Source organism: Scyliorhinus canicula, chromosome 6 (genome assembly GCF_902713615.1).
Source record: "Scyliorhinus canicula chromosome 6, sScyCan1.1, whole genome shotgun sequence".
Classification (NCBI taxonomy): Eukaryota; Metazoa; Chordata; class Chondrichthyes; order Carcharhiniformes; family Scyliorhinidae; genus Scyliorhinus; species Scyliorhinus canicula.
This window is the reverse complement of record NC_052151.1, coordinates 149,102,261-149,246,439: the sequence shown is the minus strand read 5'-3', so window position 1 is coordinate 149,246,439 and position 144,179 is coordinate 149,102,261. Positions and strand designations below refer to the sequence as shown.

Below are 144,179 nucleotides of genomic sequence, written 5' to 3'. Positions count from 1 at the left end.
ATGTGGCGACTAGGGGCTTTTCACAGTAACTTCATTGAAGCCTACTCGTGACAATAAGCGATTTTCATGTAGGCACATAATGGAGACTACTTATCTAAAAGGATAATTATTACTGTTCATCACCCTCCTCCTGGAATCTGGTGGCTACGAGGGCCTCACGTGCATGCCTGCCTCATCCGGCCTATGCTATAGCTTCTTCTCTTGCAGCCTTGGCTCCTCAACCTCACCGCCCTCATCCCCTTGGATATCCTCCTCATCGGAGGCGATCTGCAACTCTTTCTCCCCCTTCCATTGCTAGGTTGCAAAGTGCGAGCAACCCGCAATGATCCATCAGACCCTCTGGGGACTGTACTGCATTGACCCTCAGATCTGTCCAGGCATCAGAATCACATATTTTAAATGCCTCTGGTGTGCTCTACCAATATTTGGGTAGTGGAAAAGCATTGTTTTATAATCTCTCAGATGTGCTCTGTGGCCATCAGAGCCGTGCACTTTGCAGATCTGGGCCGGGCTTCTTCCATCCGCCATGCTGAAATCACGCTCGGCGCAGGGGCAAAGAATGGGGCGTCAGACCCCAAAATGGGTCCGATGCCTTCCCGCGATTCTCTGCGGATCAGAGAATCGCCGCCAGTCGCACGAGCACGGTTGACGCAGCGCCGGTCGGAGGCCATTGAAAGAGGCTCCCGCAGCGATTCTCAGCCGGCAGCTGACTGAGTTCCTGCCGACGTGGTTCTAACATGGTTCCACCCGGCGGGCATTCAGAGTGGCGGCTTCGGCGGCCACCCTGGTGGGGCGTGGGGGGATCTGCCTCCAGGAGGGGTCCTCCAGGACAGCCAGGGTTCCAATCAGGGGCCGCCAATCGGTTGACGCACACCATCTGGGGGCGGGGAGGGGGGGCTATTTTGTTGGGGTCATCTTGCTGTGTGGGTCCGCCATGTTACGCGGGGCCGCCACGCGCATGTGGGGAAACCCGCGGCAGGAAGTGCAGGGCCCCGTTATTGGCAGCTGGAGCTGTGCAGAGCACTCCAGTGCCCTGCTGGCCCTCTTCAGGTAAGTGAATCACTGGGCCAAGGGGCCCCTTGACCCCGCCGTGAAATGCTCCGGTGTTTACACTGGCGTCAACACTTAGCCACCGTTTCGGAGAATCCTGCCCACGGTTTTTCCCGAACAAGCCAATTCTGGATACTGTGCTGTCCGTTGACAACGTCTGGGATCTGCGTTCCATCTATGATGTAGGAATCATGGATACTTTAAGGATGCCTTGGGTAAACCTGCAGGATTTGTTTGTTGTGGTTGAACCCCAGCTGCAAATTCAACAATTGGAAGCCCTTTCGATGTATTGCAGTGTCAGCTGCCAGGAAGATCTTGGAACCACGTGTGCGTAGTCAGTGGAACCCTGCACCTGTGGGAATCTAGAAAACTGTGTGTTCTGATGTCTTGGTTGGCTTGATCTCTCATGAAGTGCACGTAATTGTGGGCCTGGACAAAAAGGGCACCTGTAATTCCTGGATACTGTCAAGGATTTGCCTTGTAACACAAACTTAACAAGACATAATAGGTGGCAATTTGCCCCATCACAGGTAGAAATCTGTCTAGAGACAGCAGTAGTTAGCTTTCAAATGGCCAGATCAGATGCGTCTTTCCCAATAACGAGATTAGCAGGCATTGAGATAAAATCAGGTATGAATTGCCTCTTTGTAGAAACTGTTTACCTAGACTTGGGAGATCAGTGAGGTATATACATGCTAATTTCTAGAGCAAAGGAATGTAAGAGGGGCAAACAGCCAAATACACAGACTGCAGAATCAAAGGGGAATGATGGTATGATTTCCAGCACCCACAGAAGCAGGCAGGCACTTTACATCTAACAGCCTTGACCTCTTAAGAGCCAAAGCAGTGAAGAAACCTTTGTAAAGGCAGTTTAAATATCTTTCCTGGACCAGGGCAAGACGTTTCACAATTTATAAACCAAAGCCTTTCTTTCGACCCACTTTTAAATAGGAGAAAGCGAGCAATTGGGAAGGGGCAAGGGAGGACAGGTCAGCAAGAGAGGGAATGGTCAGAAACTCCAAGGAGGCATTGCCTCAAAATAAAACAGAATCTGTTGGAGGGGTGAGGGATGAAAAAGGTTGGATATTTTCATTGTAATAAATTAGGCCACACCAAGCCAGTATTCTGGGAATTATACAGAAAGCTGATTGAGGTTACAACTCTTAACCCAGGAATAATGAAATCAGAGTATGGATTTCTACACAGAGTAAAGGAGCAAATAATAGAAAAGAAAATCTGTGCACAATTTGCATAGGAACAAAGTGACCTGCAGGTGGCAGAAGTGTTTAAAAATTTTGTATGCACTGATAAAAGTATTTCCATGTGGACAGGATAGAATAGAAAAGTATATTAAAATCTTATGAGATACAGGAGTCAACCCCTAAAGTTGTGAATAAAGATATTTGTTATCCAGAAGAGATAGTGAAGAGAAAGGTTTGGGTCAGCAGCATTCTTAGTGAAAGGAAAGAAATTCCTTTTGTAAAAATAAGCTTACAAAGTAGTTGGAAGACACGGGAAGTAGTGGTGGGCATAGTAGAAACCTTGAATTGTGCTGAGGTCTCAGGTTCGATCCTGGCTCTGGGTTACTGTCTGTGTGGAGTTTGCACACTCTCCCCGTGTTTGCGTGAGTTTCGCCCCCACAACCCAAAGATGTGCTGGCTAGTTGGATTGGCCATGCTAAATTGCCCCTTATTTGGATAAATTTATATTAAAAAAAGAAACCTTGAATTGCAGGTATTCAATTCATTCTAGGGAATTATATTGCAGGATCCCAAATGGTAGTGGCGCCTTCCATAGTTGAATATCCGATAGGGATTCCTGCCACAGAGAAATTACAAACAGTCCACCCCTGGAGTATTTCCGGATTGTGGTGATGCGATCGGAGGTCCATAAGAAGTATTGGGTTAGAACAGATACGAATAAGCAGGAGGTCTTGTTAGTAACGACAAGAGGTTAAATTCTGACAGTGACTTCCCTAAAATTCATTTGGACAATGAGGAAGCACTGGAAAATTTAAACCAGTGGCTAAGTCATCTCCCAGAAAAGATCAAGAGCAAACTGACAATGTTACTGCAGTCCTATAAATATATTTACAGGAATAAACTAGGTGGAACAGGGTTAGTGATGCATGATGTAGATGTGGGAGATACTGTTCCAATCAACTTCCATCTAGGTTAAATCCAGCGAAGTTATCGCAAGTACAGAAATAAATTGAGTATATGTTCCAGAATGGCATTATTGAATTGAGTTCTAGTGATTGGAGCTCCCCTATCGTCACAGTGCCCTAACCAGATGGAACCCAGAGACAGTGCGCGGATAACAGGCAGGTGAAGAGCCAAGAGGGATTTGTTTAATATTCCACGTTTGGAAGACTGCATTAAGCGCTGGACGGTCAAAATTCATCAGCAAAATAGACTTGCTAAAGAGCTATTGGCAAGTACCTTTGAATGAGAGGGCAAAGGAGATCTCCAACTTTGTGCTAACTCAAGGACTATCAATTCAAAGTAATGCCTCTAGGGATGTAGAAACCCCCTGCACTTTATCAGAGACTCACGAACAGAGTGATTCGAGAATTGAGTTACTTTGCCTTGATGACCTAGTAGTGTTCAGCCAGAGTTGGAAAGAGCATCTACACCACCTAAAAGAACTGTTTAACTGCTTAGAAGAAACCAATCTCATGATGAACCTAGTAAAAAATGAATTAAAAGCTCAAGTTTCATATCTGGGACACATAGTGGACATGATCAAATGGCACCATGAGATGCAAAATTAGTGTCCATTTGGGACTTCCCAGAGCCCACCACCAGAAAAGAGATTGAAGATTTCTGGGCATGAGCCGTAAGTTTGAGCAGTGTGGTAGCACTACTCACTGAGCTCTTAATGAAGAACCAGCACTACAGCGGGACGTAGGACCACCAAATGGCATGCAACCATTTACAAACTGCGTTGATGACAAACGCAGTGTTAGCAGCACCCAATTACGACAAGAAGCTTAAACTGGCGGTGGATGCCAGCGACATTGCTATAGGAGCCGTGTTATTGCAAGAAGATGGTAGGGTATTTCTCAGGGAAATCAAATCGGCATGAACAGAAGTATTCGGCCATTGAGAAAGAGACGTTAAGTCAATTACTAGTGTTGCAACATTTTGAGGTTTATGTTGGTGGCAACCTAGCAGAGAATATAATGTATAAGGACCACAACCCTTTGAGATTTTGGAGAAATTTTGAGAAATCAAACAGCCGGTTATTCCGATGGAGTTTGCTATTGGTAACCGTTTAACTTAAAGATATTTCATGTGGTTTTGAGAGAATACATCATTGTGGACGCTTTATCCCGAGTATGAAAGAGACTTTTGGGGACCCTGGGTGTCCTCTGGGGTGGGCTTGCGTCTTTTATTGTGGTCAATGTGTTTGTTCAAGTCTTCCCTTGGAGCATGACCTTATAAGATACCAGCACAATCCCTGGGAGCCAAACAGCACCACCTCCGAAGTCCTGGACATAAACAGCATCCCCCCAGCTGAATTTTTTCCCCCAGTGTCTTGTGCTCATGGTACTTTTGTGGCATGTCTTGGTGCAGTTCACTTTTGTGCCCAAACTTGGGAAAGTCAGATTTGAATGTGTTTGGAGGTGCTGGCCTATCAGCAACACCACGATGTTACATCTGACGTGTGTCAGGGCCCTTCCTGTTGATTTCCTTTATCCCCCTTTCTTCATTTTTGCTGTTATCGTTTTGATCGAAGATTGGGCGATGCTGAAAAGTGCGTATTCCTACGCTTCCAGCAAGAGCCCAGCGCTGAATCCAGGCCAAGGCTTTGGGAGGAATCCCCATGTCCTCCTTAAAGAGATCCATCAGTGGTTTATTGTCTGTGATAATAATAAAGTGCCACACATAGACATATTGATGGAATTTATTTGCAGCGAATATCACAGCCAAGTCTTCTATTTCGATCTGGGAATAGCGGTGTTCCGAATCTGCCATGGTTCTGGAAGCGAATGTGATGGGGTGCTCTGTTCCATCGTCCCATGTATGGGACAGCACTGCCCGTAGCCATATAGAGAGGCATCATAGGTGAGGATGAGTGGCGAGGAAGGAGTGTAGTGGGCCAGCAGCTGGGAGGATGACAGCAGTCACTTCACTCCTGAGAATTCCTCCTCCTATGGAGCTCCCGAAGCCCACTTCTGGTTCTTTCTCAACAAGACATGGAGGTGCCAGCAGGGTGGCCAAGTTTAGAATAAACTTCCCGTAATAATTTACGAGTTCCAGAAATAATTTCAATTTTGTGGAGTTTGGGCCCCTTTTATGGCCTGAACCTTTTCCTCCAAAGGATGCAAGCCACCCTTATCCACTCTGTACCCCAAATATGTCTCAGTCTTGGCTTGGAAGGTGCACATGCCTCTCTTCAGATGGTTGCCTATCGGGGAAAAGAGTCTAAGGAATTGCTCTATATTGTCCATGTGTTATTTTTCAGTGGCCCTCATGATGAGTACATTGTCTAAGTATACCACCACTTTGGGTAGTCCCTGGAGGATGCCTTCCATCACCCTTTTAAAATTGAGCAAGAGACCTTAAAGGGAAGGCGAAAAGCCCCCTGTGGGTATTTATAGTCACATATTCCATGATACGGTGTCCAATTCTAACTGAAAATATGCGTGGCTCATATCCAGCTTGGTGAATGAGCATTCCCCAGGCAGTTTCACAAACAAGTCCTCCACACGTAGCATATGGTAACAGTCGTGGCGGGATGTCCTGTTTATAGTCAGTTTATAATTCACGCAGAGGCAAACTGACTTGTCCGGCTTCATCACTGGGACCACTGGGGTGGCCTATTCCGCAAATCGCACAGGGCGTATGATGACCAAACACTCCAAGCGCTGCAACTCAGTCACGCAGGTTCAGTGGCATATCTGGACCTCAGTGTCACTGGCTTGGCCTCGTGGCAATTCAGGGACATTATTTTCCTAATGCATTTGAGGAAATTAAAACATTTCCGGCAATACTCTGTTGTACCAATAGATGGTAAGAGAGCACTTTGTAAGTCAAGCTGACATTGATTGTGAGAAACACAGGCAGAAGCAAAAGTGGTTCCATCCTTCCCTTTACCAGAGACTTTTAAAAAACCTTGTGCAGTTTTCACCTCCTCTGTAACTCCACCTCAGAGAATTTCAACAGAAGATATGGGGCGGGATTCTCCTTTCCGGGGACTAAGTCCCCATGCCGGCGGGAGAACTGGCACCAACCACTTCGGCATCAGAAAGTGTGGTATTCTCTGCACTTCCGGGAGCTAGGTGGATGCCGGAGGGGTTGGCGCCGCTCCAACTGGCGGCGAAGGGACTGCGCGTGTTCGCTCATGCGCCGAAGGGACGGCGTGATCTCATGCGTGCGCGGAACCGCTGGCGTGGTTCTGCACTTGCGCAGATCGGCCGGCGTATTCTGGCGCATGCGCAGTGGGTTGTCTTCTCCGCGCCGGCCATGGCGGAGCCCTACAGGGGCTGGTGCGGAAGCAAGATGTGCCCCCATGGCACATGGCCCGCCAGCAGATCTGTGGGCCCCAATCGCAGGCCAGGCTACCGTACCCCCCCCCCCCCCCCCCCCCGGGGTCGGATCCCCCCTCGTCCCCTCCAAGGACCACCCCAGCTGACTTTACCTGCCAGGTCCCGCCATGTGGGACCATGCCTAACCCACGCTGGCGGGACGGGTTAGAAATGGACAGTGGCTCGGCCATCGGGGCCCGGAGAATTGCCAGGAGGGCCGCTGCCAACGGCCCCCGACTGGCGCGACTTGATACCCGACCCACCCGAAAACCGGCGCTGGAGAATATGGCAGCTGGCGTCGGGACGGAATTCGCGCCCCCCCCCCGAGCATTCTCCGACCCGGCCCGGGGGGGGTCCGCGAGGGGGGGCCTTCAGACGTGGTAGCTCCATGTTCCAAAGATGTGGCTGCGGCACGAAAGGCAGTCTCTGAGGCTCCAACGAGCCACCAGGAAGGATCAGCCTTCTTGACCCTTATGAATGTTTATTTTAAATTCCAAGAGAGCTCCATGTTGAGGTGACTTCCTGATTACTTCATTTCCCGATCGCTGCCGATGTTTCAGAGCTGCTAGTAAAGCAATAGGACTGACAGCATCAGGGTTCCGCCCATCCTACTTAATTGAATCTCTGGGAATATCCCTTGGCTAGTCCCGCTGCTGGCAGATGTGGGTTTAGAACCCCATTTAGTCCCGAAATCAGTGTTGTGAAACTCGGGGAAAATTTACCCCCAGTAAGGGTGTTGGAATTACCAAGGATGGAAGCAAACATCATCTGAGGTTTTAGTAAATGAGGCACTCAGTCAGCAGATTGTTCTGCCCCTCATGTTGCACCCCTCCCCGATCCAATTCTGGACAAGAGCAATGGATACAAAAACCCAGGAGTGCTAGAATTGTGACTGCTGGCCCAACTGCAGACAGGAGCTAGTGCCAATGATTGGGCCTACATGTGACTCCAGACCCACAGCACTGCAATTATCTCTTAACTGCCCTCTGAAATGGCCTAGCAAGCCACTTGGGATGGGCAACAAATGCTGGCTTTATCAGTGAGACTTACATCCTATGAAAGAATAAAACCAAACTATACTGATAACTTTAATAATAATGATCATAATATTGATATTAACCTATGAAATGTTATTTCTGTTACAGGCTAACATGGATATTCCTGGCCTGAACGTTAGTCAACAGGATTACTACGCTTATGTCTACTTCAAGATTGACATCGACTTATTTAATTTTAAGTAAACCTTTGACTAAAATGTGAAAGAGTAGATGTCACTTGGTTTTCTGTATAGGCTGTGTATTACAAGTAAATATCACACTAATGTGTACACATGTAAGATTCTTGGTAATTCTTGAAAATATTTAACTGAACTGAGATTTTTTTTAAATAAATGTTTTTATTAAGGCATTTATATACATATATCAAACACAACGAAAACCAAACAGAAATAAGATTTTAAAGTATGATGGTTATGGTTTTCTTTTACAGAACTTTTTGAATGATGCAATCTGTATGCTGCTGCTTTATTAGTAAGTTTGGTTGATTACAAATGAAATATGTCTTTGTGGGTGCACTATTTTCAGCAATTTCTGCTGTCGAAAACAATCTCCCTTTTATGCTTTTATTTTTGCCCAGTTATTCAAAGTTCCTATCATTTAGCATTGTATCAATGATCATAATATTGCACTTATGTTCTTTATTACATAAAATGTTTATCCATGCACACAATAATTCACTTTGTGATTTTAAATATATTTATATCATGTCCTTTTGCCCATGCAAAATAAATTGAGCTACCTCTTATAGCTTTGTGATCCCAAAAGGAATCTTTGTTTCATTTTGTTTGAATTTTATAAATTATTGTCGTAAGTTTGTCAACATGATGGTCAAAACGTATACACAATCCATGGTGTACATCCTATCAAGATTTTGTAAGGAGTTAATGTGGAATTGTTTCCCAGTACTTAGGAGCAATATTTCTACACTAACATTCTACTTTTTTCAGTAAATTTATAATTTCTACTTTGCTTGCTCATCCAAAAATCTTCCAAACCACCTTGCTGAATTATATACTCCACTTACGTATACTATTTGCGATGCATTGTCTTACATTTCTCAATATTGGATCCCTCCCCCGCTATGTGCTCTGCCTGAAGATAGGTCCTTGGTTTATTGCCTGCTGATGTTTCACCCTGAACTGTTTCCTTGTCAGTTATTTGGTGCGATCTAACCAAATTCGTTCGAAGTGTAGTAGTGAGTGCGAATCACAGGGTGTTTCCTGACGGCACACCTGGCAAGGCGGTCACTGGTAACTAATGTTAATTAGGGCATTTAATGATGCCCCATGTGCTTCTCACTGCAAATGACCATCCCGCCAGCTGATTCACCGGGACCGTGCCCGGCGGTTTCCCGCTAATGAGAGGGAGCAACACTTAAACCGATACCGCAGAACAAACCCCAGACAGCACGCAATCATGCCACCATGTCACGCAGACCAGCTCCATGTTTCGCGAATGCCGACCTCGCCAGACTGATGAGTACAAACAGGATATCCTATTCCCCCGAGAGGGTAGGAGGGTCAGTCACAGGACAGGCCATCAGCGGCATAAGCTCGGGGAGTGTCACCAGGAGGAACATCACCGATTTGCCGCAAGAAACTCAGTGACCTCACCGGGCCGCATGGATGAGCTGGCATCGATTCCCTGGCACCGGTCCCGCCTGCTATCCTCCGTTGCCTTGCGCCTGGCACCGCCCCCCTCCTCCAGCACAATACCGCAACGCACCCCAGTACCAATAGCACACCGCCTCCATGCCCAACAGTGGTGCGCACGCTCGTCTCCTGTCATGAGCTTTGCACACAAGCAGTGGAAGAGAGGCCATATCCGGAGTGAGGCCACAGGCAGTGAGCTTTACGCTTTAAACTTGGGAATTTGAAGCAGAGTGGGAATTCAGTGCAGAGCGGGAAGAGGTGCTCTTTGCTCTTTCCCCATGCTATGTAACTTTTAAATCTTCAGAGATTGATCTTGCTCTGCTGCAACTGCAGCTACAAGGGAGAGAGCTGATTGGTAAGTAGTGGACAATGTCAGTAAGTCTTTAAAACTTTTATCAATTATTGTTTGAAAATAAGTTTTGTGGTTTATAATCTGTAAGGACTCGAAAGTAACGAGGAGAAGCAAAGAAGGGCCATAGAAAATTGGATTTAATGTAATATCAAGCATCTTCCAAAGCTTCAATTTAAATGAGTAAGTTATGGCAGGAGAACGCAAAGCCCTGGTTTGTTCCTCTTGCTGCATGTGGGAGGCCGGGAACATTGACAGTGCCCGGGGCCAGCATGTGTGCAGGAAGTGTCTCCAGCTACAGCTCCTGGAAGCCCGCGTTTCCGAGCTGGAGCAGCGGCTGGGGACACTGTTGAGCATCCGTGCGGCAGAGTCTGTCATGGAAAGCACTTATAAAGAGGTGGTCACACTGCAGGCTCAGACTCCACAGGCAGGAAGGGAATGGGTGACCGCCAGGCAGACCAAGAGACCTAGGCAGTGAGCACAGGAATCTCCTGTGGCCATTCCCCTGCAAAACAGATTTACCGTTTTGGATACAGTTGAGGGGAATGACCTCTCAGGGGAAAGCAGCAACAGCCAAATTTGTTGCACCACGGTTGGTTCTGCTGCAAAGGGAAGGAGTAAAACATGCAGGAATGCAATAGTTATAGGGGATTTGACTGTGAGGGGAATAGATAGACGTTTTTGTGGCCGCAAATGAGACTCCAGGATAATATGTTGCCTCCCTTGTGTTAGGGTTAAGGATGCCTCGGAGCGGTTACAGGACAGTCTGGAGCGGGAGGGTTGAACAGCCAGTGCACATTGTACCAACGACATTGGTTAAAAAAAGGGATGAGGTCTTGAAAGCAGAATATAGGGAGTTAGGAAGAAAGTTGAGAAGGCGGACCTCAAAGGTAATGATCTCAGGAATACTCCCTGTGCCACATGCTGGGGGGCCTCCGGTGGGGTCTGACCCACGATCGGGGCCCCCCGATTGGGGAGCCGGCCTCCCCACCCCCCCTGGGCACCGGTCCCGCCTGCACCGCTCAAGGTCGGGTGGAGACATGGGCCTTGTTATATCGGGTCGCCACATCGGTCACCCGCCTCCGTACTGGTGTCATTAGCCAAGTCCTAAGCGGGTATCCCCTCATCCCCCAAGAGCCAGCTGTCACCCTGGGGTGTCTTTTGTAGATGCTAGAGGTCTCCAACTGCCTCAGGATGTAAGCTGTCGTGCAGACTCCCTGGGAAACGTGCACACACGTGCATGATCTTCAGGTGGTGGTCACACACAAGGTGGACATTTAGGGAGTGGAACACCTTCTTGTTAATGAAGGGTGCTCCCAGACTACCCATGCGTGCAAGGCGACATGTGTCCCATCTATTACCTACCGGACCTGGGGCATCTTGGTGATGGAACAGAATCCCACTGCCTGGACATCTTGGTGGGATTGGTCCAGGTCAAAGTTTACATAGTCAGCTGCCTGCGCAAATGCCTGGGCACCGGACCCCAGACCCTGTACCCCAGATACTTGCTGGAAACATGACCTGGACTGGCTGCTGGTTCACTCCCCAGTCCACACACACTTCTTCTTATTGTCCCCAGCTCTTGGGTATTCTAAAGTTGGCTGCTGCCTCTATGGTGTTGATGCCTCTGCAGCTCAGGACAAGTGTCCAGGCCTCACATCCTGATTGGGATGCTAGGCAGTAACAACCGCTTGCGTCATGGTACATGTACCCATGGGAATCTATTTGGGAGCTATGAAGTGTTTGCATTACTAGAAGTGCCAATTCTTCATTAGAAATAGCCTTCAGCTGTGCACCCAGCGGCCACCATGGTCAGTGGGAGTTAAAGTTACCATCACCATATTATCACAAAGCTGTCACAGAGCTGTTCGTTGGGATGGATAGGCAACAGCTGGATCTGCCCCTCTTATGAGTCTAAACAATCCGGGATGTGGCATGGCAGGCCCACGGGTGCTTCCCCCCACCCCTGCTTCCCTCCCCCCTCCCCAAAGACCTAGCCCGACATCTCCTAATCCCCCCGGGCTGATGACTCGATTCCGAAGATGGCTACTTACTCCTCGGATTCCCACAGTAGCCATTGTGCTAGCTTCACCTTTTTAAATAGGTGTACTGAACGACGCCTGCATGATTGCTCGCTGGGGAGCTGGTTATATCACTGCAGGCCGTTTGATAGGGGGTACTTCCCGTTAGTGGGATGGAGATTGGTTTTAATTGATGATTGTTGGTTTCTCTCCGTGACACCTAGATCTCATCAACAGGAGCAGGCCGGTCAGATCGGAAACCGATTCGTGTCCGGCGTGGTTCCCGATTTCGGCCTCTGCCGCTACCGAACCAACCCGCTCTTTTATGCGCCTGATGCGACGTGGACAGTGGATCGTGCCCAATGTCAATGATGGTTTACCATTGCTTTCGCAGGTCTTAAGTCTACCTCAGCTGGAATAGGAACTGAACCTGCATTGATAGTGTTTTTCTAAACCGCATGCTAGGCAGCTAGCCAACTGACGTATCCAGCCCCCCAGCAATATACTAAGCACCAGAATTTAACTGTCTATTTTGAGACCCTGATATGGATCCAAAGTGGGGTCTTCAGCCTACACTTGCCTTCGTAACGTTCCCAGAGATGGCCTCCCACTTGGCTGCCTCCATGTTCGTAGACCTTTAAGAATGACAGGCAGGCAGGCTCTCGATACTACTGGCAGGTCTGGAGCCTCGTGATGTTAGAAAGTTTTAAAAAAAAATAATTTTTATTGAAAAATTTTGAATTTATACAACAACATCAAACCATACTAAAATATCAACGATAACAGTAATGACAACAATCATGAACCTTCGCCCCTCCTCAATGAACAACCCAACAGATTAACAACAACTTAAGTTAACACAATGTTAAGTTACATAACCGTAGCGAAAAAATATAGAAACTATAATAAGGAACACCCCCTTGCCCCCCCGCCCTCTCTCTCTCTTCCCCCCCCCCCCCCCCCCCCCCCCCGGGTTGCTGCTGCTATTGACCAAGATACCTATCTTTGAGCCAGGAAGTCCAAAAAAGGCTGCCACCGTTTATAGAACCCTTGTACTGATCCTCTCAGGGCAAATTTGACCCTTTCCAACTTTATAAATCCCGCCATGTCATTGGCCCAGGTCTCCACACTTGGGGGCCTTGCATCCTTCCACTGCAGCAAGATCCTCCGCCGGGCTACTAGGGACGCAAAGGCCAGGACACCGGCCTCTTTCGCCTCCTGCACTCCCGGCTCCACCGCAACTCCGAAAATCGCGATTCCCCACCCTGGTTTAACCCTGGATCCAACCACCCTCGACACCGTCCCCGCCACCCGCTTCCAGAATTCTTCCAGTGCCGGGCATGCCCAGAACATATCGGCATGATTCGCTGGACTTCCCGAACACCTGGTGCACCTGTCCTCAGCCCCAAAGAACCTACTCATCCTAGTCCCGGACATGTGGGCCCGGTGCAGCACCTTAAATTGGATGAGACTAAGCCTCGCACATGAAGAGGAAGAGTTGACTCTCTCCAAGGCATCCGCCCAAGTCCCGTCCTCTATCTGCTCCCCAAGTTCCCCCTCCCATTTAGCCTTCAGCTCCTCCACTGACGACTCCTCCACCTCCTGCATTACCTTATAGATGTCAGACACCTTCCCCTCTCCGACCCACACCCCCGAAAGCACTCTGTCCATCGTCCCCCGCGAGGGCAGCAAAGGGAATCCCTCTACCTGTCGCCTAGCAAACGCCTTTACCTGCAAGTATCTGAAGATGTTCCCTTGGGGAAGCCCAAATTTATCTTCCAGTTCCCCCAGACCCGCAAACCTCCCGCCAATAAACAGGTCCCTCAATTTACTGATGCCCGCCCTTTGCCACCCCCTAAATCCCCCATCCTTGTTCCCCGGGATGATCCGATGATTGCCACCCAATGGAGCCTCCATCGAGCCCCCTGTTTCCCCCCTATGCCATCTCCACTGTCCCCAGATTCTTAGGGTCGCCGTCACCACCGGGCTCGTGGTAAACCTCTTAGGGGAGAGCGGCAACGGCGCCATTACCATGGCACCCAGGCTCGTACCTCTACATGACGCCATCTCTATTCTTTTCCATGCCGCCCCTCCCCCCCTCCATCACCCATTTACGCACCATTGACACATTGGCCGCCCAATAGTACCCCAAAAGGTTGGGCAGCGCCAGCCCGCCACAATCCCTCCCTCGCTCCAGGAAAACCCTCTTCACTCTCTGAGTCCCATGTGCCCACACAAAGCTCAAGATACTGCCAGTCACTCTCCTAAAGAAGGCCCTGGGGATAAAGATGGGCAGGCACTGAAAGAGGTACAAGAACCTCGGAAGCACCGTCATTTTGACGGACTGTACCCTCCCCGCCAACGACAATGGCAGCATGTCCCATCTCTTGAACTCCTCCTTCATCTGATCTACAAGTCTGGTGAAATTATGTTTGTGAAAAGTCCCCCAGTCCCTGGCCACCTGCACCCCCAGGTACCTAAAGCTCTCCCCTGCCCGCCTAAGCAGGAGCCTACCAATTCCTTCCTACTGGTCTCCAGGGTGCACCACAAACACCTCACTCTTGCCTAAATTTAGTTTATAACCTGAAAAGGTCCCAAACTCAGCTAGCAGCTCCATCACCCCCGGCATCCCTCCCACCGGGTCCGCCACATACAATAACAGGTCATCGGCATACAACGACACCCTATGTTCCTCCCCACCTCGCACCAAACCTCTCCACCTCTCTGAATCCCTCAACGCCATTGCCAGCGGCTCGATTGCCAATGCAAACAACAAGGGGGACAGGGGGCAACCCTGCCTGGTCCCTCGGTAGTACTCCGACCTCCTCCCATTCGTGGCCACGCACGCCATCGGGGCCTCATATAGCAGCCTCACCCATCTAATGAACCCTTCACCAAATCCAAACCTCCCCAACACCTCCCATAAGTACCCCCACTCCACTCTATCGAAGGCCTTCTCCGCATCCAGCGCCACCACTATCTCTGCCTCCCCCTCAATCGCCGGCATCATGATGACATTCAACAATCTCCGCATATTCGTGTTCAGCTGCCTTCCCTTCACAAACCCTGTCTGGTCCTCGTGTACAACCACTGGCACACAGTCCTCTATCCTGGTGGCCAGGATTTTTGCCAGCACCTTGGCATCTACATTGAGGAGAGATATGGGCCTGTATGAACCACACTGCTGGGGGTCCTTGTCCCTCTTTAAGATTAACGAGATCAGCGCCCGCGACAACGTCGGGGGCAAAGTCCCCCCTTCCCACGCTTCATTAAGTGTCCGCACCAGCAAGGGGCCCACTAGGTCCACAAACTTTTTATAAAATTCCACCGGGAACCCATCCGGCCCCGGTGCCTTCCCTGACTGCATCTGCCCGATCCCCTTAACTAGTTCCTCCAGCTCAATCGGCGCACCCAACCCCTCCACCTGCTCCTCCTGCACCTTCGGGAAAGAAAGCCCGTCGAGGAACCTCTTCATTCCCCTCCTCTCCCCCGTTGGCTCTGACCGGTACAGTTCCCCGTAAAAGTCCTTGAAGACCTCATTCACCTCTACCCCCTTCCACACCACATTCCCACTCTTGTCTCTCACTCCAGCAATTTCCTTTGCCACATCCCACTTGCGGAGCTGATGAGCCAGCATCCTACTCGCCTTTTCACCATGTTCGTACACTGCCCCTTGTGCCTTCCTCCACTGTGCCTCCGCCTTTCTAGTGGTCAGCAAATCAAATTTAGCCTGCAGGCTGCGCCTCTCCCCCAACAGTCCCTCCTCTGGTGTCTCTGCGTACCTCCTGTCTACCTCCAGCATCCTTCCCACCAGTCTATCCCTCTCACTCCTCTCCCTGTGTGCCCGGATGGATATCAGCTCCCCACGAATCACTGCCTTCAGGGCTTCCCAGACCACCCCCACCTGAACCTCCCCCGTATCATTCACCTCGAGGTACCCCTCAATACTTGCCCGGACCCTCCTACACACCTCCTCCTCCGCCAACAACCCCACATCCAACCGCCACAACGGGCGCTGGTCCCACACCTCTCCCATCTCCAACTCTATCCAATGCGGAGCGTGGTCGGAGATTGCTATGGCCGAACACTCGGCCTCCTCCACTCTCGGAATCAGTCCCCTACTCACCACGAAGCAGTCTATCCGAGAATAGACCCTATGTACGTGGGAGAAGAAAGAGTACTCACGTGCCCTCGGCCTCACAAACCTCCATGGATCCACCCCACCCATCTGGTCCATAGACCCTCTCAGTACCTTGGCCGCCGCTGGCCTCCTACCCGTCCTAGAGCTGGACCGATCCAGTGAAGGATCCAACACCGTATTGAAGTCCCCCCCCCATGATCAGACCTCCCGCCTCTAGATCCGGGACCCGTCCCAACATACGCCTCATAAAGCCCGCATCGTCCCAATTTGGGGCATACACACTAGCGAGTACCACCTTCTCTCCTTGTAGCCTGCCCCTAACCATAACATACCTACCCCTCTTATCCGCCACCACCTCCGATGCCTCAAACGACACATTTTTCCCCACCAGAATCGCCACTCCCCGGTTCTTCACATCCAACCCAGAGTGGAAAACCTGCCCCACCCATCCCTTCCTCAGACGGACCTGGTCCACCACCTTCAGGTGGGTCTCCTGAAGCATTGCCACATCTGCCTTTAGCCCCCTCAGATGAGCAAGTACCCTCGACCGCTTCACCGGCCCATTCAATCCTCTCGCATTCCAGGTGACCAACCGGATCAGAGGGCGTCCCGCCCCCCTCCCCCGTCGACTAGCCATAGCCCGTCGACTGCCCGCCCCAGGCCAGCACCCCCTGCCCGACCCAGTCCCCACAGCGACAACACCTCCCCTCTGTCCCCCCGGCCCCCACCAGATCCTTCCTGACCCTGCCAGCAGCAACCCGGTATTCCCCTCCCCCCCCCCCCCCCCCTCCCTTCCCCCCCAGGCTAGGAACCCTCCTAGCCGCGAACTGTCCTCCATTGTACTTCCGTGGGTCAGCTAACTTCTGCTGACCCTGGAAACTCCCGCCAATATCCCGACCCCTCCCAAAGTGGGATCATCCCCCATCCTATCCCTCCTCCAGGCACCGCTCCAGCACGGGGAAGAACCAGTTAAGGCCCCGCCTCCCCCGTCATCGTCTCCACCCCCCAGCCCCGCAGCGCGGGAAACCAGAGGAAAGCCCGCGCTTTCGCACTGCCCCACCACACCCTTCTGACGCAGCTCCCAAATACCAGCCCCACTCCATACCCCCAACCCGACATAGAATACAACAAACCCCCCCAACCCTCCCCGCAAGATACAAAACTCAAACAATGCCCCACAGCAAAAAACATAACAGAACAACACCCCCATAAATAACCATATCAAAATTGCAAAAGTACAGAAAAAGAGAACACAGCAACAGCAGAATCCAGCAATAAAGTATTACAACCGACCCCGCAACACCCAACCCCTAGTTCAAGTTAGTTTCTCCGTCCGCACGAAGGCCCACGCCTCCTCCGGGGAAATCAAAATAATAATGCCGGTCCAAATAAGTTACCCACAAGCGCGCAGGCTGCAACATTCTGAACTTTATCTTCTTCTTGTAAAGCACCTCTTTCATCTGATTAAACCCGGACCGTCGCTTAGCCACCTCCGCACTCCAATCCTGGTAGAACCATACTACCCCATTCTCCCAGTTGCTGCTCTTCACCTTCTTGGCCCAGCGGAGCACACACTCCCGATCACTGAACCGGTGGAACCTCACCAGCACCGCACGCGGGGGTTCATTCTCCTTAGGCCTCCTGGCCAGTACTCTGTGTGCTCCCTCCAGCTCCAAGGGCAGATGGAAAGACCCGGCCCCCACTAGCGAGTTCAACATCGTAGCCACGTAGGTGGTCTGGTCTGACCCCTCCAGCCCCTCCGCAAGGCCCAAGATCCGCAGATTCTTCCACCTCATGCGGTGATCAAGCTCCTTGAAGCAGTCCTGCCACTTCTTGTGGAGTGCCTCGTGTCCCTCCACCTTACTCACGAGGATCCCGGCCTCCTCCTCTCATTCAGTGGCCTGCATCTGCAACTCCTTGATGGCAGCACCCTGGGTCGTCTGAATCTCCGAGAGCTGTTTGTTCGTTTCCTGCAGAGAGCTCAGTACCTCAGCCTTGAAATCTGCAAAACAGCGCAGGAGAGCAGCTTGTTGCTCCAGGACCCACTGCTTCCACTCTTCTGGAGCTCCGCCGGCCGCCATCTTGGATTCCCTCCCCCGTTTTTTCTGGGGAGCTGCTGCCGTTTTTTCCCCCTTTCCACTCCGAGTTCGAGTCATGAACTGCGGGGAAAGTCGATCAGCACACCTTCTCCCACCGGGAGATGTCGAAAATTTTCCGTTTTGGGCTCTAACAAGAGCCGAAAAGTCAGTTTGAAATGGGAGCTCCCAAATGTGCGGCTTCCTACTTCATCGCCGCCATCGGAAGTCGTGATGTTAGAAAGTTGATGACCCCTGTGGTGTCCCGGAGTGTACAGGACAGTCCCCCTGTAATTTACACAGACCCAGTGGCATTGGCATGCCAATGGTTGAGTCACCCTCTGAGGGCGTTATTTTCATGCCCTCCCAATTTCTTGAGGAGGCCATGACTGGTCCTTGCTGTTGCCATCTCCACGCATGTTGTCCCAGTGTGCACCAACATGCCCCTCACCAAGCTTTCACTGAGGTCTTTAACTAGTTTAATTGGAATCATTAGCAGATCTGGCAGATTCTTGTGGCCGGTCCTGGCCCGAACTGATGAAACTGGCCAGCAGCAGGAATGGGGATGGGGAACCAGCATGCCAGTGGGTGTCGCTATTTTTATCTCTTGCCTACCTTCATTTCCATCCCTGGTGGGGCCCTAAGTGTCCTACCCACAGAGTCAAACACTTGGATTGCCTACTATGATTAATAATTAAACATATATTCACAGAAAACATTGAGACTACAAAACATGCTTCCCAAAGAATATACATTGTCAAGTTCCAGATTCTCCCTTCTCTCTCCTATGTCTGTACCTTCTTCTAATATGGTTATGATTTCGCCCTATTTATACTGTATCAAGCTGTACTAATCCAGTCACATGCATTTCATAATCCTTTATACACTTGTGGTGCCAGTGCATACCAGTTTGAATCAAGATGTTCCAGATTAACTTAATATTAATCTCTAATTGGATGTCCATGGTTCCATGAAGGAACAGAAATCATTGGTGTTATGTTGAGCAAGACATAAAGAACTAAGTCTCTAGATTATAGTGATAAATTGAATCTAAATGTAAACATGTACAAAATGGCCTTAAAGAAGTCTATAGGTAAACTATGTGCAGACGTACTGTCAGCTGCTTTTATAGTCTTTCAGTTTTAGCTATTTAAATAAAGGTCAAGAGAAAATGGTATGTACTATAAATAAATTTACATACACTATATTTTATTTTACTTAGGTTTTAAACTTGATTTATAAAATTATAATTTGCAATATGTGCCATTCTTCTGGTGCCACCATTGTGAATAATGAGCTCAGCAAACAGTTTATCAAAGTTTTATTCTTTAACCTCTATCATATATGAACAACATTAACATTAGGTATTTGTTTAAGTAGATGCATTGTTGAGCTTTAAGGTCCGGAAATGTTTATTTTAAACAGACACTGAAGAATTAGGATCCATTCAGAATTATGTGACTTTCAAGTCAATCAATTCTTATTTTTTTATTTAGCCTTGAAAGTAAATATTGCTGCTTTGTTATTTATATGGCCCGTCCTTTAATAGAGAATGTACCAAACCCTTAGCTTAGGCCTAACTGCTTGTTTCATAGAATAAGAATAAAGAAGTTGGTTCCTTGTTGCCATTGTTTAACAGTGAAAGATTTTGATTTTCCAGAGGAGAAAAAAGTTACCTGTATTTAAATGCTGCTACTCGGTCAGATTTTGTAACTATCAGCTAGTCTGCTCCTGGCCCTGTACACATTTCAATATACAAGGGTTCTTATAGCCTGCAGAATATGGCACAAATCAACCAAGTGTTAAAGGCAAACTCACCTCCAGCCATGCACAGCCACATTTTTAAAGTAATTGCAACATTTGGTGTGTGTGCAACACTCAGTGGGGTTCATGGCATCAGCAAATTTCTTCAGTGTCTCCTTTGCTCTAGCTTCAGAGACAACATTGGCACACCATGCCACTTCTCACAGCACACAAAATATATCTCTACTTCTGTGCTCCAGTTGCTCGATGTGTACATTGGAAAAATTTTAATTGTTAACTGGAATTGCATATGCTTGAAGTGAGTATATGGAAATGTTTTTTGGCTGTGATCCAGGTTGGTACTGCCAGGGTCAGCCCATCTAGAGGAGGGGGTCCCCTCGTGCAGTGGGAGGGAGGGGAGTGCCTGTGAGGGGACGTGGTGGCTGATGTTGGTATTGTGGTTGGGGGGAGGGGTTGCCCTGAAGATGGCATTGTGGTGGAGGGGATGCTCTGATGCTTGGGGAGGGCTCTTGATTTCCTGGCAGGGGAAGGGGGGCATGGGGAGAATGTGCAAATTCCGCACACCCAATGCCAAAATTGAACCCGGGTCCTTGGAACTGTGGAAGAGCAGTGCTAACCAATGGAGATATACTGTTGGCATTACCAGCAAATACTTTAGAAATGGTGAAATTAGCCTCAGGTCTCAAAGTTGGTGCATTAAGGATTAAAATAATCTGTTCATCCTGGTTGTAGTTCACATTTATATAAAATATAATGGTCCTAAAGACTGTAATCCTACCTCAGAATTTGGGGCACGTTCAGGATGGGTGGAGACTTGTGGTGACAGAAGGAGGTGGTATACAATTGTGCCACCCCAAAGTTGTGTTGGGATATCCTGTGCTAGCAGGGGTTGGTGATTTTTGCAGCTGCTGCCTTGCAGATGTAAGCTACACCTTGCATGCCTGCATATTCTTATTTGGAGGTTAAGCTAGGTATTCCAGCATTGTTTTAGCAATAGCCCACAAAGTATTTGATGAGATGTATCAGGTATCATCAACCTCCAACAATTAGTGGTTTTCAATCTCCCAGAATAGCCAGAAAAATGAGCTGCAACTAACAAGATCAGGGAGAAGTTCCTCATTAGATCCAGCAAAATATCAATCACCCATAGTAACCAGATTAAAAATATAAATTTAAGCAATATATGAAACAGAACTAAATGTTTCACATTTTGAGATATAGAAGGAAGAGTCCTTACATCAGTTGTTTGGGTTTTGAAATGCAACATTACTACATGTTCTATCTGGCTTGATGCAATTATTTGACCTGTCATGAGGGACTCTCTCTGCAAGCAGCCATGATACAATCAGTTCAATTAAGACATGACATCAAGAAACACAGAAGTCTTTGAGCTCGAAACATGGTGTCAGATTGGAGCTAAAATAGAGTTTTGAAAACCTGGCAAAGCTGTAGAAAAGCCATAACTACTGGAAAAATACAGAAATATTCATAACCTGCGGAAAGCTGCTGACAAAGGACAAGGTAAAGCAAAACAAAACTGAAGACTGCAAATAAAATACTCAACGAGCTAAATGTACTTCTTCCTGCTCCAGTAGAAATGAAAGGTGATATGTGGTTAACCGACAGATTTTCCACATGTAATGGCAACTCTACAAAATTGCAACAGATTTAATTAACAAGCCAGAGCTAAAACAAGTAGCAACACCTTTAACGCTGTTGGGGAGAGACTGCTACAAACTGCATTCCAACCGTCAACTATGCTACAAACAAAGGACAAATTTTGAAAACCTTGAAGGAATGCTTTGAACACCAAGTGAGTGTGATTTATGAACACTATGTATTCAGTACTAGAGCTCAAATAAAAAGGAATCCATAGATTAGCATAGACTGCTGGCAGAATTTGGGCAACTAAAAGTTCTCATTAAAGATAGAATTGTTTTAGGCATAAGAGACACCTCAATGAGGACAGGTTTCCTGAAAGAGAAGAAACTTACTCTCAAGAAAGCGATAGACTTGTGCAGAAATGCAGAGGTTGGAAAACATCAGTTGGAGCACATGTATGGCAGAATAAACCAGGAGATACATTATGCTGAGAAATATTCCAGGCCTAAAGAGCAGAATAATCACGGACAAAGGGCAGGATACAAATACTGCAGACACCATCATACACTAGAAAAGGATTACCCAAAATAGAGAAAGCAGTGTTTTAACTGCAAGAAACAGAATTATTTCGCACACAAGCATTTAGCTAGAAAGCAGCAAAATAAGCCCACACAGATGGCACTGGGTGAGATATCAGCTGAACAGTCTGATGCAGCACTATACATGATACATAAGGTTGGTTACATCAAGTCTACAGATGATAAATGGTTTGTGACTGATACAATGAATACTCAGCTGAGTATTAGGCTAACAAGAAGTGCCAGATAGACACATCATGCAACATCATGACCTTCACACACCTGTGCAAGGTGGCTCAACATGGAGATCCAAACAATGAAGTCCTCTAAAGTAAGGTTGAGGCTATATGATGACACGATACTCAGACTGAGGACAAATTAGTCTGAGTGCCCGATGCAATGGCAAGAATCAAGAAAGAAATCCATTGAAGATGCCAAAAGACAGTACCGCACCAAACTCGAGACCCAGGCTAGACACATGGACCCACGCCGTCTATGGAAAGGTCTGCAAGACATAATGGGCTACAAGATGAAGGCATGTAAAATCGCCGGCTCCAATGCACCCCTTCCTGATTAGTTCAACTTGCTCTATGCACGCTTTGAGGTCAGCGAGAGAGAGCCCTCCACCCCAGAAGCCTCGGATGAACTTGTATCTGAGATCACCATTGCAGACGTCAGAGCAGCGTTCTCGGAGGTCAACCCATGGAAAGCCACTGGCCCGGTTGGGGTACCCAGGCGAGCACTCAAGTCTTGCGTAGATCAGCTGGCGGGGGTATTCGCAGACATCTTCAACCTCTCTTTACAACAATCTGAGGTCCCTATCTGCTTCAAGAAGACAACTATCATCTCGGTACCAAAAAAAAGCCAAGCAGCGTGCCTTAATGACTATCGTCCAGTGGCTCTGACATCCATCATCATGAAGTGCTTCGAAAGGTTAGTCATGGCACGAATCACCTCCAGCCTCCCGGATTGCCTTGATCCACTACAGTTTGCCTACCGCTGCAACAGGTCCACAGCAGGCACCATCTCCATGGCCCTGTACTCTACCCTGGAACACCTAAATAACAAAGACACCTATGTCAGACTCATATTTATCAACTACAGCTCAGCCTTCAACACCATCATTCCTACGAAACTCATCTCCAAACGCCGTGGCCTTGTCCTCGGCTCCTCTCTCTGCGACTGGATCCTGAACTTTCTAACCCACAGGCCACAATCAGTAAGAATAGGCAACAACACCTCCTCCACGATCATCCTCAACACCGGTGCCCCTCAAGGCTGTGTCCTCAGCCCCCTACTATACTCCTTTTGGGGCTGGTTTATCACAGTGGGCTAAGACAGTTGGCTTGTAATGCAGAACAAGACCAGCAGTGCTGGTTCAATTCCCGTTCCAGCCTCCCTGAACGGGCGCCAGAATGTGGAGACTAGGGGCTTTTCACAGTAACTTTATTGAAGCCTACATGTGACAATAAGGGATTATTATTATTATACACCTATGACTGTGTGGCCAAATTCCAACTCGATTTTCAAATTTGCTGATGACACCACCATAGTGGGTCGGAATTCAAACAATGACGAGACAGAGTACAGGAACGAGATGGAGAATCTGGTGAACTGGTGCAACGACAATAATCTCTCCCTCAATGTCAACAAAACGAAGGAGATTGTCGTTGACTTCAGGAAGAGTAGTGGAGAACATGCCCCTGTCTACATCAATGGGAACGAAGTAGAAAGGGTTGAGATCTTCAAGTTTTTAGGTGTACAGATCTCCAACAACCTGTCCTGGTCCCCCCATGCCCACACTATAGTTAAGAAAGCCCACCAACGACTCTACTTTCTCAGAAGACTAAGGAAATTTGGCATGTCAGCTACGACTCGCACCAACTTCTACAGATGCAGCATAGAAAGCATTCTTTCTAGTTGTATCACAGCTTGGTATGGAGCCTGCTCTGCTCAAGACCGTAGGAAACTACAAAAAGTCGTGAATGTAGCTCAATCCATCACGCAAACCAACCTCCTATCCACTGACTCTATCTATAATTCCCACTGCCTCGGAAAGGCAGCCAGCATAATTAAGGACCCCACGCAACCCGGACATACTCTCTTCCACCTTTCTCTGTCAGGAAAAAGATGGCAAAGTGTGAGGTCATGTACGAAACGACTCAAGAACAGCTTCTTCCCTGCTGCCATCAGACTTTTGAATGGATCTACCTCGTATTAAGTTGATCTTTTCTCTACACCTTGCTATAACTGTAACATTATATTCTGCAGTCTCTCCTTCCTTCCCTATGTACAGTATGCATTGTTTGTACAGCATGCAAGAAACAATACTTTTCACGGTATACTAATACATGTGACAATAATAAATCGAATCAAATCAAATCATAGATGGTACGCAAGAGCCACTCACCTCAGCTGGAGACAATCTTAAGCCTGAACTGGTAACCCTAAACATGCCAACAGAGGTTTACAACGTCTTGGAGCACATTAAACCATCGACTTCTGAAAAGATCCTACAGGAGTACAAATATGTGTTTACATGGTTAGGATGTCTACCTGAAGAATGTCATCGAGATAAGAGTGTAAGACTAATTCAGCATTTGGGGAAAAGAGTTCCATATACCGTTAAGTCAAGCCTAAAAAACAAGATAAAAGAGCTGGAAAAGGGCAGAATCAAGAAAGTGACAATTCCTACAGACTGGAATAGCAGCACTGTAGCAGTGAAACAACTTGGAAAGCTGAGACTATGCAAAAGGATCTAAATAAAGCGCAGAAGAGACCTCACTATCCCATAACAACCACTGCAGGGATTTTGCCTCAACCTGTCAAGGCAAAAGATCTTTTCTACTCCAGATGCAAAGGATGGTTACTGGCAAGTGAAACTGGATGAAAGCAGCAACTTTCTAACTACATTCTGCACACCATTCAGGCGAAACAGATGATTGTGCATGTTGTTTGGAATTTCCATGGCTTCAGAAGAGTATGAACACAGACAACAAGTGATAAGCCATCGCTGATCATGATCAGAATTTAATGCGACTGCTAGACAGATGGCCAGATGAACAAAAAAACATTGCAATTGAAGATTCCTGAAGTCAAGTACATAGGTCATATATTGACAGAAAAAGGTCTCCTTGATCCTAACAAGGCGGAGAGCTGTAGCAGCAACCAATAGATGTGAAAACAGGGCAACGATCTGCTAGATTTATAAATTATTTTTCAAAGTTTTTTTGCCGAATTTGTCATTGGAGTATGAACTACTTATCTCAGCTTCCCATTGCCAAAATGCAGCCAGGGGATCTTCCAGGATCCTGCACAAATCATAGACACCAGGATCAAATAATGATGGGTTGTGCATTATGTTAATTTCCTTTGTCCCCATTTCTTTTATGCTATCTTATTATTTTGGTCCGTGGACACATAATCGGAAGGTGCCTTTAAGCAGAAGACTCAAGGTTGAAGAAACCTGCTCATCAGGACATTGCGTTCCCAGGTTTTGTTTTTTTTGAGGAGAAGCCAGACTCCTCAACATCGAGTGGATCTTAGCAACTGGGTTGGAGGGAGTTGGATTGATTGACTAACTGGAAGCTGTGGGTTGGCAGGGACAGTGTTCTGACTGACAATGATCATTGATTGGTTACTGCGTGATGCTTTCTTAAATAACTGGGCAGAAGCTTTTGGACCTTAGAAGTGAAAGGAATGCTGTCTCTCCCCTGTTGGCTGAAATGAAAGAACTGCTTTATTGTTCTGAAATCAGTGAGTGCCCAGCACATCTTTTTCTGTGAACCTGGAATGATGCTAAGTCTGCAGAGAAGGTAGACAAATCTGCCAGAGAAAACTATCTCAAGCCTAAAAGAAAAAAGTATCAAAATGAAAGCTGAACCTCAGAAAGACACTAACTGGAAATCATCCCAGAGCATCAAAGGTCTTTATCCTTTTATTTTTATTAATATTGTATTGCCCTTTCCACCACCCTTTTCCCTCTGTTTTTTGTGTAGGTGTGTATAGAGAGTGGGGGTAGTTAGGAAGGAGGGTATTGGGAAAGGGGTATTAGATAGTCAGTTACTTTTTCTGTCCGTTTACTTGTAATACTATACGTAATAGAAGGTTACTGGTGTTAAAGTTACAAACCTGGCGACTGTAGTTTATTGGCCTCAGATATTTTAAATCAAATCTTATTTCAAATGTGTTGCGATTCCGGGTCAAATGGGGCTGGAATTGACTGTGCATTAGCTGAGGGTGTCGTGACAATCAGATTAAAAAAAGATTAAAAGGTGAGTGGCGCCAGAGCTCACAAATGCAGCTGCTCCCACACTTACATCACGTGACCCCCCCCCCCCCCCCCACGAGGGATATTTTAGTGCTGTTCACTGATCATCTTCTGCCGATATCCAAGTGGCTCGCCAGTGCTGCATCTATTTACATCCCCCCCTCTTTCTTCAGCCAGCATTGTGCAAATTGCTGGAAACAGGAATTCAACAGGGGCAGGCCAGAAGTCTCACTCCTTCACTGTGATGATACTAAACAGAATCTTGTGTTTTCAGGCTTTATAATTTAGGTGTCTTTCATGCATTAGCTTGAGACAAGTACTTTTTATCAAAAATAATCTTTATTCTGTAACTGAAGCACATACATTTGCAAAGAATTTCAGAAAATGTGTGTATGCAGCTTAAACATCTTGAACCTATTAACTAACTTAAAAACACTAAGATTGCAGTAAAGAACAAATATTGTTATAAATTCCACCCGAGTATAGTTAATACATATTACAAGCAGTCATCAAAATGACAGAAACAGAATAATCTGAACTGATAAATGATACGGAAGTGTACATATAGTTGATAATAGTCAGCAAAAGCTGTCAAAACAATTGATAAATGTTGCTTTAGCAAGGATTAAATTCTATTTCAAGTATGAGTATGCTTCTTTTTAAAGAGAAATTCTGCTTGAAAGAATTTATGAAAAACAAAAGTTATACTTTACAGCATTAATTTTCTCTGGCAGTTGAAATTCTTGAGGAAGGAGTACCCTTTGGCTCACAACTCTTCATTTTCTAACTCTTCAAAACTTGGACCAATTAGGAGAATAGGTTCTTTCTTCGGCAACTTCAAAGACAGAAATATGTAGATTTTATCATTCAGTAGGGTATATTAAAATTAGAAACGAAAGGAGGCTGGACAACATGCAGCACGATGCACAGAGGTCCAGATTTGGGATATAAGACTTGCAATTATTTTTAAAAAACTTATATTAATTGAAATACATGGTTCAGTGATTCCCACATAAACTACAGATATTCAGATTTAAAGTACAAAACATTTTATAAAATAATGGGGGTTCCACCCATTTCCTATAATAACTCAAGAAATTAGCAGCTATTTCTGTGAGGATTTTACCAGTTGTTCACTAGTTACAGAGGGAGATGTGTTGAGCACTTGTGGAACTTGACCTCTCAGTACTTGAAGATATTTAAGTTCCCTGGAACCAACATATAATATCGGAACAATTAGCCTCATTGGATTTATATCAAGCATTTTATTTCGTTGTTGTTACTTAAAATTTACTCTATGTGAGGAAATTCAGGTGTACATGTTAGCCCTTTCATTTCAAGGGCTTGTGGTGAAATCTATTTTGGTTAGATAAGATGTCTGCTCATTGTAACTGTGAACAGACATCCAGTGGTGACGATGTGCTGAGCGGACGCACATCAGGTGGCTCTCCTCCCAATCAGACCCAGAATAGCAAATTTTCCAGGACTCTTGGCTCAAAAAGCCACCCAAAACTCCTATAAACGCAAAAGAACCAAAAAACGAAGAAGCAGAAGGGACGATGCCGGCAAACGGTAGTTTAAAGGGCCGGTGAGAAGGCAGAAGCGGCGACGAAGGGCAGGAGCAGCAAGCAGATGGACCAGCGGATGTACAAGACGAGGCGGAGGCCCCAGCGAAACAAGCGAGGGGGCGACCGCTGACCCGAACAGAGGAGCGAGAACAGGCAGCGACGCCCCCCACTACACCGGGGGAGGGATGGAAGATATTCCTTAAAAAAGAACTGACTGCCATGAGGGAGGCGATCAAAATGGAACTCCAAGGTGGTGAGGAAAGAGGTGGGAAAGGAAGTGCTGACGGAAGCGCTGGCCACCCTCCAGTGCACCCTCCGGGGAAATAAGGTGGGAGCCCAGGAAAAGACGATGCTGGATCTGGAAAGTGCGGCAACCGAACAGAGTGATCGGATCGTGGCTCTGGAGACCGAGGAGAAGAGATTGGTGGTGGCCCAAAGGAACCGGAGGAAAAAGGTAGAGGACCAGGAAAACAAGACCAGGCGACAGAACCTCCATCTTGTGGGTCTGCCAGAGGGGATGGAGGGAAGGGACCCAACAGCCTACATCGCCCACATGCTGGGCAATCTGGTCATGAGGAACAGCTTCCCAAACCCCCCAGAACCCGACAGGGCACATAGGTCGCTCCGGCTAAAACCCAAGACTGGGGGGTATCCGAGAGCGATCATTGCGAAGCTACACCGATATCAGGGATGGGAAAAGATCCTGAGGTGGGCCCGACAGACAAAGTCATGCTCGTGGGAAGGACACAGAATAAGGGTTTATCAGGACATTGAGGCAGGCCTCATGAAAAAAGGGCCGAATTTAATAAGGCAAAATCGGAGCTCTATAAGAGCAGGGAGATTTTTGGCCATGTTGTTCCCGGCCAGACTCTGGGTAACCTTAAAGGAAAAGAACATTACTTTGGCACCCCGGCGGAGGCCGAGGAGTTTGTGAAAACCAACAGTCTAGAGAGGGAACAGACGAAGCAACGGTGAGGGCATTGAGAAAAAGACGGAAAGCGGAGGACGAAACGGGACCAAGATCTCTTGCATGGACTCTGTGTTTCTGTGGGACTGTGCTGCCTCGTTCACGGACTAAAGTGGAAGACAGAGAGAGAGAGTAACGAGAATGGGGGAAACAGGTGAGCGGCGAAGAAGGGAAAGGAGACAGGCAGATAGAACAGATACAGAGCAAGACCAGCCCAGGGAGGGGAGCCATCGTACTAGCAGGAGGGCTAGCACGGGAAGACAAGCAGTAAAGGGGGCTGCGGAGCACATCTCAGGGGAGAGGCTCATGGTGGGGGTGGGGGGGGGGTGTAGGGTAGAAAGGGGGACGAATACAAGGGGGAGGAAAGGGAGGAGAGGATAGGGAGGGGAAGGGGGGAACGAGGGGGGGGGGGGGACTCACAGAACAGAAAAAGGGCAGAAGGAAAGGGTTGGCAGCAAGATAGACACAGACATTAACAGGCATGGAGCAGGCTGAGGAATCAAGACGAAAATGAAATGAAATGAAAATCGCTTATTGACACGAGTAAGCTTCAATGAAGTTACTGTGAAAAGCCCCTAGTCGCCACATTACGGCGTCTGTCCGGGGAGGCTGATACGGGAATCGAACCGTGCTGCTGGCCTGCTTGGTCTAAAAGCCAGCGATTTAGCCCAGTGAGCTAAATCAGCCACTTTAGAGGGTCCCTAAACAAAGGGAGACCCCGGAGTGCAGGGGCGCACCCACATGGCGTACACACAGCTGGCAGCCATGTTGGGTGCCCCCTGGACAAAGGGTAATCCTGGTAGTCCTGGTAAATGTGTACAGTCCCAACTGGGATGACACAGACTTTATAAAAAAGACCATGGCGGAAAGTCTCGACATTGACACACACTGACTGATTATGGGGGCGACTTTAACTGACTGATTATGGGGGCGTATAGGACCCACCCACCGACCGATCAAATCCCAGAACGGGGAAGAAGGCTGGCATGGCTAAGAGCCTTTATGGAGCAAATGGGGGCAGTGGACCCGTGGAGGTTCCTGCACCCCGGAGAAAAATAATTCTCGTTGTTTTTCACAAATGCACAAGGTATATACCTGTATCGACTTCTTTGCAGGGGGGAAATTGAAGCTTCCAGGAATTGCAGGAGTGGATAGTCATCCCTGACCATGCTCAGCACTACCTGGATGTGAGGTTGGAGACGGGCCGTGCTCAGCGCCCCATGTGGAGGCTGGACATGGACCTTCTGGCTGACAAGGCCTCCTGCCAAAAAACACCGCAGGCCATAGGCGACAATGTGACTAACAACTGGAATGGGGAAGTCTCACCTTCCACGTTCTGGGAGGCAGTGAAGGCTGAGATCCGAGGGAAAACAATAGCCTACAAGGCACATTGAGATAGAGAATAGACGGTGGCCAGGCAAAAGATGATGGACCCCATCTTGGAGGTGGACAGAAAATACTCCGCGGCACAGACCCTAAAGCTGCAAATGGACTTCAACCTGCTATCCACTAGGAAAGCAGTGTACCAACTCCGCCATACACAGGGATCTTTTACGCACACGGAGAAAAGGCTGGCCGCCTACTGGCTCACCAGCTATGAAAGCAGACAACCAAGAGGGAAATAGCGCAGGTAAAGGAGACAGAGGCAGACTGGTAGCGGAACCAAAAGTGATCAACCAAGCATTTGAGACCTTCTACCAAGGACTGTACACCTCCGAACCCACTGATAGCGACGCGGGGATGAAACAGTTCCTCGATGGACTGGAAATGCCGGTTGTGGGGAGGACAGATGGAGGGAGCTGGAAGCACCAATAGATCTGGGAGAAACCATAGAGAGCATCAGCTCCATGCAGGCAGGGAAGGCGCCGGGACCTGATGGGTTCCCGGCGGACTTCCACAAAAGATTTGCACCGGCCCTGGCCTCACATCTAAGGAACATGTTCGCAAACCCATTGGCAAGGGCATTAGTGCAGGCCAAAATCTCACTGATACAACCTGTGCAGTACAAACCAGTCCAAACTCAAAGCGAATGTAAAAGTCAAAGGCGAAAGTAAACTCACAGCGCCACAGCCCAGCTCCACCCACACAATGACATCACTGAAGCCATGTGACAAGCCAAAAACATTTCTTAAAGGGATACTCACATGACCGTTTCAAATGCTTAAAGCTTCTATTATTGATATTTTAATGAAATTTTTTAGAGTTGTAGGAACACCAGACACAGAGGAAGCACCATTTTTAAAACACTTTCAGGAGAACTTTCTTGGACAGTAAAGGTAAGTCATCATAGGTCCAGATGACTATAGGCTGATTTCCCCTTTTGAGGGGGAGAGCTAACTGGTGGTGATTTAACCTGAGGATCACCACATCTCAGGCAAGGGGCAAGGTTGAGAAGGTGGGACCTTCAAGAATAGCCTCGGCAGGTCATAGATCATAGAATTTACAGTGCAGAAGGAGGCCATTCGGCCCATCGAGTCTGCACCGGCTCCTGGAAAGAGCACCCTACCCAAGGTTAACACCTTCACCCTATCCCCATAACCCAGTAACCCCACCCAACACTAAGGGCAATTTTGGACACAGGGCAATTTATCATGTCCAATCCACCTAACTTGCACATCTTTGGACTGTGGGAGGAAACCGGAGCACCCGGAGGAAACCCACGCACACACGGGGAGGACGTGCAGACTCCGCACAGACAGTGACCCAAGCCGGAATCGAACCTGGGACCCTGGAGCTGTGAAGCGATTGTGCTATCCACAATGCTACCGTAAATTGAACTTGCACTGCTGGCTATGCTCTGTATCACGAACCAGCTGACTCGTGAGCTAAACCGGCAAGTTCAACAAGAGAATGAAAATGAAATGAAATGAATGAAAATTTGCATATTGTCACAAGTCGGCTTCAATGAAGTTACTGTGAAAAGCCCCTAGTTGCCACATTCCGGTGCCTGTTCGGGAAGGCTGGTACGGGAATTGAACCATGCTGCTGGCCTGCCTTGGTCTCTTTAAAAGCCAGTGATTTAGCCCAGTGTGCTAAACCCATTCTGCATTTAGCTGTGAAGCTAGAAGGGGTATTAGTTGGAAAGCGCTTCAAAATCATAATTCAGTTAGATTTAGGGTAGTCAAGGACAAGGATGGACCATGATCAAAAGTTCTCAACTGGAGTAAAGCTAATTTTACAAAGCTGAGCTAAGTGGACGAGAAACAACTACTTAAACTAGGAAACGTGGCAAATCAGTGGAACCAGTAAGAAGTCTTACAACACCACATTAAAGTCCAACAGGTTTGTTTCAAACACTCGCTTTCAGAGCACTGCTCCCAGCGCCGGCCCTAGGGTTACTGGCGCCCCGGGCAAGCTGAACTTCGGCGCCCTTCCGGGGGGCGGGGGGGGGGGGGGGGGGGGGGGGGGGGGGGGGGGGGGGGGGGGGGGGGCGGGGGGGAGTGGAGGGGGGAGGACCGGAGGGGGGGGGGTGGCCGGAGGGGGCCCGAGGGGGGGTGGCGGAGTGAGACCGGGGGGGGGGGCCGGAGTGACCACCGGCGAGCGTGGAGCCCTCCGCCATGTTTGTGCGGGGCGGCCTGAGGGAGGGCGGCCACCGCGCATGCGCTGGTTGGCACCGGCCCAACTGCGCATGCGCGGGACCCGAGACTTTTACGCGGCGCCCCTAGCACATGGCGCCCCGGGCGACTGCCCGAGTTGCCGGTACCTAGAGCCGGCCCTGACTGCTCCTTCCTCCGGTGAAAGCTAGGACCTTCACCTGAGGAAGGAGCAGTGCTCCGAAAGCTAGTGTTTGAAACAAACATGTTGGACTTTAACCTGGTGTTGTAAGACTTCTTACTGTGCTCACCCCAGTCCAATGCCGGCATCTCCACATCAAAACAGTGGGAGGCACACAAGGAATGATAGTGAGCATTCAAAGCAAGTATGCTCCCTCAAAGAAAACGGGTGGAACTCCTAAATGTTTAAGAGTTTAGAGGATAAAGTTAAAAAAAGGAGGCTTATGACAGATACTGAGGGCTCAATATGCAGAAAACCTGGAGGAGTATAAAACAACCAAAATAAAAAAGGGGACTTCTGGTGGCGGCAATGTGCTGATCGGACACACATCAGGTGGCTCTCCTCCCAATCAGACCCAAAATAAAGAAATCTTCAGGACTTTTGGCTCAAAAAGCCACCCAAAACTCCTCTAAACCCAGAAGATATGAATGGCGAAGCAGCAGAGAGAAAGGTACCAGCAAACGGTAGCTCAAAGAGCTGGCGAGAAGGCAAAAGCAGCGGAAAGGGGCAGGAGCAATAAGCGGACGAACCGAGGGAACCATGAGGTGAGGAAGAGGCCCTGACGAACCAAGAGAGGAGGCAACCGGCGACCTGAACGGCGGAACAGGAACAGGTAGTGACGCGCCCCACCACACCGGGGGATGGATGGAAAACATTTCTAAAAAAAGAACTGACCACCATGAGGGAGGCGATTAAAATGGAGTTCCAGGTGGCAGTGAATTGAGGTGGTGACGGAAATGATGGCCGCCCTCCAGCGCATGATAGACTGCCTGGGAAGGAAGGTGGAAGCCCAGAAAAAAAACGATCCTGTACTTGGAAAAGGCATCAAACGACCAGAACGACAGGATAGTGGCTCTGGAGTACAAAGTGAAGAGGTTGGTGGCGGAAAACAGGTCCCGGTGGCAAAATGTCTGTATCGTAGGACTGCCAAAAGGGATTGAGGGAAGGGACCTGACGGACTACGTTGCCCAAATGCTGGACAACCTGGTTGGGAGGTGTGGTGAATCACAGTCCGTGTAATTCACACTTATATATGATGTACTGTGTCTGTGTAAGCTCGGTATACGAGCAGTTGCGCGGCTCTGCCCCTAGGGTGAGATGAGGAGTTTGTACTGGGCTCCACCCTTGGCTCCGCCCATGGCTCCTCCCACTAACCGCAAGTATAAAGCCTGGCAGTCTGAGCCTGCCTGCCAGTTCATCTCGGCACAGGCAGGCTCCGTTGTAAGATCATTAAAACCACTGTTCACTTCCAACTACGTGTCATGTGAATTGATGGTCACATCAATTTAATGATCTTAGGAAACAAGAAGAAATCAATAAGAAGAAATCGAAGAAACAACTCAAGAAACAACTATGGAATCAGCCCTCAAACCTGACCGACTAGAACTCGACCCGCAGGCTGCAGAGGCAAGAGAAATCTTCCAGCATTGGCTCAGATGTTTTAAGGCCTACCTGGCTGAATCAAGTACTCCAGAAACTACAGAGGAGCAGAAACTCAGTCTACTGCACGCAAGGGTGAGCCACCGTATATCTTCTCAACTCAATAGTACCAACTCGTATATGGGGGCCCTAGCCATGCTAGATCGAATGTACGTGAGGCCCATCAACGAGGTCTACGCACGCCATATTTTTACGACCCGCCGCCAGCGCCCCGCTGAGTCGTTAGAAGAATTCTTGCGGGAGTTAAAGATTTTAGCTCGGGACTGTAATTATCAGGCGATATCAGCCGAACAGCACATGGAACTTGTCGTTAGGGATGTGTACGTGGCAGGCCTCGGATCGAATTATGTGCGCCAGCGGTTGTTAGAAAAAGGGGCCCAGAACTTAGAGGACACGGTAGAACTAGCTACCACTATGGAGGTCTCATTCCGCAGCCTCACCTCATTCCCCGCGGACCAAGCAACCCCATCCTGGGCCCCCGACCAGCGACTGCTCCAGGACTGCGCCACGCGGCCACCCAGCCATCACGCAGCTCCAGTGTGCCACTTTTGCGGGCCGCCCTAGCACCCACGGCAGTACTGCCCGGCCCGCAACGCGACCTGTAGCAACTGCGGTCGCAAAGGACACTATGCCCTGGTCTGCCTGGCGAAGAAATCCCCCTCTCCAAACTCTCCCGCAGCCCAAAGCACTCGCTTCCAAAACTCACAGGCCCGCAGGCCCCGAAATGCTGCAGCCTGTATGCCGACTCCGCCCCCACCCGACATGTGCGACTCATGGGGGCAGCCATCTTGGCAGTCCTCCTCCATGCGGCCGGCCATGTGCGACTCATGGGGGCGGCCATCTTGGCAATTCTCCTCCATGCGGCCGGCCATGTGCGACTCATGGGGGCGGCCATCTTGGGATCCATCCTCTTCAAACTCTGAAACTCACCTTGACGACAAACTATCTCTCTCGCTTCGGGCTCACACTCCGTTCACCTCCAAGGGCGCACCGTCGCGACCCTAACGATCCAGGACACTAGCTACTCAAACTTCCAGCTGTACGTGCTCCCTGAACTCTGCGCCCCATTCCTACTGGGACTCGATTTCCAGTGCAACCTCAAAAGCCTCACACTCAGCTTCGGCGGGCTCTTGCCCCCACTCACTATTTGCAGCCTCGCCAACCTAAAAATCGACCCCCCTCCACTCTTTGCCAATCTCATGCCAGACTGCAAACCCGTAGCCACTCGCAGCAGGCGATACAGCCTGCAGGACAGGGTATTTATCAGAACCGAGGTCCATAGGCTCCTACGTGAGGGGATCATAGAGGCCAGTAACAGTCCCTGAAGAGCTCAGGTGGTGGTCGTCAAGACCAGGGAACAATTCCGAATGGTAGTGGACTATAGCCAGACCATTAATCGGTTCACGCTCCTTGATGCGTATCCCCTCCCCAGAATTGCAGACATGGTGAATCAGATCGCCCACTATAAAGTCTTTTCCACGGTGGATCTGAAGTCTGCATACCATCAGCTCCTAATCCGCCCGGAGGACCGCCACTTCACGGCGTTTGAGGCCGACGGCCACCTCTTCCACTTCCTCCGGGTTCCCTTTGGCGTCACGGTGTTCCAACGAGCAATGGACCGAATGGTGGACCAGTACAGGCTGCGGGCCACGTTTCCGTACCTGGATAACGTCACCATCTGCGGCCACGACCAGCAGGACCACGACGCTAACCTCGATCGATTTCTCCAGACTGCCCATAAACTCAACCTCACGTATAACACGGAGAAATGCGTTTTCCGCACGACCAGGCTAGCCAACCTCGGCTATGTCGTGGAGAACGGAGTCCTGGGCCCCGACTCGGACCGTATGCGCCCCCTCTTAGAACTCCCTCTCCCTCATTGTCCCAGGGCCCTCAAAAGGTGCCTGGGATTCTTCTCGCATTATGCCCAGTGGGCCCCTCAATATGCGGACAAAGCCTGCCCACTTATTAAGGCCACACTCTTCCCTCTATCGGATGAGGCTCATCAGGCCTTCACTCGTATCAAGAAGGACATCGCCAAAGCGGCCATGCGGGCGGTGGATGAATCCGTCCCTTTCCAGGTAGAGAGCGATGCCTCGGAGGTCGCTCTCGCAGCCACACTACATCAGGCAGGGGGACCAGTCGCCTTCTTCTCCCGAACCCTCTCCGCTTCGGAACTTCGACACTCCTCGATCGAAAAGGAAGCACAAGCCATCGTGGAAGCGATACGTTACTGGAGGCACTGCCTCGCAGGTAGGAGGTTCACCCTCATCCCCGACCAAAGATCGGTTGCCTTTATGTTCGACAACTCTCAAAAGGGCAAGATCAAAAATGATAAGATCTTACGGTGGAGGATCGAACTCTCCACCTACAAGTACGATATTATGTACCGACCGGGGAAGCTTAACGAGCCCCCAGATGCCCTGTCCCGCGGCACATACGCCAGCGCGCAAGACGACCGCCTGAAAGCTACTCACGATGACCTCTGCCACCCGGGGGTCACCCGGCTCGCCCACTACGTCAAAGCCCGAAACCTGCCTTTCTCCACAGAGGAGGTGAAAGCCATCACCAGGGATTGCCCGATCTGTGCGGCGTGCAAACCAAACTTCTATAGACCAGACAGGGCCCACCTCGTCAAGACTTCTCGGCCCTTTGAACGCCTCGCTATCGATTTCAAAGGGCCACTCCCCTCGACCAATAGGAATGTGTACTTCCTGAACGTCATCGACGAGTTCTCTCGTTTTCCCTTTGCTATCCCATGCCCCGATACGACCTCCCACACAGTCATTAGGGTCCTGCATAGTATCTTCACCCTGTTTGGTTTCCCCAGCTACGTACACAGTGACAGGCGTTCGTCCTTTATGAGCAACGAGCTGCGTCAGTAGCTGCTCGAAAAGGGCATTGCCTCGAGCAGGACTACCAGCTACAACCCCAGGGGGAATGGGCAGGTGGAGAGGGAGAACGCAACGGTCTGGAAGACCGTCCTACTGTCCCTCCGGTCCAGGAAGCTCCCGACCTCCCATTGGCAGGAAGTCCTCCCCGACGCGCTCCATGCTATTAGGTCCCTCCTATGTACGGCCACCAACCAGACCCCTCACAAGCGGCTATTTGTTTTTTCCAGTGGCACTACCACGGGGGTTTCACTCCCAGCATGGTTAAAGACACCGGGCCCGGTTCTCCTCCGGAAGCACGTCCGGACTCACAAGACTGACCCACTTGTCGAGAGAGTGCTCCTGCTCCATTCAAACCCACACTACGCATTTATAGAGTACCCTGACGGCCGTCAGGACACTGTTTCCCTCCGGGACCTGGCACCTGCAGGATCCAACTCCGACACCACCGCCGCTGAGATACCCCTCACATTATACCCCTCCCAACCCCCCGCGCCCGGCGCCCTCACGCCTGCAGTCCCGCTGCCCGTGCTCCGCGCCATTGGGTTTCCGGCGCTCCCCGCCACCAGTCGAACCAGTCGGATACGAAGCTCTGGCCGATTCACCCCCGGAGTCCGCCATGGTTCCCTCGCCGACCACCACCGCCCAGCCACCAGAAGAGGCTGCAACCTCGGTGCTTCGTCGATCCCAGAGGACGACTCGGCCGCCAGATCGACATAACCTTAATTTATAACCTGTAAATTGTAACTTGTAACTCGCAATTGGGAATTGGTAGACACATCACCCCCGCTGGACTAAAATTTTTACAGGGGGTGAATGTGGTGAATCACAGTCCGTGTAATTCACACTGTTATTATATATGATGAACTGTGTCTGTGTAAGCTCGGTATACGAGCAGTTGCGCGGCTCTGCTCCTAGGGGGAGATGAGGAGTTTATACTGGGCTCCACCCTTGGGTCCTCCCACTAACCGAAAGTATAAAGCCTGGCAGTTCATCTCGGCACAGGCAGGCTCCGTTGTAAGATCATTAAAACCACTGTTCACTTCCAACTACGTGTCGTGTGAATTGATGGTCACATCAGGAGGGACAGCTTTCCCAGCTCCCCAGAACTCGACAGAGTACACAGATCGCTCCGAACAAGCCTGGAGAGCAGCCAAGTGTGAAAATCGCAAAACCGCACTGGTACCATGACCGGGAAAAACTCCTGAGGTGGGCCCGACAGATAAAGTTGTGCTCGTGGGAAGGACACAGAATTAGAGTGTACCAGGCCATTGGGGCAGACCTCGCAAAAAAGAGAGCAGAATTTAACAAGGCAAAGTTGGCACGCCACTTGAGTGGGATGATGTTTTCGGCATGTTGTTCCCAGCCAGACTTTGAGTAACGTACAAAGGGAAGGAGCACTACTTTGGCACCCCGGTGTAGGCTGAAGAGTTTGTTCAAGCGAACAACCTGGAGAAAGAACAAACACGGCAGTGGGAAAGGAAGGACTGAAAGCGGAGGACAAGATGGGACCAGGGCCCATTGTACGGACTCTATGTTTGCGCAGGACTGTGCTGCCTCGTTCTCGGAGGCAATTTTGAAGACAGAGAAGGGAGAGGGGATAAGGAAAACAGGTGAGGGGGCGAGGAAGGGAACGGATACAGGCAGACAGATCAGAGACACGGCTAGACCAGCCCAGGCAGGGAAGCCACCGTACTAGCAGGAAGGGCTAGCATGGGAAGACAGGCAGTAAGGGGGGCCGTGGCGTACCTTACGGTGACGGGGAGGGGACGGGGAGTGGGGGGAATGTGGGGGGAGGGACTTACAGAACAGAAAAGGGGGAGAATGGCAGGAAATGGTTGGCAACGAGACAGGCACAAGCCTCGGCAGGCAAGAAGCAGGCCGAGGAATCAAGACGGTGCCGCAAGCAGCCACTTTTGAGGGTCCCTAAACAAAGGCGGGCCCTGGGGTGCAGGGGTGCGCCCACATGCCGCGCACAAAGTTGCCAGCCATGTTGGGTGCCCCCTGGACAAAGGGAAACCCTGGAGCTCAGGAACCCGATGTCATGGTGAGAACTGCGACTTCGGCCATTTTGGACGCCCCCCTAACAAAGGGAAGCCCCAGACTGCAGGTGTGCATCCACCAGGTAGGTATCGTTGAACCCGCAGGACCGGGGTGTTAGAAACCCCTCACCAGGATAGTCACCTGGAATGTAGGGAGACTTAACGAAAAGATCCAGAGTCTTTGCACACCCGAGAAGCCTGAAGGCTGACATAATCTACCTCCAGGAGACACACCTGAGGGAGGACAGACTGCTGGTAAGGAAGGGCTGGGTGGAATAGACGTACCATGCATGTTACAGGACGAAGGCTAGGGGAGTAGCCATACTGATCATCAAGAGGATGCGATTTACTGAGACCAGGACGGTTACGGTACCAGGGGAATGGTACATCATGGTCAGCGGTGTCCTGGAAGGGGCACCGGTAGACCTGATAAATGTGTATGTGCCCAACTGGGACGACACAGAATTTATGAAAAAGGCCATGGCGGAAATCCCCGACATTGAAACACACCGACCGATTATGTGTACAGGATCCACTGACCGACCGATCAAACCCTAAACCCCAGAACGGGGGAAAAAACAGGCCTGGCTAAGGAACTGGAAACATTTATGGAGCAGATGGGGGCGGTGGACCCGTGGAGATTACTACACCCAGGAAAAAAGGAATTCTCGTTCTTCTCACAGGTGCACAAAGTATGCACCCGTATCGACTTCTTTGCAGTGGGGAAATCGGTGCTTCCAGGAATCATAGGAGCGGAATGCTCCGCGATAGTCATAGCCGACCACAATCCACACTACATGGATGTGAGGTTGGAGACAGGCCGTGCCCAGCGCCTCACCTGGTGGCTGGACACAGATCTCCTGGCCGACAAGGCCTTCTGCCAGAAAACATCACAGGCCATCGGCGACTACGTAAGTAACAACTGGAATGGGAAGGTCTTGCCCTCCACGTTCTGGGAAGCACTGGAGGCTGTGATCAGAGGGGAAATTGTCGCCTACAAGGCGCGAAGAGATAGGGAAGAGAGGCAGGCCGGGCAACAACTGATCAACTCCATGATGGAAAATGCTCCGAGGCCCCGACCGTAGAGCTGCTAGCAAAGAGGAAAAAGCTACAAATGGCCTTTAACCTGCTATTCACCAGGGAGGCAGTGTGCCAACCCCGACAGACACGAGGGACCTTTTACGAACGTGGAGAAAGGACTGTCCGCCTATTGGCTCACAAGCTGAGAAAGCAGGCAGCCATGAGGGAAATAGCATAGGTAAAAGACAAGAGAGGCAGACTGGTTTCGGAACCAAAAGAGGTCAACCGAGCATTTGAGACCTTGTACCGAGGGCTGTACACCTCTGAGCCCCCCGATGGGGACGCAGGGGTGAAACAGTTCCTCAATGGACTGGAAATACCAGTTATTGGGGAGGACAGACGGGAGGAGCTGGAAGCACCAATAGATCTGGGAGAAATCATGGAGAGTAACAGCTCCATGCAGGTGGGGAAGGCGGTGGGACTGGAAGGGTTCCCGGCAGACTTCTATAAAAAATCTGCACCGGCCCTGGCCCCACATCTAAGGGGCATGTTTGCAGACTCACTCGCAAGGGGTACTCTGCCTCCTACACTAGCCCGGCCAGAATTTCACTGTTACCCAAAAAAGACAAAGATCCGACGGAATGTGTATCATACAGACCCATTTCACTGCTGAATGTAGATGCGAAAATATTCGCAACGGTCCTGGGTAAAAGGCTGGAGAACTGTGACCAGAGGTGGTCGCGGAGGACAAAACGGGCTTTGTCAAGGGTAGGCAACTCACTGCGAATACCAGGCGACTGTTGAACGTAATAATCTCTCCCGGGGAGAGAACACCAGAGGTGATCGTCTCCCTGGATGCAGAAAAGGCCTTCGACAGAGTCACAGAACATAGATAGTAGAACAGTACAGGCCCTTCAGCCCACGATGTTGTGCTGACCATTTATCCTAATCTAAGATCAACCTAACCTACACCTCTTCAATTTATTGCTGTCCATGTGCCTGTCTAAGAGTCGCTTAAATGTTGCTAATGATTCTGACTCCACCACCTCTGCTAGGAGTGCATTCCACATACTCACCACTCTCCTTGTAAAGAATCTACCTCTGACATCTCCCCTATACCTTCCTCCAATCACCTTAAAATTATGTCCCCACGTGACAGCCATTTCCACCCTGGGGAAAAGTCTCTGGCTATCCACTCTATCCATGCCTCTCATCACCTTGTACACCTCTATCAAGTCACCTCTCTGCCTTCTTCACTCCAGTGAGAAAAGCCCTAGATCCCTCAACCTTTCTTAATAAGACATGCCTTCTAGTCCAGACAACATTCTGGTAAATCTCTGCACCCTCTCCAAAGCATCCACATCCTTCCTATAATGAGGCGACCAGAACTGGACACAATATTCCAAGTGTGGTCTAACTAGGGTTTTATAAAGCTGAAAACCTCACTGCTCTGAAACCCAATCCCTCTGTTAATGAAAGCCAACACACCATATGCCTTCTTCACAACCCTATCAACCTGGGCGGCAACTTTGAGGGATCTATGCACCTGGACCCCATGATCCCTCTGTTCCTCCGCACTTCCAAGAATCCTGCCTTTAACTCTGTATTCAGCATTCAAATTCGACCTTCCAAAATGAATCACTTCACATTATCAAGGTTGAACTCCATCTGCCACTTCTCAGCCCAGCTCTGCATCCTGTCAATGTCCTGTTGTAACCTGCACCAGCCCTCAACACTAACTCCAACTCCATCAACATTTGTGTCATCGGCAAACTTACTAACCCACCCTTCCACTTCCTCATCCAAGTAATTTATAAAAACCACAAAGATCAAAGGTCCAAGACAGCGCGGTCGCATAGTGGATAGCACAATTGCTTCACAGCTCCAGGGTCCCAGGTTCGATTCCGGCTTGGATCATTGTCTGTGTGGAGTCTGCACATCCTCCCCGTGTGTGCGTGGGTTTCCTCCGGGTGCTCCGGTTTCCTCCCACAGTCCAAAGATGTGCAGGTTAGATGGATTGGCCATGATAAATTGCCTGCCCTTGAGTGTCCAAAATTGCCCTTAGTGTTGGGTGGGGTTACTGGGTTATGGGGATAGGGTGGAGGTGTTGACCTTGGGTATGGTGCTCTTTCCAAGAGCCGGTGCAGACTCGATGGGCCAAATGGCCAAATGGCCTCCTTCTGCACTGTAAATTCTATGATTCTATGATAACAGATCCTTGCGGGACACCACTGGTCACAGACCTCCAGGTGGAATACTTTCCATCCACTACTACTCTCTGTCTTCTTTCGGTCAGCCAATTCTGTATCCAGACAGCCAACTTTCCCTGTATGCCATGCCCCCTAACTTTCTGAATGAGCCTACCATGGGGACCCTTATCAAATGCCTTACTGAAATCTATACACGCCACATCCACTGCCCGACCTTCATCAATGTTGGTAAGGCCACATTTGGAGTACTGTGTGCAGTTCTTGTCTCCTCATTTTAGGAAAGATGTGGAAGCTTTGGAAAAGGTGCAAAGAAGATTTACCAGGATGTTGCCTGGATTGGAGAGTAGGTCTTACGAGGAAAGGTTGAGGATGCTAGGCCTTTTCTCATTAGAACGGAGAAGGATGAGGGTCGACTTAACAGAGGTTTATAAGATGATCAGGGGAATAGATAGAGTAGACTGTCAGAGACTATTTCCTCGGGTGGAACAAACCATTACAAGGGGACCTAAATTTAAGGTGAATGGTGGAAGATATAGGAGGGATGTCAGAGGTAGGGGCCGGGATTCTCCCGTACCCGGCGGGGGTTCCCGGCGTAGCGGAGTGGCGCCAACCACTCCGGTGTCGGGCCTCCCCAAAGGTGCGGAATTCTCCGCGCCTTTAGGGGCTGGTCCCGCGCCGGAGTGGTTGGCGCCACGCCGACTGGCGCCAAAACCGGCGCCAACACCCTTTGACGCCCGCGACCTGGTGTCGGGGCTAGCCGAAAGGCCTTCGCCGGTTCGCGCATGCGCCGGTGCGTTAGCAGCCGCTGACGTCACCAACGGCGCATGCGCGGTAGGGGGGGTCTCTTCCGCCTCCGCCATGGTGGAGACCGTGGCAGCGGCGGAAGAAAAAAAAAGAGTGCCCCCACGGCACTGGCCCGCCGGCCGATCGGTGGGAATTCTCCGCACCTTTAGGGGCTAGGCCCGTGCCGGAGTGGTTGGCGCCACGCCGACTGGCGCCAAAACCGGCGCCAACGCCCTTTGGCGCCCGCCACCTACCGCATGCGCGGTAGGGGGGGTCTCTTCCGCCTCCGCCATGGTGGAGACCGTGGCGGCGGCGGAAGAAAATGAGTGCCCCCACGGCACTGGCCCGCCCGCCGATCGGTGGGCCCCGATCGCGGGCCAGGCCACCGTGGGGGCACCCCCCGGGGACCGATTGCCCCGCGCCCCCCCCAGGGGCCCACTTGCGCCTCCAATCCCGCCGGCACCAGAGGTGCTCCAATTCCTGTCAGTGGCGGGACTTCCGCCCATCGCGGGCCGGAGAATCGGCGCGGGAGACAGGCTGATCGGTGTGGCGCAATTCCCGCTCCCGCCGATTCCCGGGTGGCGGAGAATTCTGGCCACGGCGGGGGCAGGATTTACGCCGACCCCGGGCGATTCCCCGACCTTGTGGGGGGTCGGAGAATTGCGTCCAGGTTCTTTACCCAGAGAGTAGTGGGGGCATGGAATGCACTGTCTGTGGAAGTAGTTGAGTCGGAAACATTAGGGACCTTCAAGCAGCTATTGGATAGGTACATGGATTACGATAGAATGCTGGGGTGTAGATTGATTTGTTCTTAATCTAGGACAAAAGTTCGGCACAACATCGAAGGGCCTGTTCTGTGCTGTATGTTCTAATGTGTCTTGTCACATCCTCAAAGAATTCAATGAGGCTTGTGAGACATGCTCTGCCCCTCACAAAGCTATGCTGACTATCTTTAATCAAGCTATGCTTTTCGAAATAATCATAAATCCTATCTCTCAGAACCCTTTCCAATATTTTGCTCACCACAGGCGTAAGACTGATGGGTCTGCAATTCCCAGGGATTTCCCCATTCACTTTCTTGAACAGGGGAACAACATTTGTCTCCGTCCAATCATCTGGTACTACTCCAGTGGAGAATGAGGACGCAAAGATCATCGCCAATGGCACAGCAATCTCCTGCCTCGCTTCCCGTAGTAACCTTGGGTATATCCCATCAGGCCCAGAGGACTTATCTATCCTGATGCTTTTCAAAATTTCCAGCACATCCTCCTTCTTAATGTCAATCTGTTCGAGTCTATTAAACTGGTTCACACTGTTCTCATGAGCAACAAGGTCCCTCTTTCTAGTGAATACAGAAGCAAAATATTCATTTAGGGACTCCCCCATCCCCTCAGACTCCAGGTACAAGTTCCCTCCACTATCCCTAATCGGCCCTACTCTCACTCTGATTTCATCCTCTTATTTCTCACATAAAAGTGTAGAACGCCTTGGGGTTTTCCCTAATCCTTCCCGCCAGGGCTTTTTCATGCCCCCTTCTAGCTCTCCTCAGTCTATTTTTGAGTTCCTGCCTGGCTATCTTGTAACCCTCTAGAGCCGAGTCAGATCATTGCTTTCTCAACCTTACGTAAGCTTCCTTGTTCCTCTTGACTAGAAGGTCCACTTCTCTTGTCATCCAAGGCTCCTTCACCTTACCATTCCTTCCCCGTCTCAGTGGGACAAAACTATCCAGCACTTTCAGCAAATGCTCCATAAACAACCCTCACATTACTGTTGTGCATTTCCCCAAGAACAATTGTTCCCACTTTATGCTCCTCAGCTCCTGTCTAATAGCAGTATAATTTCCCCTCCCCCAATTAAATACCTTCCCATACTGTCTGTTCCTACCCTCTCCATGACTATGGTAAAGGTCAAGGAGTTGTGGTCACTGTCACCGAAATGCTCTCCCACCGAGCCAATTGACACCTGGCCAGGTTTGTTGCCGAGCACCAAGCCCAATATGGCCTCCCCCCTATTCGAATGGAAGTACTTCCTCGAGATACTGGAACGGTTTGGGCTACGAGCTGGATTCACCGCCTGGGTGAGACTCCTGTACAACGCTCTGAATACTTCCAGCTACAAAGAGGCACAATAAGAAGTCTTACAACACCAGGTTAAAGTCCAACAGGTTTGTTTTCCATTGGACTTTAACCTGGTGTTGTAAGACGTCTTACTGTGCTCACCCCAGTCCAATGCCGGCATCTCCACATCAAAGAGGCACAAGGCAGGGATGCCCATTGTCTCTGCTCCTGTTCGTACTCACAATTGAACCCCTGGCGATAGCCTTGCGGGACGCATAAAGCTGGACGGGCATTCAAAGAGGAGACAGAGAGCACAGAGTTTCACGCTATGCGGTTGACCTGCTCCTGTATGTCTCAAAGCCACAGGAAGGGATGAAAGCAATCATGCAGATCCTGAAAGAGTTCGAAACCTTCTCAGGTTACCATCTCAACCTGGGCAAGAGTGAGGAATTCCCAGTGAACCCAAATGGGGGAGGGACAGAGCTGGAATGGCTCCTGTTTAAAATAGCCCAAAATAGATTCCGATACCTGTGGATCCAAATTGTCAAGCACTGGACACAGATCCACAAGTGGAACCTGACTAGCCTGGTGGAGGAAATCAAAAAGGACCTATACAGAGGTGGGACGCACTCCCACTCTCCCAAGTAGGGAGAGTGAAGACGATCAAAATAAATGTGCGGTCAAGGTTCCTCTTCCTGTTTAGGTCCATACCAATCTTCATCCCCAAGGCCTTCTTCCAAAATGTAGGTAGCGTACTTATGGCGTATGTGTCGGGGTGCAAGAATCCAAGAGTCCTCAAATCAAAACTGCAAAGGAGGAAAATCAAGGGAGGCCTGTCACCGCCAAATCTACAATACCACCACTGGGGCAGCAACAGCGGAAAGAGTGAGGGGATGGGTGCACAAACCCAACTTGGAATGGGTGCGGATGGACGAGGCCTCCTGTAAGGGAACGACCCTCTGGGCCCTGGCATCACTCCCATCCCCCTCGACGAAATACACAACTAACCCAGTGGTGTGGCCACACTGAAAACATGGGGCCAACTAAAGCAGCTCTTCCGACTAACCAAAATGTCCCCCAAGGCCCCCATCTGCAGTAACCACAGATTCCAGCCATGCTAGACACATCCGTTACAAAATGGAGACAGGATTGGGGAACGCTGACAGCTGACCTCACCAGTGCAGGAAATGAAGGTAAGCACGGCCTCAGCACGGCATTCCTCGCTGAGGCCAAAAAAAGTCCAGTTTGATAACGGGGCTGTTCTTGTGGCTGCAGGCACCAAGAAACACCCTCCTAAACACGCCCAAAATGGGAATCTTTTCTTCCCGTTAAATCTTGCCGGTGATTGCACTAAAAGAGATTAACAAGGTTGTTACCTGGACTGGTGAATTTTAGTTGGGGATAGGTTACAATTGCTTTCTGCACAACAGAGGAAGCTGAAGGGAGACCTAATTGAAGTGTGTAATATTATGAGGGGTCTAGATAGACTGGATAGGAAGGCCTATTCGCACTGGTGGGGCATTCATAATCAGGAGTCAGAGATTTAAGGTAGGAGATTTGGAGGGAATTAAAGAGAAATATTTTCACCCAGCGGTGTCATAATATACACCAGTATATCATGGTACAGACATACACTGATGGACACACACAGGGACCAATCCCTGTACAAATACCGCAGCCAATCACCAGTTAGAATGCACACACTATAAAGGCAGAGGGCACCACGGTTCCTGCTCATTCTGGCTGTTGCCTCTCAGTGTAACAAGAACTCATCCAGCCCAGCACAGATTTACAACACATGCTGAGAGAATCAACTGGTTCGGACAAGGCTTAGGTCTCTAGTTTAAGTTAGCATCATTTAGACCCACAGTCATCGTGTGTTAGTTAGTTAGAAGTAGTTAATAAAATTGAGTTGAACCTTCATCAGTATTGGAAGTGTCTGTTCATCTCTCATGTCTACACTAGCCAACACTTCAAGCGGGTGGTGAGGATTTGAAACTCACTACCTGAGGCAGAAACCCTCATAGCATTTAAAATTTCAAAAAAGTATTTGGATCTGCACTTGGAAATGCAGTAATCTTCAAGGCTACAGACCAAGAGTTGGAAGGTGGGATTAGGTTAGATGGATATTTGTCGGCTGGCTCCGACACATTGGGCCAAATGGCCTCCTTCCGTTCTGTGAAGTTCTATGGTTTCCTAATAGTTTTTCCCTCAAGTGGAGATTGGTATAGTTTTCCTCTGCACTGCCTTTAAAGTTCCTTAAAATTGACTTCTTCTGTTGCAGCAACTAGACTACACACTGAACACCAGCTGAAGCCTGATCAGGACACTGCATAGTTTCAACAAGACCTCTAGAGATTTGAATTTAACTGATTTGACAACATAATCCAGGATCTGTTTACTATCATCTCAGATTGTTTAGACACAATTAGCCACAAAATCAATGAGAACTCAGTCTCTTGCTCCTGGCAAGATCTGTTCTTGTTTTATTATTCATTTATTCATAGACAGGCTTTGGAGATCAGGAGGTTAGTTACTCACTGCAGAAATTGCAGCCTCTGCTCTTGCAACTACACTATATCTATGACTGTTTTAATTACATTTTTGTTCAATGGTGACCCCCACATCTTTGATGGCAGGGAATTCAGCAATGATAATTTGTTAATTGTCAAAGAGAGTTGGTAGATTCTCTTTGTTGGGATGATCACTGCCCAGGACCTCGCCCATCTAGGAGTGCACATAGCACCAACATTTACTTCTAATACACAGAGGCTAAAACTAATTCTGTTTTTCATACAAAAATGGTGTGGATCTGGTATTAGGGGAAAGAGACTTGGGTGTAAATCAGATGCATCATAGAATTAGTTGCTCACAGAAGATGCACTCACCTCCAATGTGGTTGTGTTACAGTTCACTCAGGAGTTTGAGTTGCTGTGACAACATGCACATTTACATGCATATTGTAGTCTGGATTTATGAGTTATGGTAGAGGCTCTAATGTTCTTTTAATCACATAGCAGATCAGGAATCCCTCCCATTTGGAGTGTGTTGGGGGGATTTGCAGGTTGATACACAACCCATTTAGCTGTGTTATGACTCCCTGAGCTGTTTCAGGGGCTGTTTAGCACTGGGCTAAATCGCTGGCTTTGAAAGCAGACCAAGGAGGCCAGCAGCATGGTTTGATTCCCGTAACAGCCTCCCCGAACAGGCGCCGGAATGTGGCGACTAGGGGCTTTTCACAGTAACTTCATTTGAAGCCTACTCGTGACAATAAGCGATTTTCATTTTCATTTCATTTCAGTGCTTTGTCCACTCCTCCAAACTGCCTACAGCTTCTGCACACGCCAGACCAGCGAGCAGTCCTTGTTTGTCATTGTGTGATCCAATCAGCCTGCTCATTATCAAAGCAGGCTGTACCTTAAAAGCGAAACAGCACAATACATATTGCTGCAATGCAGAGTGTTGCAAATTGAACAGCAGGCAGACAGAGGGTTCCACAAAACAGATGTGGTGCTGGAGGCATTAGTGGTACAGTTGGACAGCAGGTGAAACATCATGGTTCCATGGTGATCCTCAAGGACATCCTCAGAAAGGTGGACCTGAGGACCTGGGCAGCTGTGTCACATGAAATCCAATATGACCTCACATAGGTGATCAAGGCCAGTGAATGTTTCTTTACCTAATGGGCGTGGTTATACCATTGTGTTGCGCCCGGGTAAATCGTGGGAAAGGCCCAAATCGAGCATTGCGCGAGTCACCCAACCTGTGAGCCCAGCATGATCTGGATCACGCCCTAGCTGAGCTTGATTCAAATAATAATATTCGGCTCATTTCAATAATAATAATCTTTATTATTGCCCCAAGTAGGTGTTATAATAACTCTGCAATGAAATTACTGTGAAAATCCCCTAGTCGTCACATTCCGGCGCCTGTTCGGGTGAATTCAGAATGTTCAATTCACCTAACAAGCACGTCTTTCGGGACTTGTGGGAGTAAACCGGAGCACCCGGAGGAAACCCACGCAGACAGGGAGACCGTGCAGACTCCATACAGACAGTGACCCAAGCTTTGAATCGAACCTGGGACCCTGGCGCTGTGAAGCAACAGTGCTAACCACAGCACTACTGTGCCACCCATATGCATGGCCTATTTGATGCCTCATTCTCCCGGTGCCCGGGAGTCACTTACTGCTGCAGCCGAGGGTCACTCCCCCCACAATGCACTGCCTGCCCCCCATGCCACCTCCTTGGGACCCCTGTAATAGGAGGATTGCGCAGGGATACCTGAAATAGAGAGACCCCAGGGATGCCTGTACTAGGGAGACCCCCCTCCCAAGGACCCCTGTCTTTGGGAGACCCCACAGGGACCCCTGATATAGGAAGGCTCACCCCCAGGGATCGCTGTCATGGGGGACCCAACCCTAGGGACCCCTGAAATGGGGGAACCATATCCCTGCAGGGTCTCCATGCCGAAAGGGAGTCCCTGCACAAACTCCCCCGACAGAACCTCCCCCCCACACAGACTCCCCCTCCCAGTCGCCTCCCCCACCCCCCTCCCGAAGAAAATAGACCCCTGTCTGGAAGCTAGAGAGAAGTCCAGACAGGATCAGTGAAAAGAATGACAGCTGTAACACTTAGCTTGAAGCTCCATGTGTCCATTCCCGAGGAAGAACAGCTGTGACCTACGTTTGGTTCCCATAGATCCATTAGCTGGAAGCTAGTCATTGCTTTCCAGTAGTGGTCTGTGATTGACAGCTTCAAAAAACCATCTGCAGCTTTGATTCATTCCTCTTCCAGGTTAAAGTCCAACAGGTTTGTTTCAAATCACTAGCTTTCGGAGCACTGCTCCTTCCTCAGGTTTACAAACATTGACCACATCAAAGAAAGGTACATGCCCTGCAATCACACACTTGAGTGATTGGAATGCACTTAAGGCTTGGAATGCTCTTACCTTTCTTTGATGTGGTACTTGAGGGTGGGGGGGAAATCCAGGTAATGTGGGGGTGGGGGTTCTGAAGCGGGGGGGGGGGGTGGGGAGCAGTGGCTGGCCGCGGTACCTCACTATCTGCTCATATTCGACATCATGCATAAATTTGCGCATGGCAAGGAATACTGAATTGTTCACCGTTTCGCGCTCCGCGGGGGATCATAAACCGGTTGCAATTTACCTCCGGCAGGAGAACATAGGCCGGGTTTCTTCATCCCGGGGTGCGGCATGCCGTCGGGATTCTCCGTTTCGCCGGCTGGTCAATGGGGTTTCCCATTGTGGGGCAGCCCCACGCCGTCGGGAAACCCCAAGGTTGCCAGCAAAACGGAGAATCCCGACGGTGGAAAATTCAGCCCATAATCTCCCAAACAGAGAATCCTGCCCGAGGTGTTGAAACTGCCTATGATGTTCACAAAATGAAAAGATGTGATTTAGAACACATCTACAAATAAATATTGTTCACATACAGGGTCTTCATAATGTTTGAGATTAGCTCACCATTAGAACCACAAAGGGCCTTGTGTTATATGGCAACTGTACTGTAATTCCACAAATGTATTGTCGTTACAACACATGGGGCTGGATTCTCCAATTTTGAGACTAAGTGCTGATGCCGCCTTGGGATTAGATGCATTTTACGCCCCAACAAACGGCACAAAACCTCCACCGATCCTCCGTCTGGTGGGGGGAATAGCAGGCACGCAGCATAAAGCCCCCGGCTCTAGCTGCTAATACGGCCAGAGAATTGGCGGGTCCATGGCCATGCATGCGTACGGTGGTGGCCTGCAGTGGCTGCGCTGTGCAACATGGCGCCGGCCGTGCATGGACCCGGCCTGCCAAACAATGCCCCCCTTTGGCCAGGCTTGCCACTCCCGGACCACCCCCCACCAGTGCCCCCAGCCCCCGCCAAAGCTCCCCCAGTTTTGGAGGAGGCAGAGTATCCCCCCAACCACCCCCCCCCCTCCCCCCACCGCCAAGTTTGGCACCAATGGGGATTTTCCGTCCGATCGCCAAACGCAATTTTGGCCTCGGAGACCGGAGAATCCTGCCGATGAAGTTTTTCAGGGAATCGTCAAACCTAACCACTCCTTAGGGAAAAGGTAGAGTTAGTTCCCCTCCAAACTGCAGCAGTTCAGGATGTGGCTCACCACCATCTTTTCAAGGGCAATTAGGAATGGGCAATAAATGCTAACCTAGCCAGCGACACCCAAATCCTGAGAAAGGATATTAAAAAACATTAAACACATGGGGCGCGATTCTCCCAAACAGGGAGAAATCGTAAGGCTGGCGTCAAAAACGGGCGGGTTTGACGCCAGCCTACCCCCTCCCGACCGGGAACCGATTCTGGCCCCCGGTCGGGGCTAGCATGCTGCGGCCGTGAACTCCGGCATCGCGGGCTTAACGAATTTCGTTAAGCCCGCTTGCCAGAGTTTGCGACGGCTGACGCGTCACATGACGTCAGCCGCGCATGCGCGGATTGGAAGACTCCAACCCACGCATGCGCAGATGACGTCATCGCGCATTTGCACGAAACCCACGCATGCGCGGGCCGGGATGCCCCTCAGCCGCCCCGCGAATTGATACAGCGGGGCGGCGGAAGGACAAAGAGTGCGCGGGAATCAGACCCGTTGCCCGCGATCGGTGCTCAACGATCGCGGGCCCATGGCACCCTTGGCACGGCCGTGGTACTGCCATGCCAATCGGTGCCATGGTTGCCAAGATCCGAACTTTACGGCCGTTTTTACGAACGGCCAGACCAGGTGTGTTTGCCGTTCGTAAAAATGGCCGTAAAGGGCTTGGACTTCGGCCCATCGGCCAACTGAGAATCGCTGCTCGCCGTAAAAAAACAGCGGCAGCGATTCGTGTCGGGAGTCGGGTTTGGGGGGGGGGGAGAATAGCGGGAGGGCGTCAGACTAGCGTGGCCGTAAAAATTTACGACCCCCGCTATTCTCCGCACCGTCGTGAGTGCGGAGAATTGCGCCCATGGTTTGAGCATCAGTGTTTGCCATGTTAAGCAAACACAATGACAAATCTTCATGATTCTCTTAAGATGTCGGAACTACCTCCAGCTATATTCATCTTTGCACATGCTATACTAACACATCTTCCTGAGCTGCCCCGTGGTGCTAATGATCGACGTGAACACAATCGAGAATAGAGAGATTGAATGAAAGCAAATTCTGATTCTAACATGAAATTCAGAGCAACACCACTATAGCCAAGAGATGAAGAGCTTGTGAAATGTGATGGTCATGTTTAAAGCAAAATACCCCCTGTGACATCCAGCCATTTGTTGTGGCCAACACGAAAGGACCAAAGATCACTGCTGAATGTGGTGGCCATCTGACTCATCTAAGTGCGGTATTTTGAACATTTTACAGCATGATACCAGATTGTGCCTGAAATACACCAAGTAAATCGGGTTTGATACATTGAAAGTGATCTGTAATTTGTGATTTGCAAGTGTCTGCTCTTTGTAAGTTGTTACCATGAAGTATGTGTTTTTGAAGGTATGTCATTTGAGGGCATCCTCACTTGAATGCAAATGAAACCCTATGAATAGATTTAATCTATTTGTAATGTTTGGAATATTATAATTATGTTTGGTTAATTTAAAAAGTACAGGCTCAATGACAAATAAATGCTTCATTCTCATTTTAAAGTAATAAATCTTTAACCAGTTCCATATCTATAAATCCTAAATAAATATAAACAACTTACATCTTCCTCCTTGGCCGCCCAGTGTTTCACTGTTTTGATTTTAGGTAAAACATCACCTATTGGCGTTCTGGAAACATGTCCCATAGAAAGTCTTCTATACATCAGTAATGATTAAAATACAATTGTTACTTTACTAAAGGGAACAACTTCGTAATGCTTTTTTAATGTTTCACAATCAAAATATACAATCCATCACATTCCATTCTTACTGTTAAATAAAAATAAAATATTCAGTACACTACTTTGCATTTTATACATCTTATTTAGTTTTTAAAATTGTACGATATAATTTTAATAGCCTTAAGACAGGATTTTAGGAAATATATTACGGCATTGTTTCTACATACAATTTGATTGAAATTGATAGATTTTTAATAGGAACGGGCATTGAGGGGTATGCTCATGAGCGATTAAATGGGATGAGGTACAGATTGGAGATGATTTAACTGAAAAGTCGGAATAGGCTCGAGGAGGTGAATGGCTAACTCCTCTTCTAACGTTCCCAACCCTCTTGTTTTTTTTCTGGGATGTCCCAGTATTGGTATCTTCAGCACAACTACGGGTAATTCATAAGAAAAGGTCTTCGTAAGCACAGAATGTATGCATGTGCAGTAGGCCAGCTCATATGGCTTGTGGCCAATCTGCACTGACTGAGCTCTATTGGTCACCCTGCTATTCTGGCCAGTTGTGAGGATGGTGGCATCACGGTCAATTAAAATCACCTGGACACTCCATGGGCAGGAATTTTCCACCACCACTGTGGGGAACACATCCCCAAGCCATTTAACCCTCATTATTGTGAAAGAACCAGTTCAGAGACGTGCCCGCCAATCTGCAATGGCAGCTGCGGCCAAGACTGGGACTATAAGCAGTCCCCAGATTCTGTTGGGGTCCAGAACCAGGTGAATGCAGGCGGGCGGGTTGCCCTAGGCCTCAATCAGTCCTTGAAGACCAGTTGGGGAGGGCGGGAGGGTGTTGGGAAGGTTATCTAGGGACTTTCACACGGCCTCCCCCAATGCCTGCAAACCAGGTGGCAGGGGACCATTAAAGTAAACCTAATGAGTTCTGATTTTAGTAAGTGAGAAACACAAAATGGAGAAGAGAGACACTTGGCAAGGGAGGGAAAGAAAGGGTACCATAAACTGAGAGGAAAAGAGAATCAATTGGGGAGTGAGAATGAAAGAAACACGAATTGTAAGAACAGAGCAAACTGTGGTGGGAGGGTAAATCAAATTGGGAGAGGGAGCATTACAAACAAGGGAAGAGTGTCTGCTGATTATGTGTGTTGTTACATAGTCCCTGGACAAAGAACATTGTTTAACTACCCTCTGCATTCAAAAATACCCTCCTAATTTCTGACTTTGCTTTGATAATTATCCCTTACATTTACATCATCTACTCACTGGTCAGTGAAAATAGTTTTTCCCAATTTACCTTACAAATTCCGTGTGCACATTTTCCCTGTGGCTACATAGGTCTCATCCCCACAACCCAAAGATGTGCAGGGTAGGTGGATTGACCATGCTAAATTGCCCCTTAATTGGAAAAAAATAATTGGGTGCTCTAAATATATTTTTAAAAAGATTTATCTTTCAAAACCCTCTAATAATTTTAAGCAAATCTGTCAGAATTCCTCTTAACGTTTAATATGCTAATGAAAGCAGTCCCAGTTTCTTTGCTCTTTACATGAATACACTTGTGATTCTTGGTATCACCTTGCTAAATGTCTTTACATCCTTCTCGAAGACTTTGAAATCCTTTCTAAGGTAGGGCATCCAAAACTGAACACAAATATGATTAAAGTAATCTGAAAACATATTTAATATAAAGGTTTAGATTTTTACCTAAAAAACTCAGCTAGTCCAGGTTCACTGAATGAACCCTTCAAGAGTACTTTCTTTCTTCTTCTTGCATCAATGGCTATTATGGCAGGATACATCAGGTCTCCAATACCTAAAGCACTTTCTAGGTTTGGCTGAGCTCCAGATTCTGTCCACAACCAGCTAAAATGGGAACAAAATGGTGTTGTTACAACAACACAAAAAATGTTCTTCATCCAATGACCGTAATCATCTTCACAAATAGTAAATATCCATGCGAACATAGCTTCAAATTTAATTGAAGGCTATAAAGGTTTTCAGAGCTCAAAGAATGATCTCAAATCAGAACAAAATTTTGGTTCAGATTGCTCAAACAATTGTGATGAATGCTCTGTGAGCCCTTTGGTTTTATATTTAGTTTTGGAGTCCAAGAATGTTCCTACAGTTTGGAAGGAGGCTCATTTTGTACTGATATTCAAAAAGTTTAATAGATCTGAATTGGAAAACCATAATCCATTAGTTTAATGTCAGTTCAGGAAAAGTTGTTAGAACAAATAATGGTGATACTCAGTAAGTGATCTTAACTGTGACGGGGTTGTTAGAGACTTACAATATTGTTGATGGAAAACAGGTCCATGCATTAGCAACCTGGTTAAATTATTAGCTTGATGGATAAAAATTGCACACTTGAACAAGGTGCCATATAATAGATTATTATACAATATAATGTCTTGTGGGATTGGAGGTTAGATCTGGGATTTGGTAAGGAATTAGTTGTATCCTCATAAACAGTTCACGTTTTGACAGCTGTGACAAAATTCACCACAGAGGCTCACACAATCCAAAAAATTCGAAAGCAACGACAGCAGATTTCCTTCCCTAAAGGAAATTAGTGGACCAAATGTTTTTTTTATGACAATCAAGAATGGTTTCATAGTCACTATTGCTGAGATTTTATTAATTGAATTCAAATTCCACCATCTGCCATGTTTTGGGCCTCTGGATTACAAGTCCAGTGACAACAATTCTCACTACACTACCGGAGAAAAATGTAATTGGTTTTAAATCATAGAGTTATGAAAAATGAAATGAAAATCGCTTATTGTCACAAGTAGGCTTCAAATGAAGTTACTGTGAAAAGTCCCTAGTCGCCACATTCCGGCGCCTGTTCGGGGAGGCTGTTACGGGAATTGAACCGTGCTGCTGGCCTGCTTGGTCTGCTTTCAAAGCCAGCGATTTAGCCCTGTGCTAAACAGCCCCTGTTATTGACCAAAAATAGACAAGATCATCTTGGTAATGAGTCATTTCAACATGCATGAAAATTTATATTAAAATTGTTCTCATTGTAGACTCCTACTATTCCTCAACTAAAAAAAATACTCACCCCCATTTTTTCTTTCTGTATTTTTCTGCCATTTTCACCAGTAAGGTCAGATAATCACTTCTGCCACTAGAACCTGGCATTAGGAAAGTTTCATTAAATAGTAAAACATAATCTTAACTAAAAAATGACATACAAAGTATATAACCCCAAATTTAATATAATTTCATGGGATAATATACCTGTGTCAGAAATGTTTGGCAGTGCAGCAATAATACACAGTAACTGATGATCACATGTTTCCTTCAAAACAGCTTCACTGACCATTTGCTAAAAAAAAGCAAGACATTTTTAAAATTTATGTTAAGAGTTTTGATTTCCTCAATGCTGATGTTGTATCTGTAATAATAAAAAGGATATAAAACAGTTATAAAAAGAGATAGTCTACTTTGCATTTCACAATTCTGTTATCCTTTTACCAATTTCAGATGATTCTCAGAGATTCAACATCAATCTCTTCAAATGGGCATTTCTAGAGGATTTTTGAAGGAAATAATTCTAAAACTTTAAAGATGGGCAAATTGTTCTCCAATTTATGGGTACCCAGCCTTCAATTGTATTGATGGAATGAGCAATTTTAGAAAATAATTTCAGAGATAGTTCAGGACTAAGAGTTCTAAGTTTCATGAACAGAGTCTCAAAGAACTGAAACTATTTTCATCCTAGGAAACAGATTATTTTCATCATAGAGAACACAGAGGTATAGACAAATATAGCTGCAAACTAGTTGAATTTGATGCAGTCATAAAGCTAGAAGACACAAGAAAACTTGAAATTATACAGACAAAAACTCTACAGAGCAATGGATATATGGAATACTTTCCCAACCAGAATCACAAGGTTGATTTTAGGCTCCATTACAGCCTGGCAAAGGCACAGAGGATGTAACGAAGAGTAAAATTGGACGAACAGTCCCAATTGATGTTCATCTATTTAATGTTTTGCTAGTTTTACAATCCTCCCAGCAAATCCCAAGTTAACTTACTTAAATATAATATAATACTGAGGCCCTGAGGGCTTTGCGTCTGTGAGGCCTTCAACATATCATTAAATATTTTGGATACCCATACCAGGGTCGACCACAGCTGCACCTCGTCTGTCCTACCAACCTCACCCAAGACAGAGCCATGATGCAGCTTCTCTCCTGAAAGCCAATTTCACCCCTTTGACTGTGTCAAACCTCTAGTTTCACAGCGGAAGGATATTTCAAATGAGAAATTAGCCTCGTCAGTGAGAGCACTTCACGTTCCTGCACTCTCAAGTGCCTCCCTGAAGGCACAAGTGCCATGTCTCAGAGGATGATTAACGTACTGTATGTCCAGCAAGTTTTGATGCCCGTACAGTGTGCTTGAATTCCGTGAAAAACGGCGAGCGGCGATTTTTCCGAGCGGGGGTGAGGAGGGGGGGGGGGAGAGAATCGCTGGGGCCGCCAGGGGGGGCGTAAAAAATGTCGGGAGGCCCTCCCACGATTCCCATGCCACGTGGGGAGCGGAGAATTCCGCCCTGATTGTCTGAATTTTTGGAGGGCAGCTGAGCACGACCTCCCTAATGGCAGAGGTCTGGGGTATAGGGTCTAGGATTCCTGATGTGACCGGAGGTGAGTGTGCAGAGTAAGGTTTTACAGCACAACTGGCTTGCTGGATGGTACTCAGAGAAGGCAGGACAGTCATGGTAAGGGTGGTGGAGGCCTGGAGGATTTGAGGGTCCCGGCATAGAAGCCCTAACTGATTGTCGGTCTCTCTCCTTCTCCAATTCTTTCCAGAAAAAACTGTTTGTTGGTGTGGATCCTGCAGAGGCTGCCCTCGTTGTGCTTGTGACAGCCAAGGCGAGCAGTTGCCACCCATCAGGCTGAGGAGAGAGCCAGAAGTTGAGGCCAGCGACGGCCGAAGGTGTACAGACGTTGGTCCTTCCATGAGCTAATGGACAGCATATGCTGCACAAAGCACTGTCTCTGACAGTGCGTCACATGTCCTCGCGAACATGGCACCTCGTGGAGGAGGAGGAGGCTACCTGCTCCAGGTGTCCATGAAGGTCCCTTGATAGATTATTGATTTATTCATGGTTTTAGTTGCTAATTGAATGCATAGATAAAGAGTGAAATTATTAAAAGTACCATGACTGTGAGAATACAGTCATTGGGCGGGATTCTCCCCTACCCAGCGTGACGGGGGGTCCCGGCGTAGGGGAGTGGCGCCAACCACTCCGGGGTCGGGCCTCCCCAAAGGTGGGGAATTCTCCGCACCTTTGGGGGCTAGCCCGCGCCGGAGCGGTTGGCACCAGACTGGCGCAAAAAACCGGCGCCCCCGGCAGCGGGGCTGGCCGAAAGCTTTCGCCAGTCGGCGCATCCGCCGGCGGTGACGTCAGCAGCCAGCTGCCGCCGACGTCACCACCGGCGCATGCGCGATGTGGGTTTCTCTTTAGCTTCCGCCATGGCGGAGGCCGTGGCGGCCGCGGAGGAGAAAGAGTGCACCCAGGGCACTGGCCCGGAGTCTGAGCGGGGGGCCCTGATCGCGGGCCTGGCCACCGTGGGGGCACCCCCGGGGTCCGATCGCCCCGCGCCTCCCACAGGACCCCGGGGGCCCGGTCGCGCCGCCGATCCCGCCGCCACCAGAGGTGGTTCAAACCTCGGCGGCGGGAGAGGCCTCCCAGCGGCGGGACTTCGGCCCATTGGGGGCCGGAGAATCGCCGCAGGGGCCTCGCCGATCGGAGTGGCGAGATTCTCGCCCCCGCCACTTCCCGGGTGGTGGAGAATCTCTGCCACGGCGGGGGCGGGATTTTCGGCGGCCCCAGGCGATTCTCCGACCCTGCTGGGGGTCGGAGAATTTCGTCCATTGTTTCAGATAATGAACTACCTATTGAACTCTGTGTCTTGACTGTGGAAATTTAGACATTGTTTCAGTGAATGTTTCACATAATGAATGAACTATTGTGTTTCAGTGTATTCAGCAATAAGAACTTATCAACTAATTAGTTACAATAAACTCTATAGCCAGCGGTGCAGTGAGAAACCTATTTTCATGCTACTGTGCATGTAGACGCTGAGCTAACTTTCATGGACACCAGTCAATCTTAAGTAATGGCCAATGTTTGATTAATAAATCATCCTCTAAAGTAACAGACATCCATTTGAACAAACCAGGAGGTCTCAGCTGAGAATAAATGAGGGATTAGACCAGAGATAAGGATTTCTTTAAAAGTAGGACCTCGTGGCCAACATCTTGTTCCTGAATTTTTGCCTTCCTGAATTCTTGAATCATCTATCCGTTTGTTTCAAACTGATTTCTTTATGCTTTTATGTTTAATGCTTCTTTGCCATCTATTTGACCCATTTATGCATTGTTTGATATTTTGTTTCTAAGTTTTGATTCAGTTCTTATGCAAGTGTATTAATGTGAATACTGAGCAATAAAGTTGTATTTTCAACACCTCCAATCAGCCGGACCATTGACTCTTATTAGAAGAAGGTAAAGCAGGAGTCCCAACATCCCTACACTTTTATTCCACCAGGTCATTCCAGGGCTCGAGCAGAGACCTGTGTGGAATATCTCAATCATCAGTCCAAAGGTACATTTGGGAGGTGACGGATGTTCTGTATGCCCAGGAATCAGATTATATCACCTTTGACCTGTACTACGCCCATCAAGATGCCTGGGCAGCAGAATTTGTTGCTATTGCCAGGATGCCCCAAGTCCAGGGGACAATTGCTGACACACATGCCTGCCTGCGAGCACTTGGGATCAGGGAGTGCCCAATATTCAGAGGAAGGGGTTCCAGACCCTGAATGTTCAGATCTGTGCAACCACTGCCTCGGGATCATGCACATGTATGCCCACTACCCTAACAGTTTGCGTGACAGCTACATCCTAGAGCACTCAGAGATCCCGGTGTCTTGAGGACCACCCCAGCATGGCGGGTTTGCTTACGTGGGACAAGGGATATCCGCTGAGGACATGGCTGATGACGCTAGGGTGGAGGCCTGAGACCGAGGCCCAATATAATGAGGCCCATGTTGCCATCTGTGCTGTAATTGAGCGCTGCATCTGGCTGCTCAAGATGCGGTTCTAATGTCTTGACCGCTCTTCCGGTATCCTGCAATACGCCCCCAGAGGGTCACCCGCTTTGTGGTATTCTGCCGTACCCTCCACAATCTGGCACGGCTGCAGGGCAACATGTTGGAGGAGGAGGAGCAGGCGGAGGAATATGGGGCCTCATATGAGGAAGAGGTGGTGATGTGTTGGGTAAGCTGGGTCTACGAGGACTGCGCTTACTGCAGTGGTGAGAGAGACAGGCTTTCAACACTTGAAGACATGCAATTCGATTTTATTGAACACTTAACTATAATACATGCTTTAACTGTGGGTTGACACTATGCTGACTTGACTGGAGACCTGAGGCTAACCTGACCAGACTATCTTACTACCACATGGTGTTTGTTCTAGTTGCAGCTCACGGGCTCCGACTGTCTCAGGGCTGGATCCCGAGAGAGCGGGAAAACTAGTGCCCTCTGGCTTTATAGTGGTCGTGTCCTGTCTGGTGATTGGCTGCTGTGTTCTGTGTGTTCACTGGTCATCCTGTGTCTCAATCACTGCCTGTCTGCACACCATCATATACCTGGATGTATATTATGACAGGTGGCAGACCAGGAGGGGCTGGAGGATGAGCCCGAAGAGGAGCCAGAGGATGGAAGACAGGCGGGCGGCAAGGATCCATCATGCATGGAGGTCCAGGGAGGCCGCATCATCTCCAGTCTCCTAGGGTGAAGCTGTGGCATCAGTTCAAACCCTAACTGCCCTCTTCCCTCGCCACCACAACACGCTGTCCTTCACCACTCCTCCCCTCTCCAAGGGTCTGTGTTACATCACAGGTGGTGAGCCTGCATTGGCAAGTGAAACTTGCCGTCAGGAATTCCCCCAAAGGGAGGTGGAGAATCGCGGAGGCCCTGGAGAATACCGGGTCAGCCCCACTAATGATATGTAAATGGTGTTTACTGTACGTGCGAAGTAGAACACATCGACAGCGATGTCGAGGCACTGGAGCATGGTGTTCTGGCGTGTGCCCGGCTGCCCGCCACGATTTTGGTTTCATGACCAATTCTCCACCCCAAACGCGTTTCGGAATTTTGGCATCGGTCAACAAAGAATCCCACCCATCACTCGTTGTTACCCTTACACATGACATTTCAACCCAAAGCCTGGTAACCACACAAAATTTGTCATAATGGAGATTATTTGGAATTTAGTGCTTATATTTTCAAAACAGGGCCGAAATTCTCCCCTACCCGGCGGGGCCGGGGGTCCCGACGTAGTGGAGTGGCGCCAACCACTCCGGCGTCGGGCCTCCCCAAATGTGCGGAATTCTCCGCACCTTTAGGGGCTAGGCCCGCGCCGGAGTGGCTCCCGCTATGCCGACTGGCGCCAAAACTGGCGCCAACGGCCTTTGGCACCCGGCGTCGGGGCTGGCCGAAAGACCTTCACCGGTCGACGTGAGTCCGCGCATGCGCCGGAGCGTCAGTGGCCACTGACGTCACCACCGGCGCATGCGCAATGGAGGGGGTCTCCTCCGCCTCCGCCATGGTGGAGGCCGTGGCGGCGGCGTAAGAAAAAGTGTGCCCCACAGCACTGGCCCGCCTGCCGATCGGTGGGCCCCGATCACGGGCCAGGCCACCGTGGGGGCGCCCCCCGGGATCCGCTCGCCCCGCGCCCACCCCCCAGGACCCCAGGGGCACGCTCGCGCCGCCAATCGCGCCGGCACAGAGGTGGTTTAAACCACGATGGTGGGAGAGGCTTGACAGCGGCGGGACTTCGGCCCATCGTGGGCCAGAGAATCGCCGGCGGGGGCCTGCCGATCGGCGGGGCGCGATTCCCGCTCCCGCCAATTCCCGGGTGGCGGAGAATTCTGGCCACGGCGGGGGTGGGATTTACGCCGGCCCCGGGCGATTCCTCAACCCTGCGGGGGGTCGGAGAATTCTGCCCCAGGATTGGTACTGTCACATCAACAACAGATGCTATTGTCCCTATTCTGGAATAGTCACTTAAAAATTGCTCGAGCTTGGGATCTGTTTCTTTTATGGCTGAAACAGAGTCTGGAAGCATTTGAATTATTTTGCTAAATTACCATATGAAATTCCTTTGAAGCTTTTGTTGACCTTTCAGTTCTAGAAGAACTGCTCCAAAGTCTGTGATAGTGGTTTGTCCCTTGGTGTCCAACCATGTGCAGGTTAGGTGTGGTTGTGGGATTGCGGGGATAGGGCAGTGGGCCTAGGAAGCATGCTCTTTCAGAGGGTAGGTGTAGACTCAATTGGCAGAATAGCCTCCTTCTGCACTGCAGGAAGTCAATGCTTCTATGGATTGGTATATTGTACACTGGTTATAAAGGACAGAATCCCAATGTTTTTTTAATTCATTGGATGTGCATGTCACTAGCTAAACCAGCATTTATTGCTCATCCCTAATTGCCCTTAAACTAAGTGGCTTACTAGGCCATTTCAGGGGGTATCTTAGAGTCAATCACATGTAGGCCAGATGAGAGATGGCAGATTTCCTTCCGTAAAGGATATAGTGTATCAGATGGATTTTTATTACAATTGACAGTGGTTTCAGGTATTAATACCCACTTCGAAGCCAAGAACTGTGCTCCATTCGATTTCCCCCTTACACAGCTGAGTATGAACTCCCCCGGTCATTGGAGGTGGGGTTTCCCCTTAACAAGGGGAAACTACTCTGTATAAAAACCCTGAGGAGGGTGGCCCTTCAGGAGAGGGGTAGTAGTTCCTTATTTTGTGCATACCAAAATAAACCAGTTGTCCATTTCTACCCTACCGTGTGTTCCTGTTGCCTCTTCTGTTCGGTTCTACATCATGGTCATCAGATTTTTAATCAAATTCAAATTGAACTACGTACCTTGGTGAGACTTGAACCCAGGTGCCCTGGGTCTCTGGATTACTAATTCAGTGACAATACTACTATGTCACCGTCTCTCCTAATGTACAAATAAATGATTCCATTTAAGTTACTTCTGCTGTTCAATTTAAACTTTCCAATTATGTGGCATCAACTACTTGTCTACTACTAATATGTTATGTACCTGGAAAATTTACCAGTATATTTTGTTGTTTACAAAAATTATTTTGGATATCATGTTTCTTTCCAAACATGGTTTCTTACCTCAAATGGCATATATAGTGGCATCTGAGCGTACATGTCAAGCCCTTTAGCAATAATGCTGGATATAGATTTCTCACCATTATAGTCAATAGTTTCATTATTTGTTGGAAATATCTTAATCACTGGAACTTGGTGAATCTAAGAAAGAATGATATCTTATGTCACATAATTATACAAAAATTCAGAAATTCCCTTTGACATCAAAACAACATCTCAAATTGAGAAGTATCAATATTCTGAAAATGTAGAAAATCCAAAGACAAAAGACTTCGGCTGGAATATCTGTCTGTGGGATCCTCCGCTTTGCCGGCAGCGCACTCACGCCCGCAGGTTTCCCTGTGGCGGGGGGGGGGGGGGGGGGGGGGGGGGGGGTGGCCACAATGGGAAACACCATTGGCTGGCTGCCAGATTGAGGATCCCACTGCCAACGGAGACCCACTGCATCAGTAAATGGGTGCATCGGGACGGACAATTACAATATCTTGGACTGGATTCTCCACCATTGAGATGCTCCTTTTTGCCGGCAGCCCGGGGGTTTCCCAATGGCATGGGGCTGCCCCAGGATGGGAAACCCCATTAACCAGCCGGCGTAACGGAGCATCCTGCCGGCAGGGTGAAACAGAAATATGGCGTGGCGGGGCAGAGAATCCAGACCCTTATTTCTCATCATGGTAATAAATTGGAAAAGAAAATGTTAATAAATTGGAAAAATAATCAATATGTGGCCAAACTCTTGGGCCGCGATTTAGCTGCCATGCTAGCCACAGGCCCAAACCCTGTAATGGCCACTAGCTCTCACAAGGGCCCCAAAACACGATTTGCACTAGCAAGATTTCCAAGAAGAATTTTCTCCACCCACCATACGTTTAAGCGGTCAGGTGCAAATCACTACTGAATTTCAAAACCGCAAACCAGTTGGGATGACCATGTCAGGTGTGCAGAGGCAAGTATAGCGCTTGGGTGGTGAGGAAGTCCAGGCCATTGGCGAGACCATGCAGACACTGCGACAACGAATGAACGGGCATCGTGCGACAATCACCAGGCAGGAATGTTCCCTTCCAGTCGGGGAACACTTCAGCATTGACTGAATTCAGCCTCTGATCTCCGGGTAAGCGTTCTCCAAGGCGGTCTTCAGGACACGCGACAACGCAGAATTGCCGAGCAAAAACTTATAGCTAAGTTCCGCACGCATGAGTGTGGCCTCAACAGGGATCTTGGATTAATGTCGCATTACATCCACCCCCCACCATCTGGCCTGGACTTGCAAAATCCTACCAACTGTTCTGGCTTGAGACAATTCACACCTCTTTAACCTGTGATTATCCCTCTCCCTGTATCTGTAATGATTTCATTACCTGCAAATGCTCGCATTCCAAGCATTGTCCAGCATCTCTGACTTTGTCTATATAAATGTTTCTGGAACATACCTCTCCATTCACCTGAGGAAGGAGCTGCGCTCCAAAAGCTCGTGTTTGAAACAAACCTGGTGCTCTTTTCCCATGGTCCTCATGGTTATAACAGAGGGATTTTAAATAATTCCACTGGACCAGACTGTGGTGATCTACCACTGTATATATGTGTGTGCTTGCATTAGGGGATGTATGACAGTACCTGTATTACAGTTTTTCCGGTAAGCCCCTGCCGGCTAGCTCCGCCCACAGGGGGCAGTATAAATATTCATAAGTTCCCCTGAGATGCCATTCTACAGCTGCAGCCGAAGGAATAGCATCTCACTGTAATAGAGCCTCTCTTGTACTGAACTGAGTCTTTGTGCCACAATTTATTACAGTGAGATTTTCCAACATCATGGACATCAGAATTAAGCCTGATCGCCTGCAGCTGGATCCGCAGTCGCCACACGCCAGGAAAGACTTTAACCACTGGCTGGCTGTTTTCGAGGCCTACATCACCTCAGCACCGTTGGAGGCTCAGAAGGTACAACTACTTTACTCAAGGTTGAGCTCCAGCGTGTTCCCGCTGATTCAGGACTCGCCTACCTACGCCCGGGCCATGGAACTGCTCAAAGAAAATTACGCTCAGTCAACAAACACTCTGTTTGCGAGACATGTACTCTCCACTCGAGTTAAGCAACCAGGTGAATCGATTGAGGACTTCTGGTGGGCCCTTATCCCCCTAGTATGGGACTGCGACTGCCAGGCCGTCTCGGCCACGGAACATTCGAATCTACTCATGCGGGATGCTTTTGTAACGGGTATTGCATCGGACCCCATCCGGCAACGACTGCTGGAAGGGGCCGCTCTCGAACTTGTGGCAACAAAGACCTTAGCGCTCTCAATGACGGCCGCTTCCCGTAATGTGCAATCCTACCCCGCCAGCCGCGCTGCCCACCCATCCTACCCCTCGTGGACCCCGTAACCGACCCCCCCAACTGGGGCCGCTCCCGCGCAGTATGCCTGCGCTGCTCGCCGCACCGCGCACCCTGGGGGTCCCCGCTGCTACTTCTGCGGTCAGCAGAAGCACACCCGCCAGCGCCGCCCGGCCCGCACCGCGACCTGCAAATCTTGTGGCAAGAAAGGCCACTTTGCAGTGGTGTGTCAGTCCTGCGCTATTGCCGCTATCGTGCCCGAACTCCCCCCTCGCCTCAGCCGATCGCGCAATGGGCCCTGCCATCCGCTGCCCCCGGGGCCACGTGCGATCAGTGGGTGCCGCCATCTTCTTTCCCCGACTCCACGTGCGATCAGTGGGCGCCGCCATATTTCGCCGCCCCCGCCATGTGCGCACCATGGGCGTCGCCATCTTCATCCTCCGACTCCATGTGCGTTCCATGGTCGCTGCCATATTGCCCCGCCCCCACAACGTGCGCTCCATGGTCGCCGCCATCTTGCCCCACCCCCACAACGTGCGCTCCATGGTCGCCGCCATCTTGCCCTGCCTCCGTAACGAGCGCTGCATGGGCCCAGCCATCGCCTTCCCCGCAGGTACTCCAGACACCACAATTTTGTCCTCCCCTCGGAACGGGACCACGGGACCCGGGTCGCTGCCGCTACTCATCGGACTCTTCGGTTGATCGCCCGCTACTCGCTTCCATGACGCTCGACCAATCCCATCCTCGCAACCTGTCCACCGCTTCTACGACGGTGCTGGTCAACGGCCATGCAACCTCCTGCGTCATCGACTCTAGGAGCACGGCCAGTTTCATCCATCCGGACACGGTAAGGCGCTGCTCCCTCGCGGTCCATCCCGCCAACCAGCGGATCTCCCTGGCCTCCGGATCCCACTCTGTCCCGATCCGGGGCTTCTGTCTGTTTAAACTCTCCGTACAGGGCATTGAATTCCACCGTTTCCGCCTGTACATTCTCCCCAACCTCTGTGCGACACTTTTACTGGGCCTAGACTTCCAATGTAATCTCCAGAGCCTCAACCTCAAATTCGGTGGACCCCTACCTCCCCTCACCGTTTGCGGCCTCACGACCCTCAAGGTTGACCCTCCCTCCCTCTTTGCCAATCTGACTGCAGATTGCAAGCCCGTCGCCACCAGGAGCAGACGGTACAGCACCCAGGACAAAACCTTCATCAGGTCCGAGGTCCAGTGGCTGCTTCGGGAGGGTATTATCGAGGCCAGCAACAGTCCCTGGAGAGTCCAAGTGGTGGTGGTTAAAACTGGGGAAAAACACAGGATGGTCGTGGACTACAGCCAGACCATCAACCGGTACACGCAGCTCGACACGTACCCCCTCCCTCGCATATCTGACATGGTCAATCAGATTGCACAGTACTGGGTCTTCTCGACAACCTGAAATCCGCTTACCACCAGCTCCCCATCCGTAAATCGGACCGTCCCTACACTGCCTTCGAGGCGGACGGTTGACTGTATCAATTTCTTAGGGTTCCCTTCGGCGTCACTAACGGGGTCTCGGTATTTCAGCGAGAAATGGACCGAATGGTTGACCGGTACAGACTGCGGGCCACGTTTCCGTACTTAGACAATGTCACCATCTGCGGCCACGACTAGCAGGACCATGACGCCAACCGTGCCAAATTTCTCCACACCGCATCTCTCCTCAACCTCACTTATAACAAGGTTGCGTGTTCCGCACAGACCGCTTAGCCATCCTCGGCTACGTAGTCCAAAACGGACTACTGGGGCCCGATCCTGACCGCATGCGCCCCCTCATGGAGCTTCCCCTCCTCCACTGACCCAAGGCTCTCAAACGATGCCTGGGGTTCTTTTCTTACTACGCCCAGTGGGTCCCACAATACGCGGACAAGGCCCGCCCACTGATCCAGTCCACACAATTTCCCCTCACGGCCGACGCACAACAGGCCTTCGCTCGTATTCGCTCAGACATAGCCAAGGCCGGAATGCACGCAGTAGACGAGACACTGCCCTTCCAAGTAGAGAGCGACGCTTCAGATGTTGCCCTTGCTGCCACCCTAAACCAGGCAGGCAGACCCCTGGCACTCTTTTCCTGCACCCTCCATGCCGCCGAAATCCGACATTCCTCTGTTGAGAAGGAGGCCCAGGCAATCGTTGAAGCGGTGCGGCACTGGAGGCATTACCTGGCCGGCAGGAGATTCACTCTCCTCACTGGCCAACGGTCGGTAGCCTTCATGTTCAACAACACGCAGCGGGGCAAGATCAAAACCGATAAAATGTTGCGGTGGAGAATCGAACTCTCCACCCATAACTACGAGATCTTGTATCGCCCCGGCAAGCTCAACGAACCCCCAGACGCCCTCTCCCGAGGTGCATGTGCCAGCGCACAAGTGAACCAGCTCCATGCCTTGCACGAGAGCCTTTGCCATCCGGGGGTCACTCAGTTGTGCCATCTGGTCAAAGCCCGCAATCTGCCCTACTCCGTCGAGGAAGTACGGACGGTCACCAGAGACTGCCAGTTCTGTGCGGAGTGCAAGCCACACTTCTACCGGCCAGACCGCGCGTGCCTGGTGAAAGCCTCCCGCCCCTTTGAACGCCTCAGTGTGGATTTCAAAGAGCCCCTCCCCTCCATCGACCGCAACACCTACATCCTTAGTGTGGTCGATTAATTCTCTAGGTTCCCCTTCGCCACCCCTTACCCGGATATGACGTCTGCCACCGTCATCAAGGCCCTTGATTCCATATTCGCTCTGTTCGGTTTCCCCGACTATATCCACAGTGACAGAGGATCCTCGTTCATGAGCGATGAGCTGCGTCAGTTGCTGCTCAGCAGGGGTATGGCCTCCAGCAGGACGAACAGCTACAACCCCCGGGGAAACGGGCAGGTAGAGAGGGAGAACGGGATAGTATGGAGGGCCGTCCAGCTGGCCCTGCGGTCCTGGCACCTCCCAGCCGCTCGCTGGCAGCAGGTCCTCCCTGACACGCTCCATTCCATTCGGCCACTACTGTGCACCGCAACTAACACACCCCATGAACGTGTTTTTGCCTTCCCCAGGAAGTCTACATCCGGGGTGTCGCTCCCGACTTGGCTCGCAGCTCCAGGGCAAGTTCTTCTTCGTAGGCATGTCAGGCTCCACAAGGCAGACTCTCTGGTAGACAAGGTACGCCTGCTCCACGCCCAGTATGCCTACGTGGAGTTCCCCGTCGGCTGCCAGGATACAGTCTCGCTCAGGGACCTGGATCCCTCGGGTGCCGATCCCATGCCCACACTCCTCCCTACCCACGTGCCACCCTCCTTTTCCCCGGCGCCCCGAATTCAGCCCCACCAGGTCCATCCCTCATTCTCCTGCCACACTAGAGGACATGGAAGATTTTGGCTCGCTCCCGGAGTCATCCCGCCACTGGCCAGCACCAACACCGCCAGCACCTACGCCGTCGACACCGCCTGTGCAGATGTCTCCACCACTGCTTTGTCGCTCACAATGGAACGACCGACCGCCGGTCCGACTCAACCTGTGACAGGCACCGGGTTGCCCGATGTGTGGCAATGCCCACATCCCATAAATGAGTAGGAAAAGCTTTATTCCCAAATGCACGATAAACAAGTTCTTGCCTGCCTGTGGAGTTAATTTAAAGAAACCTTTGGTACATTTGGGTGTTTCAACCGATTTTAAGAGGTGAATGCTGCTGAAGCACAGAATGCTTTATGCAGATAGAAAACAATTGAGGCAACAAATTGCTTCTTTTTGAATCAGAAAGGATACACGTTATGGGGAGAAAGCAAGCGCTGCTTTAGTAACAGTCAGCAAAGTTTGTATGCATATACTCACCCCGTATCGACTAGTTAACCTCTCGTTTACTGTAGTATCAACAGCTGCAAGATGGACCTTTCCCTTTGTCCGTTTTGTCAGTTCAATAACTGCATTAGCCCACTCAGGCTTTTGACTGCAAAAAGAAAGGGTTTATCACTGCTCTACAGTGCTGAATTACACCAATGCAGATACCAAAATAGTGGATGAATAGAATGCTATTGCAAAAATAGCTAACATAAGCTAGAAAAGGTAAGCGCATTAAAATTAGATTGTAAATATTTTATCACATTTTTATTATTTCCTATTAAAATGTATTGCTATTTAACAGTGCATCTTCAATATATTTTTTTCGCAAATGTTTATTATAGATTTTGTTTAACTTACATCTGTCCAGACATTAAGAACTAATGGGGGACTCTTTTTGGCTTGCGACTGAGTTTACCTCATTGAGAATGAGGATTGTCAGAAAATAATTAGATTTTGCTTCAACCCAATTTTCTAATTGACCTAAATGTTCCTAGTTTAAATTAGAATAGGGTTAGTGATTCTTTTCCAATTTAGTACATTAAGTCTTACAACAGCAGTAAAGCGAACTAAATGGATGACAAATTATTCTTGTCACTGTAAATAGTGATATCTTGGAAACTCAAATCTAAAAATATCAACTAGAGGGTATCTCTATTAAACACAGAGTAACCAGAGCATTCACCTCTAAAATAGTTTGCAACATCCAAATATACCAAAGATTTCTTTAAATTAAATCCACAGGCAGGCAAGAACTTGTTTATCGTGCATTTGGGAATAAAGTTTTTCCTACTCATTTATGGGATGTGGGAAATGCCACACATTATTTAATGCGATGGTTGATCATTCAACTCAGTAACCTGTTTACCTTTTCCCCCCAAATCCTTTAATCCCTTTAGCCCCAAGAGTTATATCCAACTCCTTCTTGAAAACATACAATGTTTTGGCCTCAACGGCTTACTGTCATAGAGAATTCCACATGCTCAGCTCTCTCTTTGTGACAAGTTTCCCCTCATCTCAGCCTTGAATGGTCTACTCCGTATCCTCAGACTGTGACCCCTGGTTCTGGACTGCAGGAACATCCTTCCTGCAACTACCTTGTCTAGTCTTGTTAGAATTCTATAGGTTTCTATGAGGCCCCTCCTCATTCTTCAAAACTCCAGCGAATATAATCCTAACTGACTCAATCTCTCCTCAGTCCCGCCATCTCAGAAATCAATCTGGTAAACCTTCGCTGCACTTTCTCCATAGCAAGAGTATCCTTCCTCAGATAATGAGATCAAAACTGCACACAATATTCCAGGTGGGGTCTCACCAAGGCCCTTTATAACTGCAGCAAGACATCCCTGCTCCTGTACTTAGATCCTCTCGCTATGAATGCCAACGTACCATTTGACTTCTTCGCCACCTGTTGCACCTGCATGCTTACTTTCAGTGACTGGTACAAAGCCACCTAGGTCTCATTGCACATTCCCCTCTCACAAACTGTAACCATTCAGATAATAACCAGCCTACCTGTTTTTGCTACCAAAGAGGCTAACCTCATATTTATTCACATTATACTGCATCTGCCATGCATTTGTCTACCCACTTGTCCAAATCACACTGAAGCATCTCTGCATCTTCCTCACAGCTCACCCTCCCACCCAGCTTTGTGTCATCTGCAAATGTGAAGATATTGGGCGGGATTCGCCGTCACACACCAGATTTCTGGTGCGGCGTGCTCTCAGGATTGTCTGTCTCGTCAGCTGGCTAATGGGGTTTCCCATTGTGGGAAGCCCCATGCCATCGGGAAATCCCCCGGCTGCCGGCGCAACAGAAACCCCCAGCAGCGGAGAATCCAGCCCAACATATTTAGCTCCTTCACCAAAACATTAATATACATTGTTAATAGTTCTGGTCCTAGCACTGATCCCTGTAGTACCCCACTAGTCACTGCCAGCCACTTGGAAAAAGGACCCGAGATGGATTCACTTTTCTTGCCAGCAGTACACCCCACCCACGGGTTTCCCGTTGACGTGGAGTGGCTTCAATGGGAAATCCCATTTGCGGGTGTATAGAATCTCATCGCCAACAAACAGCGTGCCGTTGAGAAACAAGCGGCTGGGAGACCAGATAATCCCGTCCCCATTTATTCCTACCCTTTCTTTCTTATCTGCCAACCAATTTTCTATCCATCTCAATACACTACTCTCAATCCCATGTACTTTGATTTTACACATTAATCTCTTATGTGGGACCTTGTTGAAAGCCTTCTGAATGTATAAATAAACCACATCCACTGGCTCCCCTTCATTAACTCTACTAATACATCCTCAAAGAATTTCAGTAGATTTGTCAAGCATGATTTCCCTTTCTTACATCCATGATGACTCTGCCCGATCTTGCCACTATTTTCCAAATTCCCTGCTATTAAATCTTTTATAAAGGATTTGAGCATTTTTCCAACTACCGACATCAGGTTGAGTGGTCAATAGTTCCCGGATTTATCTCTACCTCCTTTTTTAACTTGTGGGGGTACATTAGCTAACCTCCATTTGTAGGAACTGTTCCAGGGTCTCTAGAATCTTGGAAGATGACCATTAATGCATCTACTATTCCTAGGGCCACCTCCTTAAGTACACTGGGATGTAGACTATCCGGCCATGGGGATTTATTGGCCTTCAATCCATCAATTCCCCAACACCATTTCCCTTTTAATATTGATTTCTTTCAGTTCCTCTTTCTCACTAAACCCTGTATTCTTCAACGTTTCTGGTACATTATGTGTTCTCCTTTGTAAAGACAGAACCAAAGTATATATTTAGTTGCTCTGCCATTTCTTTGTTCCCCGTTATAAATTCCCGTTTTTGATTGTAAGGGACCTACATTTTTCTTCATCACATACCTATAAGCTTTTACAATCAGTTTTTATGTTCCCTGCAAACTTACTCTCGTACTCTATTTTCCCCTTCTTAATCAATTCCTTTGCTCTCCTTTGTTAAATTCTAAGCTGCTCCCAAACCTCCGATTTGCTGTTTTTGAATGTCTCTTCCTTGGATCTTACACTATCTCTGATTTCCCTTGTAAGCCATGGTTTGGCCACTTCCCCCATTTTATTTTTGCACCAGACAGGAATGAACAATTGTTGCAGTTCACCCATGTACACTTTGAATGTTTGCCATTGCTTATCCACCTTCATACCTTTCAGTAAAGTTCCCCAATCTGTCATAACCAACTTGCACCTCATACCATTGCAGTTTCCTTTATTTAGATTTAGGACCCTAATCTCAGAATCAACTATGCCACTCTCCACCTTGATGAAGAATTCAATCATATTATGGACGCTCATTGCCAAGGGGCCTCGCCCAACTATAATGTTAATTATTCTTTTCTCATGACACAATACTAAGTCTAGGATGGCCTGTTCTCTCGTTGGTTCCTCAATGCATTAGTCCAGAAAGCCATCCCATATACACTCCAGGAATTCTTCCTGTATACTATTGTTATTAATTTGATTTGCCCAATCTATAGGCAGATTAAAGTCACCCATAAATTACAGATGTTCCGGTATCGCATGCATTTCTAATTTCCTGTTTAATGCCATTCCCAACATCGCCACCAACAGTTTGGGGGTCTACATACAACCCCCACTAACATTTTTTGCTACTTGGTGTTTATCAGCACGACCCATACAGATTTGACATAATCAGAGCTGTCCTTCCTCATTATTGTGTTGATTTCTGCTTTAATTAGCAATGCAACCCCACCTCCTTTCCCATTTTGTCATCCTTTCTAGATCCATTCCCATCCTCATTAACCTGCAGCCATGTTTTTGTAATCCCAACCATAACATACTGGTTTAAATCTAATTGTGTGATTAATTCTTCCACTTTACTGCGAATGCCCTCCATGCATTAAAGGAGAAAGCCTGATGGCTCGTCTTTTTATCATCCCTTGTCCCATTCCATTATTTTTCACTTGAATTGGATTGGATTGGTTTATTATCATGTGTACCGAGGTACAGTGAAAAGTATTGCTCTGTGTACAGTCCAGCCAGATCATTCCATACATGAAAAAAAACATAGGGCATGCATAAATACATAGGCATCGGGTGAAGCATACAGGGATACAGTATGACTTAGTAGAGGAGATGTGTGAAGAGATCAGATCAGTCCATAAGAGGGTCATTTAGGAGTCTGGTAACAGTGGGGAAAAAGCTGTTTTTGAATCTGTTAGTGCGTGTTCTCAGATTATTGTATCTCCTGCCCGATGGAAGAAGTTAGAAAAGCGAATAAGCTGGGTTGGAGGTGTCTTTGATTATGCTGCCCATTTTCCCAAGGCAGCGGGAGGTGTAGACAGAGTCAATGGATGGGAGGCAGGTTCATGTGGTGGACTGGGCTGTGTTCAAGACACTCTGTCGTTTCTTACATTCTTGGGTGAGCAGTTGCCATACCAGGCTGTGATGCAGCCATATAGGATGATTTCTACGGTGCATCTGTAAAAGTTGCTAAGAGTCAATGTGGACATGCCGAATTTCCTTAGTTTCCTGAGAATGTATCGGCACTGTTGTGCTTTCTTGGTCGTAGCATCGACATGGCTGGACAAGGACAGATTGTTGGTGATGTGCACACCTAGGAATTTGAAGCTGTCAACCATTTCCACATCAGCAACATTGATGCAGACAGGGGTACGTACGATATTTTGCTTCCTGAAGTCAATGACCAGCTCTTTAGTTTTGCAGACATTGAGGGGGAGATTGTTGTCATTACACCACTCCCCTAGGTTCCCTATCTCCCTCCGGTACTCTGACTCATCGTTGTTCGAGATCCGACGCACTACGGTCGTGTCATCAGCAAATTTGTAGATGGAGTTGTGCCAGATTTTGCCACACAGTCATGTGTGTATAGGGAGTATAGTAGGGGGCTAAGTACACAGCATTGCAGGCCTGTAGCCCTGTTTAATTCTGGCTCTTGATTTTTCTGCCTGTCACTTTTCGTATTCCCCAATCTTTCTTTTGTGCTGGTCTGTGTTTCCCTTCCTGATTCCTTACATACACTCCCATCCCCTGACATTTTAGTTTAAACCTTCCCCAAATACTCTAGCAAATACTTTCTTAGGACATCAGTACCAGTCCTGCCCAGGTGTAACCCGCCCAGTTTGTACTGATCCCATCTCTCCCAGAACCGGTCGCAATATCCCAGGAATCTGAAACCCTACCCCTCGCATCATCCCTTCAGCCACGTATTCAGCTGATATATCCTGCTATTTCTGCTCCAACGAGCCCGTGGCATTGGTAATAATCCTGAGATCACTACCTTTGTGGTCCTACTTTACAACTTACTTCCTAACTCCCTATATTCTGCTTTTAGGACCACATCCCCTTTTTTTAACCTAAGCTGTTTGTATCAATTGTACCATGACCAGTGGCTGGTCACCCTCCCCCTCCAGTCATGGAAGTGGTACCAAACAAGCAGGCTGCTCCTGGATGATGTCAAGCTCCCAGAGTGATTTTGGAGCTGCACTCATTCAGACAAGTGCAGAGTATTCCATCACATTTCTGACTTGTGTCTTGTAAGTCGTGGACAGGCGAGTTACTCACTGCAGGATTCCTAGTCTCGGACCTGCTCCTGTAGCCACAGTATTTATATGGTTAGTCCAGTTCTGTTTCTGGCCAATGGTCACTCTCAGGGATTTCAGCGATGGTAATAGGATTAAATGATAACGGGGCGATGGTTATATTCTCTCTGGTTGGAGGTGGTCATTGCCTGGCACTTGTAAACTATCTAAACTGAATTATCTGCCATGGGTGAGTGTTTCCAATTACCATCACGAACTGTAGCATAACAATTTCACATTCAAAATGTCCAATTGATGGCAAATTTAAATGTGAATGATAACAACTTCCATTTATATAGTGTGTTTATATAGAAAGACATCTCCAGAGCTTCTCAGGAAGTGTAAGAAAATATGTTGTGACTAGGAGGATAGTGATTAGGAGCTCTAAAACCTGGTCAGTTAGGTTAAGAAGGGTGGTAAAGTGGAGATAAAAGGCATCTAAGGAGACAATTCCAGGAATGTAGAACTTAAATGTATGAAGTTTTAAAGGATACAGGGAAAGATCAGGCCAATTGTATAAATTGATGATAGCTGTTTCAGAGAATCAGTGGGCCAAATGACCCCCTTCTCTGCTGTAAAGATCCATGACACTTTTTTAAAATGCTCGTCAACTCCCTTTTGAAATACATTCAAAATGACAAAGCTCACCACAATTAGGATGACATTTATTAAGAATCCAATTGCTCAGATTGGTCATTTTTATTTTATCAGTGTTACAACAAAATAGAAAAAAAGTTCCCTTAAAACCATAAAGTTATTTACAATAACTATAGTACAGTGCTTTTAAAAAAATAGTTAAATAAAATTACATTCTAATTGATCGAAAGGTGTACATTTTAACCTTCGTTATTGAGTGAAATCTGGACATGCAAGATTTTCTTTACCTATGTCATGCAGAAAGGTGGCGTTTATAATATTTATCTAAAATTCTAACTCCAATTTTCCAAATAGCAGTTAAACTCTATCCAAGAAACATTTAGACTTTCTTATTATTTACAACCTTTACAACACAAAGCTCAACAATTAGTTAATACCTACTCTATGGTCCCGAAAGCTCAACAATTAGTATTTGATCATACTAATTTCCACATGAAACTCATAACTGCACAACATGGAAAAACAGCAGTACAAATCTGTACATACAATAATGCCATGATGTGGAGATGCCGGCGTTGGACTGGGGTGAGCACAGTAAGAAGTCTTAGAACACCAGGTTAAAGTCCAACAGGTTTGTTTCAAACACGAGCTTTCGGAGCACGGCTCCTTCTTCACCTGAAGAAGGAGCCGTGCTCCGAAAGCTCGTGTTTGAAACAAACCTGTTGGACTTTAACCTGGTGTTGTAAGACTTCTTACTATACAATAATGCAACTGAGACAATAATGGAATTTTCTTAGCTTCTATTCATGTTCAGTTTAAAGAAATATTTGAATTTTGTAAAAAAGGATTGCAAGCTAGTTTATTACCCACCTTAAACAATGCTCACACCAAGGTGCAGCAAATTCCACGATCCATATGTCATCACCTCTAGCCACCTGGTTATCAAAGTTGTTCTCATTCAAGTCAAATGAAGATTTATTGGTTATTCGTCTGCACTGTAGCAAAGAATAAAGAAAATTTACTGATATGTTGAGAAGAACTAGAAATAACCAGGTCTTCTGATATTCTAATATAAGCAAAATACTGCGTATGTTGAAACCCAAAACAGAACAGAGAATGTTGGAAAGATGCCTGGCAACATCTGTAGGAAGAGAAAACAGAGTTTATGTTTCAAGTCCATTTGACTCTTCAGAACTAAAGAGAGGGAAAATGCATTGGATATCATTCTGTAGATGGGAGAAATTGCAACAAAAAACTTTGTTAACTTAAGGGCAAGAGACAGATGTCCTGGTTCTGTCCTTGATTGATACAGAAAATGTATGGGATATTAAAAAATGGATTAATATGGAAAAGAAAGGTCACAGTCTAAAGTTTCCCATTTTTATATCCCGTACATTTTTTGCCTTAATGCAAACCTAACCTCCCTCCCTCCCCCACCACCACCACAAAATCAGGCCATCTGTTGTTCATAAGTTTGCGACATTTATAGACATAGACATAGAACATACAGTGCAGAAGGAGGCCATTCGGCCCATCGAGTCTACACCGACCCACTTAAGCCCTCACTTCCATCCTATCCCCGTAACCCAATAACCCCTCCTAACCTTTTTGGACACGAAGGGCAATTTAGCATGGCCAATCCACCTGAACTGCACGCCTTTGGATTGTGGGACGAAACCAGAGCACCTGGAGGAAACCCACACAGACACAGGTAGAACGTGCAGACTCCGCACAGAGAGTGACCCAGCGGGGAATGGAACCTGGGACCCTGGCGCTGTGAAGCCACAGTGCTTGCCACTTGTGCTACCGTGCTGCAATCTCTCCCAGCCACAATATAATATCCAACATATCCCTCCAAATGGACTTGAAACGTTAACTCTGTTTTGTCTTCCTACAGATGCGGCTAGAGCTGCTGAGTTTTTCCAGCATTCTCTGTTTTGCTCCTGCTATGCTGGTTTGATTCTTCTAGAATTTGGTTAAATATCAAGGGCATTCAGATGCTTTTGGTCAAGTTTAATCAACAAGGGTCAGATGTTCCTCTTATTTAGATTAGGCATATTGATTTGTTGAAGTGCAGTGGTGTCTGTAAACGTCCCCAGCCACCTGGTACACACAGCAAAGAAACAGGTCCTTCAATTCAAATGGTTCATACCAGTGTTTATGTTCCATTGAGCTCCCTCCCACCCATCTTCATTTAACTGCATTGGTGTAACTCGTATTCATTTCTCCTTCATGTGTCTATCGGGCATCCTCTTAAATGCATCTATGTTATTTGTCCCAGCTACTCCTTGTGATGGCAAGTTGCACATTATCTAAAGAAGGTTTTCCTAAATTTTCTATTGGATTCATTAGTGACTATTTTGTAGTTATAACCCTTGATTCTGCTCTCCTCCAAAAGGCGGAAATGTCTTTTCCACGTCTACAGTCTCAAACCTTTTATACCAATTATTTTTATTTGCATGATGCCTTCAACATAATGCCTTCAACAAAATGAAATGTCCCAAAGTACTTCACAAGGATATTACAAAACAAAATATGACGCTGTGCACATAAGGAAACCTTAGAACTTGGTAAAAGAGATACTTGGGGGGGGGGGGGGGGGGGGGGGACGGTGGCATAGTAGTGATGTAACTGGACAAGTACTCTAGTAGCCTGGACTAATAATTTGGAGACTTGAGTTCAAGTAACACTTTGGCACCAGAAGGAATTTACATTCAATTGATAAATACATTTGGAATAAAGTGCTAGACTCATTGGAATGATCATGGGACTGCTGGGTTGTCATAGAAACACATCGAGGTCAATAAATCCCTTCAAGGGAGGAAATACGCTGAATTAAGCTGGACTGGTCTGCATGCACCACCCTCAATTTTCTTCATGGGGACTGATGTTCTTGACATCATGTCAATGATGTATTATCTGTTTCCCTTGATTATGTCACGTCCAGATGATAGCTCTGAAAATGAAGTAGCATTCTTTGCAGATGTTTTGGAACAGTTAGTAGCAGTTTGAGAAAAATATTTTGAAATGTCTTATGGTCGGACTCCACTGTTACTTTGTCTCCCCTAAGCATGAATTGATGGAAATGCTCACAAGCAAAGGCACGCTTTTTCAATCTGAGCATAGCATTGCTCAGTTTCAGTTAATGCCTTGGATGCAAGTATGATTGGTTGTCCTTGCTGGATTAGGATTGTTTCAATTAGGATGATCCACTATGGGTTCCACTCCAGGAAGATCACTGACTAGCGTATTTTATCTACGTATATACTCTTCTGGAGGCATGGAAATGTCAAACAGCATGCACAACCATCTGTGAATGCCGAATGGCTTCCAGAATGCAGTTAGAAAGCTGCTGCTTTCATCCAGCTTCATTTGCCAGTTCACATTGGATTAGAATTTGTTTATTGTCACGTGTACCAAGGTACAGTGAAAAGTATTTTTCTGCGAGCATGAAGTACATGAAGGAAAAGGAAATAAAAGAAAATACATAATAGGGTAACACAAGGTACACAATGTGACTACATAACACCGGCATCGGGTGAAGCATACAGGGGTGGAGTCTTAATGAGGTCAGTCCATAAGAGGGTCATTTAGGAGTCTGGTAACAGCGGGAAAGAAGCTGTTTTTGAGTCTGTTTGTGCGTGTTCTGCCCAATGGAAGAAGTTGGAAGAGTTGTAAGCCGGGTGGGAGGGGTCTTTGATTATGCTGCCCGCTTTCCCCAGGCAGCGGGAGGTGTGGATTGAGTCAATGGATGGGAGGCAGGTTCGTGTGATGGACTGGGCTGTGTTCACGACTCTCTGAAGTTTCTTGCGGTCTTGGGCCGAGCAGTTGCCATACCAGGCTGTGATGCAGTCTGATAGGATGCTTTCTACAGTGCATTTGTAAAAGATGGTGAGAGTTAATGTGGACATGCCGAATTTCCTTAGTTTCCTGAGGAAGTATAGGCGCTGTTGTGCTTTCTTTGTGGTAGCATCGACGTGGATGGACCAGGACAGATTTTTGGAGATGTGTACCCCTAGGAATTTGAAACTGCTAACCATCTCCACCTCGGCCCCTTTGATGCTGACAGGGGTATGTACAGTACTTTGCTTTCTGAAGTCAGTGACCAGCTCTTTAGTTTTGCTGGCATTGAGGGATAGATTGTTGTCGCTGCACCACTCTACCTAGGTTCTCAATTTCCCTCCTGCATCCTGACTGATCGTTAAATTTTGCCAAGCAATCATGTGTGTACAGGGAGTATAGTAGGGGACTAAATACCCTGGTATTGAGGAAAATTGTGAAGGAGGCAGTAAAGAACTTTGCCTTCGCAGATTGTGGCAAAATTCCTTTTTGGCATTGGGCAGTGAGATCTCTGCAGTGTTTTATTTAGATCCTTTTGGGTCAACGTATACTCTCAGGTTTCCAGGTACTATCATGTTGCTAATACAGTCTGTAGGATTTGTCACTTTTAAAAAATTTTTAAAAATGTTTTTTTATTGAGTTTTCATATTTTATATACAACATATTACAAATTATTAGAGAAAAAAACACGCAAAAATTAACATGTATATTTACAGGTAAGCATCTTCATAATAACAATTGTGGCCGCCCCCTTTAGCCGGCATACATATTTTACATTCCCCAATATGGCCGAGGCACATGTTTATAGGCATTTATTTATAAATAGCCTTAGCTTGCCATCAAACCCCCATAACAAACCCCCCCCCGGCTACCTTCCCCCGATTCCCATCCATTTTCCCCTGATTCTTGGTCACCCGACTATTCTTCCTCTTGTTCGTTGGCCACAAACAGGTCCCGGAACAATTGCATGAATGGCTCCCACGTTCTGTGGAAGCCGTCGTCTGACCCTCTGATGGCGAATTTGATTTTCTCCATTTGGAGAGATTCCGAGAGGTCGGACAGCCAGTCTGCAGCTCTGGGCGGTGCTCCTGACCGCCAGCCAAACAGGATTCTATGGCGGGCGATCAGGGAGGCAAAGGCAAGGGCGTCCGCCCTCCTCCCCAGGAATAGATCTGGCTGGTCTGAAACCCCGAAGACCGCCACTATCGGGCATGGCTCCACCCTCACCCCCACCACTTTGGACATAGCCTCGAAGAAGGCTGTCCAGTACTCCACAAGTCTGGGGCAAGACCAGAACATGTGGGTGTGGTTGGCCGGGCCTCTTTGGCACCGTTCACATCTGTCCTCCACCTCCGGGAAGAACCTACTCATACGGTTTCTTGTTAAGTGGGCTCTATGTACCACTTTTAGTTGCGTCAGGCCGAGCCTTGCGCACGTGGAGGTGGAGTTGACCCTATGCAGTGCTTCGCTCCAGAGTCCCCACCCTATCTCCATCCCCAGGTCGTCCTCCCATTTCATTCTTGTTGCGTCCAGTACGGTGTCGTCCCTTTCTACCAGTCGGTCATACATGTCGCTACAGTTCCCTTTCTCTAGGATACTTGCATCCAGTAGGTCTTCCAGTAGTGTCTGTCGTGGCGGTTGTGGGTACGTCCTTGTCTCCATTCGTAGGAAGTTTAGTTTTTGAGTTGCAGGTACCGTAGCTCGTTTCCCCCAGCTAGTCGAAATTTCTCTGTCAGTTCGTCCAGTGTTGCGATCCTGTCGTCCGTGTATAGGTCCCTGACTGTCAGTGTCCCCCCGTCCTGCCTCCACCTTTTGAAGGTGGCGTCAGTCAGTGCTGGTGTGAACCTATGGTTGTTGCAGATGGGAGCCTTGTCTGACATTTTGGTCAGGCCAAATTGCTGCCGCAGTTGGTTCCAGGATTGGAGGGTGGCTGTCACCACTGGGCTGCTGGAGTGTTTTTTGGGTGGGGATGGGACTGCTGCCGTGGCGAGGGCCCGGAGGGAGGTCCCCATGCAGGAGGCCTCCTCCACACGCACCCACTCGGCTTCTGGCTCCTGGATCCATCCCCTTACTCGCTCGGCTGTTGCCGCCCAGTGGTAGAATTGTAGATTCGGGAGGGCTAGCCCCCCCCCCTGGATTTTGTTTTTTGTAGGACCTTCTTTGGGATCCTAGCATTTTTACCCCCCCATACGAACGCCATGATAAGTTTGTCCAGCACTTTGAAAAAGGCCTTGGGGATGTAGATCGGAATGGATCTAAACAGGAAGAGGAACCTGGGCAGTATGTTCATTTTGATCGTCTGGACTCTTCCCGCGAGGGAGAGTGGTGCCCCTGTGCAGCTGGAAGTATTGGGAGTTGGTATTGTTGGTCCGTACACTCGCCATGGGAGCGTTGTATAGGAGCTTTACCCAAGCGGTGAACCCTGTTCCAAGCCCGAACCGCTCCAGTACCTCTATGAGGTATTTCCATTCGACTCTGTCGAAGGCCTTTTCTGCGTCCAGGGAGACGATCACCTCTTGTGTTCTCTCCCAGGAGGGGGTCATTATCACATTCAGCAGGCGCCTGATGTTCGAGGTAAGCTGTTGACCTTTGACGAAGCCCGTCTGGTCCTCTGTGACCACCTCAGGTACACAGTCTTCTAGCCTTTTGGCTAGGATTTTGGCCAGTATTTTGGCGTCTGCGTTCAGCAGAGGTATGGGTCTGTATGACCCACATTCCGTTGGGTCTTTGTCTTTCTTAGGTATCAGCGAGATTGAGGCCTGTGCTAACGTGGGTGGCAGTGTGCCCCTAGCTAGCGAGTCTGTGAACATCTCCCGCAGGTGCGGGGCCAGCGCTGTCGCAAATTTTTTGTAGAAGTCCGCCGGGAATCTGTCCGGTCCCGGCGCCTTCCCCGTCTGCATGGAGCTAATGCTGTCCATGATCTCTTCCAGTGCTAGTGGTGCTGGATTTGTCACTTTTTTGATTACAGCCTTCTTTTTCAGCTCTTCAATGTTGATTTTAGGCGTGACTAGAGGGCAGTTGGAACTCTCCTTGGCAGATGCTGAATTGGTCTTACACTCCCACACGCCCATCAACTTCGAGATGATATTCTCCAGGTAGAGGTTGCAATTCTGCAAACATATCTTTCTACTCCTCTAGGATCTATTTGGCATCTTTCTACTCCTCTAGGATCTATTTGGCAATCAATAGTTTAATGTGCTGCCATATATTGCTATTCTCTGTTGGCATGTCTAGCATTACCAGCCCAAGCTTCAGACTTGCCCCTGCTGAGATGAGTGGCTGTGGAGTACATTTATGATCTGAAGATCTTCATTCTTGCCATTACATTGGGCTCTCAGGCTAATTTGGCCTCTTGGTATGAGTATCATGCCATTATATCGCCTCAACCTTACTTTTGAGGGCGGGGCTGTTTAGCACAGGGCTAAATCGCTGGCTTTGAAAGCAGACCAAGCAGGCCAGCAGCACGGTTCGATTCCCGTAACAGCCTTCCCGAACAGGCGCCGGAATGTGGCAACTAGGGGCTTTTCACAGTAACTTCATTTGAAGCCTACTCGTGACAATAAGCGATTTTCATTTCATTTCATTTTTGTATTACCATGTTGTGCCACTTTGCACAAGTCTGTGAAGGTTTGTGGTCTGATTCATGACACAGCAATGTCTAGCTTCTTGTTTCTTTGATAGAATGAGGACCGCAGGACTGCAGAAGGAGACTAACAGTCACAAACCATTTATCACCTATAGACGTGATGGAACCAATCTGCTGTAGTATGTATGTATCGTGTTTCACACTCTTCTATTGACATCTCACCAGTGGTTATCTGTGCAGGCTTGTTTCGCTTCTTTCTAGCCAAATACTTGAGTGTGACATGATTTGGCTTCTTGCAGTTAAAACGCTGCTTCCCTCAAACTGAGCAATCCTTCTCTTCCGTTTATGATCTGTTCTGCAATACTTGCCCTTTGTCCATGATATTCAGCTCTGCAATGTCTCCCAGCATAATGTATCGCTAGTTTGTTTTGCCATACATGTGCTCTAGTCAACTTTTTACAAACTTTGCATTTCTACATACATTTGTCACTTTCTTGAGAGTAAATTTCTCCTTATTTAGTAGACTCACTCTCATTGAGGGGTCTCCTCTGCTTAAGGCAATTCTTTCTTTCATGCGATCATTGTTTAGATGCCGGAATTCACATGATTCTGCAAGCTTCATTTCTGCAGTTACATACTGATCAACAGTAGGTCACGTTTTGCCCCTTCCCGAGTAGGGCCTCCACATACTGCCTGAGGAAATCTTCCTGAACACGCTTAACTAATTCCACCCTATCTAAGCCCTTAACACTATGGTAGTCTCAGACTATGTTAGGAAAATTAAAATCCCCTGCTATGACAACCCTATTACTCCAGCAAGTCCCCCAATCTCCCTGCATATTTGTTCTTCTAATTCCCATTGACTATTTGGGAGCCTATACTACAACGTCAATAAGGTCACCATCCCCTTATTCCTTAGTTCCACCCACAAAGCTTTTCTGGATGATCCCTCGGTTATTTCATCTCTGACTACTGCCGTGATGCTCCCCTCAATCAAAATGCAACACCCCCTCTTTCTTTCACCTTTGTCCCGCCTAAAGCACCTGTACCCTGGAACATTAAGCTGCCAGTCCTGTTCATCCCTTAGCCATGTTTCAATTATGGCTATAATATCCCAGCCCACGGACCTATCCATGCCCTGAGTTTATCAGCTTTACCTGCCAGCCCTCTTACATTGAAATAGATTAAATTTAATCTAACTTAATCTAATCTAATTTAATTTAATCTCCTGCTCCTCCAGTTCAGATGCAACCCATCTTTTTACTGTCCCTTGACTGCAGCTCCTCCACAAACCACTTTCTAGAAGCACTGACTGGCTGATGCAAATCTTCCCCGCAACAGCCAATCAGCGTCGCCACTCTGCTGAACGTTTGCCTTCATTCGAACACGGAGGGTGTCTTGCTGAGGTCCACTTTCTGGAAGCACTGATTGCCTGATGCAAATCTTCCCCGCAACAGCCGATCAGCATCGCCGCTCTGCTGGATGTCACAATACCTATGCCAATAATATAGGATGCCAGTTGTAACTTTGATAAGAGTCATTTTCATTCTGTGGCAAGCTGAAACCTGATTGAAGGGGTTCCAAGATACAGTTCCAGGAAAGACTGACATGCATTTGGGAAGGCAACACATTCAAGGGCTTTGGAGAAGGAAACCTCTCAGCAGATCACCCCTCATACAGAAAGGAGGTACAGCCTGTTCACTTTTTCCTAAGTTCTGGTGTCACCTTTTTGCTCTTTAGCCAGTGTCTCTGTGTTATTTTCATTACATGGAAACTGGAATTATGTACAGCCAAGGATCTTTATATGTTTAATCTAATTTGCATGCTTGCAAATTCTATCTCCCTGGAAATGAACCCACGTGCATTGTTTTTTAATGGCCTTTATTTGAGGATAATTCTTGTTATCTATGTATTTGAATCCCTGTGCTCCTCTGTTCCTCGTCCAATTCAGACCCATTTATGAAGAGTATGTGGCATATGTAAAATTTCTACCTCATCTTCTCACAATCATATTTTCTTCACCGGCAACACGGTAGCATAGTGGTTAGCACAGTTGCTTCACAACCCCAGGATCCCAGGTTCAATTCGCGGCTTGGGTCACTGTCTGTGCGGAGTCAGCACGTTCTCCCCGTGCCTGCGTGGGTTTCCTCCGGGTGCTCCGGCTTCCTCCCACAGTCCAAAGATGTGCAGGTTAGGTGGATTGGACTTACTGAATTACCCTTAGTGTCCAAAAAGGTTGGGTGGGGTTTACTGGCTTTTGGGGATAGGGTGGATGTGTGGGCTTGGGTAGGGTGCCCTTTCCAAGGGCCAGTGCAGACTGGATGGGCCGAATGGCCTCCTTCTGCACTGTAAATTCTATGATTCACAGGAAATGTATATAGCACTGTAGTGTTCAAGAGCATTAGCATTGATGTTCATTTAAAGTAAGAGATTTATTTTAGCTGAAGCTACAATTTTCCATAGGCAATACATAAATGTTCAAAATATAATTGTTTTTACCTGTCCTCCAGATCCACATTGACTGCCTTGTTCAATTAGTCTTTCCTTTACTATGAACCGTATGGAATTAAGGACTCCATTGGTAATGGCTGCACTTGACCTTCCACCTGATTAATCAAGTTATAAAATCGGCATTTTTAAACCGAACCACTTTTTTAAAAAGTCTGCCAAAATTAATATTCATGACAAACAAATGAATCAAAATGTCAACCATTCTAAAGATAGAATGATTGTATACCATAATATTTTTCTGGCTTGTTCTTGTTAGGCCCAAAGAACTTGATAGTGGGAAATTCTTCTATTTCATACTGATGTCCTATTGATGCATATTTGTTCACATCTATTGCACCAACTTTAACAATACCCTGTTCATAATGGAAAACATTAGAAAAAATAGACAAGTTTAATCATAAATTAAGACATTAAGGAAGGAAAATAACTTAAGTGACAGGATTGCCTTACCTTCAAAGCAGTAGCTACATTATTCCACTCTGAAACAAACTTCTCACAGTGTTCACACCTGCAATGTAAAAGCGTTAACAACGACTGACCAATGGATTTGAATATAGAATAACACTGACAGCAAAGTACAGCTACTAAAAAACAACTTACTTACCAATGAACATAGAATTTTACTAGCCAAAGTTTTTCACTTTCAATAACTTGAGAATTGAAATTTATTGAAGTTAATTTTATCACATTACTTGATGAGTAGAATGCATTTACAGTCAAAATGCACATGCAGGCTACAATACCTAAAAGGAGAAAATACTAGATAAGTATTTGAATATTCACAGACAATCTATGCTTACTTTTATTTTCACAGTTGCAGTTGAACGGTACAGTTCAAATTAACAGCTAATAAATGTTAATTAGTTATCCTCTTTAATTCTCTGTATATTCTGAATTGTAGACATTTTACCCAATTTTGCTTTATAATTCCATTCACATCGAATAACCAATTGTTTACAAAATTTCAAAAAAAATGCTAGATATTTTTATTTAATTATTTTTCATATATGATTGAACAACACATTTTTGACGTATTCACAGTTCATCATTTGATTAAATAAGACGGAACTGATGACAATATTGGCTGTAATTAATATAGTCTGGAGGGTGCACAGCACGGTCGTTTGCGACACTTAATGCAAATGATGGGTGGTACAGATGCAAGTTAGTACATTTTAGTAGAAAGAATAACAAGGCAATTCATTTTTTTTAGAAAATATTTTATTGAGGCATTTATAATTTAAACAATTTTACACATCAAATTTCAACAAAAAGAAAAACACAACAATATAACCAACAAACCCCTCCGAGCACAAAACCCCCCAGCCAACATGGCTTACACAAACAGTGTCACCTTCCACAACCATCCCTCCATTGGTTCGCCTGGCATTACTCGTCTCTCTCATGCCTCTCCTCCCCCCCCCCCCCCGCCCCTGTTGACAGCTTAATTCTTCTCGAAGAAGTCGATGAATGGCTGCTACCTCTGAGCAAACCCCTGCAATGACCCCCTCAAGGCGAATTAAATTTTCTCGAGTCTGAGAAACCCCGTCATGTCGCTAACCCATAACCCTGACTTCAGGGGTTCCGAGTCCCTCCATCCTACTAAGATTAGTCTCTGGGTCACCAGGGAGGCAAACGGCAGGATGTCGACCTTTCTCACCCCCTTGCCTCCCGGGTCGTCCGACACACCAAAGATCGTCACCTCTGGAATAGGCACCACCCTCACTTGTAAGACCTCTGACATTACGTCAGCAAACCCCTGCCAGAAACCCCTCAGACTTGGACATGCCCAAAACATATGGACATGGTTCACAGGACCGCCCCCCCCACCACCCCGCACAGTGCCCACACAAACCCTCCACCTCCTCAAAGAACCGCTCAGATGGGCCACAGTCATCTGTGCTCTGTGGCCCACCATAAACTGTATCAGGCTGAGCCGGGCGCATGGTGAGGATGCATTAACTCTCCTCAGGGCCTCCTCCCATGACCCAGCCTCCAACTCCCCACCCAGCTCTTCTTCCCACTTTCTTTTCACCTCCCCTATTGGGGTCCCCTCCAACTTCATCTGCTCCTTATAGATCTCTTGAGACCTTCCCACTCCTGTTCACGACACCACCTTATCCTGTAGACTCTGGTGCGGCAGGTGGGGGAAGGTCGAAAAGATCTGGTTTGATCTTCCGCGATTATTTCTGGTGAGGTGACAGGAGGCAAGCAACTCTCCAGTTGCCCTGACAGAGCTTTTGCCAGGACTTTGGCGTCAGTATTCAGGGGTGAGTTGATTCTGCATGACCCATGCTCCTTGTCCTTTTTAGGGATCAATGATATTGAGGCCTGTGCCAGTGTGGGCATAAGAACCCCCATGGAGTTAATGTGCTCTTGTGACCTTCTCCAATCCTAACGGTGCTTCTTATCTCTTTTCCTCTCCCACCACTGATATGTCCAACCTGTTGAGTAACTGGTTAACCTTCCAGTCCCGCTCCAGGGACTCGGAGGTGTACAGTCCAGGTAGAAGTTGTGATGGCACCGTTGATTTGGTGCTGTGACCAGCCTACCTTTCCTGTCCCTTACCTGTGCTATCTCCCTCGTGGCCGCCTGCTCCCCCCCCCCCCCCCCCCCCCCCCGGCTAGGCGTCCTCCTCTTGGGAGATATGCTGCCCCACCGCCCCTCACTTTTTAGTACCATATACCAGGCTGCTCTCAAATGTGGTGGCTCCCCCCAGAAATTGATCTTTTTGCACCCAACCAGTCTGCTGATTCCCCCCTCATGTCCTCAAGTACAGTTGCCCCCTCTCCCCCTTAGATCATGTAATTCCACATAGTTCTCAATTCTTCTTGAGTCCGTTTTTTCAGACAACTAAGTTTGGTTCTTCAGGCATATTGAAATAAAGTTCTTTATCGTTGTCCGTAGCCCATAGTCTTTCCGGGTACAACATACCAAAACCTTCCTTTTAAACAGTGCGTTTTGACCCCATTAAACTCTGCCCGGCGCTTGACCAGGTCCGCTCCAATGTCCCGGTATATGCGGACGGTGTGTCTTTCCCACCTACATGATCACATGCTCCTCGCCCACCTCAGAACCCGTTCCTTGTCCTGGAACTTGTGGAGTTTCACTATTATTGCCCGTGGTGGTTCCCTCAACTTGGGATTTTGGTCAGAGCGACCTGTGAGCCTGGTCAACCTCTGGGGGTTTGCTAAAGTCCTCCTCCCTGATCAGTTTTCCGAGTATCCTCAAAACATATTCCATTGGGTTTCTGCCCTCTGTGCCCTCCTATAGCCTGGTGATTCAAAGTTTCTGTCAATGTGACCTGTTTTCCTGGTCATGCACCTTCCCCTTTAGCACCTTCTGGGCCATCACCAACGCTGCTACCTCGGCTTTTGAGTGAAGCGATCCGCTCGTCCTGGTTGGTGGCTGAATTCTCCAGATCCACACCGTCGCCTCTTGGGCCTCCAACTCTACTCCATTCTGTCCATTGCTCCCTATATAGTGCCAGCGTGGCCTCTATTTCCAACTTCATAGCCGACATGAGGTCCACTTTTAACATCTCCCTGTGTTTCAGGAGCTCTGCGGAGATAAAGTCCATCAATTTCTTCATCGAAAATGAGACGTTGCTGGTGACCCTGCTGGGTCCACCATGGGTTACCACATGCGTCCCCTTGTTCTGGAGTTGAGGTCTTCCTTTCTCTGCTCTTGCTGGCCTTGTTGCCTGGCTGCTGGTTCAGTTGCATCTCAGTAGGTTGGGTAGTAAATGGGGGTTAAGTTGGGGAATGTTGTTGTACTTTTGGTGCCTGTTTGATGGGTTAAAAAGGTCTACTGAGAATTTTCTAGGAGGGCCACCTTTCATGCGATCGCTCAGCTCATGGTTGCCACCGGAAATCAGACTTAATCAGGACTCCTCAGGGCACATGGAGTGTGCTTCTACTATGCCCGCAAACATGTGCCCCTCGTATAGGCCAGCAAAGTCAATGTGTAGACATTGCCAAGGCATTTTAGGCCAGTCCTCTGGTTGCAGTAGGGACAATGGTGGTGCGTTCCTTAGTCACGCACATGACTGGTACAGCCCTGCTTTAACTTCTATCTGGGTATAGATTGCTGGCCATCAAAAGTAGTTCCTTGTGAATCCCTTCATTCTAACTATACCTGGGTGTCCTTCATGCACTGCTCTAATACACTTTGTTGCAAATTTGGAGAGATTATTACTCTCATCCCCCACAACAGGCATCCATCTGCCTTGGCATCCCCCACAACAGGCATTGTACTGTCAACACAAGTTTCCTGAAAATGTACAGCTTTAATTCAGGATGCGTTCCAACTATTCTACCTGTAATACCATTTCCAATTCCTTCCCCATCACAGGATCATTTTTTATGTTGAAGCTAAGCTGCAGTCACTGGAATGTGTTCTATCTGCGCCCGATAGAAGATATTTTTTCTCCTGGATGGTATCTGACCAGCAGGCAAAGGCAAACGCGACAGCATTAGCATGGCTCTCTGATTGATGATATTTGATTTTGTTGGAGTGTGCAGATAAAATTAAAGACCATTGTTGAAGTCTCCTTGTTGCCAACGAAGGAATATCTTGATGGGGCCCAGAAATAGCTGTTAATCGTATCGGGTATTGATCTGCGCATTGAATTGATTGATGGTTGTTTAAAATCTCCACAGATGCCAATTGCTTCATTACAGGGGTTGCCCAGTCACTAGTAGTGATGGGTTTTAGGATTCTTGTATCCACAAGTCTCATTAGTTCAGATTCAATCTTAACCATATAGCGTTGGGTACTGCTCTAGCCTTGAGACACTTAGGCTGGCTATTTTGCTTGATTTTTAATGACAGTTGTACTCCTTCCTTGGAGCCCAGTGTGTCCTCGAATGCATGACTTTATTTTTATAGGATGGTCTGTAAATCTGCCTTCGAAACAACGAAGCTGTTCACAATACTCCGGTTCAATTTGATCTTTTCCTGCCAAGAACAGCCAAAGAGAGATGGAAAACTTCTTTGGACAACATCGAATAGCAGCTCCGCAGTTTTCCCACTTAACTCTACTTTGACTATGATGTATCCTCTGAGAGGCATTATTTCCTTGCCGTAGGTCCTCATGAGGTTAGCTGCTAGCTTTAACGGAGTTTGATTCAATTTTTGTTCGTAGATGGTCTCAGGAATTGTAGATACAGCAGCCCAGTATTGACCTCAAGATCCGATTTAATTCACCTTAAGCTGAAAGTGAAATGAAAATTGCTTATTGTCACAAGTAGGCTTCAAATGAAGTTACTGTGAAAAGCCCCTAGTCACCACATTCCGGCGCCTGTTCGGGGAGGCTGTTATGGGAATCGAATCATGCTGCTGGCTTGCCTTGGTCTGCTTTCAAAGCCAGCGATTTAGCTCAGAGAGCTAAACAGCCCCTGTTTAAGGGGCTAACAGGGGCAAACAGTACATTCAACTTCAATTCTTCATCCAAATTGTGTGCTGTGTCTACATTGTTGTTATTCTTATTTTCTTCCATATTGTGAGATGTCTGAGTTGAATTTGGTTTGTTTCTTCTTTCAGAAGTGTTCTGTGATTTTCTTTGAAAATTCTTCTCTGGAGAAACTATTTTACACCAGCAAGCTCTTGCTTTGTGGCCAATTCTGCCACAATTTTTACAGTGGCTATCCTTGCTCCAACAATCAGTCTGTGAATAGCTCACTATTGCACAGTGATAACATGCTTGTTGGTTGGTAGACGTTTTCTTGGCGGCATCCAGATTATGGATTCTCGAGCCTGCTCCGAGCTGAGAAGTCTCTTTAGCAGCAAGCGCAATTGAAACGGCTATATTTAATGCTGTTTGCAGACTTTGATTTTATTCTCCTAATAATTTTCTCTGAATGGTCTCATTTCACAATCCACAAACCAAGTGATCTCCATTGTATTGTCTAGCCAGTCACCAAATTCGCAAAACTCCGTGTGGTGCTTTAGGGTCGCCATAAATAGTGCTATGTTTTCCCTTTCTAGCTGATTCCTTCGGTGAAACTGAAACCTCGCTACAATAAATAATGGCTTTGGTGTATAGTGGTCTTGTAATATTTCAACCAATTTGTGATAAGTTTTGTCACCGGGCTTATCGGGTTGGACTAAACAGTCACATCAATTGTGGAGATGCAGTCGCAGAGCCAGGGACTGTATTAGGGGTTATGGCCTAGCATCCAGCCTCTGCAAGTGCAGTTGGAGGGAGTCCAACTGCATGAAGGAGCAGGAGGGTGTGTCGGCCATGCATGCCACCCAAACCAACACCACACAGGCGCGTCCGCGGTGGAGGCCTTGGGGGGGAAGTGGGGGGGGGGGCGAGAGTTTTGGCCACGGATCAGCATGACCAAGGTGTGAAGCACACTGTGCAGGCAGTGGCTGAGGCCCAGGACAGGGCTGCCCTATCACAAGTAGACATGTGACAGGGCCACCTGGGCATTGCAGTGGCATTCCTGAAAATCTACTGCAGTACCTCATCTCAAGTAAAACCAGTTTTTGATTAGATTATGTTGACAAAATTCTTCCAAAAGTCTGTAAGGTAAGGTACTTCTGGTACATTGATGGAAACATATGCTCAGTCAGTGGGAGATAGGAGTGTAATTGTGTTGGATTCATTCATGAATGTGGGCATACTGGCTAGGCCACCATTTATTGTCCATCCTGAATTGCCCTTGAGAATATATAGCCAAATGAGAAATTCAAGGAACAGAGTAGATAGGGAGAAACTGTTCCTGTTGGCGGAAGGATAGAAAACTAGAAAGCACCAATTTAAAGTGATTGGCAAAAGAAGCAATGATGATACAAGAAAAAGCCATTTTTAAATGCAATGAGTGGTTAGTATTTGGAATGCACTACTTGAGAGCGTGGTGGTAGCAGATTCAATTGTGACTCCCAAAAGAAAACTTGACAATTATGAGGGGCAAAATAAATGAGGGGCTACGGCAAACAGGCAGGAGAATGGAACTAGGAGAGTTGCTCTTGCAGTCAGCTGAAGCAGACACAATGGACTGAATGCCTCTTTCTGTCCTGTGACCATTCTAAGATGTTAAGGTTTATCAAAAGGAAAACCCACAATCAACGGTTCAACATTTATCGATATGGGTGACAGTAATTAAATTTAAATTAAATTTAATTGAGCACTAGTAAGACTTGATCTCTCACAGTACCTGAGTAGTTCAGGATCTATAATTAACAGTTATATTACGCCATTATGTCTTAAGTAAAACACCCAATAATAAGTGCTTGAGTGCTGAACTAGTAACTACTGAATTTTTACGCTGTCAGATGGAGTTCAGAAGGCTGTGTAAACCACACTAACATAGTGCAATTGGGAAGTGCATCGGAGATCATTCTGAAAGGTGTATAAATTCTGTAAAGTGTGCAAGTAAGCAGGCCTTTCAACACAATTCTCACAGCTATAATACCAAAAATTAAGCCACATTTTAAATTAACTTTATACAATGGGGTGGTGAAACAACCTCCGATAATGAGTCCAACTGGAAGCTGAGATACTGCTCCACCAGCTTGTGCTGGGCTTGTGCTGGACGATTGCAGCAGGCCGAGGGCGGACATTTAGTAAATTACTGAATTAAAATGGCATGCAACTGGCAGTTGGGGTCATTTCAGCTTCTGGTTGAGCATGTTTCAGCTCTCGGGACTCAACGTTGAGTTCGGCAACTTTAGATTTTAACTTTTCTCCTCCAGCTTAAACTCCCCCTTTCTTTTTCCTTTAAAAAAATATTCCATACATGTATTGCCTCAATGCAAAACACCTCTCTCCCCTCACACATGGCTATCTGTCTTTAGTTCTTAAAGTTGCTACATTTTGTTGCAGTTTTTTTTGCTCTAATATTCTCCCTGGTTTCAGTTCGGCAAAGGAGCCATGACTCAAAACGTTAACTGTCTCCTGATAGAGCTGGCAGATTGCAGTTTTTCTAACTTCCTCTTTTCTCCTTTCAGATTCCAGCATCTGCAGTATTTTACTTATTTTATCAGCAATTCAGGCCCACTCCAGTGATTTCTTTCCACCTGGCCATACCAGGACCTCTCTCATTTTCTATCTGGTAGCTTACTACCATCATCTCTCTGCTGACCACCAGCTGCTGCCTTTTGTCTCTAGGAGACCTCTCTCTCTCTGTTCAACACAAGGAGACCAAACGTCTGTTCACAGTTAATCCCCCAGTAACTAAGCAGTGCAAAATTTAAAGATCAGATTTTATTCCTCCATTTTACCTTGAATTAAAGAGACAGTCCAAAACCTAGCCATCTTATTAAAACCTTCCATTCATAACAGAATAAAATGAGAAAGATCAATGGTGGTGGGGTGTAAGGGATATGGGTTGGGTACTGCACAAATCAGTAAGCATGATGTTCTGTGGCTCAGCTCCCAACAACTACCACCACTTATGCAACTAGATAAACATACTTATTTGTGCTGATCAAGTCTCCATTACCAAACGAAAGCTGGAACTGCTTAGCTCATCACTGAGATATGGGAATGTCAAAATTATATCAATACTCTGTACTTCCTTAGACACAATCCAGACATGGCATTTCAAGCATTCAGTGGTGCTGCACGAAAGAAGATACAATGGAGTAACCCCGCAGCCAGTACACTTTGTCCGATACCTCTGCAAGACTTAACACACTTACCCAGCAATAATTTTGGGAAATTGTCTTCTTGAACTACTATTATTAGAGGGGCAGCTGGTGTAAGAGCACCTATAATAACCATGCAACATGAATGAAAAATGAAAATGAAAATTGCTTATTGTCACAAGTAGGCTTCAAATGAAGTTACTGTGAAAAGCCCCTAGTCGCCACATTCCGGCGCCTGTTCAGGGAGGCTGTTACGGGAATCGAACCGTGCTGCTGGCTTGCCTTGGTCTGCTTTCAAAGCCAGTGATTTAGCCCAGTGAGCTAAACAGCCCAGTGAGCTAAACATAGGACTGGGGCATCTAGTGACAGTGGCCCACAGTTCCTGAAATGCAACTCCTTTTGCTCATAGGCATGTTTGCTGCACTGCTAACCTATGGAGATAGTGCCATGGTCTAGCATAGATGACCATTAACCTAACAATTATGACATGTTACACCACTTACATTTCACAGCAAGTCTCTACCTAAATGCTTAGGTGTTATGCTGCTTTGTAACTTGCCTGCAACCTCATGCTTGTACTTAGGATTTACTTATTTTGTATTTTTGCACGTCATTTCATAGCTCTCTGTGCCTGGACTTTTGGCAAAGGTTTCTACAATGGGTTTACAGGCATTCTCAGACTCTTCAAAACCTTTTTCATTTCTCTCAGAATCTGTGTCCCTTATTAAAATAATCTCAAATTATTTCCAAAACTTCAAATTTTCATGTACACAAAGTTTTGAGTTTCACCACCAGAGTGCTCCTTGTCTCCATTCGAACAGCAATGAACTGACTTAGGAAAATTGGATACAAATATTCTGTTTCTGTTTGCACCTGTCTTAACCTTGCCCAATATCCATTCTAGTGATTTCTTTTAGCTGCATTATAATTACTGTCAAAAAATCAGCTCGTCACTGAAAAACATTTTTTCGCAAGTGGAAATTCTTTCAGATTTCAATTATTGTAGGAGATTTGAAATAATTCAACTTTTCCTTTGTCTGTTTTAACTCTCCTGTCTGTATCACATTTTGCTTTCCTTCTTTTTTATTTTACTTTTTATAAATTATTTGGCATTGAATTAGTAATTAGTGCAAGTATAATGTAATGAAAGGCTCGTAGCGGCGTTCACCGATGATTAAAAATTGAGTCAATTGTAATTAAAGCATAGAAACAGGCCATTCAGTTGAAAGGATTTGTGCCAGTGTTTATGCTCCACATTAAAGTTCCTCCCACTCTCTTATTCTACTCACCCCATCAATAAAGGAAGGGTGTGTCAGTATAGTGGATTATGTTAATACTAGTTACTCAGGGGTCCAGACTAATGATACAGTGCACTAGTGTTCAGGACTTACCACAGCAGTTGGAAGAATTAAATTGAGTTAATTAATAAATAAATCTGGAATGAAAAAGCTAGTATCTGTAATGGTAACCATGAAACCATCAGATGGTTTAAAAAAAATCATCTTTTTGCTGATGTCCTTTATGGAAGGAAATTTACCATCCTTACTTGGCTGTGACTCCAGGCCTACACCAAGGTGATTCATTCCTAATTGTCCTCTAAAATGGCACATCAAAATCTACGATAACTACAATAAAAATAAAACATGATGGACAACCCAGCATTGATCTAGGTACCGGACACGACAAAGACACAACCTCCCTGTGCTACAATGTCCTCCTCACTTGAAATTGGAAGACTTATCAAACAACAGTCTGACACAGATATACTCATAGAATCATACTTTTCAGGCAACGCCTCAGGTGCCTCCATCACTATGCTATCCTACCAACCAGAGCCAGTGGCACAGTGATATACAGGTGGGAGGAAGTGGCCCTGGGAATCTTCTTTATGGGGTCCCACACCATTAGATTACACACAAATAAGAATGTGTCTACTATCAGTTGTTGCCTTCCATCAGCTGATTGATCCGGTTCACTGATACTCGGTTTGGGTTGTGTCAGGATCATTTAGCTCCATGTATCATTGGTCCAGGCAGAAAATAAAGCGGGCATTTGACATCAATACAGTATTTGATTTGAGTGTGGTGCCAAAGAGTCCAAGAAAAATTGGTCACTGGAAATCAGTGGAAAATTCTCCACTTTTGGAGTCATCCCTAACATAAAAGAAGATGATGTGGAGATGCCGGCGTTGGACTGGGGTGAGCACAGTAAGAAGTCTTACAACACCAGGTTAAAGTCCAACAGGTTTGTTTCAAACACGAGCTTTCGGAGCACGGCTCCTTCTTCAGGTGAATGGAAAGGCTTGTTCCAGAAATGTTTATATAGACACAGTCAGAGATGCCCCGGAATGCGAGCACCTGCAGGCAATCAAATCATCAAAGATGCAGAGAGAGAGGTAACTCCAGGTTAAAGAGGTGTGAATTGTCCCAAGCCAGTTCAGTCGGTAGGCCTCTGCAAGTCCAGGCTTGTTGGTGGGGGCCGAATGTAATGCGACATGAATCCCAGATCCCGGTTGAGTCCGCATTCATGCGTGCGGAACTTAGCTATAAGTTTTTGCTCAGCAATTTTGCGTTGTCGCGTCTCCTGAAGGCCTCCTTGTAGAATGCTGACCCGGAGATCAGAGGCTGAATGTCCTTGACTGCTGAAGTGTTCCCCAACTGGAAGGGAACAGTCCTGCCTGTTGATAGTCGCACGATGCCCGTTTATTCGTTGTCGCAGTGTCTGCATGGTCTCGCCAATGTACCACGCTTCGGGACATCCTTTCCTGCAGCGTATGAGGTAGACTACATTGGTCGAGTCGCACGAGTATGCGCCGCGTACCTGGTGGGTGGTGTTTCCACGTGTAATGGTGGTGTCCATGTCGATGATCTGGCATGTCTTGCAGAGATTACCCTGGCAGGGTTTTGTGGTGTTGTGGTTGCTGTTCTGAAGGCTGGGTAATTTGCTGCAAACAATGGTTTGTTTGAGGTTGCGCGGTTGTTTGAAGGCCAGTAGTGGGGGTGTGGGGATGACCTTGGCAAGATGTCCATCCTCGCTGATGATGTGTTGGAGGCTGCGAAGAAGATGTCGTAGTTTCTCCGCCCCAGGAAAGTACTGGACGACGAAGGGTACTCTGTCAGTGGTGTCCCGTGTTTGTCTTCTGAGGAGGTCGGTGCGGTTTTTTGCTGTGGCGCGGTGGAACTGTCGATCAATGAGTCGAGCGCCATATCCCGTTCGTACGAGGGCATCTTTCAGCATCTGTAGGTGTCTGTTGCGCTCCTCCTTGTCTGAGCAGATCCTGTGTATACGGAGGGCTTGTCCATAGGGGATGGCTTCTTTAATGTGTTTCGGGTGAAAGCTGGAGAAGTGGAGCATCGTGAGATTATCTGTGGGCTTGCGGTAAAGCGAGGTGCTGAGGTGACCGTCCTTGATGGAGACGAGTGTGTCCAAGAATGGAACTGAATTTGGAGAATAGTCCATGGTGAGTTTGATGGTGGGATGGAACTTATTGATGTCATCGTGTAGTCGTTTCAGTGATGTCTCGCCGTGGGTCCAAAGGAAAAAAATGTCATCGATGTATCTGGTGTATAGCATCGGTTGAAAGTCCTGTGTGGTGAGGAAGTCCTGTTCAAACTTGTGCATGAAGATGTTGGCATATTGAGGTGCAAATTTGGTCCCCATGGCTGTTCCGTGCGTCTGGATGAAGAATTTGTTGTCGAAGGTGAAGACGTTGTGGTCTAGAATGAAACGGATGAGTTGCAGAATTGCGTCTGGAGATTGGCAGTTGTCGGTGTTGAGGACTGAGGCTGTTGCAGCAATGCCGTCGTCATGGGGGATGCTGGTGTAGAGTGCCGAGACATCCATTGTGACGAGGAATGTTCCTGGTTCAACTGGTCCATGGGTGCTGAGTTTCTGTAGGAAGTCCGTCGTGTCGCGACAGAAGCTGGGTGTACCTTGTACGATGGGTTTCAAGATGCCCTCGATGTGGCCAGAGAGGTTCTCACACAGGGTCCCATTGCCTGAAACGATAGGACGGCCTGGTGTGTTGGCCTTGTGTATTTTCGGGAGGCAGTAGAGATCTCCAATGCGGGGATTACGTGGGATGAGAGCACGTAGGGTGTTCTGAAGGTCTGGATCTAAGGTCTTGATCAGTCTGCTGAGTTGGCGGATGTGTTCCTTGGTTGGATCTGCGGGTAACTGCCTGTAGTGTTCCTGGTTGTCGAGTTGTCGGTATACTTCTTTGCAGTAGTCTGTTCTGTTCAGTATGACGGTGGCCCCTCCTTTGTCTGCTGGTTTGATGACGATGTTGCGGTTGGTCTTGAGAGTGCGGATGGCGTTGCGTTGTGCTTGGGTGACGTTTGAGGCTGCCTTGTGATTGCGAGTGATGAATCTGGCATTGACACGACTTCTGACGGCTTGAGCATACATGTCGAGTCTAGGGCAGCGGCCTTCCGGAGGGGTCCAATTTGACTCTTTACTGAATTTGACTGAACTGGCTTGGGACAATTCACACCTCTTTAACCTGGAGTTACCTCTCTCTCTGCATCTTTGATGATTTGATTGCCTGCAGGTGCTCGCATTCCGGGGCATCTCTGACTGTGTCTATATAAACATTTCTGGAACAAGCCTTTCCATTCACCTGAAGAAGGAGCCGTGCTCCGAAAGCTCGTGTTTGAAACAAACCTGTTGGACTTTAACCTGGTGTTGTAAGACTTCTTACTGTGCTCACCCCAGTCCAACGCCGGCATCTCCACATCATGGCTACCATTGACACCGCAAACTGCCGGCTCAAAGTGAAGAGGATCTCCAGGAAGATCGCGCATATAGACACTGACATTCAGTTTCTACAAAGATGCAAAAAAGCAGACAAGATCCCGAAAGGACTACAGATCAAAAACCCACTCAAGTCGACTTACAACACAGACTACGCTGAAAGACTCTGCCACCGCACCTCTGTCACACTCCTCAAACACCTCGTACACCAACTCTACAGCAGTCGACGCAACCTGGAAACCAAGAGAGAGGCCATATTCTCAACTTGCGCTCAGGACACAGCAGACCAGCTGCGGAACACCGCCAAACAGATGAGACAGCAATACTATGCCACCTACATGCACACCAAGAACAGGAAGCTTGAGAAACTTGGCATCACCACCAGCAGCAATCAAGCTTCTCCCGGTACAACAGTCGAAAACAATACAGGGAAATCCATTGTCAACTTGTCAGACTACACCCTTCAACCAGACGAAATCGAAGTCCTCAGCAGAGGGCTCAATTTCTGCACCACCACCAAAATGGACCCCATCAGTCTCGCGGCAGATACGGAGGAATTCATCAGGCGAATGAGGCTCCGGGAATTCTTCCACAGACCCCAAGAGGCCGACAGCGAACCCAGGGACACGACCAATGAACCGGAACAGCAGACCGCGAGATCTGCAGTGCAGCAACCGAAAAGGAAAGAGTCAAATTGGACCCCTCCGGAAGGCCGCTGCCCTAGACTCGACATGTATGCTCAAGCCGTCAGAAGTCGTGTCAATGCCAGATTCATCACTCGCAATCACAAGGCAGCCTCAAACGTCACCCAAGCACAACGCAACGCCATCCGCACTCTCAAGACCAACCGCAACATCGTCATCAAACCAGCAGACAAAGGAGGGGCCACCGTCATACTGAACAGAACAGACTACTGCAAAGAAGTATACCGACAACTCGACAACCAGGAACACTACAGGCAGTTACCCGCAGATCCAACCAAGGAACACATCCGCCAACTCAGCAGACTGATCAAGACCTTAGATCCAGACCTTCAGAACACCCTACGTGCTCTCATCCCACGTAATCCCCGCATTGGAGATCTCTACTGCCTCCCGAAAATACACAAGGCCAACACACCAGGCCGTCCTATCGTTTCAGGCAATGGGACCCTGTGTGAGAACCTCTCTGGCCACATCGAGGGCATCTTGAAACCCATCGTACAAGGTACACCCAGCTTCTGTCGCGACACGACGGACTTCCTACAGAAACTCAGCACCCATGGACCAGTTGAACCAGGAACATTCCTCGTCACAATGGATGTCTCGGCACTCTACACCAGCATCCCCCATGACGACGGCATTGCTGCAACAGCCTCAGTCCTCAACACCGACAACTGCCAATCTCCAGACGCAATTCTGCAACTCATCCGTTTCATTCTAGACCACAACGTCTTCACCTTCGACAACAAATTCTTCATCCAGACGCACGGAACAGCCATGGGGACCAAATTTGCACCTCAATATGCCAACATCTTCATGCACAAGTTTGAACAGGACTTCCTCACCACACAGGACTTTCAACCGATGCTATACACCAGATACATCGATGACATTTTTTTTCCTTTGGACCCACGGCGAGACATCACTGAAACGACTACACGATGACATCAATAAGTTCCATCCCACCATCAAACTCACCATGGACTATTCTCCAAATTCAGTTCCATTCTTGGACACACTCGTCTCCATCAAGGACGGTCACCTCAGCACCTCGCTTTACCGCAAGCCCACAGATAATCTCACGATGCTCCACTTCTCCAGCTTTCACCCGAAACACATTAAAGAAGCCATCCCCTATGGACAAGCCCTCCGTATACACAGGATCTGCTCAGACAAGGAGGAGCGCAACAGACACCTACAGATGCTGAAAGATGCCCTCGTACGAACGGGATATGGCGCTCGACTCATTGATCGACAGTTCCACCGCGCCACAGCAAAAAACCGCACCGACCTCCTCAGAAGACAAACACGGGACACCACTGACAGAGTACCCTTCGTCGTCCAGTACTTTCCTGGGGCGGAGAAACTACGACATCTTCTTCGCAGCCTCCAACACATCATCAGCGAGGATGGACATCTTGCCAAGGTCATCCCCACACCCCCACTACTGGCCTTCAAACAACCGCGCAACCTCAAACAAACCATTGTTTGCAGCAAATTACCCAGCCTTCAGAACAGCAACCACAACACCACAAAACCCTGCCAGGGTAATCTCTGCAAGACATGCCAGATCATCGACATGGACACCACCATTACACGTGGAAACACCACCCACCAGGTACGCGGCGCATACTCGTGCGACTCGACCAATGTAGTCTACCTCATACGCTGCAGGAAAGGATGTCCCGAAGCGTGGTACATTGGCGAGACCATGCAGACACTGCGACAACGAATAAACGGGCATCGTGCGACTATCAACAGGCAGGACTGTTCCCTTCCAGTTGGGGAACACTTCAGCAGTCAAGGACATTCAGCCTCTGATCTCCGGGTCAGCATTCTACAAGGAGGCCTTCAGGAGACGCGACAACGCAAAATTGCTGAGCAAAAACTTATAGCTAAGTTCCGCACGCATGAATGCGGACTCAACCGGGATCTGGGATTCATGTCGCATTACATTCGGCCCCCACCAACAAGCCTGGACTTGCAGAGGCCTACCGACTGAACTGGCTTGGGACAATTCACACCTCTTTAACCTGGAGTTACCTCTCTCTCTGCATCTTTGATGATTTGATTGCCTGCAGGTGCTCGCATTCCGGGGCATCTCTGACTGTGTCTATATAAACATTTCTGGAACAAGCCTTTCCATTCACCTGAAGAAGGAGCCGTGCTCCGAAAGCTCGTGTTTGAAACAAACCTGTTGGACTTTAACCTGGTGTTGTAAGACTTCTTACTATAAAAGAAGATGATTGTGCTTATTGGAAGCCAATCATCTGAGCCCTGGGGCATCTCTGCAGGGGTTCATCAGAGCAAAGTTGTAGATCCAACCATTTTTAGGTCACTTCAGTGACCCTCCCTCCATTATAAGGTCCGAGGTGGGGATGCTCTCTCATGACTGTTCAGTTCCATTCGCAATTTCTCAGATAATGAACCATTTTGGGTACACAGACAGGCGTTTCTGCGGCCACATACATGACTTCTGGATAGTGTGTTGCCTCCCTATGGTGCCAGGGTGAGGGATGTCACTGAATGGCTGCAGGACATTCTGAAGTGGGAGGGCGAACAGCCAGGGATTCTACCAATGGCATAGGTAGAAAGAGAGATGAGGTCCTGCAATAAGAATTTGGGGAGCTAGGTAGCATATTGAAAAGCAGGACCTCAAAGATTGTAATATTTTGATTACTCCCAAGTGACATGTAATAATAATAATAATAATATAATAATCGCTTATTGTCACGAATAGGCTTCAATGAAGTTACTGTGAAAAGCCCCTAGTCGCCACATTCCGGCACCTGTTCGGGGAGGCCGGTATGGGAATTGAACATGTGCTACTGGCCTTGTTCTCCATTATCAGCCAACTGTTTAGTCCGCTGTGCTAACCCAGCCCGTGACAGTGAGTACAGGAATAGGGTAGAGCAGATCACTGTGTTGCTGAAGGGATGTTGTAGGAGTGAGGGCTTTAGATTCCTGGATCACTGGGTCCATTTCAGGGGAAGTTGGGACCTGTACAAGTTGGATGGGTTGCACCTGAACCGCAACTGGACCAACATTCTTCCGTTTTTAAGAAAGATAGCTAGATATTGTTATGCAAAAGAGGAGATGGTGTCACAATATTGATCAGGAGTCAATCAATTACTGCAGTACAAAGAGATGATATCTCAGACTTTTCCTCAAATGAGGCTATATGGGTAGAACGTAGAAACAAAGAGGGGGCAATCACGTTGCTAGGAGTGTACTCGTGGCCCCCAAACTGTCAGGGAGAGGTAGAAGAGCAGATATGGATGCAAATTTCAGAGAAATGTAAAAATAACGATAATAATAGTAGTGGATTTCAACTTGCCCAATATTAACTGGAATAGTCAAAGTGTGAAAGGCTTAGAGGGGGGTGAAAGTCTTTAAATGCATCTAGGAGAGCTTTTTATGCCAGTACGTAGAAATTCCTACAAGTGAGGGGATGATGCTGGGCCTAGTTGAAGCCAGGCAAGTGGTCGAAGTTTCAATGGGGGAGCATTTTGGTGACAGTGGCCATAACTGTTATGCATCTGGGAATATATTTTTGGTAGTTCTGAGTCATGAGATGTGTAGTGGTTTCAGCTGAGTCTTTGCGTGGGCTTTGAGAAGATGACTATCTTGATTGTATTGAACAACACACTTAATAAACCTGTCATTGTATTTTACAAGAATTGTGGCCACCTGCATACCTTTTCTCTTTGCAGCAGCAAAGCAATATAATAGGAGAGAAAACTGGCAATGAGGATGAAGGCCAGAAAAGCTGACAACAAGGTTTAAGGCAGAAAAATCCCTGGAAACAAGATTTTCTTCCACTAATTGTGGGACGACACTGGGAACAATGGAAGATTCTTGGGACCAACTTGCACACACACAGGCATCAGATGAAGCACTGCTGCCGATGTGAAGGTTTTTGACGGCAACTCCGAGTGAGAAGACCGGCAGTCAGGGAACACTTGCTTGCTTAAAGTGAGTGTGGTCCAGGCTGCAGGGACTGCGCACATGGCGATGCTTCATGGGCTGCGGAGAATGTAGATTTTGATGTCTGCTGACTCTGCACGGGCTACTAGTCAAGCAAAAAGTCGAAATTCTCAGGCTTAGAAGAATAAAAATTTCCTAGTTGCTTGGAATTGTGCAATACTTTCCAACACAGACGGAAGGGAAAAGTGTTGTTACTAGGAACCAGGATCCAAAAATGGCAGGATAAAAAGGCACCATGAATGCGCTTGATGAGGATTATGAAAGATGGAATTCATTTGAAGAAAGATTCCAATTGTTTTTAATAGCTAATCAGACAACAGAAAACCTAAAGGTCACAACATTTCTCAGCTCAGTGGCCGCAAAACATCTATGATACTATATAATCTTGTTTACCCAACAAAACCAGGAGACAAGTCCTTCAGTGAATTCAAAAAAAATTAGAAGGACATTGCTCTACTGAACCGTTATTGATTGTAGAAAGGTTTTGGTTGCACTGCCGTAGTCAGGAAGATGGTGAAGCCACTTTGCAATTTGTAGCGTTTTTAAGAAGATTAGCTAGATTTTGTGAATTTGGTACAACACTTATAATAATAATCTTTATTGTCACAAGTAGGCTTACATTAACACTGCAATGAAGTTACTGTGAAAAGCTCCTGGTTGCCACACTCCGGCGCCTGTTCGGATACACAGAGGGAGAATTCAGAATGTCCGATTCACCTAACAAGCACGTCTTTCGGGACTTGCGGGAGGAAACTGGAGCACCCGGGGGCAACCCACGCAGACACAGGGAGAATGTGCAGACTCCGCACAGACAGTGACCCAACCTGGGACCTTGGTGCTGTGAAGCAACAGTGCTACCCACTACAGGCTGGTTTGTGGGTTACACAGTGAAGCAATTTAAAAGGAGCTGCTTACTGCAAGTGATTTAACTCTGAAAATTGCTGAGGAAGTTGTCACATCTATGTGACAGAGAGAAGCTTCGCAGATAGGGGCTGGTGTGAAGATCCACAAAATGGATACCCCAAGGAACAAGGTTGCAACCATGACAACGTTGGACACTTGACAGACAAATTCTGGAGTAAATTGAATACATGCAAGAACCGTGGTAAGAAGGGCCTCATTGCCAAAGCATGTTGGGCTCAGTAAACCTCTTCTATACGAAAAGAATGCAAGAAGAACAATACAAGTAAGCAAGCTGAAGATCACGCAAAAGACAGTGAAATCAAGCTACATAAAGGGCTAAGGCTAGGTCAATGCAGGGAGATCAGCAATGTTTTTGGTAATATCCAAAACTTAAAGGTCATGAGATTAAAATGGAAGTGGATATGGGTGCAGCAGTATTGCTGATTCCCGAGACAATTTCTCATCAAAACCTGAGCCATCTGCCTTTAAAACCGTCAAATGTGATCCGAAAAATATACACTGAAGAGGTTGTGCCATTAAAATAATGCATTATGGTGAAAGTAGAAGCAAATGGGCAGACGGCAAAGTTGTCTCGTCAGGTTGTCCGTGGAAACGTTCCAGCTCTATTTGGCAGAGAATGGTCAGCTAAGATTAGGCTTAACTGAGCAACAGTCAATCAATTAGTGGATTCAATGAGCAACTTACAATAACTTCTGAAGAGAATGTGCAGACTCCGCACAGTGACCCAAGCCGGGAATCGAACCTAAAACCCTGGTGCTGTGAAGCCACAGTGCTAACCACTGTGCTACCGTGCTGCCATAATCACCCTGAAGAACATTTTGTTAATACTTTATATTTCTCGCTCATGGATAGCGTACCTGTGACTTAATCTCAAGTTCAAAGATTTAATAAAACTGATCTAGTGAAGGGGAAAGTGATGGACTTGGTTTAAAAAGAACACTGTCAGACATTCATGGAAAAATTCCAGACCTTAAGCCCTACATCACAAGAAGACTTGAGTTGACAGTACAGAATGAAGTGTGGGCACCTCTGTACCGTTTCTCTTTGAATATAACCTTAACTCAGCAAGTTTTAATGTAGTTATGGAAAAGGACAAAGATTGACACAAAATTAAAAGTCTGAATTGGGTGGGGGGGCGGTGGAGGCCAATTTTAATAGGGTAAGACAGAATCTGGCCAAAGTTAACTAGGAGCAGCTATATCAGAACAATGAGATTCATTTAAAAAATAAATAGAGAGACTACAGGACCAACATGTTCCCTTAAAAGTGAAGGGTGGGAGCAACAAGTCCGGAGAAGCCTGGATGTTAAGGGATATCCAGAGTTGGATAAGCAACAATGTCACTGCAATGGGCCCCGACCCAGCCCAACCCGACCCCCACGGTCAGATGAGGATTTTCTGCAATTTATCTCAGCTCCTCTTCATGATCCAGTTGGGACATAGCATTTTGGAAGGACTAACAAGGCAAGGTAATATACAATGAATGATAGGACCCTAGGAAGGACAGAGGATCAGAGGGACCTTGATGTGCATGACCATAGATCCCTGAAGACAGCAGGTAGATAAGGTGGTTAAGAAGGCATCCGGAATACTTGCCTTTACTAGCTGATGAATTGAATATAAGAGCAGGGAGGTTATGATGGAGCTGTATAAAACGCTGGTTAGGCCACAGCTCGGGTACTGTGTGCAGTTCTGGTCACCACACTATACAAAGGATGTGATTGCACTAGAGAGGGTGAAGAGGAGATTCACCAGGACGTTGCTTAGGCTAGAGCATTTCAGCTATGAAGAGATAGGCTGGTGTTTTCCTTGGGGCAGAGAAAGCCGAAGGGCGTCCTAATTGAGGTGTATAGAATTATGAGGGACATAGATAGTGTGGATAGGAAGAAACGTTACCCCTTAGTGGAGGGGTCAATAACCAGGGGACATAGTTTTAAGGTAAGGGGCAGGAGGTTTAGATGGGATGTGAGGAAAACCTTTTTCACCCAGAGAGTGTTTGGAATCTGGAACTCACTACCTGAAAGGGTAGTAGAGTTGGGAACCCTCACAACATTTAAGAAGCATTTAGATGAGCATTTGAAATGCCATAGCATTCAAGGCTGCGGACCAAGTGCGGAAACAAAGAACAGTACAGCACAGTAACAGGTTTTTCCTTTGGCCCTCCAAGCCTGCGCCGATCATGATGTCCGTCTAAACGAAAACCTTCTGCACTTCCAGGGACCTCTATTCCTATCCTATTCATGTATTTGTCAAGATACCTCTTAAATGCTGATATTGTATCTGCTTCCACCATCTCCCCGGCAGCGCGTTCCAGGCACTCATCACCCTCTGAGTAAAAAAACTTGCCTCGTGCATCTCCTCTAAATTTTCCTGCTTGCACCTTCAACCTATGTCCCCATGTAAATGATTTTTCCACCCTGGGTAAAAGCATCTGACTATCCGCCCTGTCCATGCCACGCATAATTTTGTAAACCTCTATCAGGCCGCCCCTCAACCTCCATTATTCCAGTGAAAACAATCCGTGTTTATCCAACCTCTCCTCATAGCTAATTCCCTCCAGACCAGGCAACATTCTGGTAAACCTCTCCTGTATCCTCCCCAAAGCATTCACATCCTTCTGGTAGCAACCAGAATTGTATGGAATATTCCAAATGTGGCCTAACCAAGGTTCTGTAAAACTGCAGCATGACTTGCCAATTTTTACTTAATTTCCTGACCGATGAAGACCGATGCCGTATGCATTCTTGAGTGCCTTATCCACCTGTGTGGGACCTGTACGCCCAGATCTCTGAGAGTAAATCCTGTCCCTAAGATAATTTCCCTACCACTGATGTGAGGTTCACCGGCCAATAATTTCCTGGATTATCCCTTCTTCACTTCTTAAACAGTGGAACAACATTAGCTATTCTCCAGTCCTCAGGAACCACTCCTGTAGCTAATACGGATACAAACATTTGGTCCCAGCAATTTTCTCCCTCGCCTCCCTCAGTATTCTGGGGTAGATCCCATCTAGCCATGGGATTTATACACCTTAATTCTTCTTAAGACGCCCAACACCTCCTCCTTTTCGATAACTACATGACCCAGACTATCTACACACCCTTCCATAGACCCAAGTCATTCTCTTTGGTGAATACTGATGCAAAGTACTCATTTAGTACCTCGCTCATTTCCTCTGGCTCCATGTATAGACTCCCTCCTCTGCCCTTGAGTGGGCCAACCCTTTCCCTGGCTACCCTCTTGCTCTTTATATATGTATAAAATGCCTTGGGATTCTCCTTAATCCTTTTGGCCAAGGATTTTTCATGTCCCCTTTTATCCCTAACTGCTTCCTTGAGTTCCTACCTACTTTCTTTATATTCTTCAAGGGCTTCATCTGTTCTCAGCCTTCTAGACCTTATGAAAATTTCCTTTTTCGTTTCGACTAGGTTCACAGTATCCCTTGTTGTCGAAGATTCCCAAACCTTGCCATACTTGTCCTTCATCTTCACAGGAACATGCCGGTCCTGAATTCTAATCAATTGACGTTTGAAAGACTCAGATGTTGATTTACCTCAAACAGCCGCCCCCAATCTGAATTCTTCAGTTCCTGTCTAATATTGTTGCAATTAGCCTCCCCGCAATTTAGCACCTTCACCCAACATAAGGAATTATGGTCACTATTCCCGAAATGAAGACTTCCGGTGACGGGAATGTGCTGAGTGGACGCACAAAAGGTGGCTTTCCTCCTGGAAACTGAAAATTAGACACTTTTAACCCAAAATAGCCCGCTAAACCCAAAAGAAATACCCTCACCCTCCTCCAATACCACCACAATAAAAGAGACATGCCAAGTAACAACAACCTGAGGAGCTGAAGAGACGGCAGAGGCAGTAAAAGCCTGGAGGGAAAGACTGAGGCGATGACAAACACGCAATGTAGCGAGGTCCCGGCCACACACGAACAGAATGGACCACCAGAACATATGCAAGGCTACCCCCCATTGAACGAAGAGAGGGAATTCCTAACACAGGAACCCAAGGGCTCAAGGACGCCATCAAACTTGGAATGATGGCGACGGTGGAAGTGGCGGTAATAAAGGCACTGGTCACCCTGCAAGCAGTGCTAGAGAAGATGGAGTGGTGTCTAGAGACGCAGGAGGCGATGATCAGAGAGCTGGAGAAGGCAGCGACCAACCAGAGCGATCGGATCGCCTCAATGGAGACAGAGATGGCAAGATTGATGGCGATGCAAGGGACACTAAACGGGAAGGTCAAGGACCCAGAAAATCGATCGCGCCACCAAAACCTATGCATTGTGGGCCTATTGAAGGGCACCGAGGGCAGGAACCCTATGGAGTACGTGGCCCAGACCCTGGGCAAACTGTTTGGAGGGAAGCCCCGGAGTCCAGGGACACACCCACATGGTGTACACAATGATGGTGGCCATCCTGGATGACCCCTGGACAGCAGGAAACCCCAGAATACAGAGGCACAGCCACATGGTGAATACGGTGACCACAGCCATCTTGGATAGCCCACAAACAAAGGTAAACCCTGGCGTACAGGGGTGCATTCACAAGGTAGGCACGGTTGATCCAATGGGAGGAGGGGGACAGAAACCCCCCATCATCTGGAACGTCAGGGGACTTAATGGCTCGGTGAAAAGATCCAGAGTCTTCGCCCACCTGAAAAGTATAAAAGCTGACATGGTCTTTCTCCAGGCGGCCCACCTGAGGGAGAAGGACCCACCACGGGTATGAAAGAGCTGGGTGGGACAATGTACCATTCATGCTACGGGATGAGGGCTAGGGGTGGTGGGTATACTGCTCAATAAGAGGACGATTTATAGTGACGAGGATGGTTATGGACCAAGGGTGACGGTACGTCATGGTGTACTGAAAGGGGCACCAGTGGTCCATGTAAACGTGTACGCTCCCAACTGAACATGGAATTCACGAAGAAAACCATGGCTGAAATCCCCAACATAGGCACACACCGACTCATGGTGGGGAGGGGGTACTTTAACCGTGTACAGGACCCACACACACACAGATCGAACACAAAATCGGGGAAAAAGATAGGAGAGGTGGACCCATGGAGCTTCACGCACCCTGGGGAGAAGCACTTATCCTTCTTCTCCCAGGTAGACAGGGTATATACTAGGTTCAACTGTTTTGTAGTGGCGAAAGATGTGCTTCCAGGGGTGGAAGGAGCGGAGTACTCCGCAATCGCAATCTCTGACCACGCTGCACACTACATGGATGTGAGGTTGGAGACAACATCCCCATGGAGGCTGGACTTTGGCCCTCCTGGCCGATAAGGCAGTCTGCGAACAGTTACCAACAACCAAAATGGGGAAGACTCACCCGCCACGTTCTGGGAGACGCTGAAGGCAGTGATAAGGGGGGAAATTAAATTAGGAAGAAGAGGGTGGCTAGGCAAGAGCTGGTTGACTGCATACTGGAGGTGGATCGGCGGTACTCCTCAGCTTCGACCCTGGAGCTACTGACAGATAGGGTGAAGCTACAAATGGACTTTGATCTGTGGAGACAAAGCCAGCTGCCTGCTGGCCCACCAGCTGAGAAAGCAGGCAGCCATGCAGGAAATAGCTCAGTTAAAGACAAAAGCAGCAGGCTAGTTGCCACGTAGAAAGGGCCAATGAGACCATAGTGACCTTTTTGGATTGGATTTGTTTATTGTAACGTGTACCGAGGTACAGTGAAAAGTATCTTTCTGCAAGCAGCTCACCAGATCATTCAGTACATGGGAAGAAAAGGGAATTAAACAAAATTAAGTTAAGTAAAAAGTGGATCTGTTGGGGAGAGCTTGCAGAGAGTCACCTTGCTCCGGCGCCATCTTGAAATATTTACCGTTTACCGGGGGTTGTACAGCTCAGAGTCCCCCGGAGGGATCTCGATGATGAAGCAGTTCTTTGACGGACTGGACATGTCGGTTGTAGGGGAAGAAGAGAAGGGGGCTGGAAGTACCATTAAAACTAGAAGTCATGGCATGTATCAACTCCACGCTGGCAGGGAAGGCGCCAGGGCCAGATGGATTCCCAACAGACTTCTGCAAAACATTTTTCCCAGCATTGGCCCTGCACCTACGAGAGATGTTCACAAACTCGCTAGTTCACAAACAAGCCTCAATATCGCTGATACCCAAAAAGGACAAGGACCTGACAGAATGCGGGTCCTGAAGGCCTATCTCACTGCTCAAAGTAGACTCAAAGATCTTGGCAAAGCAGCTGGAGACCCGCATGCCAGAGGCCGTTGCGAAGGATCAGACGGACTTTGTCAAGAGCAGACATCGCACTCAATGGCATCGAACATGATAATGATCCCATCCGGGGAGAAAACACCAGAAGTGATCAGCTCCCTAGATGCAGAAAAGGCCTTCAACAGAGTTGAGTGGTGCTGGAACAGTTTGGGTTTGGACCAGAGTTCCCCATCTGGGTGAAATTACTGCACAGTGCTCCCATGGTGACCGTAGGGACTAACACCAACAGCTCTGAATATTTCCAGGCACGAGGCAGGGATGCCCGCTATCCCCACTGCTGTTTACGCTGGCAATCGAGCCACTAGCAATCGCACTCAAATGGCAAAGGGGTGGATGGAGAGGTATTCAAAGACGAACAGAGAGCATAGAGTTTCACTCTATGCGGGTATCTGCTCCTCTACATCTTGAATCCCTGGGCCAGCATGGAAGAGATAGTGAAACTCCTAAAGGAGTTCGGAGCCTTTTCGGATTACAATCTCAAACTGAGCAAAAGGGAGATCTTCCCTGTGAACCCGCGGGGGGAGGGACAGACTGGAGGAACTACCTTTCAAACAAGCCCAAACCAAATTCCGATCCCTGTCCAAATAGCCCATGATTGGACATGGAACCTGATAGGTCTGGTGGAGGAAATCAAAAGGGACCTGCAGGTGTGGGACACACTCCCACTCTCCCTGGCAGGAAGAGGGCAAATGCTCAAAATGAATGTACTGTCTAGGTTTGTCTTCCTGTCCAGATTCCTCACGATCTACATCCCCAAGGCCTTTTTCAACACGGTAGACAAACTAATTGTGCAGTTTATGTGTGTGTGTGTGTGTGTGTTGGGGGGGGGGGGGGGGGGGGGGGGGGGGGGGAGGGGGAGAGAACCTTCCAAAAGAAGATCCTACCAAGGAAAAGAAGCATGGCTCTCTCAACCTACAGTTCTACCACTGGCCGGCCACATTAGAAAGAGTGAGCGGATGGGTGAAGGAACCAGGAGAGGTATGGGTGAAGATGGAGGAGACTTCCTGCATAGGGACGTACCTCCGAGTCCTAGTCATAACCGCTCTCCAACCCCCCCTCCAAGCACTTGAGAAGCCCAGTGGTAATAGCCACACTCCAAATGTGGTATCAAATAAGGCAACACTTTGGCCAACCAAAATGTCCACCATGGCCCGTATCTGCAACGACCACAGTTATTACACCTGCAATAATGGACTCCACCTTCAAAAGGTGGAGACAGGATTAGGGGACACTGACAATTAGGGACATGTACACAGATGAGTTGCAACCCTTGGGAACTCATGGAGAGTTTCCAATTGCCAAAAGGAAATGAGCTAAGACATATACAGGTCAAAAATTTCCTCCGTAAGGAAACAACGATATACTCCCAGATACCAGGACATTTGTTAGTCGAAGAACTGCTAGACGTGGGCGACCTAAGGGAGGGAAACTGTGGGGACCTATATGGGCGATGTTTGGAGGTACGCTCTCCTCTGGATGGGGTAAGGAAAAATGGGAGGAGGAACTAGGCATAGAAATAGGGGTAGGACCCTGGATCACAGTACTGCACAGGAATAACTCCACTTCCACGTGAGCAGGGCAGCTTTACACAGCTAAAGGTTGTGCACAGAGCACACCTAAGCAGAATCCAAATGAATAGGTTCTTCCTGGAGGTGGAGGACAAATGTGAATGGTGCCAGAGTTCCGGCCAACCTCATCCACATGTTCTGGGCCTGCCCCGAATTTGCCGGATACTGGACGACCTTTTTTGAGGCAATGCCCAGAGTTGTGGGAGTGAGGAGCGAGTCACTGAGTAAAGATGAAAAGAGGTGGCAGGATGGGGGGGGGGGGGGGGGGGGGGGGGAGAGAGAGAGGGGGAGAAGGGGGGGTTGGGGGGGGAAGGACACACAAAGAAAATGAGAGGGTCAAGGGACTAAAACTGTAGATAGGCATTTGTAAATATGTGCCCAGGCCAAACTAGGAACTGCAACACTGGTACCCCGGTCAAAGGACCCCTCATGACCGCAGCAGGAGGTACTGACTTATGCCTGCCTCTTTTACCTTCTTTTATTTCTTGCTTGTATTTTTTCCCCCTCTGGTCGGCGCAGTTATGATATGAGTTGTGAAGTACAAAATGTGAAAACCCAATAAAAACACTTTAAAAAAAATCTATTCCCGAAATGCTCCACTGGTGAAATTTTGATCACCATGCTGGGCCCATTCTCCAATACCAGATCCAGTGCATTCCCTCGTTGGACTATTTACATATTGTTCAAGAAATCCTCCTGGATGCTCCTTACAAATTCTGTCCCATCCAAGCCTTTTGCACTAAGTGATTTCCAGTCAATGTTGGGGAAGTTAAAATCCCCTCTCATAACAACCCGAAAACTGTCTACATATCTGCTCCTCGATCTCCTGCTGGCTGTTGGGAAGCCTGTAGTAAACACCCAACATTATGATTGCACCCTTCCTATTCCTGAGCTCTACCCATCTTGCCTCACTACATGAGCCCTCTGAGGTGTCTTCTCTCAGTACAGCTGTGATATTCTCCTGAACCATATTGCAACTCCCTCACCCCTATTACAACCCCTCTATCCCACTTGAAGCATCTAAATCCTGGAACATTTAGCTGCCAATCCTGTCCTTCCATCCATCAAGTCTCTGTAATAGCAACAACATCATAGTTCCAAGTACTGATCCAAGCTCTACGTTTATCTGCCTTACCTGTTATACATCTCGCGTTGAACAAATGCACTTCAGACCACCAGTCCAACTGTGTTCCACAATTTCTCCCTACCTGCTCTTCCTCGTAATCTTACTGGCCTTAGTCTCCAGCTCTCACTCAGTTACTTCACCTGCTGGCCTGCTGCTCTGATTCCCACCCACTTGCCACACTAGTTTAAACCCTCCCGAGTGACGGGAGCAAACCTCCCGGCCAAATATTGGTGTTCACCCGGTTTAGGTGCAACCCATCCTTCTTGTACAGGTCCCACCTGCTCAGGAACAGATCCCAATTATCTAGATATCTGAAATGTTCCCTCCTATACCAGCTCTTTAGTCATGTGTTTAGCTGCATATCGTCTTATTCCTACCCTCCCAGGCACATGGCACTGGGAGTAGTTCCTAGACTACAACATTACAGGTTGATGAAAGGCAGGTCATGTTCACTGATGTAGTGGAATTCTTTGAGGACATTATGAGTGTGGTGGACAACAGGGAACCGATGGATGTGGTCTATCTGGATTTCTAGAAGGCATTCGACAAAGTGCCACACAAAAAGCTGCTGCATAAGAAAAGGCACATGATGTTACGGGTAATGTATTAGCATGTTCGGTAACTGGGAATCCAGGTGGCCCGGGAATGGGAGGCACTGCACAAGTTAAACCTATCCCGGCTTGTAGAACAAATGAAAGAGGACTTTAAGAGATGGGACATGCGAGGAGGGTACAGATCGTGAAAATGATGGTCCTCCCCAGATTCCTGTTTGTCTTCCAGTGTCTCCCCATCTTCATCCCAAGGGCCTTTTTCAAGCGGGTGAATAAGGTTATTTCAGGCTTTGTGTGGGCGGGTAAAACCCCGCAAGTGAAGAAAGTGTTGCTGGAGCGCAGTCGGGGGGAGGGTGGGTAGGCGCTGCTGAACTTCTGCAATTACTACTGGGCGGCTAATATAGCCATTATTAGGAAGTGGGTAGTGAGGGAGGGGTTGGTATGGGAGCGGATGGAGGCGGCGCATGCAAAGACACAAGTTTGGGAGCACTGATAACGGCACCTCTTCCGTTCTCGCCAGCCCGATATTCCACTAGTCCGGTGGTGGTGGCGGCTCGGAGAATCTGGAGGCAGTGGAGGAGATCTAAGAGAGTGGAGGGAGCATCGGTTTGGACCCCGATTTATAATAATCATCGGTTTGTACCGGGTAGGCTGGATGGTGGGTTCCGGAGATGGCAAAGGGCAGGAATTAGAAGGATGGGGGATCTATTTATAGATGGGAGCCTCCCCAGCTTGAAAGCCTTGGAGGATAAATTTGAATTGCCAGCAGGGAATGGTTTTAGGTATTTGCAGGTGCAGGGCAGCACGGTGGCACAGTGGTTAGCATTGCTGCCTATGGCACTGAGGACCCGGGTTCGAATCCCGGCCCTGGGTCACTGTCTGTGTGGAGTTTGCACGTTCTCCCCGTGTCTGCGTGGGTTTCACCCCCACAACCCAAAGATGTGCAAGTTAGGTGGATCGGCAACGCTAAATTGCCCCTTAATTGGAAAATAAAAGGTATTTGCAGGTGCAAGACTTCTTGAGAAAGCAGGTTCCGGCCTTCCCGCTGCTGTCACCACTGGAGATACAGGACAGAGTTGTCTCCAGTACCTGGGTGGGGGGAGAGAGCAGAAGGTATCAGATATTTACCAGGAGCTTTGAGAGGCAGAGGAAACCCCGGTGGAGGAGCTCAAAAGCAAGAGCGAGGATGAGCTAGGAGAAGTGATAGAGGTGGATCTGTGGGCGGATGCCCTAAGCAGGGTTAATACATCCTCATCATGTGCCAGGCTTAGCCCTGATACAATTCAAGGTAGTCCGGCCGGGCACACATGACTGTGGCCCGGATGGGCAAGTTTTTCGGGATAGCGGGCAGGTGTGCGAGGTGCGCGAGAAGCCCAGCAAACCATGTCCACATGTTTTGGGCATGCCCGAAGCTTAGAGGGTTCTTAAAACACGGGTGGTGCTGAGTCCCGAGGTGGCGATCTTTGGAGTGTCAGAAGAGCCGGGAGTTCAGGGGGCGAAAGAGGCCAATGTTTTGGCCGTTGCCTCCCTGGCAGTCTTGAGAAAATAAAGTTCGCCTTAAGAGGGTCAATGGTTGGGTTCACCTGGAGGTGGCAGCCGTTCGTCGACTTTCTCGGGGAAAATTAAAATGCCAGCAGAAGCAGAATTCCAAAGGCGGGGGGGGGGGGGGGGGGGGGGGGGAAGGGGGGGAAGAGGGTTGGATTGTTGTTTCATGATTGGGGTGTGTGAAGATTGGGATGGGGGAAAATGTTTATTGTACCATGTTCATGGAATTGTTATTAAAACTTGCAAATACCCTAATAAAAATATTTATAAAAAATGTATTAGCATAGATAGAGGATTGGTTAACTGACAGAAAGCAAAGAGTGAGAATATATGGGTGTTTTTCAGGTTGGCGATCAGTGGCTAGTGGTGTTTCTCAAGGATCAGTGTTGGATCCGCAATTGTTTCCAATTTACATAGATGAAATGGAGTTTGCTGCTGTGCAGAGGGACCTTGGTGTCCTTGCATGAATCGCAAAAAGTTGGTTAGCAGGTGCAGCAAGTAATTAAGAAGGCAATTGGAATTTTGTTCTTCATTGCTAGAGGGATGGAGTTTAAAAGCAGCTGTATAAGGTGCTGGTGAGGCCACACCTGGTGTACTGTGTACAGTTATGGTCTCCTTACTTGAGAAAGGATGTACCGTCATTGGATGGTGTGAAGAGGAGATTCACTATGTTGATTCCAGAGTTGAGAGGATTAGCTTATGAGGAGAGACTAAGCAGACTGGGACTTTATTGGAATTTAGAAGAATGAGGTGGGATCTTATGGAAACATATAAAATTATGAAGAGAATAGATAGGTTAGAAGCAGGGAGGTTGTTTCCACTGGCGGGTGAAACTAGAACTAGGGAGCATACAAGATTTTGAGGCATACAAAATGATCAGAGGATTAGATAGGGTGGACAGTGAGAGCCCTTTTCCTCGGATGGTGGTGGCTAGCACGAGGGGACACAGCTTTAAATTGAGGGGAGATAGATATAGGACAGATGTCAGAGGTAGGTTCTTCACTCAGAGAGTAGTATGGGCATGGAATGCCCTGCATGCAACAGTAGTGGACTCGCCAACATTAAGGGCATTTAAATGGTCATTGGATAAACATATGGATGATAAGGGAATAGTGTAGATGGGCTTTAGAGTGGTTTCACAGGTCGGCGCAACATCGAGGGCCGAAGGGCCTGTACTGCACTGTAATGTTCTATGTTCATAGCCTCAAAATAAGGGGGAGCAGATTTAGAGCTGTTGAGTAGGGACTTCTTCACCCAAAGGGTTGTAAATTTGTGTATTTCCCTGCAAAGTGAAGCAGTTGAGGAGACCTTGTTAAATGTTTTTAAGGCAAAGATAGATAGGTTACGTGAACGGGCAGGTAAGCAGAGCTGTGCCCACAAAAGATCAGCCATGAACTTATTGAATGGGGTGGCACGGTGGCAAGCACTGCTGCTTACGGCGCTGAGGACCCGGGTTCAATCCCAGCCTTGGGTCATTGTCTGTGTGGAGTTTGCATTATCTCCCCGTGTCTGCGTAGGTTTCACCCCCACAACCCAAAAATGTGCAGGTTAGGTGGACTGGCCATACTAAATTGCCCCTTAATTGGAAAAAATATAGAAAATTGGGTACTCTAAATTTAAAATTAAATTACCTTATTGAATGGCGGAGCAGGCGCGAGGGGGCAGATGGTCTACTCCTGCTGCTAGGTCTTATAATCTTCTGTTCTTATGAAAAGTATAGCTATACCAATCTAAGTCAGCGTGTTAAGCTGGGACAATTTGTAATTAAATGAATAGAGTTTGGAAGCACAAAGTGGTGGACAGGAAAGGCATGATCAAGATATTCAAAAACAGAGTGGAAGGTTGATACATGGTGCTGACAACTAAACTAGATGACATCTACAAAAGATGGTTTAAAAATGCCTGGAAGGGCCACTTCCCAAATGAGATAATACACCATAGAATTCCTACGGTGCAGAAGGAGGCCATTCGGCCCAACGAGTCCGCACCGACCCTCCTTTTTTTTTAAAAATAATTTTTATTGAATTTTTCAAAATACAAACATTTTAACCCCCCCTACATTTACATTTAAATTATAACAAAACAAAGTCAAACCCCCCTACTTAACAAGAAAAAGAAAAAAAAAAAAAATCCCCCCCCCCCCCCCACCCCCCCTACCCGCGCGTCCCCCCCCCCCCCCCCCCCCCCCCCCCCGCCGGCGAACCGACAGTCAGACCAACTTATCATTTCTAGCAGCGTCCTCGGGCAGGCCTTGCCCGTGCCACCGCCGCTACCGTACTTCCTTCGTCGTTGTCCCCCCTCCCCCCCCCCCCCCCCCCCCCCCCCCCCCCTCCCCTCCCCTCCCGGGTTGCTGCTGTCATGGCCTCAGTTTCTATCTCTGATCCAAGAGGTCTAGGAAGGGTTGCCATCGCCTGGAAAACCCCTGCACCGACCCTCTCAGGGCGAATTTGATCCTTTCCAATTGGATGAAGTTTGCCATGTCGTTTAACCAGGTGTTAACACTCGGAGGCCTTTCGTCCCTCCACTGAATCAGGATCCTCCTCCGAGCCACCAAGGACGCAAAGGCTAATATTCCAGCCTCCCTCGCCTCCTGTACCCCCGGTTCCACCCCAACCCCGAAGATCGCAAGTCCCCATCCTGGCTTGACCCTGGACCCCACCACTCTCGACACCGTCCCTGCCACCCCCTTCCAGAACTCCTCCAGTGCCGGACATGCCCAAAACATATGTGCATGATTCGCAGGGCTTCCCGAACATCTAATACACCTGTCTTCACCCCCGAAAAACCGACTCATCCTTGTCCCCGTCATGTGGGCTCTATGCAGTACCTTAAATTGAATGAGACTTAGTCTCGCACATGACGACGACGAGTTGACCCTCTCCAGGGCGTCTGCCCATGTCCCGTCCTCTATCTGTTCCCCCAGCTCTAACTCCCACTTATCTTTCAGCTCCTCTACTGGTACCTCCTCCACCTCCTGCATAATCTTATAGATGTCCGAGATCTTCCCCTCCCCGACCCAGACCCCTGATAGCACCCTATCACTCACCCCCCTGTCGGGGAGCGCGGGGAACCCCGCTACCTGTCGTCTGGCAAATGCCTTCACTTGGAGGTACCTGAACGTGTTCCCCGGGGGGAGCCCAAATTTCTCCTCCAGCTCTCCCAGGCTCGCAAACCTCCCCTCTATAAACAAGTCCCTCAGTTGTCTAATACCCGCCCTCTGCCAGCTCTGGAATCCCCCTCCTGTGTTTCCCGGCGCAAATCTGTGGTTCCCTCTTAGTGGTGCCCCTATCAGACCTCCCACTTCCCCCCTGTGTCGCCTCCACTGCCCCCAGATCTTGAGGGTGGCCGCCACCACCGGGCTCGTGGTATACCTCGTGGGAGGGAGCGGCCATGGTGCCGTTACCAGTGCCCCTAAGCTTATGTTGCCGCAGGACGCCCTCTCCATGCGCTTCCAGGCTGCCCCCTCCCCTTCCATCATCCACTTTCGTACCATCGATGTATTTGCCGCCCAGTAATATCCTGAAAGGTTGGGTAACGCCAGCCCTCCACTATCCCTACTCCGCTCCAAAAAGACCCTTCTAACTCTCGGGGTGCCATGTGCCCACACATACCCCATGATACTACTCGTTACCTTCTTGAAAAAGGCCCTGGGGAGGAAGATGGGCAGACACTGGAACAAAAACAAGAACCTCGGGAGGACCGTCATTTTAACTGACTGCACCCTCCCTGCCAGCGACAGCGGCACCATGTCCCACCTCTTAAACTCCTCCTCCATCTGCTCCACCAGTCTGGAAAAGTTCAACTTGTGTAGGGTCCCCCAGTTCTTTGCCACCTGCACCCCCAAATACCTAAAACTTTTAACTGCTCTTTTGAAGGGGAGCCTCCCAATTCCCTCCCCTTGGTCTCCCGGGTGTATTACAAAGACCTCACTTTTCCCCAGATTTAATTTATATCCCGAAAAGTCCCCGAACTCCGCTAGTATCCCCATTACCTCCGGCATTCCCCCCTCCGGGTCTGCCACATACAACAACAAATCATCCGCATAGAGCGAGACCCGATGTTCCTCCCCTCCCCTTGTCAGTCCTCTCCACCCCCCTGAACCCCTCAGTGCCATCGCCAACGGCTCCATCGCTAATGCAAAGAGTAAGGGAGATAGGGGACATCCCTGCCTAGTACCTCGATGGAGCCCAAAATATTCTGACCTCCTCCCGTTTGTTACCACACTTGCCATCGGAGCTGAATAGAGCAGTTTTACCCACTTGATAAATCCCTCCCCAAACCCAAACCTTTCCAACGTCTCCCACAAGTATTCCCACTCCACCCTGTCAAATGCCTTCTCCGCGTCCAGCGCTACCACTATCTCCGCCTCCCCTTCCACTGCTGGCATCATAATCACATTTAACAATCTCCGGACATTTGTGTTAAGTTGGCGTCCCTTCACGAACCCCGTCTGGTCTTCATGGACTACCCCTGGCACACAGTCCTCTATCCTGGTTGCCAGGACCTTTGCTAACAGCTTGGCATCTACATTTAAGAGGGAGATAGGCCTGTAGGACCCGCACTGGACCGGGTCCTTGTCCCGCTTCAAAATCAAGGAGATCAGGGCCTGCGACATTGTTGGAGGCAGAACCCCCCCCTCGCGCGCCTCATTGAAGGCTCGCACCAGCACTGGACCCACCAAGTCCACAAATTTCCTGTAAAACTCCACCGGGAACCCATCCGGCCCCGGCGCCTTCCCCGCCTGCATCTGGCCTATCCCTTTAATTAGCTCCTGCAGCTCTATCGGCGCCCCCAACCCTTCCACCAGCTCCTCCTGTACCTTTGGGAACCCCAATTTGTCGAGAAAGTTCTTCATTCCCCCTCTCCTCTTCGGCGGTTCAGACCTATACAATTCCCTATAGAAGTCCCTAAAGACCCTATTCACCTCTTGCCCCTTCTGCACTACATCCCCACCCCTCTCTCTCACTCCCCCAATCTCTCTGGCTGCATCTCGCTTACGAAGCTGGTGTGCCAGCATCCTGCTCGCCTTTTCCCCGTACTCATACGCCGCACCCTGCGCCCTTCTCCACTGCATTTCCGCCTTCCTAGTGGTCAGTAGGTCGAACCTGGCCTGCAAGCTACGCCGCTCCCTTAATAGCCCCTCCTCTGGCGCCGCCGCATATTTCCTATCTACTTCTAGGAGCTCCCCCACCAGCCTCTCCCTTTCCTGCCTCTCCTTCCTCTCTCTGTGTGCCCTTATGGAGATCAGCTCTCCTCTAATCACTGCTTTCAAGGCCTCCCAGACCGTCCCCACCTGCACCTCACCTGTGTCATTCGTACCCAGATAGTTCTCAATGCCCGTTCTCACCCTTCTGCACACCTCTTCGTCCGCCAACAGCCCTACATCCAGGCGCCACAACGGGCGTTGGTCCCGCGCCTCCCCCATGTCCACGTCCACCCAATGTGGTGCATGGTCCGATTATCGCAATGGCCGAGTACTCCGTGTCCTGCACTCTCGGTATCAGCCCCCTGTTCAATACGAAAAATCGATCCTAGAGTACACTCTGTGGACGTGGGAGAAAAAAGAATACTCCCTCGCCCTAGGCCTACCAAATCTCCATGGGTCTACCCCTCCCATCTGCTCCATGAACCCCCTTAACACCTCTGCCGCTGCCGGCCTCCTATTCGTCCTGGAACTCGATCTATCCAGCCCAGGGTCTAACACCGTATTAAAGTCCCCTCCCATGATCAGGCCCCCTGCCTCCAGTCCCGGGATGAGGCCCAGCAGGCGCCTCATAAAACCCGCGTCGTCCCAGTTCGGGGCATACACATTTACCAGTACCACACTCTCTCCCTGCAGCCTACCCCTCACCATCACGTACCTGCCCTCCTTGTCTGCCACCACCTCTGCCACCACAAACGACACTCTCTTTCCCACCAAAATCGCCACCCCCCGGTTCTTGATATCCAAGCCTGAGTGGAACACCTGTCCCACCCACCCCCTTCTCAGGCGGACCTGATCTGCTACCCTCAAATGAGTCTCCTGCAGCATTGCTACATCAGCCTTCAGTCCCTTCAGGTGTGAGAAGACCCTTGATCTTTTGACCGGCCCATTCAGCCCCCTTACGTTCCACGTGATCAATCGGGTCGCAGAGCGACCCGTCCCTACTCCCTGTCGATTAGCCATGTCTTGTCCCTTGCTCGCCCCGGGTCATCCCTTCTTTTCTGACCCGCTTCCCATAGCGATGCCCCCCCCCCCCCCACCCCCCCCCCCCCCCCCCCCACCCCCCCCGGCTCTCCCCTTCTCGTCCCTGGTCTTTCTAGCAGCAACCCGGTGTCCCCCCCCCAGTCCCCCCCCCCTTCCCCCCCCCCCCCCCCCGGCTAGGACCCCTCCTAGCCGCGATGTACCCCACATCGTACTCCCGAGAGTCAGCTGGTCTCCGCTGACCCGGCTGCTCCTGCCACATTCCGACTCCTCCCGGTTCACCCCATCTGCGCCCGTGAAAGATCCCCTTAAAACCCCCGAGAAAGACCCGCATAATCAACCCGCTCCCCCCCGTCCCGTCTCCCCAACTTAACGATATAAATACAAATACCCAATGGCAACTAAATACATAAATACTTAACTACATACTTAAATAACAAAATAATTAACTAACTATCAACTAACAGTGTGCCCAACCATCACCCTCCATCAAACAGTATAAATAACCGCAGATAACCATAACCCGAAAAGAAAAAAAAGAACAAAAAACCCCCCCAAGCACCCAAAGAAAAAGGGTAAGAGGGGTAAATAACTAAGGGAAATTGGAAACGGGAAAAAACACCCCATAAGAAGCCAACGACCCACAATAGAGATTTCAACAGTACAAATATACAGAAACACCCAACAACTCGAAACCTTCAAAATATTCAGAAAAGTCAACCGTTCGAGAAAAAACACCCCAAACACTCCACGAAACTGTTACCCAGTTCCGACCTGGCCTGAAAAAGAAAAGGGCCACTTGCACAATCAAGAGTCCCCCGGCGGCTACGACCGCCGGTGCTCCCAGGTTTTAGTTCGTGTCCAACTTTTCCTCTTGTACAAAGGTCCAGGCCTCCTCTGGGGACTCGAAATAATGATGTTGGTCCTTGTAGGTGACCCACAAGCGCGCCGGTTGCAACATTCCAAATTTGATCTTTTTCGCGTGTAGCACCGCCTTTGTCCGGTTGTACCGGGCCCGCCGCTTTGCCACCTCCGCACTCCAGTCCTGGTACACCCTTACCGTCGAGTTCTGCCACTTGCTGCTTTTCTCCCTTTTAGCCCACCTCAGGACTTTCTCTCGATCACTTAGCCGCTGGAACCGCACCAGCACCGCCCTCGGGGGCTCGTTTGCCCTAGGCCTCCTGGCCATGACCCGGTATGCCTCTTCCAATTCCAGGGGCGCCGGACCGGCCCCTTCCCCCATCAGGGAGCTCAACATCTCCGCCACATATCCCGGGAGATCCGACCCCTCCAGGCCTTCTTCCAGGCCCAGGATCCTCAAATTTTTCCTCCTCATCCGAGTGTCCAGCTCCTCGAAGCGGCTCTGCCACTTCATGTGGAGTGCCTCGTGCACCTCCACCTTTGCCCCGATGACTGTGGCCTCCTCCTCCCTCGCGGCCATCTCCTGCTGCAGATCTTTAATCGACGCCTCTTGGATCGCCTGGGCTCCCACCAACCTGGTGGCCGTCGCGTTCATGGACTCTAAGAGTTCCACTTTCATCTCCGTGAAAAAACGGAGGAGAGCGGCCTGCTGCTCCTCCGCCCATTTCTTCCACTCCTCCGGTGCACCGCCGGCCGCCATTTTGATTTTCTTCCCCCGCTTTTTTTGGGGAGCTGCTGCCGTTTTTCTTGCCGCTCCACTCCGGGTACCGACCATAAAATCGGTCTAGTTCTCCTCAGGGGACCTTCCCCCACCGGGATTCGTTTTTTCAGCGCCGTTGGGGCCCTCCAATTGGCCCAAAAACACCTTTGTTGCAGGAGCTTCCAAATGTGCGGCTTAGCTAGTCATAGCCGCAACCGGAAGTCCGCACCGACCCTCCTAAAGAACACTCTACTTTGGCCCACTCCCCAGCCGAGCCTCGTAACCCCACCTAACCTTGAGACACTATGGGGCAATTTAGCATGGCCAATCCACCTGACATGCACATCTTTGGACCGTGGGAAGAAACCGGAGCATCTGGAAGAAACCCATGCAAACATGGGGAGAACGTACAAATTCGACAGTCAGCCGATGCCGGAATTGAACCCAGGTCCCAGGCATTGGGAGGCGGCAGTGCTAAACATTGTGGCACCGTAATGCCCCCTTATGGAGACCAAGACAAAATAATAGCACCAATAAAACACAGAAAGTTTACTTTCGCAAACCATTCCTTCAGAGCAAAAGAGAAACTGATTTCAGAATTGGGGAACGGAACATGAAACAAAAAGTAGTCCTGGAACTGGATTACAATAATTTATTTGTACAAATACAGTACTTAAATTCCCATGTGAGCTCTAATGACTGCTAATCATGATGATAAAGCATGAAGTAGAAATGAGATAACAAAACTACCTGTTCCTGTCGAATACCTCAAAGCTCAAGGAGGGTAAACCAAAGCCGCAACTTGCAGGCCAGATCTTGCCCAGTAATAATTATCTGAGGTGAAACTGAAACGTTGACAATTGTTTTGAAACTTTATGAATCAGCAATTCAGTTCACTCGAAGATTGTGACTTGAGCCATTAACGACAGGTGTTAACCTAACGACAGATGGGATCACCTGCCTGGATATTGGCTGGGAGGGTTATTCACTGCACATCATGTTTATTATATGGTCAATTTCCCAGCCTTGAAGAAATCCTCCCAGGCTCTACTTCTAAATCAGGCCATCCGACAACAACATAACATGGTACCAGGATAGGATGGTATTAAACACTATCACACCACGAGGTCCACAGAGATTTGAAGATTTTTCAGACTGCAAGAATGAATTACAGGGAGTTGTTGAAGCCACCAATTAGTCTCAGATTTCATGGTAATGTGGACAGCAACTGGCTTGTGTTTAAACAACAATTTCATCTGTTTCTTACTGCAGTAAATTTAGATCAATCAAATTTGCATATGCTAACGATGCTCCTAACAGCAGCAGGCCAGAAGCAATTGCTGTGTTTAATACATTTAAATTTGCAATGATGATGATAGCAAAAATTTTAACAAAGTAATTTGAAGATTTGATGAACATTGCAACTCCAGAAAGAATGAAATTTATGAACGCTATGTGTTTAGATCACGTTTGCAGAAGACAGAAGAGTCCATAGATAATTTCATCGCTGATTTAAAGTTAAAAACTAAAACCTATAACTTTCCTGCAGTGGAATCTTCCATGATTCGGGACCAAATTGTGTTTTGTGTAAATGAAAATAAGCTGAGGGAACAGTTAAGATTTGTCAGGCTCACGAGATAGCAGCACAGCTGTTGGGGCGGGTTTAAACTAATGTGGCAGGGGGATGGGAACCGATGGAGGAAGTTGGAAGGTAGCAAAACAGGGACAGAAGCAAAAGGAAGTAAGGGGAAAAGTGCAAGGCAGAGAAGACAGTCAAAAATCAAAAAGGGTGACAGTACAAGGTACAGTGACTGAGGGGAGCTCAGTGAATAGGCCCAGCAATACTAAAAGGAATAAAACTGGAGATGTTAAGATTCAAAATAGAGGTAAAAAAACCAACATAAGTGTACTTTACCTGAATGCTCGTAGTATTCGGAATAAAGTAAATGAGTTGATGGCACAAATCATCGTGAATGACTATGATTTAGTTGCCATTACTGAAACATGGTTAAAGGATGGTCACGACTGGGAGTTAAATATCCGAGGGTATCAAACTATTCGGAAGGACAGAGTGGGTGGTAAGGGAGGTGGTGTTGCTCTGTTATTTAAGGATGACATCCGGGCAATAGTAAGGGATGACATCGGTGCTATGGAGGATAAGGTTGAATCCATTTGGGTGGAAATCAGGAATAGTAAGGCGGAAAAGTCACTGATAGGAATAGTCTATCGGCCACCAAATAGTAACGTTATGGTGGGGCAGGCAATAAACAAAGAAATAACTGATGCATGTAGAAATGGTACAGCAGTTATCATGGGGGATTTTAATCTACATGTCGATTGGTTTAACCAGGTCGGTCAAGGCAACCTTGAGGAGGAGTTTATAGAATGTATCCGCGATAGTTTCCTAGAACAGTATGTAATGGAACCTACGAGGGAACAAGCGGTCCTAGATCTTGTCCTGTGTAATGAGACAGGATTGATTCATGATCTCATAGTTAGGGATCCTCTCGGAAGGAGCGGTCCCGTACCAGCCTCCCCGGACAGGCGCCGGAATGTGGCGACTAGGGGCTTTTCACAGTAACTTCATTGAAGCCTACTCGTGACAATAAGCAATTTTCATTTTTCATTTCATCACAATATGGTGGAATTTAAAATACAGATGGAGGGTGAGAAGGTAAAATCAAATACTAGTGTTTTGTGTTTAAACAAAGGAGATTACAATGGGATGAGAGAAGAACTAGCTAAGGTAGACTGGGAGCAAAGACTTTATGGTGGAACAGTTGAGGAACAGTGGAGAACCTTCCAAGCGATTTTTCACAGTGCTCAGCAAAGGTTTATACCAACAAAAATGAAGGACGGTAGAAAGAGGGAAAATTGACCGTGGATATCTAAGGAAATAAGAGAGAGTATCAAATTGAAGGAAAAAGCATATAAAGTGGCAAAGATTGGTGGGAGACTAGAGGACTGGGAAATCTTTAGGGGGCAACAGAAAGCTACTAAAAAAGCTATAAAGAAGAGTAAGATCGAGTATGTGAGTAAACTTGCTCAGAATATAAAAACAGACAGTAAAAGTTTTTACAAATATATAAAACAAAAAAGAGTGGCGAAGGTAAATATTGGTCCTTTAGAGGATGAGAAGAGAGTTTTTATAATGGGAGATGAGGAAATGGCTGAGGAACTGAACAGGTTTTTTGGGTCGGTCTTCACAGTGGAAGACACAAATAACATGCCAGCAACTGATAGAAATGAGGCTATGACAGGTGAGGACCTTGAGAGGATTGTTATCACTAAGGAGGTAGTGATGGGCAAGCTAATGGGGCTAAAGGTAGACAAGTTTCCTGGCCCTGATGGAACGCATCCCAGAGTGCTAAAAGAGATGGCTAGGGAAATTGCAGATGCACTAATGATGATTTACCAAAATTCACTAGACTCTGGGGTGGTCCCGGTGGATTGGAAATTAGCAAACGTGACACCACTATTTAAAAAAGGGGGTAGGCAGGGAGCAGGAAATTATAGGCCAGTGAGCTTAACTTCGGTAGTAGGGAAGATGCTGGAATCTATCATCAAGGAAGAAATAGCGAGGCATCTGGATAGAAATTGTCCCATTGGGCAGATGCAGCATGGGTTCATAAAGGACAGGTCGTCCCTAACTAATTTAGTGGAATTTTTTGAGGACATTACCAGTGCAGTAGATAACGGGGAGTCAATGGATGTGGTATATCTGGATTTCCAGAAAGCCTTTGACAAGGTGCCACACAAAAGGTTGCTGCATAAGATAAAGATGCATGGCATTAAGGGTAAAGTAGTAGCACGGATAGAGGATTGGTTAATTAAGAGTGGGGATTAATGGGTGTTTCTCTGGTTGGCAATCAGTAGCTAGTGGTGTCCCTCAGGGGTCCATGTTGGGCCCACAATTGTTCACAATTTACATAGATGATTTGGAGTTGGGGACCAAGGGCAATGTGTCCAAGTTTGAAGATGACACTAAGATGAATGGTAAAGCGAAAAGTGCAGAGGATACTGGAGGTCTGCAGAGGGATTTGGATAGGTTAAGTGAATGGGCTAGGGTCTGGCAGATGGAATACAATGTTGAAAAATGTGAGGTTATCCATTTTGGTAGGAATAACAGCAAACGGGATTATTATTTAAACGATAAAATATTAAAGCATGCCGCTGTGCAGAGAGACCTGGGTGTGCTAGTGCATGAGTCACAGAAAGGTGGTTTACAGGTGCAACAGGTGATTAAGAAGGCAAATGGAATGTTGTCCTTCATTGCTAGAGGGATGGAGTTTAAGACTAGGGAGGTTATGTTGCAATTGTATAAGGTGTTAGTGAGGCCACACCTGGAGTATTGTGTTCTGTTTTGGTCTCCTTACTTGAGAAAGGACATACTGGCACTGGAGGGTGTGCAGAGGAGATTCACTAGGTTAATCCCAGAGCTGAAGGGGTTGGATTATGAGGAGAGGTTGAGTAGACTGGGACTGTACTCGTTGGAATTTAGAAGGATGAGGGGGGATCTTGTAGAAACATTTAAAATTATGAAGGGAATAGATAGGATAGATGCGGGCAGGTTGTTTCCACTGGTGGGTGAAAGCAGAACTAGGGGACATAGCCTCAAAATAAGGGGAAGTAGATTTAGGACTGAATTTAGGAGGAACTTCTTCACCCAAAGGGTTGTGAATCTGTGGAATTCCTTGCCCAGTGAAGCAGTTGAGGCTCCTTCATTAAATGTTTTAAAGGTAAAGATAGATAGTTTTTTGAAGAATAAAGGGATTAAGGATTATGGTGTTCAGGCCGGAAAGTGGAGCTGAGTCCACAAAAGATCAGCCATGATCTAATTTAATGGCGGAGCAGGCTCGAGGGGCCAGATGGCCTACTCCTGCTCCTAGTTCTTATGTTCATTCTAAAATGTTTCTCAGTAATGGTGGCGTCTTCAGGGCGGCACAGTGGCACACTGCTACTTCACAGTGCCAGGGTCCCAGGTTTGATTCCCGGCTTGGGTCACTGACTGTGTGGAGTTTGGACGTTCTCCCCGTGCCTGCGTGGGTTTCCTCCAAGTGCTGTGGTTTCCTGCCACAGCAGGTTAAGTAGATTGGCCATGCTAAATTCCCCCTAAATGTCCAGGGATTAGAGGGTAGGTTTCAGGGTTATGGGGATAGAGTGGAGTGGACATGGGCAGAGTGCTCAGTCAGTGCAGACTCAATGGGCTGAACGGCCTCCTTCTGCACTGTAATGATTCTATTCTATTTATCTTCTAAAAAGTTGGGAAACGTCTAAAAAAAAAGACGGAAAGTTCCTGCAGTTCCTTGCACACCAACAAACAAGTTAAAGATCAGGACAAAGTATTTCTGCGTAACAGATGCGGTCAAAGGTACAAATTAAGGCAGTGCCCAGTGTTATGGGTCAGGGTTTAGAAAACTCTAAAGTATATCATGGAGTTCATCTGACCTACAACTGTTTATTTATTTTGTCTACGATGAGCATAAGGGCCTGCCCTTCAAGTGTTATTCAACAGAGGCCTTAAGCACTCTTAATCAAAAACAAAGCTTACTCTAATATTTAGTTAACATTTTTATCAATACACACACAGAAAGCATTTTTATAAACTACCAACATAAATACCCCACACAGCTACAGTACTCTATGTATAACCCTTAATAAATTCCCCTCTTTAGCTGTTCCAATTTAATAACAAGATCCCATAAACCAAAAAACCCTTTTCAAAGTGTGGCCGAGAACATAGCACTCAAGACCTGGTATGGATGCTCCCGTTTCCTTTCCAAAACAGCAGGTTTGAATTTCTTCCAGAAAACAGTTATTTATATTCAAGTTACCAAGCAGTTTGGAAACAGCTTTTAAAATGCAGATAGAGAAAAAACCTTCTTTCAACCTGTGCAGAACAAAACTAGTTCAAACTCAATGTGAAAGTAAAACCAACTCCCAGAGCCACAGCCCAGCTCCACCCACACAATGACATCACTGAAGCCATGTGATAAGCCAAAAACATTTCTTAAAGGGACACTCCCATGACACCAGCGTTTGCCAAGTTTTGTTCCAGATGCAAAGGAAAAAGTCAGTCTGCTCAGAATTGGTACTCTAAGCTCAACCCCAGATCAGTCAGCACAGTGGAAGACACAGTCTTCAGTGATGAAACATAATTGATTTTGGAGACATCAAAAAATTCTCCAGCACTTTAAAAAATGCAAACTGATGCTCCATTTAAAATGAATATGGTTGATGAGGTCAAATGGCTGTTACCACTTGAAGTGAATGGCACAATAGTCCAATTAAAGTTAGACACTGGTGCCAAAGCCAATTTAATCAAAATGGCCGATTTAAAAAATCTACAAATTCAGCCGATTAGAAGAAATCACCAAATATCTGAGACATAATGGTTCAAACATTAAATGTTATGGTGCTTGTAACATGAGTGTGGTGGTGAAGAACACAGTTTATTACGTCCCATTCTGTATTGTTTCCGAGGGCTTGGATTCATTATTAGGTGATCAGCCCTGTGACGAATTAGGTCTCGTGCAGTTGGTATGTGGCATCCACAAAGAAATGGATCAATACTCCAATGATTCTGAGAACATTATCAGCAAATTTAACGATGTGTTCACTGATTTTAATGCCCTACCATTCACCAACGAGATACAATTTAAAGAAATGCATTATCTAAAAGCACCGATACAAACTATGAGCATTGAAATTGCTGAAGATGTAGTTCTGCATATAAATCTCATTTCACCCTCTCACCTCTATCAGATACAAAACCACAAGTTATCAAGAAGATAGAAGAACCTATCAATGGGGTAAGTTCCATGGTATGTGTGAAACAATAAAATGGTGATGCTCGTATAGGCATGGATCCCTAAACTCTTAATGGAAAAAGTGTACATATTTTAAAACCATCACTACAGAAAGCAATGGACAGCAAATCTGATCCATATCTCGCAAAATCATGTCAGAAAACACTACATGGTAGATCTCCAGCAGAGTTACGCATGAATAGGTTGTATACCACACTTCCATACTTGGAAAAGGAGGATGATACAGTGGTACTGCAGGAAATGCAAAACATTAAAGCAAAACAAAAGCAGTTCTATGATAAGAGTGCCTAGAACTTTACCACCTATGAGTGGTGATGACATTGTGAGAATAGAAGATTCAGTCAATTGGTCGAAAAAAGCCATTGAACTTGAAGAAGTAGCACCTCGTTCCTACAATGTACAGATAGAGGATGCGTTGGTTTTCGGAAGAAATTGTCGCGCAAGAGCGAAAACTAAAGAAGATTTTCACATCAATCTGATGGATAACGAATCTACGTCAGAATCAATGTCAACTGCAGTGTCAGATAGTTCAGCAGTTCCTGAGCATAAGAATGTCATGGAGAACATTGAATCTACAAGTTCTGAGCAGCAACCAGAATCAGAAGAAAACCTCATCAACTCAATTTGTAGATTTGGACTATTTGTACAAACTATGCTTGCTGTTCATGTATATACATATATATATATATATATATATTTGTTAAACCAGTTTTTAAAAATTAACACTGTTAGACTCACTGGCTAATGATATCACATGTAAATATACTGATGATAATGTATTCATTTATTCCTTCAAAGGAAAAGAGGGAAATGTCGTGACATCATGGTTATATTGGAATTCATCGACTGACCAATAGGAGTCTCATTAGTATATAAGTGAATGTTAGAGTCAAGTGACCTCAGGATGACTAGGAAGCTGGGAGAGAGGTTGCTTATGCATGCTCATACTGTTATTCATCTGTTGCTTTGTATATATTTCACCCATAGTTAATGTTAATAGATCATTTATAGCTTTAGCTACAAATGTTCTTGTAATATAAATCAGGCCATCTGACAAGAAGTTAGAATCACAAAATTAAATCACATAATTTTTGCTCCGATGTGTTAGTGGGAGAGGAAGAACCTGGAGCCCCAAGATGCCAGTGCCTTGGTGGGGTTCATGTGTCGAGTCCCCATCACTGCCAACCAAGACAGAGCCTGAAATAAAAAGAGAAAACGTTGGGTACTCAGCAGGTCCGGCAGCATCTGCAGAGGGAGAAACAGAGTCAACGTGACAAGTTGGTATGATCCCTCCACAGAACTGTATCAGGGTCATGCGGACTCTACACTATTCCTTAACTCTATTTCTCTCTCTGCAGGTGCTGCCAGACCTGCCAAGTCCATCAGCATTGTCTGTCTTTATCTCAGACTTCCAGCATCCAGTGTATTTTGCTTTTGTTTGAGGAAGAGCCTGTGGTTTGTTCCCAGTCCATATAGCTGCCTGGGAGAAGGGGGGGGGGGATTACTGAAAGTATCTGTTCCCTCCCCCCGCAAGCTGCGTAAACCAAAATCCACGGAGTGGAGTTCTTGGAGGCCCCGGAGAGACAACTCACCCGCTCCACCGGCGCTCATACTTGATCCGTCAAAATGACTGTGGCTGTCCGCGAGCTGCACCCCGAGGCTGCGCACCGAGCGATTGGCTGATTCAAATATAGCTCATTAGCATAAGGCGGTTAGGGGCGCGCGTGCGCGCGGCAGGGACCGAGGGAGCGGCGCGTGAGGCTATAGTGCCGCCGGCTGCAAGGTTGAGTCAGGGAAAATGGAGCAGGAATTAGATTTCATTTTTATTGTAAGCGCAGATGACAACGGTTATATCTTTGTTAACAGGTGTGTATAAAAAACATAAAATACCTCATTTCTGTTATATTTGAATGCAGAGTGAATGGATACAAGTATCGGCTGGATCACCAGCAGTCCTTCAGGAATAAGTTGCTGGGCTATTACGTTTTTCCCCCCAGTTTGTTGTCGATCGGCCAGCTTTCTCAAAGTACTTGAATGATAACGCCACACAATAACGGATATAAGATGTAACTTTATTTCAGACTTTTCAGAGCAGCAGGGTAGCACAGTGGTTTGCACTGCTGTTTCACAGCGCCAGGGTCCCAGGTTTGATTCCTGGCTTGGGTCACAGTCTGTGAGTAGTTTGCATGTTCTCCCCGCCATGCCACTTTTCAGCCTCGACCCGCCGGTGGGATTCTCTGTTACGCCGGTCGGTTAATATGGTTTCTCATTGTGGGGCAGCCCTGTGCTGTCAGGAATCTCCTGGGCAGCGGAAAAACGGAGAATCCTGCCGGCAGAGAATCCGCCCCCCCCCCCCACCATGTGTGCGTGGGTTTCCTCCGAATGCCTCCCACAAGTCCCAAAAGATGTGCTGTTAGGTGAATTGGACATTCTGAATTCTCCTTCTGTGTACCCGAACAGGTGCTGGAAGTGGTGACTAGGAGCTTTTCACAGTAACTTCATTGCAGTGTTAATGTAAGCCTACTTGTGACAATGAAGATTATTATTATTAGATGGCAATCCATGATCTCCAGTGGATTGACAACATAATCTTCTATAAATTGTAACATTCAAGCAGTCTACAATTACGACTTTCCATCCTGTTATTTGTCCAGTCCTTTTTGAAGAAATTATTTGTCAAAACATTGAGCAGTTCTGTTAAGAATCATAGAATGGCAATAACCCAGAAGGAAGCAATTTGAACTGTCTGATTCTGCCAGTTCTCTGGAAGAGCAACTCACGAGGTATCACTTGCCTACCTTTTCTCTGTAGCCCCTGCATTTTCTCCCCAGATAATTATTCAAATCTGATTGAACCTACCTCTTCCACCTCTCAGACAGTGCATTTCAGAGCCGAATCAGTCAGTACATGAAAACGTCTTTTCCAATTACCAAAAATCATATCTTCTGTCTGGAGTTTTCTGCCAACAGGACGTTTCTCCCGATCTACCCTTTCTCCACCCTCATGACTTTGAATATCTCCATCAAATTTTCTCTTAAGCTGTTCTTCCCTAAGGAGAACAGGCCCAGCTTCTACAGCCTATCCGGTAACTAATGTTCCTCACCCATGCCTATCTTTTCTGCATCCTCTCTAAAGTCTACACATCCATTGTGATATAGCTAAAGAGAGAATATCCTAATGAGTAAGTATCCAGAATGTAAGCTGTGACCAGCACATTGTTCAGAGGAGCTTTCAGTTTATCCTGCAGCAGATAATATGAAGGGATTACAGCTGCACTTTTGTTTCCAAAAGCTGTTGAATCTTTATGGTAATCTGTCTGCCTGGAGTGCATCTTTAGTTTACAGTCCTGTGTGAGATTGGTAAGATTGTATAAAGCAAGCATAGAAATATGAGAGTACCAAGAACTGTACCCAATACTCCAGTGTTTTATATATGTTTATCACCACTATAAATAACGATGAAACAGAATACCTGGCGGCCTTGTTCATCTTGGCTGGGGATTTCAACCAGACCAACAAAAGTGTGCTACCAAAGTTCCACCATTACATTTCCTATCCCCATCAGGGGTCCCAACATCCTTGACCACTGCTATACTAGCATCCAGGGCACCTACCGATCCATCCCCCGACTGCACTTTGGAAAATTGGACCACAAGACGGTGCTCCTTCTGCATACAAGCAGAAATTTAAGCAGGAGAATCTGGTTAAGAAGGTCGTGCAATGCTGGTCCGAAGCAACAGAAAAGCTCTTACGTGACTGCGTGGAGTCAGTGGATTGGTCCATATTCAAGAACTTAGCGGCCACCACCATCACAGACTTCAACAGCAAGTGTGTAGAAGATTGCGTGCCAAAGAAGGTAGTAGGTGAGCTCCCCAACTGGAAACCAGGGTCCAACCAGGAAATGCACTCCCCACTGATGGCCAGGTCAGAGGCGTTCAAGTCAGGCAACCCTGACCCACACAAGAACAAAGAAAAATACAGCACGGGAACAGGCCCTTCGGCTCTCCAAGCCTGCGCCGACCATGCTGCCTGTCTAAACTAAAATCCACACTTCCGGGGTCCATATCCACACGAAATCTAGGTATGACCTCCCAAAGCCATCAGGGATGCCATCAGATTAAGCTAGAATCACAGAGTAATGACACGGACTCACGTCAGTTGTGGCAAGGCTTAAACAACATAACGGGCTACGAAGCAATGTCGAGTAGAATCTCCGGCAACAGTGCACCCCTCCATGATTAACTTGACACATTCTATGCTTGTTTTGAGCAGGAAACCAACAAACCATTGTGAATTAGCCCAGCAGCCTCGGAAACACCCATACCTACCATCACATCCTCCGAAATCAGATCAGCCTTCCTAAAAGTGAACTCTTGGAAAGCAATGGGTCCTGATGGAGTCCAGTAGTACTACACTCTGTGTACTTCACCCATGTATTTACATTGTGTATCTATCATATGTCCTCTATTTATCATATATGGAACGATCTGTCTTGACTGTACGTAAAACAATACTTTTCACTGTACATCCAAATAAATCCAAATCCTTGCTTTTGAACATTGTGTCCCTAGTACTAAGAGATTAGTTCAGATCACTAATCTCTTATTAATGGCTTCTTCAACCAGCCTTTCCACCTTCATGCTTTGTGCACATATACCCTCCTGCAGTCCCTTTAGAATTATACCTCTTATTTTATATTGCGTCGTCATTTTTCCTACCAAAATTAATCACTTCACACTTTTCTGTATCAAATTTCATTTGACACATGTCCACCTATTCCAAAAACTTCACCATCCTCCTCACAGTTCACAATATTCCCACATTTTGTGTCAATCTTGAATTTGTGCTCTGTACACCCAAGTTTAACTCCTTAATATATATCCTGAACCCTGGGGAACCTCACCTTTGTCCAATCTGAAAAACAACCATTTGCCGCTACTCTTTGTTTGCTAATACTTAGCCAATTCCATATCCATCTTGCTCCTTGCTCCTGTCCCTATTATTCCATGAGCTCTAACAAACGTGTTATGTGGGACTTCATCAGATGCCTTTGGAAATCCATGTACACCACACCAACTGCATTGCCCTTATCAACCTTCTATGTTACTTTACCCAAAAACTCAAGTATGTGAGTTAAACACGATTTGTCCTTAAAGCTGTGCTGACTTTCCTTAATCAATTATATAAATACAGTAAATGGCAGAACCCTTGGGTATACAGTAAATGACAGAATCTTTAGGAGTATTGGAAGGCAGCGAGATCTGGGCATGCAGGTCCACAGATCACTGAAAATGGCAACGCAGGTGGATAAGGTAGTCAAGAAGGCATATGGCATGCTTGCCTTCATTGATTGGGGCACTGAGTATAAAAATTGGCAAGTCATGCTGCAGCTGTATAGAACCTTAGGCCACATTTGGAATATTGCATATAATTCTGGTCGCCACAGTTCCAGAAGGATGTGGATGCTTTGTAGAGGGTATAGAAAAAGTTTAACAGGGTGTTGCCTGGTCTGGAGGGTATTAGCTATGAGGAGAGGTTTGATAAACTCTGATTGTTTTCACTGGAACGATGGAGGTTGAGGAGCGACCTAATAGAAGTTTACAAAATTATGTGTGACATTTACAGAGTGGATAGTCAGAAGATTTTTTCCATGGTGGAAAAGTCAATTACTAGGGGACATAAGTTTAAGATGCGAGTTGGAAAGTTTAGAGGAGATGTGCGAGGCAAGTTTTTTTACACAGGATGGTGAGTGCCTGGAACGCGCTGCCTGGGGAGGTGGCGGAAGCAGATACGATAGCGGCGTTTAAGAGGCATCTTGATGAATACATGAATGGATTGGGAATAGAGGGTTATGGGCCCCGGAAGTGAGGGTTTGGGTTAGACAGGCATCATGATCGGTGCAGGCTTGAAGGACCTGTTCCTGTGCTGTGCTGTCCTTTGTTCTTTAATCCACAAGTGACTGTTCATTTTGTCTGGAATTATTGCTTCTAAAAGACTTTCTACCACTGTGATTAACTGACTGGCCTGTAGTTGCTTGGCTTTTCTTTATATCCTTTTTTCAACAAGCGCAGAACATTTGCAATTCTCAGTCCTCTGGCATGACCCTGCTTTCTAAGGAGGATTGAAAGATTATGGGCAGTGCCTCCTCAATTTCCAAGTGCCTGTTTCATTTGTTTGCTACTCTAGGAAGGAAAATTCTTCTAATCTCTACTCTTGCTTGTTGCTACACTATACTCTAGACTTGTCATCACGGTTTCAGTCAAAATCACTTAGTGATATCATCTATTTCATCAGCCTGCATTAAACTTTTAGTTGCATTGGTCAGACAAGATTAACACCATTCCCCTTCCAAAATATTGGCAGCCAACCAAAGATGTATTTGGAAAATAAATCACTTCAATAGACACTTTCCAGCTTGTTGGGTAATATCTATTACCTTCAACATCTCTAGAACTATCAGATGAAGAAACCTGTTACTAGCCACCCAGTATTGTAGTTGATATTACAGCATAAATTCTGTGAGTAGCAATTAAATACTGTAAATCAAATGCACTTATTGCATAATTGTAAAAAATAAAGTTACATAATGACTAAAGGTTTCTTTATAAAACCAAGCATTAGAGTAAAATAATAACTGGTGAAAACAATCTCTTTCCCATCCCCACCAACCTCATGTTGGACCTAAAGAGTGTACCGCAGTGATTCTTTTTTTTGACAACTTTTATTCAACAACAATTGATGTTTTCCGCTATCTGGCATAACTAATTTATCTAAAAATTAAGTACCGTTATCGAATCCAAACTGTGGTAGTAAAATAAGGCGCCAACTCTGTTCAGCATTTTCCATTGCAAAAGATGTTTTCTATTGCTAAATATTTAGTTGTAACATCTGAATACTGGCTTGAGATCAGTATCTGTGTGACATATGCATACCAATGAACTCCAGTATTATTCACAGCTTCTTTTTCAGTTGGTTGTGCTGAGGTGAATCATAAAAAACATGGATTTGTGTGCAAAACTTTGCTCATTCGGCAGTAGATTTTAAATTTTCTCAGACAGGCAGTCAGAGGTGCCAGTTCACTCATTACATTTTGAAAAATCTCTACTAAGTTTTTAAATCAAGGCGGATTAGTCGATTACTTAAATGTGGCTTTGCTCTCGCCTGTCACAAATCCCAGTTGATGTGAGACTCACTAAAGTGGTGGTCTTGCATTTCACGGATTGTCCCCTGACTCCCAAAATACCGTGTCATTATCATAATGAATTATAGAATGGTTATAGCAGAGGAGGCTGCCATTTGGCCCATTTGCCCATGTCGGCTCTCGGCAAGAAACATTTGGCTTAACCCACTGCTCTGCCTTTTCCAATAGCTCTGCAAATTTATTCCCTTCAGGTGTTTCACCAATTCTTTTGGAGCCACCTAGCTTGCAAACAGTGCATTCCAAACTACTTGTGTAAAACAGGTTTTCCCTCATGTCACCTTTGGTACTTTTGTGAATTCTGGTGACAGTGATGTGCTGACCAGATACACCTCCAGAATACAACAAATAGGCACTTTGAGTCAAAATTAGCCCCAAAATTTGGTCTCATCTCACCCACAATTAAGAAAGGAAAAGGATAGAAACATCATGCCAGCAAACGGGAGCTCAAGAAGCCATAGAGGCGGCAGGCAGAGGAAAAGTCCACAAGCAACAGGTGGACGAGTCGACGGATCCACAAGGTGAGAGAGACACCGACAACTCGAACTACATCCCCACCCCCTCCCCCAAACCTGGACTTGGATGGAAGATGTTCCTGAAAAAGGAACTAATGACGATGAGGGAGACGATAAAAGTGGTAGTGACGGAGGCGTTGGTCGCCATGCAGACGGCGATCGATGGAATGGGGAAGAAGTTGGAGGCTTGGGGAAGACAATCTTCGAGCTGGATGAGGAATGTAAGTGGGAGGGGGGAACCGGGTAGCGGGGGACAGAGTGAGGAAAGTGGGAACACGAGGGGAATAAAAGAACAAGAAAGGGATGGCTCTCAGATTGGCTTCAGCGGTTAAGGTACAGGTTGAAGGAACAAGATGGCCCGGCAAGCAGCCACTTTGGAGGATCCCTAAACAAAGGGAGACCTCGGAGTGCAGGGGCGTACCACATGGTGTACATACAATTGGCAGTCATGTTGGATCGCCCCCGAACAAAGGGAAACCCCGGAGTGCAGGAATACATTCAACAAGTAAGTATGGTTGATCCCGCAGGAAAGGGGCGACAACCCACCCCCCCAAGGATTATCACCTGGAACATCAGGGGTCTTAACGGCCCAGTGAAAAGATCCAGAGTCTTCGCCCATTTGAGAATTTTGAAAGCCAGCATCGTCTTCCTGCAGGAGACACACCTGAGGGACAAGGACCAACTGTGGGTAAGGAAGGGCTGGGTGAGACAGACATACCATTCATGTTATAGAATTATAGAATTTACAGTGCAGAAGGAGGCCATTCGGCCCATCGAGTCTGCACCGGCTCCTGGAAAGAGCACCCTATCCAAGGTTAACACCTCCACCCTATCCCCATAACCCAGTAACCCCACCCAACACTAAGGGCAATTTTGGACACTAAGAGCAATTTATCATGGCCAATCCACCTAACCTGCACATCTTTGGACTATGGGAAGAAACCGGAGCACCCGGAGGAAACCCACGCACACACGGGGAGGATGTGCAGACTCCGCACAGACAGTGACCCAAGCCGGAACCGTACCTGGGACCCTGGAGCTGTGAAGCGATTGTGCTATCCACAATGCTACCGTGCCGTTATGGGATGAGGGCAATGGGGGTAGCAATCCTGATTAGCAAAAGGACGGTGTTTACAGCGACAAGGATAGCCGCGGGCCCTGGATGGATGGTACATCACGGTCAGTAGTGTCCAAGACGGGGCACCAGTAGTCCTGGTAAACGTGTATGTGCCCAACTGGGATGACATGGGTTTTATAGAGAAGACCATGGCCAAAATCACTGACATCGACACACCGACTGATCATGGGGGGGGGTGGAATCTTTCACTGTATACAGGACCCATTGAAGACCGATCAAACTCCAAAACAGGGAAAAAGACAGGCATGGCTAGGGTACTAGGAGCGTTCACGGAGCAGATAATGGCAGTAGATCCATGGCGGTTGCTACACCCTGATGAGAAGGAATTCTTGTTCTTTTCACCGGTGCACAAGGTGTACATCCATATTGACTTCTTTGCAGTGGGGAAATTGGTGGTTCCAGACATAGTAAGAGCAGAATATTCTGTGATAGCCATTTCTGACCACACTGCACATTATGTGAATGTGAGGTTGGAGACAGACCGTGCCCAATGCCCCGCATGGCCAACAAGGTCTTCTGCCAGATAATATCACAGGCCATAGTCCAGTAAATCATTAACAACCAGAATGGGGAATCTCACCTTCCACATTCTGGGACGCACTGAAGGCGATGATTACAGCTAACAAGGCATGTAAGAATAGGGAAGAGAGGCGGCTAGGCAGCAACTGACCGACTCCATCCTGAAGGTCGACAGAAGGTAGAGAGGAAAAAGGTACAAATGGACTTTTAACCTGCTATCCACCAGGAAGGCAGTGCACCAACTCCGCCAGACACGGGGGACCTTTTAGGAACAAGGAAAGAAGGCTGGCCACCTGTTGGCTCATCAGCTGAGAAAGCAGGTAGCCATGAGGGAGATAGCCCAGGTAAAAGATAATAGAGGCGGACTGGTAGCCGAACCAAAAAAGGTCAACCAAGCATTTCAGGCCTACCAGGCACTGTTGTACACCTCTGAGCTCCACTTGGCTATGAAATGGTTCCTTGATGGACTGGATATGACAGTCGTGGGGGACGATAGACGGAGGGAACTGAAAGCACCTGTGGACTAGGAGAGATCATGGAGAGCATCAACTCCATGCAGGAGGGGAAGGCGCCGTGATCCGATGGGTCCACGGCAGACTTCGCTAAAAAATTTACACCGGCTCTGGCCCGCACCTACGGGATATGTTCGCAGACTAGCTAGCAAGGGATCCCTGCCTCCTACTCGAACACAGGCCACGACATAGCTGATACCCAAAAACGACAAAGACCCAACGGAATGCGGATCATATAGACCCATTTAGCTGCTTAACGTAGATGCAAAAATACTCGCAAAAGTCTTGGCCAGGAGATTGGAAGACTGTATCAGAAGTGGTCGCAATGGACCAGATGGGCTTTGTCAAGGATAGATAGCTAACTGCGAACATCAGACGCCTGCTGAATGTGATACTAACCTATCCCGGGAGAGACCACCAGATCTAATCGTCCCCCTGGATGCAGAAAAGTCCTTCAACAGAGTCGAATGGAAGTACCTCACGGAGGTACTGGAGCGGTTTGGGCTAGAGACGGAGTTCACCTTGTGGGTGAAACTCCTGTAAAACGCCCCCAAGGTGAGCATTCGGACCAACACCACCAGCTCTGAATACCTCCAGTTGCACGGGGCACCAGATTGGGATGTCCACTCTCCCCGGTCTGTTCACCCTGGCAATTGAACTCCTGGCGATCGCTCTGCGAGATGCAAAAGGCTGGAAGGGCATCCGAAGAGGAGACAGAGAGCACAGAATCTCACTTTATGCAGATTACCTGCTCCTCTACATCTTGGACCCGTGGAACAGCTTGAAGGAAATCATGAAGCTCCTGGAAGAGTTTGATGCCTTCTCGGGCTACAAACTCAACCCGGGCAAGAGCGAGGTATTCGGTGAACCCGAACGGGGGAGGGACGGAGCTGGAGTGGCTACTATTCAAACTAGCCCAAAACAAATTCTGCTACATGGGAATCCAGATAGCCCATGACTGGACACGGATCCACAAGTGGAATCTGACCAGTCTGGCAGAGGAAGTTAAAAACATCCTCCAGAGATGGGATGCCATTCCCGCTTTCCCTGGCAGGGAGGGTGCAGACGATCAAGATGAATGTACTGCCAAGGTTCCTAGTCTTGTTTAGATCCATACCGATCTTCATCCTGAATGCCTTTTTCCAAGGCCCTTCTGAACCTGCAATCCTACCAATTGGCAGCCATAGCCAGGAGAGTGAGGAGATGGGTAAGGGAGCCGAGTAAGTAATGGGAGAAAATGGAGGCATCTTTCTGTACAGGAACGACACTCGGAGCCCTACTACGACAGCGATCCACCATCCCCCCCCCGCCACGCCTGGGTAAAATATACATCCAGGCCAGTAGTGGCAGCTACTTTAAAAACCTGGAACCAGATGAGACAGCAACTTGGCTTAACCGAGATGTGCACCATGGCTCCCATCTGCGGTAACCGCAAATTCCCACCAGCCATGCTCGACACCACTTTAAGAATTGGAGACAGGATGGATGGACGCTGGAGATTAGGGACTTTTACATGGGGGACAGACTTGCAACCTTGGACACACTGACAGAAAGACTGGAGTTACCGAACGGACAGGAACTTCAACACTTACAAATCAAAAACTTTCTCTGCAAGGAGAGGACAAGGTACCTTAGGACACCGAGAAACACTTTACCGGAGGAATTACTGGGCATGGACTGTAGGGAGATGGGGAATTGTGTGTGGGGACGTTTACGGACGACTGTTAGAAAAGGCGAGGACATCACTAGACAGAGCACGACAGACATGAGAGGATGAACTAGGGACGGAAGTAGGGTAGGGACTCTGGAAAGAAGCACTGAGCAGGGCCAACTCCATCTCCTCCTGAGCAATTCATGCAGTTCAAGGTGGTGCACAGAGTGCACCTAACCAGAACCCAAATGAACAGGTTCTTCCCGGAGGTGGAGGACAAATATGAATGGTGCCAGGAAGGCCCGGCCTACCACATCCACATGTTCTGGGCATGCCCCAGACTTGTCGGGTCTGGACAGCTTCTTCGAGGCGATGTCCAAGGTTGTGAGGGTGGAGCCGTGCCCGAGAGTGACAGTCTTCGGGGTATCAGAGAAGCCAGAGCTACATATGGGGAAGAGGGCCAATGCCATTGTTTTTGCTTCCTTAAATGCACGCTGGAAAATCCAGCTCAGTTGGCAATCAGCACCACCACCCACAGCTGCAGACTGGCTGACAGACTTGTCAGAATTTTTCCACCTGGAGAAGATCAAATACACCATCCGATGGTCAGACGATGGCTTCCACAAACTGTGGGAGCTATTAATCAACCTGTTCAAAGACCTGTTCTAGCCGAATAGGAGATGGGAAGTGAGGGGGTGGGGAGGGGGGACAATGAGGGCAGATGAGACTACACAGAGCAGATAGGAACAAAGTGGGCAGAAAGGGGGGAGCAAGGAAGGAACCCAAGGAAACATCAGGAGGGGACATTGGAATAGACCGAGGAGGGGGCCAGAAGGCCCCCCCCCAACAAAACCAGAGGGGCATCAATAACAAATACAAATTGAAAGAGCCTACAGCATCTACAACGGAAGAAAAAGCCCAAGTTGGAGCCCGAACAACAAAAGGGAGAGCGGGGGCAACAGGGATGGGTGGGGGGAAGGCATGGGCAACGAAAGGAGAACATGTAAATTGTACATATGAACCGTTCATCTTGCTCACCTATTGCATAGTGTACAGATGTAAAAATGTAATAAAGATATTTTTTAAATTGTGGATTCTAAAACAATTTAGGATCTATCAAGCCAGGTTTCACTATTGGCTTCAACTATCCAGTATTAAAATCAGCGGGGCTGCAACACTAGTACTGATTCCTAGGGAACGCCAGTGAATATTATTCTCTGGTGTAAAGCACAACCATTTTCCATTGCAGTTTCCTGTCACTTAAGTCAATTTTGTGTCCATACTGGAACCCATTCCTTTTATTCCATGGGGTTTAGCTTTACTAGCAAGCCTATTAAATAATACTTTATCAAATGTCTTTTATAAGACCACATGCCATATTCAACCATATTCCCTCATCAAATCTCTATCTCATCAAATTCTCAATTAAGTTAGTTGCACACTATTTACTTTTAAATCTGCGCAGTCTTTCCTTAATCCACATTTGGTCAAGTGGCTGTTAATTTTGTTCAGATTATTATTTCTAAAAGCTTTCACACCACTGAGGTTAAACTGACTGATCTTTAGTTGTTGGGTTTATCATTACGGCTGACATAGTGGCACAGTGGTTAGCAGTGCTGCCTCACAGAGCCAGGGACCCAGGTTTGATTCCGAGCTCAAGTTATTGTCTGTGGAGTTTGTACATTCTCCCTGTGTCTGCGTGAGTTTCCTGCAGGTGCTGCGGTTTTCTCCCACAGTTTAAAGATGTACAGGTAAGGTGGATTGGCCACGCTAAACAAGTGTCCAAAGATTAGATGGGGTGACAGGGATGAGGTCGAAGATTCTACAGACTTCTACAGATGCACCATCGAAAGCATTCTTTCTGGTTGTATCACAGCTTGGTATGGAGCCTGCTCTTCCCAAGACCGCATTGTGAATATAGCCCAGCCCATCATGCAAACCAGCCTCACATACATTGACTCTATCTATAATTCCCGCTGCTTCAGAAAGGCAGCCAGCATAATTAAGGACATACTCTCTTCCACCTTCTTCCGTCAGGAAAAAGATACCAAAGTTTGAGGTCACGTACCAACGGCTCAAGAACAGCTTCTTCCCTACTGCCATCAGACTTTTGAATGGACCTACCTCATATTAAGTTGATCTTTTCTCTACACCTTGCTATAACTGTAACATTATATTCTGTAGTCTCTCCTTCTGTCCCTCTGTACGGTATGCATTGTTCGTACAGCATGCAAGAAACAATACTTTTCACTGTATACTAATACATGTGACAATAATAAATCAAATCAAATCAGATTGGGCCTAGGTAGGGTGGTCTTTCAAAGGGTCGGTGCAGACTCAATGGGCCTTCTGCACTGTAGGGATTCTCTGATTTTGGGTATGACATTTGCGGTTCTGTCATCTGGCACCACCTCTAAGCAGGATTGGAAGATTATAGTCTGCATTTATTGGAATCTGCTTTGAAGTGAAATAAATATAGTAGAAATGGGATTCATATTTGTCATTAGTCTAGAAAAGCAAAGGTTCGGCCTGTTCATTAAAGAGTTTTCTTACAGGCAGCAGATATCTGGACAAGCAGACGAGTTTTCAACATGTAAATTAAGCAAATTCCAATTAACCGTAGCAAAACAATTTGTAAGGTGATAGTGTTGAATCTGTGGAGATCAAGGTACAAGCAACTAAATCCCTGAACGAATGCATAAGCAAGGAATATCAGAGTCGATTTAACGTTATACTCAGGAAAATAATCTGCACCTGTAAACTTCAAAATATTAAAATAA

The 144,179-nt window shown here is 47.6% G+C and overlaps 2 protein-coding genes across 4 annotated transcripts in view; one reads left to right on the top strand and one right to left on the bottom strand.

Annotated features, from left to right (window-relative positions):
• LOC119967561 (V-type proton ATPase subunit C 1-A-like) overlaps nt 1-8,405 on the top strand; it is a 144,618-nt gene extending 136,213 nt beyond the window's left edge. For both annotated transcript variants that reach the window (XM_038800259.1, XM_038800260.1), the window contains exon 13: nt 7,729-8,405. In XM_038800259.1, the coding sequence (XP_038656187.1) occupies nt 7,729-7,824 (96 nt within the window). In that variant the 3' untranslated portion in view covers nt 7,825-8,405. The remainder of the gene's footprint in view (nt 1-7,728) is intronic.
• An 18,050-nt stretch (nt 8,406-26,455) lies between these two features.
• Nucleotides 26,456-131,524, bottom strand: LOC119966840 (protein disulfide-isomerase A6-like). Of its 2 annotated transcripts, none has more exons than XM_038798810.1 (13): nt 131,460-131,524; nt 85,827-85,965; nt 85,673-85,730; nt 85,449-85,575; nt 85,211-85,317; nt 76,156-76,280; nt 69,085-69,199; nt 62,917-63,054; nt 55,936-56,023; nt 55,757-55,829; nt 54,397-54,555; nt 52,553-52,646; nt 26,456-26,928 (listed from the first exon to the last, which is right to left on the bottom strand). In XM_038798810.1, the coding sequence occupies exons 1-13, from the start codon at nt 131,476-131,478 to the stop codon at nt 26,860-26,862; spliced, it is 1,311 nt and encodes a 436-aa protein (XP_038654738.1). In that variant the 5' UTR covers nt 131,479-131,524; the 3' UTR covers nt 26,456-26,859. The 2 variants fall into 2 exon arrangements, with proteins under 2 accessions (XP_038654738.1, XP_038654739.1); XM_038798811.1 differs by having other exon boundaries at nt 52,553-52,643.
• Between the last annotated feature and the right edge of the window lie 12,655 nt (nt 131,525-144,179).

What these genes read in the sequence shown, in the direction of transcription:
- LOC119966840 (XM_038798810.1), bottom strand. An exon ending in TACAGAAAGAAAAAATGGGG is followed by an intron (nt 54,556 to 55,756) that starts GTGAGTATTTTT and finishes TTCCCATTTTAG; the next exon opens with CTGGTTGTGGACAGAATCTG. An exon ending in GGACTAGCTGAGTTTTTTAG is followed by an intron (nt 52,647 to 54,396) that starts GTAAAAATCTAA and finishes ACTGATGTATAG; the next exon opens with AAGACTTTCTATGGGACATG.